Source organism: Lynx rufus, unplaced genomic scaffold, assembly GCF_022079265.1.
Source record: "Lynx rufus isolate CCGP_SWC_20201006 ecotype Redwood Valley unplaced genomic scaffold, mLynRuf1.p SCAF_19, whole genome shotgun sequence".
Classification (NCBI taxonomy): domain Eukaryota; kingdom Metazoa; phylum Chordata; class Mammalia; order Carnivora; family Felidae; genus Lynx; species Lynx rufus.
In genome coordinates this window covers 24290379-24434557 of record NW_025814833.1, presented here as the reverse complement: position 1 = coordinate 24434557, position 144179 = coordinate 24290379, and the positions used below count along the sequence as shown (strand labels likewise).

Below are 144179 nucleotides of genomic sequence, written 5' to 3'. Positions count from 1 at the left end.
ATAGGTATGTATAGGAAAAGATATAGTATATATGGGGTTCAGTACCATCCACTGATGGTTTCAGGCATCCACTGTGGGTCTTGGAACATACCTCTCAAGGATAAGGGGGGAATGCTATCTGTAAATTGCTGAGAGGACTTTGGAATATATTCGGGCATTATCTCCTAAAGCTGAACATTCATATACCCTATGACCCCAAAATTCTACTCTAGATAAATATTAAGAGAAAACCTCTTATTCATATATAACAGGAGACATGTACAAGTATGTTTATAACAGCATAGCTCATAATACAAAAACCTAAAACGACCTAAATTCCATCAACACAAATAATGGATTAATAAAGTATGCTGTATTCATGCAGTGGGAAATTATACAGCACTCAGAACAAATGAACTATAGCCCCACATAAAAATATGAATTAATCTTAGCAGTATAATATTAGATGAAATAGTCCTAAAATATTACATGGGGATTGTTATATTTTGATAAAATTAAAAATAAAATAAAAATATATCATTTTTATATTACATATATGTGTGATAAACCTAATTTTTAAAAAACAAAGGTGTAATAAACACAGGACTCAGGAGGATGGCTGAATGAGACTGTCTTTGGCTGGGAGGTGGGGGGCATATAGGATGGGGGTGAAGGAATCTTTATAGTTAGATGTAGATTATTGTCAAGGTCTTAGTTTTAATTTTTGGGCTGTGAGTTTGCAGGAGCTTATTACATTATAAAAAGTAACTAGCTAAATAAATAGGGGACCAGTGCTAGGACTATGTCAGGAATGAAATGTTCTGATTAATCCAATTGTATGTACCTGAAAGCCTAAAATAAATACATGAATAATAAAGTACTTAACCCAGTGCTTTTGATATAAAATAAAGCTGGGTATATAGCTGTTGTCATTGCTGGCATTTCTTCTTCCTCCTACTCCTCCTCATTTTGCCTCCTGTCAAGCAATCATTCTTTTCCTGTTGTGCCTGAGAATTAACAATTAGAAATATCAATTTGCATGAGGTTACCCCAAATGACTGAGAGAACTATGTTCAAAATATAACAGTTCCTGAGTTTTTAACCTTTTATAAATGCATGAGACCTATTTCACTGAATTGTGCTTTAAAAAAAAAAAGTAAAGTACTCTGTACCTGCACTTTTAGGATGTTACCAACACCAAAAATCTTTAACCTCTGCATATTATGACTTTTGTACTCAAAATCATAATAGTAATCTAACTAATACTGGCAGATGGTACTGAATTAGGGCACTCTGCTAGAAGATTATAGTGTGTGATGAATGGGTAGTTAGAGGAAAAAAAATTGCAGTCCTAGCCTGGATCTGTAAGTCTGTTAGGTATGATTATTTATTTATTAGACCTTACATAGTAACTTCTCCTCATTCCCTGCCACAAATATTCCACTATTCCCACCATCAAAAGAGCTGAACTATAACTTTTTAGCAGAACAAGTTTTCTTTTGTTTTACCATTTTATTTTATTTAAAATTATTAAAAATTTGAGAAAAGTTAACTATGGAAAGCAATATGGAAGTTCCTAAAAAAATTACAAAGAGAAATACCATATGATCTAACAATGCCACTACTGGGTATTCACCCAAAGGAAAAGAAAACTCTAATTTGAAAACATATAAAGATATATACACCCCTATATTTACTGCAGCATTATTCACAATAGCCAAGATATGGAAGTAACCTAAGTGTTTATCAGTACACAACTGGATAAGGAAGATGTGGTATGTACACACACACACACACACACACACACACACACAGGAATATTATGTAGCCATAAAAAGGATGAGATGTGGCCATTTGTGACATTATGGACACACCTAGAGGGTATTATGCTAAGTAAAACTGGTCAAATAAAGAAAGACAAATACTATATGATTTCACTCATATGTGGAATCTAAGAAACTAAACAAATGAATAGGAGAACAAATTTTTAGTGTCATAGTGGGGAAAAAATGACTTGGAGGTGGTTGTCTGATTTCAGTATCATTTTGTGTTAGGGAATTCAGTGCATAACTGAAAAAAGAAAAACCGAAGTACCAGGAGGAGTTGAGATTATATGAAAGAAAACATGGTAATGGCATGAAAGATGGGGTATAACAGGGGGGAAAGTATAGGAATGGGAAACCAGAAGACCTGGAGTTTAGTTTAAGCTCTGCCTTCATATCATGGTTTGACCTTATCTTAGATAAAATAAGTAACTTATCTTTTCTAAGTCTCTATTTTCTGGGATAAAATGAAGAGATTAGACTATTTATCTGCCATTAAGCATGCCCATCTTAAAATATAAGATAAATAGGGAGACTTCTACTTCCAAAAAGATGGAGTAGACCTACCTTTTCCTATTCTTCCCACTAAGTACAACTAAAAACTCTGCATATTATATATTTTAAAAGTCATAAAAAGCCTGAAAGATACAGAGGAGAACACAAACTATCTAGGGAATTTGGAACCTGAGCAATGACATGGTGATGAATTCCCTGGGTTTTTCTTTTTGCTTCATATGCCTCATACTTGGGGCTAAAGAAATTGGCAACCCAGAAACCACCAGTGGGTGCAGACAAAAGATAAATAAACAAAGGCCCAATAAACGTTTGTTCTCTGTAGCCAAAGTATCCTCAAAGAGAAGCCTAATAAGATGGAAAACTTGTTTAGACAATAGCTAAGTGCTCTACTCTAGCCAAACAGGACAGAAAAACTGGCCCCATTCCCACCTATTCTCAGCCAAGAGAGAAACCTAGATTTTCATCTTCATAAGGCTCTAATAAGGCACTCCAACACCCCTATCAGGGACCCCTACCAGGGTAGTGTCAGAGAAGACAAGGAATTTTCATCCCCACTGGCCAGCAATGAACCACAACCCTGCCTCCACTCTCCCACTGTATCAGGGGAGATCATCAGGGATGCTTGGATTTGTATTCCTCTCTAAGAGTTGACAGTTGTAAGGCTGTCTCTCCCCATTGTTGTGGTGTCGGATGAACTATTAGAGATTCATAACTGTCATTATCACCCAGCAGTAACAAAGCCACCCCACACCAGGTGTCAGTGGAGACTATGTGGGTGGCTAGAACTCATACACCTGCCCATTAGTAATGAGGAGACCGCCCCCTTCAGATATCAATGAAGGCTGTGGAGAACTTGGACTTATACCTCCACCCGGCAGTAATGAGGCAGCATTTCCTTCCCCCTGCTAGAATAATGTTAAATAATTCCAATTAAACAGAAGGTTTAAATAAGATCTAGAATAATATCCAAAATATACAGACTCTTCAACTGAAAATTACTCATCATACTATGAACCAGGATGATTTCAAACCAAGTATCAATAGATGCAAACACTAAGATGGCAGAGAAATTAGAATTGTCTGATGAAGATTTCAAAGCAGCCATGATAAAAATAATTCAATTAGCAATTATGAATGCGCTTGAAACAAGTGAAAAAATAAAAAGCATCAGCAAAAAAAGTCTCAGCAAAAATATAGAAGTTATAAAGAAGAACCAAATGGAAATTTTTAACTGAAAGATACAGAAATGTCCAAAATAAAAATCTCCACAGATTAGATTAACAACAGACTGGGAAGAACAGTAGAAAAAATTAGTGAACTGGAAGATAAAACAATAGTAATTACCCAATCTGAATAATAGAGAAGTAAGTGACAAAAAAAAATGAACAGAGATTCAAGGACCTGTGGCACTGTAATAAAAGATGTAACAGTCATTTCATCAGAGTTCAAGAAGGAAAGAAGAAAGAGGGTGGGGCTGAAAAAGTACCTGGAGAAATAATGTCTAAAAACTTACCAAATTTGGCAAGAGATAGAAACTTATAAATTGAAGAAGCTGAGAAAACCCAAAGAAATCCACACCAAAACACATTAAAATTAAATTTATGAAAATGAAATAAAAAGAATCTTGAGAGAAGTCAGAAAAACAATACCTTATCCACCGGAGAAAAAGAATGAAAATGACAATATATTTAACATCGCAAACCATGGAGGCCAGAAGGAAGTAGCACAGTATTTTTTAGGTGCCAAAAGAAAAAAAGTATCAATGAAGAATGCTATACCCAGTGAAAATATTCTTCAGGAATGAAGGGGAAATCAAGACTTTCTCAGTTGAAGGTAAACTAGGAGAATTTGTGATTACTGCTGTAAAAGAGTAGCTAAAGGAAGTTTCCTAAGCAGAAAAGAAATGATAAAAGAAGTAACCTTGGAATATCAGAAGGAAAGAAAACACAGTAAGCAATAGTATGGACAACCATTAATCATAGGAAATCAAAGAGTGGTTATATTAATAAAAGATAAGGTGGACTTCAGAGAGAAGAAAATTTCTAGGGATAAATAGGGAGACGAGTGTGCCTGGGTGGCTCAGTCAGTTAAACGTCTGACTCTTGATTTTGGCTCAGGTCATGCTCTCACAGTTCGTGAGTTTGAGCCCACATCAAGCTCTGCACTGACAGAGAGAAGCCTGATTGGGATTCTCTCTCCCCCCTCTCTGCCTCTCCCCTGATCATGTGTGCGCTTACTCTCTCTCTCTCTCTCTCTCTCTCTCTCAAAATAAACAAATAAACTTAAAAAAAGAGGGAGACTATATAATGATAAAAGTGTCAATTTACCAAGAAGTTACAGTAATCTTAAATGCATATGCACCAAACAAAAGTGCTGCAAAACATGTGCAACAAAAACTAATAGAACTGATAATAGAAAGAGACAAATCCAGGGGCGCCTGGGTGGCGCAGTCGGTTAAGCGTCCGACTTCAGCCAGGTCACGATCTCGCGGTCCGTGAGTTCGAGCCCCGCGTCGGGCTCTGGGCTGATGGCTCGGAGCCTGGAGCCTGTTTCCGATTCTGTGTCTCCCTCTCTCTGCCCCTCCCCCGTTCATGCTCTGTCTCTCTCTGTCCCAAAAATAAATAAACGTTGAAAAAAAAATTAAAAAAAAAAAAAGAAAGAGACAAATCCATAATTACAGTTAAGTAGCTCAACACCCTTCTCTCAAGAGTTGATAGAACAACTAGACAAAAAATACATGTGGATATAGAATAATTCAGCAGTACTGTCAAACAATAGGACCTGACATTGATAGTACACTCCACCCAACAACAGCAAAATACATGTTCTTTTCAAGTGCTTACAGAACATACGCCAGGATAGACTATTTCCTGGGTCATAAAACAAATTAAAAAGAGTTGCAGTGTATGTTCTACAACCACAGTGGAATCAAACTAGAATTCAGTAACAGAAAGGTAACAGAAAAATCTTAAAACACTTGGAAATTAAACATCACACTGCTAAATAACCCATGGGTCAAAGTAGAAATCCCAAGTAAAAATTTTGTGATTTTATTTATTTTTGAGAGAGAGAGAGTGCATGGGAGGGGGAGGGACAGAGAGAGAGGGAAGGAAAGGATCCCAAACAGACTCTGTGCTGTCAACACAGAGCCGAATGCGGGGCTGAAACTCAGAAACTGAGATCCTGACCTGAGACAAAATCAAGAGCTGGCCAGTCAACCAACTAAGCCACCCAGGCGCCCGCCAAGTAAAATTTTTTAAAAAACACATTGAACTGAAGGAAATGAAAATACAACTTATCAATATGTGTGGAAAGCAACTAAAGCAGTGCTGAACAGGAAATTTATATCCCCAAATACATACATTAGAAAAGAAAATAAATATCAACTCAATAATCTAAGATCCCACCTTGAGAATGTAGAAAAATAAGAGTAAATAAACACAAATCAAGAGGAGGAAATAATAAAGAACAGAAATCAATGAAATTGAAAACAGAAAGACAATAGAAAAAATCATTGAAACAAATAACTGAATCTTTGAAAAAAGAACAACAAAATTGACAACACTTTAGCAGCACAAAGGGAAAAAAGAGAAAAGAGGAAAAAAAACGAAAAAAGAGAGAAGATGCAAATTACTTATATGAAGAGTGAAACAGGGACTACCACTATAAACTGCAGATATCAAAAGGTTAATAAGGTAATAATACTTTGAACAATTTTACAGACCATGTAAATTTTTTCCAGCTTTATTGAGGTATAATTGACATATTAACATTGTGTAAATCTAAAGTGCAAAATGTGATGATTTGATACACACATGTGTTGTGAAATGTACACCACAGTAAGATTAGTTAAAACTTCACACACTTACCATTTTGTTGTTGTTGCTGTTATGGGGAGAATGTGAAAGCTCTACTCAGCAACTTTCAATTATATAATACAGTACTGATAACTATAGTCACTATGCTGTATTAGATTCCTACAACTTATTCATCTTATAACTGAAAGAATTTACCCCCTGACAAATATCTCCCTATTTCCTCCACACTTCAGCCTCTGACAACCAACATTCTACTATTTCAATAGTTTAGCTTTTATACATTCCACATGTAAGTGAAATAAGTGAGATCATACAGTATTTGTCTTTCTTTGTCTGACTTACTTCACTTAGCATAATACCCTCAAGGTCCATCCACGTTGCCTTAAATGCTAGGATTTCCTTCTTTTTTTGTAGAAGAATAATATTTCAGTGTGTGTGTGTGTGTGTGTGTGTGTGTGTGTGTGTGTGTACTACCAAAAGTGCACCAGACTTCCCTTGTCTACACATCCTTACCACCATTTATTATCTCTTCTCTTTTTGATTATAGCCATTCTGATAGGTATGAGGTGATATCTCATGTGGGTTTGATTTCATTTCCTTGATGATTAGTGAAGTTGAGAAATGTTTTGTATACTTGTTGATCGTCTGCATGTCTTCTTTGGGGAAATGTCTATTTGAGTCCCCTCTGCATTTTTAATTGAATTCTTTGGATTCTTTTGCTATTAAATTATGGGTTCCTGGGGCACCTGGGTGGCTGTCAGTTAAGCATTCAATTCTTAGTATCAGTTCAGGTCATTATCTCATGGTTTGTGAGATTGAGTCCCATGTTGGGCTCCATACTACAGCAAGGAGCCTTCTTGGGATTCTCTCTCTCCCTCTCTTTGCCCTTTCCCCACTTGTGTACATGTGTGCACTTGCCCTCTCTCTCTCCCTTCCCCCTCCCAAAATAAAAAAAAAACATTATTTTTTGATGTTTGTTTTTGAGAGAGAGAGACAGAGAGAGCATGGGAGGGGCAATGAGAGGAGGTAACAGAGAATCCGAAGCAGGCTTAGAGGTGTCAGCACAGACCCTGATACAGGGCTCAAAGTCACGAACTGTTGAGATCATGACCTGAACCAAAGTTGGATGCTTAACTGACTGAGCCACCCAGGCACCCCTTAACTTTAAAAAAAAACGTTATGAGTTCCTTATATGTTTTGGATATTAATCCCTTATCATATAGATGGCTTATAAATATTTTCTCCTGTTCCATAGGTTACCTTTTCATTTTGCTGATTGTTTCTTTTGCTGTGCAGAAGTGTTCTGGTTTGATGTAGTCTCGTTTATTTTTGCTTTTGTTGCTTATGCTTTTGGAGTCATATTCAAAAAATTGATGCCAAGACCAATGTGAAGGAGCTCTGTCCCTATGTTTGCATCTAGTAGTTTCACAGTTTAAGGTCATACATTTAAATCTTTAGTCCATTTGAGTTAATTTAATGAGTGGTGTAAAATAGGGATCCAATTGAATTCTTCTGTGTGTGGATATTCAGTTCTCTCAACACATTTATTGAAGAGACTGTCCTTTCCCCATTTTGTATCATTGCCTCCCTTGTCAAACATTAGTTAACTATATATGTGTGGGTTTATTCCTGGACTCTTGATTCCATTCCATTGGTTGCTGTGTCTCTTTGTGCCAGCACCATGCCACTTTTGTTACTATTGCTTTGTAATGTAGTTTGGAGTCGGGATATATGGTACCTCCAGCTTTGATCTTTATCAAGATTGCTTTGGCTATTTGGGTTCTTTTCAGGTTCCATATGAATTTTAAGGTTGTTTATTTCTGTGAAAAATACCATTGGAATTTCAATAGGAATTGCATTGAATCCATGGATGACTTTAGGTAGTATGGCCATTTAAAAAATATTAACTCTTCTGATCCATGATCATGAAGTATCTTTCCTTTGGTTTGTGTTTTCTTCAATTTCTTACATCAATGTCTATGATTTTTGGTGTATTGAATTTTCATTTCTTTGGTTCAGTTTATTCCTCAGTATTTTATTAATTTCAGTGCTATTATAAATTGGATTGTTTTCTTCATTTATTTTTCAGATAGTTTATTGTTAATGTATAGAAATACAATTAATTTTTATATGTTAATGTTGTATCCTGCAATTTTACTAAATTTGTTTCTTACTTTTAACAGTGTTTTAGTGGAGTCTTTTAGGATATATATGTCATGTCATCAGCAAATGAAGACAGTTTTATTTCTTCCTTTCTGATTTAGATGCCTTTTATGCCTTTCCTTGCCTAATTGCCCTGGCTAGGACTTCCAGTACAATGTTGAATAGGAGTGGCAAGAGTGGCACCCTTGTTTTGCTTCTAATCTTAGAGGGAAAGAGTTCAATCTTTCACTGTTGAGTATGATGTTAGCTGTGGCCTTCTCATATGTAATCTTTATTGTGTTGAGGTATGTTCCTTCTATACCCAATTGTTATTAATTTTTATAATAAAAGGATATTGGATTTTGTCAAATCTATTTTTTTATCTACTGAGATGATTATATGATTTTTGTCTTTCATTCTCTTAATGTGGTGTATCACATTTATTAATTAGCATATATTGAACTATCCTTGCACCCCATGGTGTATGATTCCTTAAATGTGCTGTTGAATTCAATTTGCTAGTATTTTGTTGAGAATTTTTACATCTGTATTCACTGGGGATATTGGCCATATTGGCCTGTAGTTTTCTTTTTTTGTAGTAACCTTACCTGACTTTGCTATCAGGATAATGCTGGTCTTGTACAATTAGTTTGGGAGTATTCCTTCCTTTCTATTTCCTGGAAGAATTTGAGAATAATTAACATTAATTCTTATTTAAATGTTTGGTAGAATACACCCATGAACCGATTTCGTCTTAAGCTTTTCTTTGTTGAGAGCTTTTTGTTACTGATTCAATTGACTTTTTATTGGTCTGCTCTGTTTTTTTATTTCTTCATGATTCAGTCTTAGTAGATTCTATGTTTCTAGCAATTCATCTGTTTCTTCTATGTTGTACAATTTATTGGCATATGATTGTTCACAATAGTCTCATGATCCTTTTTATTTCTGTGGTATCAGTTGTAATGTCTCCTGTTTCATATCTAATTTTATTTGAGCCCTCTCTTCTTTTTTCTTAGTCTACTTAAAGGTTTGCCAATTTGGTTTATCTTTTTAAAAAGTTAATTCAGTTTTATTGATCATCTCTATTGTTTTTATATTGTGTATTTCATTTACTTAAGCTCTGATCTTGTTATAACCTTCCTTATGCTAACATTAGACTGCATTTATTCTTATTTTTCTAGTTCTATGAAGTATAAAATTAGGGTTTTTATTTTAACTCTGTTTTTTAAATTTTTTAATGTTTACTTATTTTTGAGAGAGACATAGTGTGAGCAAGGGTAGGGCAGAGAGAAAGGGAGACACAAAATCCAAAGCAGGCTCCAGGCTCTGAGATGCCAGCACAGAGCCAAATACGGGGCTCAAACTCACAAGCTGTGAGATCATGACCTGAGCCAAAGTCAGACACTTAACTGACTGAGCCACCCAGGTGCCCCTATTTTAGCTCTTTTTTCTTAATGTAAATGTTTATCACTGTAAACTTCCCTCTTAGAACTGCTTTTGCTGTATCCCATAACTTTCGATATGTTATGTTTCCATTTTTGTTAGTTTCAAGATATTTTTTTTACTTCCCTTTTGACTTTATCTTTGACCCACTGGTTATTTAAGAGTGTGTTGTTTAGTTTTCATGTATTTGTGAATTTTCTAGTTTTCCTCCTGTCATTAATTTTTATTTTCATGGAATTTTTGTGGGTTTAGAGGATACTTGATATGATTTCAGTCTTTTTAAATGTACTGAGACTTGTTTTATGACATAACATATGTTCTTTCCTGGAGAATGCTCCATGTGTGCTTTAAAAGGTTGTATATTCGGGTGCCATTTAATGAAATGTTCTGTATATGTCTTTTAGGTCCATTTGCTGTAAAGCATAGCTCAGTTCATTATTTCCTTGTTAATTTTCTGTCTAGACGATCTATCAGAACTTACGAATGTGGTATGGAAGGCCCCTGCTATTATTGTATTGTTGTCTATTACTCTATTCAAATGTTAGTATTTGCTTAATGTACTTAGGTGCTGCAATGTTGAGAGCCTATATATATTTATCATTGTTATATCCTCTTGATGAATTAACCTCTTTATCATTATGTAATGACCTTCTTCATCTCTTCTTACAGTTTCTGACTTAAAGTCTCTTTTATCTGATATACTATTCCTGTTCTCTTTTGGATTCCATTTATGTGGAATATCTTTTTCCATTCCCTTGCTTTAAGCTTACACAATCCTTTGAAGCTCAAGTTAGTTTCTTATAGGCAGCATATAGCTGGGTCTTATTTTTTAACCCATTTAGCCACTATATATCTTTTGATTGGAGAATTTAGTCCATTTACATTTAAAGTAATTATTGGTAGGTAGGGACTTACTCTTGCCATTTTGTTCATTGTTTCCTGATTCTTTTATAGTTTCTTTGCTCCTTTCTTTCTCTCTTGCTATCTTCCTTTGTGAAGATGACTTTCTATGATGGTATATTTGAGTCCCTTCTCTTTATCTTGTTTGTATCTATTACAGGATTTTGTTCTGTGGTTACTCTGAGGCTTACTTCAAACATCATATAGATGTAACAGTCTGTTTTAAGCTGATAACAACTTTTATCTCATACAAAAACCCTCTCCTTTTACTTATGTTCTTGACATAAAACTTTACGTGTTTTCATATTGTGTATCCATTAACAAATTATTGTAGTTTTATTTTAACTCTAAGTATTTATAGCTATTTTAACTAGTTTTTTTTTAATTTTTATTTATTTTTGAGACAGAGAGAAAACATGAATGGGGGGAGGGTCAGAGAGAGGGGGAGACACAGAATCAGAAGCAGGCTTCAGGTTCTGAGCTGTCAGCACAGAGCCCGATGCGGGGCTTGAACTCACGGACCGCGAGATCACGACCTGAGCCGAAGTCAGACGCTTAACCGACTGAGCCACCCAGGCGCCCCTATTTTAACTAGTTTAACTATCATTATTTTAACTATAACTATTATTAATACTTTTGTCCTTTAATCTTTATACTAGAGCTAAGTGATTAACACAACACCATATCACAATATTAGATTATTCTGAATCTGACTACATACTTACTTTTGCCAGTGTGTGGTACATTTTCATATATGTTTTCATGTTACTAGTTTGTGTACTTTTATTTTATCTTGAAGAACTCTTTTCATCCTTTCTTGTAAAGCAGATCTAGTGGTGACAAACTTCCTCAGGTTTTTTTCATTTGGTAAAGTCTTTATCTCTCCTTCATTTCTGAAGGACAGTTTTGCTCAGTATTCTTTGTTCAAAGGGTTTTTTTCCCCAGTACTTTGAATATATAATCACATTCTTTCCTGGCCTGCAAAGTTTCTGCTAAGAAATCTGCTTATAGCCTTTCTCTTGTATGAGAGATTTTTTTTTCTTGTTGCTTTTAAAATTCTCCCTGTCTTCATTTTAGATAGTTTTTTAATAATGTGTTTTAGAGAAGATCATTTTGGATGGAAATTTGGGGATGACTTATTAACTTCATGAAATTGGATATCCAAAATTTCCCACTGGTTTGAGAAGCTCTCAGTCATTACTTTAAGTAATCTTTGTACCCCTTTCTTCCTCTCTTCTTCTGGGACTCCAATTATGTGTAAAATTATTTCTTTCAATGGTGTTCCAAATGTTCGATAGATCTTCTTTATTCTTTTTCATTGTTTCTTTCTGTTTGCTTTTCTTACTGCATAATTTCAAATAACCTGTCTTAAATCTCACTGCTTCTTTCTTCTGCTTGTTCCAGTCTACTGTTGAAACTCTTGATGAAATTCTTTAGTTCAGTCATTGTATTCTTCAGGTCCAAAATTTCTCTGGTTCTTTTTTTTTTTCAACGTTTATTTATTTTTGGGACAGAGAGAGACAGAGCATGAACGGGGGAGGGGCAGAGAGAGAGGGAGACACAGAATCAGAAACAGGCTCCAGGCTCTGAGCCATCAGCCCAGAGCCCGACGCGGGGCTCGAACTCACGGACCGTGAGATCGTGACCTGGCTGAAGTCGGACGCTTAACCGACTGCGCCACCCAGGCGCCCCACTCTCTGGTTCTTTTTTATTGACCTCTCATTCTGTTCTTATATTGTTTTCCTGATTTAATTGAATCATTTATTTGTTTGTAGCTTTCTGAGAATCTTTAGAACAATTATTTTAAATTCTTTTTCAGGCAATTTATGTAACTCCATTTCTTTAGAGTCAGTTATTTGAAGGTTACTGTGCCCGTTTGGTGATGTTTCCCTGATTTTTTGATATCCCAGTGTCCTTGCATAGATGTCTGTGCATTTGAATATGAGTAAAAAATGGGGGCAAGCTGGACTGTGACCCTAAGTCTAGTGGTGCAGGGAACCATGTGTGGGGGCCTGTGGTGGTTCAGGGTCCAAGGGGCATAGTGACTTATCAACTCAGTTCACTAAGGTCACAGCATTGACAATTTTGTGTTCCTTGACAAGTGCTGTAGAAGTCTGCAGAGGGTGAAAGGGCTGTCAGGGTCCTCAGTGGCTTCTGTAGGTCCAGCATCTAGGGATCATGGGAGGATGCAGTGGTGGCCAGAGCCAGAAGTATACACACACTTGGCTGCAGAGGCCAGCTACAGGTGCCTATATCATGGTAGGAACCAGATGCAAACACAAATATTGTGATGAGGGGGCCAGGGAAAGGAGCAACAGCTGGGGCCAACTGTATGCATACTGGCCCCTGGCTGTCAGCATGTACGACTGTGGCTTCTGAGTCTCCCCACAGGTACACATTAGTAGAGGCTGGTGTCAGGTGTTAGGTTGGAGGTATGAGGTTCACAGCTAGAGGGGCTAGCCCTGCATGCACATATGGCAGTGGGGGGTCAGCCATGGGGATTTAAGCTGCCATCTTTCTTTCCTGTGGCAGAAGTCTAGGCTGGTGATTGGTGCACGTTTCAGCCTCCAGCAGGGGAGGGAGGGAACAGGGAGAAACTCAGGCAGCTGGCATAATCAAACAAAATTAAACTAATGAAATCTACAGGAGATTCACCTCAACTGTGCTGGCCATTCGTTTCTTCAGTGGCAAAAGCTGTTTGAGTTGTCTGTAGAGCAGGTCACTGGGAACAACAGCCATTCCTGTTTTGTGGCTGGTGTTGGTAGCCCCTGCTTTTTTCCCCTTGTTCCTAGCTATCTCTGTACATCTCTGCTTTGCCAGTCTCTGGATGGAGTGAAACCAAAGAGGGTCCTTCATGTGGTGCCTTGAAAGGCCAGGATAGCTGGTTGCTCATCCCCACTATTTCTTTCCCAGCAAGGGGAGCTCTTTCTAGCTGGGGTGTGCCCTCTTGGCACTAAGCAATGCTGGCTTGGGGAATGGAATGATGCAGGCAAAATTAAACTTTTCTACATTCCCTTGTTGCATGGTTATTCTCAGGGTTTTGTTGTTGTTATTGTTGTTGTTGTTCCACTGTGTTGCTGAAGTTTCTTAAATGGAGTCCAGAGTTCTCCCAGAGCTGTTTTTGATTGTGAATAGCTATATAACTTTTGATCCTTTTGGAAGGGTTGAGGCTGGGGTCTCCTACACCAACATTTTGGTATACCCACCTAAATTTGACAATTGACCACTTCCTTGAAAAACACAAACAAAGAGGTTAGAGTGGAAGAGAGCCAAAGCATAAGAGACTCTTAAAAACTGAGAACAAACTGAGGGTTGATGGGGGGTGGGAGGGAGGGGAGGTGGGTGATGGGTATTGAGGAGGGCACCTGTGGGGATGAGCACCGGGTGTTGTATGGAAACCAATTTGACAATAAGCTTCATATATTGAAAAAAAAAAGAAAAACAAAAACAAAAGTCAACATTAAACAAGTAATTTGACTAGGCATATAACTCTTAAGGAGAGTTATATGAAATGAGTTATATATGAGTTATATATAAAAATGATTTTTTATGAAACTCATATAAAATATGAGTTAAACTCATAATTTAAAATCTCTCAAAATCAGATCTCTGTGGCCAAGTGGTTTTCCCAGAAAATTCTCTCAAACTTCTGAAGAAGAATTATCACTAATTCTACACAGTCTCTTCCAGGAAATAAAAGAAGAGAGAACAATTTCCAGTCGATTTTATGAAGCTAATATTATCCTGCTACCAGTGTGAGACAAAGACCGTACAAAACAGAAAAGTGTAGACCAATATCCTCACTAATATAGAAGTAAAGTCCTTAACAAAATATTTGCAAACCAAATTTATCAATATATAAAAATAATTATGCACCATAATCACATGAAGTTTATTTTAGGGCTTCAAGTGTGGTTCAATATTTGAAAATCAAGCAATGTGATCCACCATACTAACAAGCTAAAGATGAAAATTTTAAAAATCATATCAATCAATTCAGAAAAATAATTTTAAAAATTAAACACCATTAATGATAAAAATTCTTTGAAAAAATAGGAATAGAGGGCAATTTCTTCACTTGATAAAGAGCATCTACTAAAGAACCTGCAGCTAACATCATACTTTCTGATGAAAGACTGAATTGCTTTCCTTTAAGACTAGGAAAAGGACAAGGATGCCCATTCTCACCACTCTTATTCAACAAAATGTTAGTATTTTTATCCAGGGAAATAAGGCAGGAAAAGGACATAAAAAGCATACATATCAGGATGATAAAACTGTCCTTATTAGGACATGTTCATCAACATAGAAAATTGCAAAGAATCTACAAAGAAAAAGTATCTCCTAGAATTAATACATGAGTCCAGGAAGGTTGTAAGATACAAGATAAGCATATAAAAATAAACTTTATTTTTATTGAATCAGTATATTGTACACCTGAAATTAATACAACTCTGTATTAACAATACTGGAATTAAAATTAAAAACTAAATAAAAAATAAAATAAATGAACTATTCTTTTAAATTTATTTATTTATTTTGAGAAAGATAGAAAGCACGAGTTGGGAGGGTCAGAGAGAGAGGAGAGAGCAAGAATCCCAAGCTGGCTCCACACCACCCACATGAAGCCCAACATGGAACTTGAGCCCATGAACCATGAGATCATAACCTGAGCTGAAGAGCCATCCAGGCACCCCAATAGACTATATTTTCATATATTATCAATGAGCACATGGACACTGAAATTAAAAATACAACCGTATTTAAAATAATCCAAATAGGGGTGCCTGGGTGGCTCAGTCGGTTGAGCATCCGACTTCGGCTCAGGTCATGATCTCGTGTTCCAGCCCCACATCGGGCTCTGTGCTGATGGCTCAGAGCCTGGAGCCTGCTTCGGATTCTGTGTCTCCCTCTCTCTCTGACCCTCCCCTGCTCATGCTCTGTCTCTCTCTCTCTGTCAAAAATAAATAAAACATTAAAAAAATTAAAAAAAATAATCCAAATAAAATTAAATACTTAAGTATAAATTAACCTAAATATGTACAGAATCTATATGCTGAAAATTATAAAACACTTATGGAAGAAATCAAATAAGACCTAAATAAATGAAGAAACACACTATGTTTACTTATCAGAAGGCATGACATAGTAAAGATGTTGATAATCTCCAAATTGATCTTTAGGTTCATGTCAATTCCTATCATAATTCCAGCAAGGTATTCTTGGAGGCATAGACAAGCTTATCCAAACATTTATATGGAAATGTATAGGCCCTAGAAGAGCTAAGTCAATCTTGGGAAAAAAGAATATATTTGGAGGAAAAAATCTACGCAATATTGTCTTGCTGTACAGCTACAATAATCGAGACTATGTGGTATTGGTAGAGCAATAGTTACATAGATTAATAAAACAGAATAGAAAACAGAGAAATAGACCCGCATAAATGCATTCTACTGGTTTTTCAAAGGTGTAAAATTAACTCAGGGGAAGGAAGATAATCTTTTCAACCAATGGTGCTGGAGCAATTAGGCATCCATAGGCAAAAATAAAATAAAATAAATAAAAATAACCTAGATCTAAACCTCATTTCTTATACAAAAATTAATTCAAAATGGATGACAGACTTAATTTTAAAATGTAATATTATAAAACTTCTGGGGAAAAATAGAAAAACTTCAGGACCTAGGGCTAAGCAAAAAGCTTACTTAGAGAATACAGAGACAATCAACAAACAGATACACTGACAAATTAGATTTCATCAAAACTACACTTTTATTTTGTGAAACCCTTTATTGATAGGATGAAAAGAAGCTATAGACTAAGAAAACTTTTGCAAGCTACATATCCAACAAAGGATAAATATGTAAGATATATAAAGAACTCTCAAAGCTAACTATAAAAAGAGAAATAATCCAGTGGGAAAATGGGCAAAAGACATGAACAGATATTTCATCAAAGAATATATACAGATATAAAATAAATACTTGAAAAGGTGCTCAATATCAGCCATTAAGGAAATGCAAATTAAAATTATGAGATATCACTTACCACAATGGCTAAAATTAAACATGACAATACCAAATTCTGTCCAGGATGAATCACTAATAACATTGCTGAAGGGAATGTAAAATGGTACAACCCCTGTGGAAAATTTTGGTTCTTTCTTAAAAAAAACTAAACATGCCAGGCGCCTGGGTGGCTCAGTCGGCTAAGCGTCTGACTTTGGCTCAGGTCATGATCTTGCAGTCTGTGGGTTCAAGCCCCCCGTGGGGCTCTGTGCTGACAGCTCAGAGCCTGGAGCCTGCTTTGTTCAGATTCTGTATCTCCCCCACTCTCTGCCCCTCCCCTACTCATGCTCTGTTTCTCAATAATAAATAAACATTAAAAATTAAAAAAAAACTAAACATGCAACTACTATACAATACAGCAGTTGCACTCTTGATCATTGACCCCAGAGATATGAAGATTTATGTTCACATAAAAGCCTGTACATGAATGTTTATAGAAGCTTTATTCATAATAGCCCCAAACTACAAACAACCTAAGTGTCCTGCAGTGGGTAAATTGTTAAGCTAAGTTTGGTATATCTGTACCATGGAATACTAATCAGCAACAAAGAAAATCAAAGTATTGATACACGCAACAACATAGATGAATCTTTAGAGAATTATGCGGAGTGGTGGAAAAAGCGCCAATCCTAAAAGGAATATATACTTACTATACATACAAACTATATGATTCCATTTATATAACATTCTTGAAACTACAATATTATAGAGATAGAGAACAAATTGGTGGTTGCCAGGAGTTAAGAAGGAAGTAGGTGCGAGATGGAAATGGGTATGTTTATTAAAGGACAACATGAGGGGGGCGCCTGGGTGGCTCAGTCAGTTAAGCATCTGACTTCAGCTCAATTCATGATCTTAGGGTTTGTGAGTTTGAGCCCTGCATTGGGCTCTGCGCTGACAGCTCAGTGCCTGGAGCCTGCTTTGGATTCTGTGTCTCCCTTTCTTTCTCTGCCTCTCCCCAGCTTGTGCTCTCACTCTCTCTCAATAATAAATAAATAAACTTAAAAATTGTTAAAAAGGGGAGCAACATGAGGGATTCTTATGATGGAAATGTTCTGTATCTTGACCACATCAGTGTCAGTATCCTGGTTGTTATATATTGTCCTATAGTTTTGCAAGATGCTACCATTGTGGGGAAATGGGTAAAAGATATACAGTATCTCTCTGTATTATTTTTTTAAAAAAAAATTTTTTTTAATGATTATTTATTTTTGGGAGAGAGAGACAGAGAGCAAGTGGGGGAGGAACAGAGAGAGAGGGAGACACGGAATCCGAAGCAGGCTTCAGGCTCTGAGCTGTCAGCACAGAGCCCAATGCGGGACTTGAACCCATGAACCACGAGATCATGACCTGAGCCGAAGTTGGATGCTCAAACGACTGAACCACCCAAGGCGCCCCATCTGTATTATTTCTTATACTTTCAGGCAAATCTACAATTATTTCTAATTAAAAGTTTAATTAAAAAGAAAAAGTTAAGACAAATGAATGACCACTCAAGTGTCAAGACATTTAAGTGCAACTGAATCCTCATTCTGAAAAGCAGTGGTAGCAAAATTGAAATAACAGAAATTGGTTAGAACTGTTTTCAAATTAGTGACCAATCCACCCTTTCCTCTCTGGCCATCTTAAGGCATGGACGAAAAAATTCAGCCATGGCAGGGTTTTTTGTTTGGTTTGGTTTTGGTTTTGGTTTTGGTTTTGGTTTTGGTTTTTTGTTGCTGCATGTTTAGCCTGATTGCAGAGAATGTGAAGGTATAGGAATTTAGCTGGATCTTTTCTGGAGATATGTTGTGTAAATTATACAGATCCACCCCCTAAGTCCAGTAATCCTTTGTACATGACTTTGTTCTTTCACCTGTATAGCTTGAACAAAATGCATTGTGCATGGCTGCAGGGGTGAAGGGCATGAATTTGTAAAGAAGCAAGCATGTGTATGAATGAGCACAGGTGTGCTAATACTGGCAAGATTATGGGAGCAGAGATAAGACAGACATTAAGGATAGATGAATGTTGCCATATACCCAGAATTTGACCTCCTCATTCCAAGGAAAATATTAAAGATGAAGAAAATAGAAGAGTGGGTAATTAAAGAATTGAAAATTGTTGTAGAATGTATGGAAATTTTATGCTTTAGTCATAGGAAATATTCTGAAAAAATTATGTAGCATTATGCCTCCAAAGGTGAAAATTCATTTACCACAGTGCAGGGTACATTATGCCAAGACATTTGGAAATAACGGCTTTTGCCTGAATAAATGCTTTGTGCTGCCGCAGTTTTTATCTTTTTTCAGAAGCAACCGTTGCCAATTGTTTACCCTAGTTAATAAGTTAGAATTTTTATGCCATGGGCTGTTGTCTCAGGCCCAAGGTCAATGTACTGATTGATATTCTTCCTTTTTCCCACTAGATCCCCCCTCCCAGCTTATCCATCCAGAAAATGGGAATAGTATGCCAAGAGATTATATTTATTGAACACAATTTTAAGCATGAGATCCATTCAATCTGGAGAATGTACTAATAAGCTTGCCAGTAGTCAAGTTACAAACCCAAAATACCAGAAATGTAAAATACAGATATATACTAACACATTTCTTCAGAAGCTACACAGGAGAAGCGGCTTCAAAAAACAAATCACTGTTGAACAGTGTTCAAGAGTCCCTAACTTGGAAGATGATTTAACCACAAATTCCATTCAAAGTAAAGCACACTATTCACATACAGTATTCCAAAACAAAGGGCAACGTCAATGGACAGCACTCCTAGGGAGGGTAGAACATTCATAGGCAGCATCCTAAGAAAGATACAGCATCCATGAATACCATTTCCAGGAAAAGTACATCCAAATATAGCAATTTGAAGCCAAGTACAATATCCCTCCCTATCAAAAAGTATGACAGTCTAGCTAATAAGTGATCTAAGTTCTTGTCTCATTGTGGAAATATCCACTACCCCAGCTATCTGATATGGGCAACACTGGAGAAAGAATTAGAATTAAAATTGTTCTAGAATTTATGTTTTTTCTTGTGATCCTGTGAGAAGTAAATAAGTCAATGAGAAAGCAAAGGTTTGAAGATGTCAGGTTGGCTTTAGAAATGTTTGAAAATCAAAAGTTTATCCTTATGGCTTTTTTCTTTCTTTTGTAACTGACAGATGTGACAAAACTTAGATGTGAAAAACAATTGTATCTTGGAGCCTGATCTAAGATATGACCCCATGTATTTAGTTCTCAGAGACATATTGAATTCTAGAGCCATAGAACCATAAATGATCTTAGAGGTACATCTTCATTTTTTAGATAAGGAAAAAATGCCCAGAGAGCAGACTTGTATTTAGATAATGTAGATATGTATATAATAATAACAATGACAACATTTATTATAATAACAACAATAGAAGTAATAATAACTAATATTTTTGGAGCTCTTACTATGCCAGGCTCTGTTGTAAGAGCTTTACATGGATTATTTCATTTATTCTTCATAACAACTCTCTGAGGTCATTTGTGATCATAAGCCCTATTTTATAGACAAAGACTCTGAGATGAAAAGAGATTTAATGACATTATTCCATAATGACTCTAAATATTTCCTTATTTTTTTAAAATAATTTTTGAATGTGGGGCACCTGGGTGGCTCAGTGGGTTAAGCATCCAACTCTCAATCTTGGCTCAGGTCATGATCTCACTGTTCATGACTTCAAGCCCCATATCAGGCTCTGTGCTGATAGCCGCCTCCCCCCCCCCCACCTCCCCGGGTAGTGCATGTGCACATGCTCGTGTGCTCTCTTTCAAAACAATTTTTTTTAAGTTTATTTATTTTAAGAGAGAGAGAGAGAGAGAGAGAGAGAGCATTGCAAGCAGGAGAGGGGCAGATGGAGAAGAAGGGAGAGAGTCTTAAGCAGGCTCCACACTCAGCATGGAGACAACACGGTGCTTGATCTCACAACTGTGAGATCATGACCTGAGCCAAAATCAAGAGTCAGATGTGTAACCCACTGAGCCACCCAGGTGCCCCTAAATATTTCCCTATGATTAGGGATTGGATCCTAAGATTACCAATCTAGACTGTCAGGCAAAAATCGATTGTTCTTATATATTACAGTCTGCAGAATTCTGGGTTTCTCTATATTTCAGTGAAGATGTAATTTTCAAGGACAGTCTATTCAGGGTCTATATTTTATGTGATCAGTTCCATACCCCCTGTTCTCATTAGAGTTTCTCAATGTTCTTGACTTCTGGAAACTTACTTAAGATATAAAATCAGTGAGGGGCGCCTGGGTGGCTAGGTTAAGCATCCGACTTCAGGTCAGGTCACAATCTCATGGTTCGTGGGTTCAAGCCCATGTCAATCTCTGTGCTGACAGCTCAGAGCCTGGAGCCTGCTTCAGATTCTGTGTCTCCCTCTGTCTCTGCTCCTACCCCATTCATGCTCTGTCTCTTTCAAAAATAAATAAACATTTTAAAAAAGATATAAACTCAGTGAAAGATTTATAAGACATGCTTTAAGGTGCATAGATTTTGTTATATTTTTAAATAATGGACACATAAGTAACAGTGCTTGAAAGATAGCACAAGTTAGTCTATACCTGTGTTTTAAAAGTACCAAACTGACATGTTGGACTTATATTTCTGAAAATCAGTATAATCTGTGCATTTTGGGCAAGTGAGGGGCTGTAAGTCCTTTCTCTGAGATATATGTGTTCAACTGGCAGAGGTTGGAAAGATTTACAGGTTAGCTTTTATAAAAGTCTAGTGCCATTAATATCAATCTCCATAGCACCTTCAAAGGAAAAAGAGAGATGGACCAATGGCCAGAGAGAGAGAGATAGTCATAGGAATAGGAATGGGCAGTGTTAGACAGAGGCAAGAATAGGCATACAGGGAAGGAAGACCAAGAAAAAGAGATAGAAACAGACAGTTGGGGGAAAAGAAAAGGCAGAGGGAAACACAGGTAGTTATAGAGATCAACAGACAAATTAGAAGGAAGCATATCAAGAGAGATGAACAGGCAGAGGCAGAGAGAGAGATAAACCATAAGACAGGGGGATAGAAAAAGAAGGGAGAAAAGGAAAGAGGAACGGAGACATCAGGGAGCAGCAGGAAGAGAAGTGGAGACAGAAACATGGAAAACATAGAATGAGGGAGAGTTTCAAAGAGAGAAAGGGGTATAAAGGGAGAGAGAGAGAGACCCTACGCAGGAAATTAAAGAGATAGAGAGAAACAGATGGAAAGACAGAACTGAGGGAGGGAGAGTGTCAAGAAAAGACAGAATGAACCTGACAGAAATAAGAAGAGAGTCACATTTATAGAGAAAGACAGCCCGAGAGACAGAAAAGTGTGGAGGAAGAGTATCAGAGAGAAAAGGAAATACGTGGAGACAGGAAGACAGAGAGAGACGCAGAGAGAGAATATATGGACTAAGTGAGAGATAAGAACAAGGGACAGAGAGAGAAGGGGGTAGTGTACACAAAGCCAGAGCCAGACCAACATAGAAAGAGACACCACAGGAGACAGAAAAACAAACAAAATTCAGACAGATAGGGAGTGAGAGGGAAACAAATAGCCAGTGAAACAGACAGAGATAGTCGGCCAGAGATATACTGGAGAAGCAGGGGAGAGAGATGATGAGACAGACTGAGAGATGAAGAGGCTGATGAGAGAGAAATAGAAAGAGAAATAGGCAAGGAGAGAAACAAGAAGAGAAAAAAGACACTGTTACACTGCAAAGAGACAGATCCAGAAAGAGAAAAACAGAAGAGTAGGAAAGAACACAACAGAGGGAGACTGAGAGGCACACTGAGACAGACACTTAGGGAGACAGAGACAGAAACAAAGGCAAACACAGACACAGATTCAGATGGAGAGAGACAGGGAGAGAGAGTGACCAATCAACCAACACAGAGATAAAGCAACACAGAGAGATCTGAAAGACACAGAACAAGACAAAAAGTGGATGGAAAGCTATAAAGAGAGCCAACTAAATGAACAGAGAGACAGATGAGCTAGGAGTGGGGGGAGAGAAAAATAGTGAGAAAAAGGGAGTCACTGACAGACATGGAGAGTGACAGGAAGACAGAGAAACTGACAAAGAGAAGGCGAGAGGAAACAGTGAAGAAGGGGAAGGAGAGGGAGAAGAACAGAGACATGATAGAGACAGATTGATGCAAAATGAGACAGAGTAGTAGAAACAATCAGACAGAAAGACTCAATCTGTCAGAAAGAGAGAAATAAAGAGACAGAAAAATAGATGGATGTTAACTACACTTATTGCAGTGATCATTTCACAATGTATACAAATATCAAATCATTATATTATACACCTGAAACTAATTTAATGTTATATGTCAGTTATATATCTCAATTTTTTAAAAGCTCTTTTTTTTTAAAGTTTATTTTGAGAGAGAAGGGAAGAGAGAGAATCCCAAGAAGGCTCTGCACTGCCAGCATGGAGTCCGATGTGGGGCTCAAACCCACGAACCATGAGATCATGACCTGAGCCAAAACCAAGAGTTGGTCTCTTAACCAACTGAGCCACCCAGACGCCCCTATATATCTCATTTTTTTAAGCATGAAATGCAAAGGTGGGGGGTAACAGACTGGGAAGAAATATTTGCAAACCATATATCTGGTAAGGATCTAGCATAAAGAAAATATAAAGAACTTTTACAACTCAACAACAAAAAGACTCAATCAAAAAATGGGTTAAGGATCTGAAGAGACAATTCTCCAAAGAAGATAAACAAAGGGCTGCTAAGCACATGAAAAGATACTCAACATCATTAGTCATTAGGAAAACACAAATCAAAAACATAAGATACCACCATTAGGTGGTATCCATTAGGGTGGCTAGAATCTAAAAAATGGAAAGTATCAACCAGCTTTGATGATGTGGGAAATGGGGACACTCCTAAATTTCTAGGGAGGTAATAAAACAGTTCAGCTGCTATGGAAAAGTTTGGTGGTTCCTCAAAAGGTTAAACATAGAATTGCCATATGACCTAGCAATTTCACTTCTAGATATATACCCAAGAGAATTGAAAAGTTACTCAAATAAATAACATGTACACACATGTCCATAACAGTAATATAAACAATAACTAGTAGGCAGAAACATCCCAAATGTCTGTCAATGGATAAATGGGTAAACAAATCGTGTTATATCTCTACAATAGTCTATTATTCAGCCATAAGAAGAAAGGAAATAGGACTGCCAGTGTCCAATTCTGCATGTGAAGAGCTTGTAAATCACCACTCCATCCTAACAAGTCAGATGTTTATAACAGTTTTATCTATATTTGTCAAAACTTTGAAGCAGCAACAATGTTCTCCAGTAGGTGAATGTTAAATAAACTGTGGTACATTCCGACAACGGAATATTACTCAACACTAAAAAGAAATGAGTTATCAAGTCGTGAAAAGACAGGAAGGAAATTTAAATGCGTGCTGCTAAGTGGAACAACCCAATTTGACAATATGATAATGATAGATGCATGTCATTATGCATTTTGTACAAATGCTATAGAATGTACAACACCAAGAGTGAACCTTAATGAAAACTATGGTCTTTGGGTGATTATGATATGTCAATATAGGTGCATCAGTTATAACAAATTATACCACTCTAGTCATGCAACTCAGGTGGGGGATGTTGATAATGCAGGAATCTATGCCTGTGTGGGGATAGGGAGTCTTTGGGAAATCTCTGTATCTTCCTGGCAGTTTTGCTTTGAACCTAAACTTTTTCTAAGAAAAATAGTCTGCATAAAAGAAGGGGAAAAAAGAAATGAAATACTGATATGTGTTACAACATGGATGAACCTGGAAAACATTCTGCTAAATGGAAGTAACCAGATTCACAGTTTCACAGGTTACATGATTCCCTTGATATGTCATATCCCAGAATAGGCAAACCTACACAGACAGAAATCAGATTGGTGGTTGACGGGCTAGGGAGGAGGGAATGGGGAGCAACTGCTTAAGACTAGCTTTCCTTTTAGGGTGATGAAAATACGTTGGAACTAAATAGAAGTGGTGGTGGTACAACATTCTGAAGGTATTAAATGCTACTAAATTGTTCACTTTAAAATGGTTAATTTTGGGGCACCTGGGTGGCTCAGTCAGTTAAGTGTCTGACTCCTGTCTCCTGATTTCAGCTCAGGTCATGATCTCACGGTTCTGGAGATGGAGCCCCGCATCAGGCTCTGCACTGACAGCTCTCTCTCCCTGTCTCTGCCCCTCCCCGGCATGTTCTATCTCAAACTAAATAAATAAACTTTTAAAAAATGGTTAATTTTATGTTACATGAATCTCATGTGAATAAAAAGAAAAAGAGACAGAGATAGAGAAGAAAAAGTAAGACCAAAAGAGTGAGTCAGAGAGGAAGACACAGAGAAAGAAAAACATACAAAGACAATGATAGAAAAAGTGAAAGAAAGACAGGAAGACAGTCTGAGACACAGACAGCCAGGCAGACAGACAGACTTAAAGGAAAAGGTAAACATAAACAGACAGATACATAGGCAGGCAGGCAGAGTCAGGGAGACACACAGATGGAGTGAGATATTGACAAAAACTGAGAAGGACAAAGAGGCAAAAGACAGGGAGATAGAGTCAGAACATGTAGACGCAGGGAGAGAAGAATGCAGAGAGAAGGGCTGGTGTGGTGAGATACACAGAGTATGACCAACACGGGCAGAGAGAAACAGACAGATACAGAGAAGGAGAGAGAGAAAAGAAAAGCAACAGAGACAGACTGAGAGAAAAAAGTAAAGAAACCAAGAGACAGACCACGAAACAGAGAGACAAATGACTATTAGGAAGGCGAGAGGGAGAGCAGCAGATAGAGACAGAGGGAGACTGACAGAGACAGAGGGAAGAAGAGAGAGAAAAAAATATACGAAGATAATCAGTTACACAAAGATACAGAAGTTCAGACTCCTATAAATATATGCAGACAATCAAAGAAACAAGCAGACACAGACAGGGTGATAGACAGATGGACAGATTGGACAGATAGCCAGAGCACAGACAAACAGGCCTGTAGAAAGAAACTGACAAAGAAGGAAACAAAAAGAGACATACACAGAAATAGAATAACAGAAACAGTTGACAGAGAAACAAAGAAGCAAATGAACACAAAGAAAAAGTCACAGAGTAGCAGAGAGACTGACAAAGAAACAGGAAGGCAGACATGCACCCAGATAGACCAAAAGACGGACAGACAGAGACAGATATGGGCAGTTGAACACAGACAGATATTCAGAGAGAGAGTACGAAATAGAAAGAGATGGTCAGAGGTTATTGGTCAGAGACAGACACAGAGAGACCAGAAGGCAGGCAGACAAAGCCAGAAACACAGACAGATAGAGTAAGATGAACAGACAGAGAAAGGGAGGGATGGGGGGAGGGAGAAGAGAGATTGAGAGAGAAAGAATGCACAATGGAGACCGAGAAAGCAACAGGAGGACAAAGACAGATTAACAGAGAGACAGACAGAACCCGAGACAGACATACAGAGACAGGAAGCAAGCAGGTACGCAGATAGTGTTCAAGACAGAGAAGGACAGACAGGACAAAAGAAAGAAAGGTGTGGACAAACTGAGACACTAATGGAGAAACAATCAGGGAAATAGAACAACAAAACAGAAACAGACATGCTGACATAGACACAGATGGAAAAAATGCAGGCAGAGCAACAAATTGCAAAATAAACAGAGAGGTGCCCTCTCATGCCTCACCCCAACTCTCCTTACTACCATCACCACCACAGATGCCCCCCTTGTTTAGCGTTAGATTGGGGACAACAGGAAGGAATTTTAGCATGGTGCCTGGAACATGGTAGAGATTTGGAGAAAGGCAGTGTCTGACAAAGATTGTTCAAATCATGCCAGGAAGAGGTTGGAGTCAGGACTATTTTGCCTTTTGGAAATATCCCAGGGCCCGTGTACTATTAGGTAGGAAAGCCCTTGTCCCATCTCAATACCGTGAACATTTGTCCCTTGTCAATACCATAGAGTTTGGGTTGTTGTTATTTTTGTTTTTAAGAAAACACATGAAATTCCTCAGAAGTCCATTGTTTACAGATTTCCCATCATGCTTCCTTCCTCCCTGGAGGAAAATGCTTTGTTTCTTTGATAAAGCAAACTTATCACTTTTCTCTTTTACAGTTTTCTATTGAGTGTGTTGTTTTCATGGTTTAGAATTTATATAGCTCTCAGGCAAGTTTCTCTAAGATGTTTCTATTTAATATTCAGCTGCAGCTCCAAGGAGTTTAACATTATTTTAAAATAAAATTTTCATTTTTTAAAATGAAAAATCTAGGGAAACTTCTCTTCTTCCTGCAGGCATTTCACCTTAAAAGTCTTCAAGGAACTTCTGGCTTTTTCTTAATTATGACTGGCATCTGATATTTGCTGCCCCCAGCTATATAAATAATGTGCAAATAAATAAGATAGGCTTTATGGGTCACCTTTTTGTTGCTCCAGACTCTCAACTGATCTTAATCGGCCCAGCCCCTGCCCGGAAAGAGAAAGTTATGGAAAAGTGAGCTAGATGCTGAGGACCAGCTCAGCCTCCTACCTAGAACCACTGGGCATTTGTCATTTGGCCTGAGGGTACTAGAGAGAGAGAGAGAGACAGACAGACAGACTGTATACTTTATGCTTTCTTTGCTAAGGTGGGGTGCACAGATTAGAGATGGCCAGGTCTCCTGTAAAGTTTCCCAGTCTGCTATGTGGAGGCCACTCACCCTATAGAGAGATGAATGGGAAAGTCAGTCCTCCAGGGTATCACCTGATGTTCACAGGAGTAAAAGTCACACAGCATACAATTTCAGATCCAAGTTGGAATTCTGTCTACTGGAACTGTATCCACACTTACCTGGAAGAAGTATAGCTTTTTTCTCTTACTCTCCATGCAACTACTGCATTTTTAGAACTAGAAGCGTTCTAATACCATCTAGTCCATAAGTCCCACTTATAAGTGACAAAGCGAAGGAAAAGTGGCAATATGGTAAACAGTCAGTGTAGCATAGTAAGTAGGAGTATTACTCCTACTTGGTATTACACACTTAGTATGGAAGACAGGCAGTGATACAAAGAGGTTAGGCGTCAGACGAACCTGGGCTCTGTATAACCTGTGTTATGTTCGGCAAATATTTGACTTCTCTATGCTTCCTGTAAAATGAGGACATAATGGGACGCATGGGGTGTTTGTGAGGAAATAAATGAGATAATGTAATCAAGGAGTAATGTTTCCCATAGTTTCTGGCACAAAATAGGTGATTGATATGTTAGCTTTTATTAGCTCAAAAAGAAACGATTCAGTAGAATTAAGGCTTCTTGGTCCCTGGTCCAGTCCTCTTGGAAAACTGGGATGTGAGTAGTACCAGTGAATATGTAGCAGTGCACTCTACCTGTGCAGCACCAACCTTCAACCAACCCTTCGTTGTTGTGATTCTGAATTTTCACAACTTTGGGGCAAACAAGAACCTTTAATAAGCACTTTCCTGTAGCTACATCACTGCACGTTTACTTCTAATCTCTAGTTATTGTCTGCGGGCCTTCTTAAATGTGGCTACAGGCTGAGCTAGAATCTGAATTGTCCACGGGCCTCAACTTGTTGAATAAATACATCTGTCCAAAGACACTGAAGACTTCAAACCCAATCAGAGCCACTTCCCCAAATTGGGGACTTGGTAGATCTGAGTAATACTCCAAGTCTGGTACACATTGCTGCAAATCTCTATTACTGGAAGACACCTCAGATGGCAGAATAGTTTGTCTGCTGGCTGAGCCTAATTGTACTATGCAAAGAGCTTGCTCAGCAGAGAAGCTCTTTGAAAAGCACTGCTTCAGGGGCACTAGGCTCACAGCTCAGAGCTGCTTTGTGTCTTAAAACAGGTCATGTGTACACAGTATCAGGAGTCACCTGAGGGGTATAACTCCAAAGTAAATTCAGGAGGATAGTGATCGATATTCTGCTGAAACCAGGAGGCAGTTGGGCTCCTTTTATCTGCATGGACTATTACAAAGTTGAACAGAGGAATTAAATTCTGAAAATAAGCTGAAACTCTTGGTATTAACAGGGTCTTAAGCTAGGGATTGATTCCAATTTCTTTTACAGTTCAGCCTTTTTGATTCGAAAGGCCATTGCCCACATAAATAGGTTTAAGGAAATTCAAACTTTCTGCTAAGTGCTAATTGCTGTCTTAAATATGTTGGGGAAAAAAAAGAAACTCGGTAGACTTGTCTCCTGTCTGCTAGGAGAGTACGATCTAAGACTACATGGTATTTATAAGGGTTTCCTTAAGGTACTGGTGGTGTAAGTTGTGATTTCCAAAGTTTTCATAACTTGACTTCCCTGTCTCCCTGGCCAAGGAAAATGCCTCACATCACCCTTCTACTCAAACTTAAAAGCTTGGATTTGCTGGTGCTAGTTGCCACCATCAGACAACTTTAACTCCATTGGCACCCGTCTCCTTCTTCATCATAAAGTTAATATTTAAGAGTGGGAGGTAAGCATAGATAGCATTCCTTTTATAGTTTCACTGCCACTAGCCTACGCTGTACTCTAAGAGCCTCTCAACTGGCCTCCTGGCCTTCAGATATTTACTCATACCTAACTTGCACACAGCTGTCCTATTGTGATAGAGAGAGAAGGCCTTCACTGGAACCCTGGTTCTGTCTGGGCCAGTGCCCACCCTGCATGGACACAACCACTCAGCTTGGTTTGGAGCAAATTACAAATGTAATCGTCTTCCCTTGAATAGACCCAAGTCTTGCTTTCACGTTCCTCATCAGCTAGTTGGAAATGGGATTGCTTCGTGCTTAGGGACTACCTTAATTGTTCTTTCCCTTGTGGTAGTCGGTTTTGGCAATAGAAAATCCTTGTTGGAAATGGGAATCCCAGGCCCATATCAAGTTGGAGATAATGGCAGGGATATTTAAAAGCAGTGCTAATTAAGGCAAGAAGAAATCTGGCCTCTAGAAGACACAAAGTAGTAGTTTGCAGCTGTTATATTACTATCCTCAGTACCTAAAACAAGGAGGGTATCTTAACTAAAACATAAGAGAAAAGAAAAAGAAAGGTCCCAAGATAAATAAAGATGAGGCTATGAGTTTATGAGGGCTTTTGTGTTGGCAGTGAAGCAGTTACACGTTACTCCACTAGGGCAATGAAGCTATGTCGGGCTATGGATGTGGCTCAAGTTCGTGATTCTGTAATTGTTCCTGGACTGTCCCATCTGGATGGGAAAACATGGTGAGTACAGTGTCTGCTGGCAAGCCTATTGACTCTCATTAACGGGAAGCTTAAGAGGCATGTGTGAGCTGGGAAATGCACTGGACTTTCACCAATTGCTTCAATTGTCACAGTAGCAATTTCTCTTCACACCACTGATGCCTTCTCGGAAGTGGGAACTTGAGGTCTGTTTGATTCAGGGGTTATAATTCATCATAGGCTGTGGATAACAAATGACAGGTTCTGAAAAAGGGCTTAAGGTTGGAGCTGGTCGACCAGATCTTTCCGGGCAGTCTTTAGTACTTCATTTTCATCTTTTGTCTCTAGTTTTTAAATCTTTACTTAAGAACAAGTTGAGCTCCAGACGTTCTCATATTAAACCTTATTCATTTATGCTAGTGGGAGAGGGACAGTGAGCATGAAGCTCCATCCAAAGGATGACTGCCTTTGTAGCAATAGAACTTAGACTTATCAGGAAATTTACAGCATTGTTTTAGAACTTTCATGAATGGCATCCTTCAACTAGGAGCGCCCCCATGGAAGGAACTGAGTCCTTCTTTTTCCTCTGGATCTTCATACGGTAGACATTGCAGAGCCCTGCACGTAGTGAACAAGCAAGTGATATGTGGACTAGTTGGTTTCCCATCTTTCTTATCTCTCAGTAATTTAGAATCTACATTGAAGGAATTATTGGAGCACCTTCCCACTGGGCCTTCCTCCAATAATTCTTCAAGCACATTCTTTTTGTCTTAAAATCAAGCCATAGAACAGGCCAGGAATCTCCAATTTTTTGCCCATCTGTGCTAAAAAGACCAAGCTTTATGTTAAAATGTCAAGTTTTTTCAAGACAGAGATCATGTGAATCTGGATGTTGGATGTTATAGTTGTTTAGCAATGATAGGCATTACCATTTGTGCTATACTTTGCATTTTCAAAGTACTTTAATAGAAAGAGAAGAGAATAATGGTACTTATTTAGCATAGTATACAGTATGAAATAAAAAATACCTGTGTTCAGGGGAACCTGGATGGCTCAGTCAGTTTAAGTGTCCAAATTTTAATTTTTTTTTCAACGTTTATTTATTTTTGGGACAGAGAGAGACAGAGCATGAACGGGGGAGGGGCAGAGAGAGAGGGAGACACAGAATCGGAAACAGGCTCCAGGCTCTGAGCCATCAGCCCAGAGCCCGACGCGGGGCTCGAACTCACGACCGCGAGATCGTGACCTGGCTGAAGTCGGACACGTAACCAACTGCGCCACCCAGGCGCCCCTAAGTGTCCAAATTTTAAGTGCTGACAGTGTGGAACCTACTTAGGATTCTCTGTCTCCCTCTTTCTCTGCCCTTCTCTCTCTCTCTCTCTCTCTCTCTCTCTCAAAAATAAATAAATAAACATAAAAAAATAGGGAACACGTGTGTTTAAATCCTGGCACTGCTATGTCCTGTGTGATTCTGGATTTGTTGCTTCTTTCTGAGACTCTTTTCTCAACTTTAAAATAGAAATAATGTCAGGAGCGCCTGGGTGGCTCAGTCAGTTGAGCATCCAACTTCTGATTTCAGCTCAGGCCATGATCCCAGGGTCATGGAACTGAGCCCCACGTGAGGCTCTGCACTGAGCATAGAGCCTGCTTAAGATTTTCTCTCCATTTCTCTCCCTCTGCCCCTCTCCCCCATTCTTGGGCTATATAAATAAATATAGAAACAATGTCTTCATACCAACCTTCATACCTTGTTGCAAGAATTAAATAAAGTAATACAATTAAATCCTCTAGTACAGTGATGGACACAAAGCCCAAGTTATGCGTCTGGTAAATTATTATGTTTATGTTCCACAGAGACAGAACAGGAGAATCATCCTGTGATTCAGCCATTGAGATGAAATCATTTTTAAATTTATATTTTCTACATTTTTGTCATTGTCTGCTTTTGAAAACATGATGTATATTTCAACATCTGCCCATGATAAAGCATATGCTCTTTTCTCACTTTATTTTATTGGCTTAATTAATAGATTGAATGTTGTAGGATTCTAAATTATTTGAAGCTTACATGTATTCAGATAGTATCCCTATCTTTCTCCTTAGACCCTGGTGTGTGTATGATTTAAAAAATAAATGTATATGTATGTATATGTGTGTCTGTGTACATGCACATATAGACACTTACCAATCTTATGAAGAGTTCAAAATGCTATATTTGGGCTGTCAGATTACAGTGTTTAATGTTATAAATTTGAAAACAGATAAAGTAGATTTACTAAGTCTTATATTAAACAAGGCTTCACATGGTCATGTAATTCAATTCCCACCCCCCACGCACCACCTCAATACAAAATTAAATATGATACATGCCTGCCAGGCATTCATCTAACTTGTGACAAATACTCTAAGTGACATTAAGATGACTGCTTTACAATGTAACCACTCCCTTCTCCATGGACTGTATGGATTCTTGTGGGGATCCCATGAGATATGTCAACAGTAGACCATAGTGCTGGGTACCTAAATGTTACCTATTATTTTTATCACTCCATGGTTGGACCACTCTAATTATTAGGAAATTCTTTCTTATACTGAACAATAAGCTGCCTCCTGGGTCCTAGGTTTGTATTATAAAACATATCAAACCAGGACTCCTGGGGTGGCTCAGTTGGTTAAGCATCGACTCTTGGTTTTAGGTCAGGTCATGATCTCACGGTTAATGAGTTCAAGCCCTACATCGGGCTCCACACTGGCAGTGCAGAGCCTCCTTGGGATTCTCTCTCTCTCTCTCTCTCTCTCTCTTTCTCTCTTCCCTTGCCTCTCTCTCTGTTCCTTCCTCCCCTTCATGCTCTCTCTCTCAAAATAAATAATTTTTTAAAAAAACATAAAAAACACAAGTATACTCTTTTTTCCACATGATGGTTCTTCAACTATTTGAATATAGCTTCCATGCTCCCAAGTTTTCTCCTCACTAAGCTAAATATTCTGATTACCACAAAATGTCCCTCATAGGAGATGGTTTCCATACACTCACCCCAGTGAGTCACTTTCCTCTGGTGATGTTCAATATTACTGTTATTACCTTCCTATCATAAGAGAACACAGTGGCCAGGACAAACGATAGTGTGCCTATTATTCCTTAGGCTCCAGAGTCCACTTATTTCTTCCATGAATACAGCCTGAGTTATATCTGCTTTTCTAGAAGCTATTTCATATTGTTATCTCATGTTGAAGTTGCAAACTAACCCCCCTAAGTCTTTGTAATATGATATACATAGAGGTCATGTTTCCTCCATTCTGTTCTTCTATGGCTTTTTTTTCTACATTATATTCCATTTTCATAGTTTTGGGCTTGTCATTCCAGCCACTTTTCCTTGTACAAATAAAGATAGATATAATAACAAAGCCAGGAAATAGTGGCATTCACTATCTTCTAACTCAGAATATTCTCAGCAGATTATTAGTCTAAGTGCTGGTTTTCACCATCGCTCTGACCCTTCATGAAAGCTATGGTGAATCTGTGTGGTCTGATTCTTTCTTGTTTCCCAGAGCTTCCAGCCTCTGCTCAATTCTGTCCTATATTCAAGAGAAATCATATTCTAGTCTAGTTTGTCAAGGCAATGTAGAGTAGTGGCTGGCAGTCTACTATAGAAGAAAGAACATGAGCTTTAATAGCAGACAGTTTTGGGTTTAAATCCTGGCAGTGTCACTTACTAGCTGTGTAGCCTTGGACACACTACTTAAAACCTCTCTGAGACTTAGTTTTCTGTGGTTTTAAAATATCAATGAGATAGCTTATGTATAGTAGTGTCTACAAGATAATAAATGGTGGCGACAATTATTTTTGAAACTCAGTTCCATCATCAAGTAAGTTTAAGTATACTCTCCAGCTTTGTCTTATCTACAGCCTTTTATACTTTCATCCAAAAATCATAGATTAAAATATTGAACAGGACTGGGAAAGTAGAGAGCCCTATTACCCTCCAAATTGTTGTCAATTCATTCATCACCACTCTTTGAGCACAGTCCTTCAAGCAACTAGGAATACAGCCAACTAAGCTGTCATCTGATCCATATTTCTCCATCTTTTTTATAAGGCAATTGTGAAAGATTTTCTGTGAAGCTGTCATTCTAGTATCCTTTTCAAAGAAAAAAGGTAAACAAAATTATCTTTACTTAACCAGACGTGTTCTTACACTGGCTTCTCTGGTCACCACTTACTTTCCTAAGTGCTTGTACATCATCTATTTAGTAAGCCATTCTTTAACACTGACAGCCAATAAACTCATTCATGTTTAGAATGTATGTTTCCCCTCCCTTTGAAAAAGAAAGGGGAGAAAAACATAAGAAAGATGGTACGTGTGGTCAGAGGGTGGCTTCCCAAGATTTCTTTACTTCAAAAACCATATTGCAGTTCACCCTGGACCAAAGAAAATTATATATAAAGACTATTTGAAAACATTTGACTATTTAAAAATACATTATTTGGCATAGGTTTCTAAGGCGTGGGTAGAACTACCTGGAGTTAACAAGGTAATTTTCTTTTTCAGAAACAGAGCTAGTTTGACTCTCTTGAGTTCCTCACATTTAAATATTACATTGTTCTCTGTCTCTCCCTCTCTGTCCCCCTTTAATTAGTGTATCCATCTGTTTTCCTGGTACTAAGGGGAGGCTTATTGGTTCGTAATTACAGCATTGTCCCTAGGCTCCTATTTTGAAAATGTGTTCCACATTCATGACCTTCCAGGCTCAGGTAACAGTTGCTCTTTCCTGGGATTCTGTTGCTTATTGTTGTTGGTACCTGTTATTTCTTCCTGTTTCACTCAAGCCGGGAATTTACTTCCCTAGAGCTTCTCAGACTATTCCTCTGTAAATCTGACCCTTTGGTTACATGACCCCAACGTCTTACTAGAAGGTGATTATACTCAGGTCTCCAGGACAAAATGCTGATCCAAACTTCCCATCCATCAGAAAGTATATGTATGAGGGAAGGCAAATGTGCACAGCATACCATAGCTGTAAGAAATGCTCCTTAGAGAGAAAGTGAGAGGAACACAGAGTGTCAAACAGATGAGTGGATGCAGGTAAGGATGAGCAGTTTGCAAGCTTGGGACACTTTTGCCAGCAGTTGGCTAAGTGCCCTTGAGCTGATTCCTCTGGCTCCTTGTCCTTAGTCAGAAGGCATATGTATTCCCCACAGGGCAATCTCCTCAAACCAACCATGAAGGTCCTGCAAGATCTGATCTTAACTTTTCTATTCAACACTATCGCCCACTCAGTTCTCACTAGTATGGCTATCATGTTTTTGAATCAAACTTTGAGTAAAAAATTAAAACAAGTGATTGGACCAAAAGCACTTTTTCCTTTTTAATTTATTTATATGAAAACCTTAATAAAGGTATAGAAATAAATTCTCATTCAATGGTTCACCTATATCATATGTTTACCATGTGCCAGGACTTTGCTAGGTACTTGATGAGCATTATGTCATAGGCTCTGCATTTACAGAGGAAGAAACTAGACTCCAAGAGGTTAATTAATTAACCCAAGGTCATACAGCAAGTAAGTGTTAATCCTGGGACTCAAACCTGGGTCTATCTGACTCCAGAACCAATCTTTTAAAAATCATTATGTCTACCTTCCGTGTCATTTTATTCGAGTGAATAGAATGCAACAAAAAGCAGACAACCCTGTGCCTGAACACTTAGGATGAACTGTGGCTTTAGCAGACTCTCCTCCACTGCTCTCCACTAGGATCAGTATCCTCACAGATATCCAGTCTCATGTATGCCTGCCCCTTTTGGCTTAGCTCATGTAATTCCCTTCCCACACCCTTCATTCACCCTTCAACGCAGAATTTTCTTCCTCCTCTCTGCCGGTGAAATTCTACCTATCGATACTATAACTGTTTAATTCAATTCCATTTCTTCCATGAACATTTCCCTTGCTGACCTCCCCCGTGCTCCTACAGCACTTATTGTGGCAACTACAATATTTAGCACTTTATTATATACTACTTAATCTCTTTGAAGTCGGGAATCGTGTTTTGTATTTCTGTTTATCTCCATATCATCTTGTGCAGGGTCAGTTGTACAGGTGTTCAATAAATATTTGCTTTGACTCTAGTAGATATGTAATGATCAACTGAATTCATTGCGTCATATGTACTTTTTCATAGTCCTCCCTAGCCACTGATCCCATTATGAGAAATTAAACCTATGTCTGAAATCTTCAGATGAGTGTAAAATTACTTTGCAATATCTAGACACAGTACTAAAATCTTTGCTCTTTAACCTGCACTCCTGATAACACCTCACAATTCATATAACAAGACAGCTAAAAAGGTGTATTGGTGAATTAGCTGAACCAGCCAAGATGTGGATTCTACTTTCAGCTCTGCCACTTATTATGAGACCCAGGATAAGTCCTTAATTTCTCTGAGCCTTGATTTCCTTATCTCGTAAACGGGGGATAATAATTATTTTCCTCACTTCAGTGGGTCGTTAAGAAAATGTAAATGGGGGCACCTGGGTGCCTCAGTTGGTCGAGCGTCCCACTCGAGTTGATTTTGGCTCAGGCCAGGATCTCAAGGTTTCATGAGTTTGAGCCGCCCCCCTCCACATGTTGGGACTCTGCATAGACAGCAGGGAACCTACTTGGGATTCCCCTCTCTCCCTCTCTCCCTTTCTCTCTGCCCCTCCCCCACTCATGGTCTCTCTCTCTCTCTCTCTCTCTCTCTCTCTCCAAATAAATAAACTTAAAAAAAGAAAATGTAAATGAAAAATACACTTATTGACATGTGTTGTAAAATGTAAAGCACAATGCAAGAATAGGCTATTATTATTTACTATTCTATTTCCCATGCATTTTTAATTATCTAAGAAAGAGAGCCACAGTTATCAATTATTTAGAAGTAATTCCATTACTTCCTGTGGAAAGGACTCCAGCTTAGTCCTCAAAACAAGTGTTAGACTTGGCACAGGGTATCTATCAGTTGGCCAGTGTTCCTTCAGTGATAGAATCATATGTTCCTGATCTAAAAATTGACCCATGTGGGTGCAAAGAAGAAACCACTCTGTTTTTACTGGGTAATAGGGAAGCTCTCTCTAGCTACACAGTTGCGGTCTTTTATAATAGTACTTGCCTACTGTGCTACCCATGGGGTGAGTTAATGAACCACTAGAGAGCTGCTCTGAATTAAAAAGGTCATACCTGACATGAGCCATTTCAGCACAAACATCCTGTTCTTTTCCCCTTCACAAGGGGGAGATTTTATTTAAGACCGTCCACGATTTACTGAAAACTTAAATTGAGTGGATGATAGAATGGCCCTTGCAAATAAATGTCAGGAGAAAAAAAAAAACCCACCAAGAATTACAGAATCATAAAAGGTGAGAGGTGAAAGATCTTTTAGAGATGATGGAGTCCAACCTCATCATCTCACAGTGAGAAAACTAACATTCAGAGAGAGAAAGTCACTTAGTGAAGATCACGTAGTAAACTTAGTGACAGAGCTGACACTAGAAGCCAAGTTTCCCTAAGTGCCCATACTTCCTGTCCACTGTACTGTTCTCTACATGAGTTCATTTAAGTTAAACGTTTGAAAATTTTTAAGTAATGATAGCAATTTTAGTGTCACTCTCTGAATTGGAACACTGCTTCTAAATCTACTATCTGGGAACAACTGGAACGTCCCATCCCCATTTATTCCGAATCAGGCACTTACACGTTTTAAAACAGTTTGCACACCTTAAAAATTTCTGCCGTTTCCATAGATGATTCAAGCAACTGTTTTACACCTACATACTACTAGGTATTTTTCTAAGTTTTTTTTTAAATCTTCAGGAAAATGAACAGGCACCAACTTCATGAGCAGCTGGGTAACATGGTGGGATATAATGTAACCGTAGAAACTGGAAAGAGTGAATTTACATTTCAAGGCAACTGACGGGGTACCTTGAACGAATCACTCAACCTGCCTCTGTCAAATGGCAGCTATGATACTAGCAGGATGTCTGTTTCCCTCTCTTCTCCCTTTTGCCCTTTGATCACACTTACCTCAAGCAGCATCTTGGCTCCACCCCCTACTCTCTTTTGAATTTTCTGAACACTTGAATTTTCTTGGTACTCTTGGAGACCTTTTCCTGCTTCCCATTCCTTTTTCCCACCTGAGCCAACTCCTCACTCTTCTGAAAAGCCTGTTGTGGTAGGCCGGTCCACAAGTGCCCTGAAAGTCCTGAGATTCCATTAGTAAATTTGTCAGATTTTTCCAGGTTAGGAATTCAGGGCATCTAGGTTTGCTGTAACCCAGAATCCTGATTATGGGTCTCTGGTTCCCTGGATCCTGTATGTAACACATTGAATTCTTAGGTGACTTCCTTTGAGTGGCTAGACTATTAAATATGAGTGAATAATACTTTAGATAGTAGGAATGGGATGATCTGGAAGCTATGTTTTTGGAAGCATTTCAGGGGTGGTGTGTGTGTGTGTGTGTGTGTTGTGTGTGTTGTGTGTTGTGTGTGTGTGTGTGTGTGTGTGTGTGTAAGCAATAATTTAATCTTTCCTACTTTGAAGAGAAAAGAAGAGGTAGGAAATACTCTTTACAGATTGGGTATGTCAAGTAAATTGCTTTAATAATTGCAACACTGATTGGGACTGAAGGCAAAGGCATGAACTAAATCCTTCTTGCACTGCCCTTCTGGGAATCAGGGGTACTGTCTGTGACTAAAAGTCCCGGCCATCTTCAGCTAAAACTTCCCTTTTTTCCCCATGTGCATTGTGCCTCAGCTATGTAAGTCTTTTAAACTCCTAAATTAGGCTGTTGAACATTTTAAGATTCCTCAAAAGTTTTCCTGTGGACAGATATAATTATCCATCTCAGAACACTGGTTTATAAAGTATGTCAATACTTCTGGCCTATAGGAAACACTGAATCTTTTGGGCTTTCTGGGTTTAGCTAAAGTTACTCAGTTAGTGATTGTAAGTTCTTCAACCTTTTTGAGTTCCTTAGGGGGCTTCTGTAACCATGGCTGTATCTATGGCAGATCTAGGGTTCACTTTGGTGGGCAGAGAAGCCTAGATAAAGCATGGCCCAAGTGTGGAATAGGAAAATTCTCAAACCAAGAAGCAAAAAATAAGAAGGTCCTCTGATGTCTCCAAGCCATTTTGGCCTCAACTTTGGAGAGCATCAACCTCTCCTTTGCATTGACCCAAGAGAACAGAGGAAACCAGATTAATTCTTGAGGCACATGGAATTTCAGCCTCCTCTATTTAGAACTATGGAGCCGGGTTTGGTAAACTACAGCCTGTGGTTGAAATCCAGACCACTGCCTCTTTCTATAAATAAAGTTTTATTGGAACATAACCATGCCAGTTGTTTACATACTGTCTCTGGCTGCTTTAGCACTATATGAGCAGAGTGGAGTAGTTATGACACAGGCAATATGGTACACAAAGCCTAAAATATTTATAATCTGGTCCTGTATAGAAGAGTTTGCCAGCCTCTGGTCTAGATTAACATTGAGGGCTTGAATGGAAATATGAAGGTCACTTGGATTGAAATTTCAAGTAAAAGTAATTTATAAGTTACATAGCTACAATCCCATAGTATGAAATTTTTAGACAGTAAACAAAGATATAAAGAACAATGTGAAAATCATTTGCAAACACAACACCCAAATAAAACGTTTTGGTATATACCTTTTCTGGATTTTTTTGGCAGGTATATCTATTTTTTTTTTAATAAAAACAATTTAATCATATTGTACATACTGTTTTTTTAGCCTGACTTTTTTCACTTATTAATGTATCTTGGCATCTTCCCATGTCCATAAACATAGATCTACATCATCATTCCTACTGGCTCCAAAGTATTCCATTATATAAATAGATATAATTTCATTTATTTAACCAGTCCTCTATTATTGGATAGTTGGGTTATTTCTAATTTATTTTCTTATTATAGCAATGTCATAAGAGACATTCATCATATGTACATCTTTTCACACTTGTATTTTTTTATGTTCTTTTACAATTTTTTAGAAATCACCAGTTAATTTTATGATGTCAGAAAAAAATCCTACAGCCCTCTGTTCTGGGGTGAATGGATGCTTTCATAAATAGAGGAGGTTTCAGTTATATTAATGTAGACACAGAGTCAGAGGGACTAGGAGGTCACCTTTCCTCACGGGTAGGTTGAATTAGTGTATCCACCCGAGATCATTAAATAACAGCTTTGCCACTTAAAACATGTGCATCTCACTAGGTTTTTGTGAAAGCTTCTAGTCACATTAAATATTAATGACTGACGGCAAAGCATTGCTTCAGGAGAACATAATGGCCCAAAGGAAACTGGAAGGCTCTATTAAAAAAAAAAAATAGACACACACACACACAAAAAAAACTCCACAGCACTTCTAGCAGGATCAAATTTCTGATGGAGATAATAGAACTGGCAGCCAGAAGAGAAGGTAGGAAAGACAGGAAGGTACTATGCCCTATGGAAATGGGCTGAACACAAAATGCACTGGGAAGCCCAAGAAGCTCCTGTCTGCCCCTGAAGCATTAGGGAAGATGGGAAATGGGCACAGAGGTGAAGCTATCCCTGCACTGTTCCCATGGGACAGCCACATCCCTATTGCTACAGCAGGCATGTACATGAATGGGGTTCTTGGTTCACCTTAGAATGCCTTAATTCAGACACATTTAACTTTCACCTGACCCGTGGAATTCTGCTGATTGTAGGTAGACCCCCTGGGCTAGGCATCTTTCAGTGGATTTAATAAACAGAGCCAGTGTATGGGGAGGCCTAAAAGTCAGTGTTAATCAAAGCAGATTGTTAAATGTCATTACAGAAAAGAAGAGCAAGAAAGTCTATTGTGTTTGTTTGAAAATACTCAGCCAGTGGTATAAATGCATTCTCCCTGTAGTGATCCATCGTTCAGAGGGAAAAGCAAACTGCTCTTTAATATTTTGTGCAACCACTCACCTGTGAACCATTAGCCTTTAGAAATGAGATGTCAACACTCAATTGGTCTTTACTCAGTGCTTTCCTTCCAAGTTGCCTGAAGTACTGCATGGCATCCATGAGAGGTAAAGAGATGCCCAATTACCCAGACACATGGAGGCAGAGAAATTTCTGCTGTCTTCCTTGTCAAGCCTATAATCCTCTGTCTTTCCTCCTGGACCACTCTAAGCTTTCTCTTTCCTTCTCTATGCTGCCTTCAAGGGGAGAACTGTCCCGTGGCTTCTCTCTGTTGTCTCTTTTCTTCAGGAGCAAAGCAGAAAAATACTATTTGCTCAAATATCCCCTTTGCTTAAACAATCTCAGAGGAGGCTTTGGTACCAGCAACAGAGCTGCTTGCATGACTTTAAGGAACTTTACTAGTTCTGACTCTAACCCAAAGCTTCTTAACCTTCATTAATTGTATCATATACCCCCCAGTTTCCAAATGTGTAAGAGCAATAACTAATAACTGACATCCCAGTGAGAGGAGCAGGCACTATATCTGCAGGAAAAATCTGCCTTGCTTTCTTTCCTACACTGGGGGGGGGGGGAGAGGGGGATGTCTGCACTTCATTGGATTAGCCTGCCAAGCTGGAAACCCTGCTATAATCTGGGACACAGATCTGAACTCGATCGGAAACAGGAGAGTCTGTCTCTACTCTGCTTCTTCTGTTTTTACATACCCTTCCCCCCTTCCTTTTTTGAAAAGTTAAACCTTTTTTGAAATAATCAGAGAGATCCCATATACTTTTTACCCAGTAACATCCTGCAGAACTATAGTACAGTAGCACAACCAAGATACTGTCATTGGTGTAGTCAGGATGCAGAATGGTTCAGTCACCACAAAGATCCCTCCTGTTGCCCCCCTCCCTACTGCCTTATGTCAGCCACTAATATATTCTCCATTTCTGTAACTTTGGCATTTATATAAATAAAATCTTGCAGTATTTAACCTTTCTAGATTGTCTATGTTACTCAGCATAACTCCCTCAAGATTTATTCAGATAATTGTGTGTATCAATAGTCAATTGTGTAGTATTCCATTGTATGGATGTGCTATAGTTTAATATTCACCTGTTGAGAACATCTTGGTTTTTTCCAGGTTTTTACTATTATGAATAAAGCTACTATTTACATTCATGTACATGTTTTTATGTGAATGTACATCTTCATTTCTCTGGGATAAATGCACAGAGTGCAATGTCTGGGTCATTTGGTAGTTGCATGTTTAATTTTTAAAAGAAACAACCAAACTTTTCCAAAGTGATTGTACCATTTCACATTTCCACATTCATAGTGTATAAATGGTCCAGATCTTTACATCTTTGCCAGTATTTGGTGTAGTCATTTTTTCCCCAGCTTTACTGAGGTAAAGTTGACAAATAAAATTGCAAGATATTTAAAGTGTACATGATGATTTGATATACACTATGGAAGGATTCACCCCATCAAGTTAACACATCCCTTACCTCATATATTTGTGTGTGTGTGTGTGTGTGTGTGTGTGTATGACATTTAAGTCCTACTCTCTTAGCAAATTTCAATTATACAGTAGTGTTATCAACTATAGTTGCTATGTTATTCATTAGGTCCTCAGATCTTATTCATTTTATAACTGAACGTTTGTGCCCTTTTACCAACCTTTCCCCATTTCTCCTATCCTGTAGCCCCTGGCATCCACTTTTCTGCTCTACTTCTATGAGTTTGAATTTATTTTAGACTCCACCTATAAGTGATACCAGGTGGTATTTGTCTTTCTTTGTCTGGCTACTTTCACTTAGCATAGTATCTTCCATGTTCATCCATGTTGTTGCAAATGACAAGATTTCCTTCTTTTTAAAGATTGTATAATATTCCTTTATGTATACCACATTTTCTTTATCCATTCATCTGTCAACAGACACAGGTTGTTTCCATACTTGGCTATTGTGAATAACGCTGCTGTCAATGTAAGAATACAGATATCTCTTCAAGATAATGATTTTATTTACTTTAGATATATACCCAGGGGTGGGATTGCTGAATCATATGGCAGTTCTATTGTTAATTTCTTGAAGACTTCCATACTGTTTCCCATAGTGTCTGTACCAGTTTACATTGCCACAAACGGTGTACAAGAGTCCCTTTTCTCCACACCCTTGCCAACAGTTATTACCTCATCATTTTTGTTATTATTATTATAGACATCCTAACAGGTGTAAACTGATATCTCATTGTGGCCTTGATTTGCATTTCCCTAATGATTACTGATATTGAGCACCTTTTCAATGTACCATTTGTTTGTACAAACACCATTTGTTTGCATTCCTTGGAAAAATGTCTATTTAGGCCTTTTTCCCATTTTTAATTGGGCTATTTGTTTTTTACTATTGAGTTGTATGAGTTCCTTGTATATTTAGATATTAACTTACCCTTATTGGATATGTGGTTTACAAATATATAATTTTTTAAAATTTTAGCCATTCTGACAGGTGTGTAATGATCTCTTATTGTGGATTTAATTTGCATTTCCCCAATAGCTAATGATGTTAAACATCTCTTCATATGCAAATTTGCCACTTATATATCCTCTTTGGTTAAATGTCTCTCCATGTCTTTTGCCCAATTTCTAATTGAATCATTTGTCTTTTTTTCTATTGACTTTTGAGAGTTCTTTATATATTCTAGATACTAGTCCTTTGTCAAATATGTGGCTTGAAAATATTTTCCCCCACTTTGTAGTCTGTCTTTTCATCTTCTTAATAAGGTCTTTCACAGATGAATAGTTTTTAATTTTGATGAGATCTCATTTATCAATTTTTCCTTTTATGGGTCATGCTTATGGTGTCAAGCCTAAGAACTCTTTTTAGCATTAGATCCCAAAGATTTTTTCCCTGATTTTTCCTCTAAGGTTTTACATTTAACATTTAAGTCCATGTTTCATTTTGAGTTAATTTTTGTATAAGGTATCTATGACTTAGGTCAAGTTTCTTTTTCTTTTTTTTTTTCCCTACAGATGTCCAGCATTTGCTGAAAATCATTGAATTTGTTTTGTGCCTTTATCAAAAGCCAATTTTGAATATTTGTGGGGGTCACATCTTTATGTCCCCAGCACCACCACTTTCATTCACACCTCCAAAACTGGCAAAAGAGAGCAAAGAAACTGAGGATGTTATGACAGTGTGATTTTTAGTAAATAATACTACAGAAATAATAGTAGCTAACATATATGGAATTTTTACTCTTTGCTGGAAACCTTATTCATTCCTCATAACATTCTATAATGCACATACTATTATTTCCATTTTGTAAATGAGAAAACTGACTCAGAGGGGTTAAGTACCTTGTTTATGGTTAGTGGTAAATCTGGGAGTCAAATTCAGGTCTTGATCGTAGGACCCATCTTAAGCATTAGGCCACCCCTCCTCTCAATACCACTTCTTCATGTGTCAGATCATCCAACCACCCTGGCTAAAAACCAGTTCTCTAATCTATAATCATAATAATGACAGCAACAGAGGACTAATTCCTGTTTTGAGTGTGAAGGCAAGTCTTTACTGGTTTATAGCAACTCTCGGTTTATTACCATTGGTCTTCTGACTCTTCAGGAGGAAGTTCTAACTGGAGCAACAAACCCCTCATATCACCTATTCTACCTGTCCCCATCAGCTGCTACAGTATAAACCACCAAACTGCTGTGAGGCAGTGCTCCATTTCTCATTCCATTCTTAGCAATGTGATCCTTTTATGTGTATATGTGTGCATATATGTGGAGGATAGAGGGAAAGAGGGAAGGCTAGTAAAGGTTTAGGGGGACTTTGGCCTCCAAGTGTATGCTGGAAACTTCCCAGTGATTGAGCAGGCTGACTGATTAACCATGATGCTTTTAGTGTCTCTGAATTTGGTCTGGTCGGTGCTTCCTAAATTCTCCAAAGATGATCTTGTATCATGTACAGGGAGCATTTTAGTTGATTGTCAGACCTTGAGATTTACATTTCCTTATTCTCGCCTATTTAACTGCTTGCCTTCCATTTTGCATTCATTGAGTTTTGGGGAGGCAGTATTGCAGTTTTAGGTGGTGGGAGGGGCAGGGAAGCATAAAGGCATAAAGAGAACAAAATTAGAAAGGTAGTGGTTAATTACCAACACGTGTCTGGGAAAATGCTTTATTGAAATTCAGAAAGAACTCAGCTGCACAAATCCATGAGTAATACAAAAATTATGATGATGTTCTGTCACTGATAAAAACCATTTATCCTTGTGGCACTTGAAAAACATCCTGACATAACAACTCCAAACACCTAACTTCTATCCTGAGGTTTCAGAAGTTTTTTCCAGAATTCAGAACATTGCAAGCTGTCTGGAAATTTCTATAAATGCATTCATAGGAAAGCCAAGTCAAAAACAGAAAATATTTTATCTCTGGCCATGGAGGAAACAACCCTGAACTTTGAGAAGGATTCTGTAGGCAATCATAGAGATTTTGAGTTCAATATTCATCATTTTTTAAAGAGGGTGGTCATTTTGAGCCTGTCTTCACAGATACGCACTTCTCCTTTGGAACACCTGAACTATGGAATTTCAAGTACAGTTTGAATTCGGAATGATCATAAAGCCTTTAAGTCTCATGACCCAAACACTCTTCAGGCTCCACTTGCCTTTCCTATCTAGCAGGTTCTTTCCTCCTCATTAAAATAATTCCAACAGCTAAGAGGTCATGGTGTCCTAATTCATTTTCTTTCATGGAAAGCAGGAAAGAGAAGACATCAACTGCCTCCTGAAAAATTAAGATGCTCTTTTCCCTTTAGACCTTGTTTCTGGGACAAGGCCATCCTTCTTACCTTCAGTCCCTTCCTTTGCTCTGGGAATCATCTTACTTTGAGATCTAGGAAGAAGAAGCTACCTGTATTGGTCTGGGGGAAATCAGGAAAGAGAAAACAACACAGTAATCTGAACAGAGAAAGTTTAATATAAGTATTAACTATAACAGGAGATGGCTAGTAAGAAGTAAAAAGAACTGTAAAAATCTAGGAATAGTAGAGATAAGGAGCAGCCACTATATGCACTGCTGAGTTAGAACAACCAAGGTGCAACGCCTTCCCCAGGGATGAGATCCAGATCTTGTAGTAAAGGATACAGTTGTGGCTCACTGGATTTAGCAGAGAAATTGTTGTGGTGCTGTGCCAACATAACTCGCTGGAATTCTGCCTCCTGGAACTTTATAGAAATATGCCCTATGGAACTTCTGGGAAATCTATTCTCTACAGTGCCAAGGAAAGCTGCTCACTCGGAGGGATCTTAGCATAGGCACTTCACTATAAAACCACCCGAGCAAGGGGTACTGGGAGATGCTGCTTGATGCTGCTGATTACCATGTACTACAGGAACTTCATGCTGGGAAAGCTGCAGGCACTGCAGAAACCTGGGGCTGGGGAAGCTGTGTGTGCTGCTAGAGTGAGGCACTGGGAAGGTGGGTGTTTACACTGCAGGAGCCTGCAAGGCAAGCACACCAGCACACTGGTACCAGGAAGAAAAACCCCTTCCTTCTGAAATGTTTCTGTTGTACCCCCTACCGACAAAGCTTAACACTGTATCAACTGACAAATGCAAAATATTTAAAGGGCCCAGAACCCTTTTCAGAGAGCAAGTAACAAGGGTGAATTTGGAGTAAGAGGCAATATGTTGATAACTTGCACATCGACCCAGCTCAGATAATAGTAAGTCTCTAATAGCTCCTAGATCCAGCTCATGTTCTGAGTGGTCTCTCATCCTCTTATACTTAGGGAATAGAGGGATAGAAATCAGTTACCCTCTGTCTCCCTATGTCTTTAATCACCCTTCCCCACATCCTGTGTAAAACCAGCCCCCAGAGAACATGGTAGCTCTAGCTCTAGCTCTACTATTAAACCTCTCCTGCTCTACTAAATTCAAGTTACCCTCAACACTTTGTTCTCCACCTACCTTCAGTGTACCAGTTGGAATGGGGACAAACATTTACCAAATGTCTGACATAGGTCACATGGCAGTAGAGGTGGTAGAGTTCAGTGGTTAAGAGCCTGGGCTTTGGAATCAGGCTTTGATTAGAATCTTCTGCCACTTACTGTCTCTGTGATCTTGGGCAAGGTCTTTAACTTCTGTGAACCAAATGTGAATAAAGATAGTCATACCTGCAACTCAAGAAGGTTGTGAGGACTAAGCATAAACAATGTACCAAATATAATGCCCAACACTTGGGGTCAAAAGAGAGAAACGTGTGTTCAAATCTTGGCCCATCTTTTACGTTGTGAAGTCTTTAAGCAAGTTACTTAAACTTTCCAGACTCACTTTGCTCCTCCATAAAATGAGAATCAAAATACTTGCTTCATAAGGTTGTTATGAGGATGAAATGCATATAAACTGCCTAGTGCAGTAATATGCAGAGAGAAGGTGCTCAATAAGTGGTAGTTATAAATAGAGGTGTGTCCCCATTGGGCATTGTGCTATATACATCTGTTAATTTGTTTACTGCCTATTTCCTTTGTGTTCCCTACACTCACCCTAGCCTCTCGAATCCAGTGCTTCTGCCTGCAGAAGGAGCATGAACAATATTCTTGACCAGATGACTGCCTACTGCAGGGACCCGACAGACATTCCTCTTAGCCCAGAGGCCCTTCTGAGATGGAGATGGAAGGGCTTAGTTATTTATTCTGGCTTATGACAAAAGATCTTCATCTCTTGGCAAAGAACTAATTTCCTTAGTAGTTACACAATTGCTTCTTTGAAGTTGGTCACACACTAGGGGAAGAAAGAGCCAACTCCCAGGCCTCTAAATCATCCTAAAATCGAAGTCTCATTCTGCTTCCAGTCATTAGAGAGAAAGTAGGAAGAAAAGGGAAATGAGACTAAATCTTTTTGAAAAGAGCACGTTTTTCTAATGTCAGTGCAATATGCCCCTGACACAGTACAGACCAAATGCCACATACAGACTCCTCCTTTACTGAAAAAAAACTTTAGGTGCTTCACAAGCAGCCATTTATCCTCATGTATAAATATTTGGTTGATCTACTGCATAAGTGAAATCCCTGGGTAAGACATCTTAACCGTTGTGTTTGAAACTCACACAACTTAGTAGGAAGCAGGGGTAGGCATGAAAATTGGAGGAGTCTGACTGTCCAATCAGTCTCTCCCACTGGGCATGCTTGTCAGAGCTCTTCTATGCTATGGGCCCCCAGCCATTATTTGCAGTGTATATTCCACAGGCATTAATCATACCCAAGGAACCTCTGCTTCACAAGGAAATCTTATACACAAGGAATAAAGCTTTGCTTTACTGGAGATCTCTTTATATTGCAGTCGATGAGGACTAAAGGCACTGTTTAGGGGATATTTCCTTGGAACTCACAAATAAAGACTTGTAGCAAGTCCTTTGCCTCTGAGCTAGTATGCGACATGCCATTTGAAACTGTTTAGTAAGTAGTATATGCCCCAAGTTTTCTTGTCTGTCCAGCTTGCAGTCTGAGGGGTGTCCCAAAAAGTAAGGCATACATGATGCTCCTGTGGTTTTTTTAAACATAAATTTGTGAGAATTCTTACTTTCTCATTTGATGCTGTTACTAAGCAAAACTCTCATGCTTGACTCTCTAGCACCAGAGTGTGCCGAACACCTCATGCCCAATATGATTGCTTAGATATTCCCTCCAGGCAGAAATTGTGATTCTGACTCACCCTTTTACCCAGCCTGTACCTAAGTATCTTGTAGCTGGCATTTGCTCTCAAAAGATAGTATAGCTGCAGGCCATCACCTCTAGAGAAACAGGAATTGCTCACCTTGCCAATTTCCCACATGTCCTATCTAACTGTCTGAGCAATTTCACTAGCGTTCCTACAAAGGAAACTTCACACTAACTGGCAAAGACAAGCCTACCCAAACGGAGACCTTGGAACACAGCTGCTCTTCTGGCAGAGAGGCAATTGCTGCTCATGGTGACACAGCTCTGCTGAGTAGGCACACACAGGTGAGAATGGGTGACACAAGGTACCCCAGCAGCTACTGGGTGTTGAGGGGGAGTATATCTACCACCCAGAGACCTGGATATGGGATTAGGATAAAAATGATTTTATAACTTTTTTTTTTAATTTTTTTAACGTTTATTTATTTTTGAGACAGAGAGACAGAGCATGAACGGGGGAGGGTCAGAGAGAGAGGGAGACACAGAATCTGAAACAGGCTCCAGGCTCCGAGCTGTCAGCACAGAGCTTGACGCGGGGCTCGAACTCACGGACCGCGAGATCATGACCTGAGCCGAAGTCGGCCGCTTAACCGACTGAGCCACCCAGGCGCCCCTATAACTTTTTTTTTATTTGAGAGAGAGACAGAGAGAGAAAGAGAGTGAGTGGAGGAGAGGGGCAAAGAGAGAAAGAGAATCTTGAGCAGGCTCCATGCAGAGCCCAACATGGGGCTTGATCCCATGACCCTGGGATCATGACTTAAGCTGACATCAAGAGTCCAACATTCAACCAATGAGCCACTCAGGCACCCCTAGGATAAAAATGATTTTAAAAGAGCACAAAAACATGACACATTTGTTTACATTGATTCTAATGGTTTTTTGTTAAATTTTTTTTTTCAACGTTTATTTATTTTTGGACAGAGAGAGACAGAGCATGAACGGGCGAGGGGCAGAGAGAGAGGGAGACACAGAATCGGAAACAGGCTCCAGGCTCCGAGCCATCAGCCCAGAGCCTGACGCGGGGCTCGAACTCACGGACCGCGAGATCGTGACCTGGCTGAAGTCGGACGCTTAACCGACTGCGCCACCCAGGCGCCCCGATTCTAATGGTTTGAAGGGAGAGTTCTTTATTTTTCAGCCTCTGCCATTGTTTTAATTTTTTTTTTTTTTTTTTTTTTTTTTTTTTTTTTTTGCTTTCTCCACTCAAGCAGAAGACAGCAAGGACAGCTCCTCAGTGTCCCACCATATGTCTCTGCTTCTTGGCTATCCCTACCTGACTCACCTTCTATAGCAGGGGGTGGAAGAGCTATAGATGTTAGGATTTGGTTTTCTTTTTAGGCTCAAAAAATTTTTAAAGGGAAAAAGTATGTTTAACAGATAAAAAGTGACTAGCAGTTCATACCCTGGGAAGACAGAATAAGAGAAGATAGACTAATATTTCTGTAGGAAAGGTTTTTTCATGTGGGCTTAATATAAGGAATAACTTTGATCATAAAGATTTCCATGAGGATTAAGACAATACTTAAGGAGATTGCAGCTGTGGGTTAGGAGTATCTGCTTCTTTATGCTGCGTGTTTGGGTAAAAATAGGTCCTCTACCTCCAGGCTGATATTCAGACAGTGTATGCTGAATGGCTATATCAGTTTAATAATAGTGAATAAAACTCCGGTACCAGTTGGTAAATAGTTACTGCCAAGAACCCCATAAGTCATCACTGGGTACCCTGGCCAATAAATAATCACTGCCCAGATCCCCCTAAATGACCACCTGTCACACAGGCCACCCTGATCCTCCTGGTATTCCCCCAGGCTTCCCCATTGTCTAGCAATAATGGATTGACCTCTGGCACAGCCAAGGGGCCTCCTGGACCCTGCTCAACTGCTAAGGTTCAGTGTCCAGTTCTGTTTGCTCATGCCTTGCTGCTGTTTGAATATTTTGAATATACTGTCTGGTTCCCCAATTTTATCCCCATGACTTGAGATCATTTTGGAAGACAGAGCTAACCAGCTTACCAGGGGTATCCCTAGTAGAGGTTATTGCTCTTAGGTAGGCTAAGCTTAGTTAGTGAAAGAAAAAAATTAATATGGAGAATATTAACAAGATTAATTTGGGGAGCATTTTTAGAAAAGTTACGGAAAGCATTTCTGTTTAAAAACATAACCAACAAGTCCTGTGAGCCACCATTATTGTCAGGCAATCCAATGCTCTCAGCAGATTAAAGTAGGTAAAAACTGATATAGCACTATACTGGCTATTTCTTCATTCACTATGCCATATCCTGGGGGTAAGTTAACAGTATATGAGGTGCCATTCCTGCCCCAAAAGTTCTTAAATCCTGCAGCGGAAATATTTCAGGCACCCAGTTAACTATTCATACAAGGTAAAATGCTAACAGGCATTTAGAGAATCACATGAGTGCTAAGTGTCTCTTAGGTACAGAGTCAGCATACTTTCTGTGGAACCCCCAGACTATAAAATGTTCAGTTCCTGTGAAACAAAATAAGGGGGTTCACTTAGACAAAATCAGATTATCTCTGTAATATTATATTAGTACTGACTCTGTGATGATGAGTAATATCTATTAAAAACTTATTGAAATCAGTAGAATGATGCAAAACAGAGCATTGAAGGATTCCTTCTGTTCCCATGATGGAAACATATTGGATAATTTTGATTCACTTATCATCTTCTATGAAATTATATTTGCTAATAGAATGCAAACATCATTGGCAAAGAAAGAAGAGCAGAGATGAATCATTATAATGAATGTTCAAATAAAGAGCATCAGATTCAGGAAGTTACATTATTATATTGCCTAAATAAAACCAACCACAATTTCCCACTGCAAACAATCTTAGGCCTTTATATATAACACACTTGTTAAAGTGCAGCAACTGGAACACTGATTCCTCCTGGGTAATGCTGGGGTTGGTACTACTGTTGCAGTGGCCCTCTGGAAACCTCACATTGTTTTCCTGTTTGAGGTTCTCTTAGCCCTCTTGGGTAAGATGCATTCTTTGTAATTTGTTGGTATCTATTTGGCTTTCTCCATTTCTTTTTTTTTTATTTTTATTTTTTATTTTTGAGAGACAGAGAGTACAAGTAGGGGAGGGGCAGAAAGAGAGGGAAACACAGAATCCAAAGCAGACCCCAGGCTCTGAGCTGCCAGCATAGAGCGTGATGTGGGGCTCAAACTCACGGACCAGAAGATCATGACCTGAGCTGAAGTCAGATGCTTAACCAACTGAGCCACCCAGGAGCCCCTGGCTTTCTCCATTTCTGATTAGCAATCTCCTGCCCCAAACTTTCTACCATGAGCTGGAATGGGAAGGGGAATGTGGAAAGATGGCATGTCTTGTACCATCTGCAAACCCACTCACCTTCCAGCCTTACCCTGGGATCTCTGGCACTTGCCAAATGGTTTCCCTGTATGATAAACTCGAAAGGATTGAAGTTGCATCTGTGTGTGGTAGGGAATGGGCTCTCTTCAGAGAGAGCCTCATGTCAGACATGAGGTTTGTCTTACTCTTTTGCCTCATTCACGGAATCAGTCCTCACTGAGTGCCTACTGTGCACCAAGTGTAGCCTCTTTCACTTTATTCCTAGAAGTCAATCTGCCTTTCTTTTCCCACATGGTTTGGCCCATTCGTTGGTGTCCTGAAATGTATCAACCTCAGTTCTCCCCTCTGATGAACTTAAGTGGAATTTAATAATCCCTGCTAAATTGTCTTGTGACTCTGTCACATGAATAAAGTCTATGGACTCTAGGTCAGAGTGTAAGCATCAGATTAATTTTACTACAAAGGTCACGCAGCTATCCTGGCATTCTCTTTTGCTTGAAGGTTAGTCACTGAATGCTTGACCCAAACCTTCCTGTCTGAGCTGTATTCAAAACAGATTTCAAGATATAGCCAGATTGAAAAACAGACACTTGGAGTAAAAGACTGTGTACTCTGACCCCACTGGAAATAGCAAGCAGCTGTAGTGATTTTATGTGTATATACCATACATCATCATCTCTAGGAGGTGATGGGCACTAACCTCAGCACCTCTTGCTCCCAAAGCAAATGTCTGCTCATCTTTTCCACCTAGCTGCTCATGTCAGAGGAAAGAAATATTTCTTCCTAGATGACTTCTAAGCTTGCTTGCCCAGGAAGTGTTGCCCCTGGGGAAGCAGGACCTATCAGAGGAGTTTGGCTCAAAAAAGACATAATTGTATTCAGATAATGGCAGACACCTCCATCCTGGTTCCCTTTAGCCTTCATCTGTCTTCCTAATTTACCATGGGCTCTCTCTTTCCAGCTCACCTCCTTTGGCCAGCCCTGTTGTGAGTTCATGCACTCCTGATGTATGTGTCTAATATACTTGTCATTTTGAGTTCTACAAGTAACATTCATGTAATAACTTGCCATTTATATTCCTGGAAAAATACAAAGATTGGCTCTGAGGCTATAAAGTTGCATCCAGTCTATTGTCAGAACTACAGTACCTTGAAGCTATAGGGGCTGGAGTCACAAACTTCTTATAGCATGATACTTCCCTTGGGCATAATTGTGGTCTACTTCAAATTTCCTACAAAGAGATAGTAGTGGTAGAGGATAGGTCCTATAGAGGGAGATATAGTCTGGTTGCAATTCTGAATTTAATTCTCCTCAATGAGAAATTCACAAGTAGATGTAGAGAAGCTCTTTAACCTGTTGCTTCTTACGATGTTCAGCTTTCACATGTGACAGTCACACTGCTGACCACTGTGTACAGCATAATGTGCGTATTCAGCGGTTGAGTTTTCTAGAACAATCTGCAGCTTCTGCCCAAGTCTCCTACAGCCGGTTGTATTTGTAAGACAAGGCAAGGTGAGGTATGTAGGCTGAGACTGTGGAGCACAGGAAAATGCAAAGTGAAGTGGCTCAGAAAGGCATCATTTTGAATGCTGTTGAATACCAGCTAAGTCACTAAAACAGATCCAAAATGCTTTTTGTCAGGAAAATTCAATCTCTATTTGCAGAAACCCTATGAGTGGGCTAACGCTTTACCTGCACAAGCACACAAGTCAGACACCTTCATTTCTAAAATACTTTTCTAATACATTTCTAAAAACTTGGCCACTTCATATGCCTAACAGCTAAAATAAGAAGAGTGGCCCACAACACAGACTGTCTGCCTTCCATGTGCTCACCAGAATACTCCATCTCAAATTATCTGCCCTCTAGCTCTTAGCTGTACATACAGACAATGCCAACCAGATGTACTTGCCTGAGTAGCACTGTCCCCAAGGAAGTAAGCCCTATCAGTGGAGTTTGGTTCAAAATTGACATGATCAGGGTGCCTGGGTGGCTCAGTCGGTTAAGCATCCAACTTTGGCTCAGGTCATGATCTCACTGTTCATGGGATCGAGCCCTACATTGGGCTCTCTGCTGTCAGCTCGGAGCCGGCTTTGGATCCTCTGTCCCCCTCTCTCCACCCCTCCACCGCTTGCCCTCTCTCTCTCAAAAATAAACATTTTTTTCAAAATGACATGATCATATTCAAATAACGGCAGACACCTCCATCCTGGTTCCCTTGAACCTCATCTAATTTACCTCATGCTCTCTCCTGTTCATCTCCTTTGGCCACCCCTCTTGTGAGTACATTCACTGTCGATAGAAGTGTCTAATGCACTTGTCAGCTTAAGTTCTTCTAGTAACATTCATGTAGGAATGTACCAACATCCTACCTTTCAGGTTTTCTCATTCTTTTCCTCTAATGAGTAGGACAAGCAGGATTGTCACTTTATACTTAGGCTTTTTATGAGTTTTGCTTGGTCTTCATATTGTGTGTGAATCTGCTCACCTCCACCCTCAAGTAGATCATACACTCTCTGAGAGAGTAACAGTCTTTTACTTCTCTTGTATGTTTTTCAGCCACTAACAAAAACCATAAGAGGGGCTCAAGAAGTACCTTCGTTCATTCATTCGTACAACTAAGAAATACCATCCAAATGGATAATACTAGTTTCTGAATTCAAGTATACTCTTTTTTTACTCTGAGGTTGTATTGTAATCTACTAAAGTTAAAAAAGGTTTTCTGTGGTTCTGTGCTCTGTACTACAACCAGATATTCTAACTGTAGTGGCTTAAGGATTCTATGCTTTTCACTGCAGCTGAGAAAGTGACTACAAACTGATCCACTGCATTCAGTAGGTGCTGTTGTCATCAAAAAAGCAGCCCAAAGCCCTTTGCTTGTATACCTTGGCTGCCCAACTTCTGTTATGGAATGGTGGTACTACCTCTGTTAATTTTCACTTAACCTCTCCATGCCTCCCTGTTTTCTGCAAAAAAAGCCCATCAATATCCACCTGCCTTCCAGGGATGTTTTGAGGACACAATGCTGATAAGAAAACGTTCTCTATGAGAGAATATTGATGACAGTTGTTGTGTAGCCACAAAAGGAGAGGGCACTCAGCAGTAATTGGGGGCCATGTTTAGCCACCCAACCACCCATTATTGTTAGTACTCAGATTGATTCTAATGCATCATAATAATGCAACTTGTAATCCACATGTAGGGAGGGTAATTTATTGTCAGGTGGTGATTGTTAGTAATAACAAGCTGTTTGAACATATTCAGAACATAGTTGTACACATCTCTTGTTTTTCTTCCTTCCTTTGTTTGCAAGTCTAATTTTATACCCTTTTGCCTCTCTGATTTTCTCCTTTTACACTGTATATTGTATTATTTTTATTCTTTAAATAAGCTTAGTATCTCAATGAACAGCTGGAACACAGGAGACTGATTTGGAAAAGCAGTTTAAGAAACAAAGTCCAATTTAAGGATGGTGGTGGATTTTATCACTCAGCTTTATTAATGGACCTCATTCCCACTGTATCTTCTTTCCCTAATGCATTTGTATAAAAGCTCTTGCCTCTCTCACTAACCCTTTGGCTGGTGTTAACTCATTCCTGGGCATTTGTTGCCATAGCTGCAGCCGTCCCTCAGCTGGATCCCTCCTGTTAGTCCCTGCAAGGGCCATGAGGGGCTGGCCTGCTTGTTCCAGGCGTCAGCTGTTAGGCGGAGGGCAAGAGCCTTGCAACCTCAGAGGTCAAACTGTCTGTCCCATGTACTTAAGCTCCGTCTATAGTTTTTTTTCTTAGCAGCAGATGGGCATGTGGCTGTCCAGCCTCAAGGCTGGGAAACGTGTGGGAACATTACCAACACCCTTCTTCCCTCACCCCCTCCTGGGCACCCAAGCAGATAGCCTAGCTCCATATTCAAAAAGATAATCGATATTCCCCCTGTGTTGCTTGAACGTCTTCCTTCAACACCTGCGGCAGCTGTGGGGAATCATGCGAAACTTTCGTCTGTTCGCTGAAATAATTGCCAGCAGTTTTATGGAACGTCTCTTGTGTGTATTTTTGCCCATTTACAGATTTGATTATATCGTTTGCAGAACCGAAACGTGGCTTTTCACTGCTTACTCTCATTCTCACAGATCTTCAAGGAGAAACCCTTTTAAAAACAAAATGGAAATGACATGCAAATAGTTATGTTAATATCAAACAGGCAAAAGTCAGGACCTTCAGAAGGTTCCTTAGGCACAAGCTGATCACGTGATGAGCACATCTTGCATACATTTCTGTTTGAGTTACCAGCCAGAACCGTCCTATGAGAAATGACTAAGAAGAGAAAATGTTAGATGCCTGTAATGTGTGACTACTTTCTGCCCTAGGCTCCAACACTGACGTAAGCCAGAGCAAACACCACTCCCACACACGCAGATTGGGCAGGTACAGTGGGATTTGAGGAAGATGTTTGAAGGTGGAAAGTTTCCATGTAGACCGGTAATAGAGAGTTAGAAAAGAAAATTTAATTTTGTTTTCACTGTGCCAAGCTTTGCCAGACAGCTGGCAAGGGTATATCTGTGGATTAGCTCCAGATTTAGAAAATTCATATCCAGTCCTTTACCTTGACTTTGACAGAATTTATATTATGGCATCAACAACAGCAGCAGAATAGCTGCATCATTAACAACTAACATTTGCAGTATATTACAGCTTGAAAAACACTTTTAGAATTAATATCTCTTGTCTAACCATCTCACCAATTCTGTAAGATCAATTTTATATAGTTGTCTGCATTTTTGTGAAGAGGGAATCAAAGCTCAGAGTAAGTAACTTGCGTGAGGTCACACAGCCAGTAAATAGCATAGTCTTCTGACTCCAGAACCCTGAAATACCCATGCTAGGCAATACATACACTCCTGTCACCCTGCTCTTTAGCCCACTGCCACCTCCGTGTCCCCAAACCTCCGGGTAAACAAACAAGGTCCATGCAGTGATCTGCTTGAAAAACAAAAGGATGGGGCACCTGGGTGGCTTAGTCACTTAAGTGTCTGACTTCAGCTCAGGTCATGATCTCGTGGTTCGTGAGTTCAAGCCCCACATCGGGCTGTGTGCTGACAGCTCAGAGCCTGGAACCTGTTTCAGATTCTGTGTCTCCCTGCCCCCACCCCTCGCACTCTATCTCTCTCTTAAAAATAAAAAATAAACATTAACAATTTTTTAAAAAATTTAAAAAAAAGAAAAAAGGAAAGTAGCCATATTGCAAAAGAATTACTCTGTTTCCATATGGGTTCACAATTAAATGATATCTTTAACACTCTTGTTTGTTGAGAGATCACAGACTACTAGACAAGCTGCACCGGGCGGGCAGAGAAACAAAGGAAAAGGGAGAAATGTGAAAGAGAACAGCACAAATTAAAGCTCCCAGCAACTGGAGAATCCTTTAGAAATTCAGATAAAAGAAGAGGTAGCATCATCATACTTGTGTATACTTCAGAATAGTGCTTGCCTCTGAGGGGAGATGGAAAGAATTGGGAGGGGCACATGAGGTCTTTAAAAGTTATATTGTTTTTCTTAAACCACATGTTGGGTACACAGTTTTCATTGCACCATTTTTTTAGACTCTACATTTGTCTCTTATATATTCCCCTTTGTACCTACCTAATCAATATTCAATTTAAAAAATTAGAAAAAGATAGTGTGAGTCAGTGGACAAATGGGATTTGATATACAGAAATTAGCTTCATTTTTTTTTTAAATTTTTTTTCAACGTTTATTTATTTTTGGGACAGAGAGAGACAGAGCATGAACGGGGGAGGGGCAGAGAGAGAGGGAGACACAGAATCAGAAACAGGCTCCAGGCTCTGAGCCATCATCAGCCCAGAGCCCGACGTGGGGCTCGAACTCCCGGACCGAGAGATCGTGACCTGGCTGAAGTCAGATGCTTAACCGACTGCGCCACCCAGGCGCCCCAATTAGCTTCATTTTTAAGGAAGGTAGCCACTCTTGAAAGCTAGTTGCACTTTAATTTAAAAAAAAAGTAACCATTTTTCTCTGACAGTGTCTCCCAGTGACATACCAGTTAGTTTTTCAAGAAGTATTATGTGTGGGGAGGGCATGCTTTCCCACAATTTTCCCAGGGTCTTTGGGCATTTCGGCTGCCTTGCCCCTCCTCTCTCCTTTCTGACAGTGAATTTCCAGCTTCTGGGAGGAGAAAGAACAGTGGCACGGATATTTGGAAATTTGAAGTTAAGTGCTTGAACCGTAGCCACAGATTTATGGATTGTTACCCAAAGACTTCTTATCTTTTGGCTTTCCTTGGTGTTGGACCTGACAGAAAATGCAGTGAACAGGTGAGCTTGTATATTTTTGTCACGGGTTGGTTTCTCTCTGACCAATCTAGGCATGCTGTAAGCACAGGCTGACAGGAATTACGGCTTTTCTTCCATGTGGAAATAAGTGGATAAGCAAATACTCCCAGCCTGATTTTCTTTCCAATTCATTATTTACAGGGAATTCACCCTCTGTAATCATTTTCAAATCAAATTTGCTCTACCAATCCCTGTAAGATTTGCTCTGGAGATCATCACCAACCTATGTATCTTTTATTTTTTAGCAGCTTATGCCCCCTCCCTGTTAATGCCAATTAAAAAAAAAAACACAAATGGATTAAAGGTGATGTCACTAGTTGCCTAGAGATTCACTCAGGAAGAAAATTTAAGTTACAGCAGAAATGGATAAAAGGAAGGAAAGCCAATAACTCATGCATGTTTGCTATCTGGACTACTATTGGTGTATTAAAATAGTCAGGAGAACTATTGAATTAAATGAGGAAAAATATATCATATGTAAGATAGATTCCAGGAAAGGCACTATTATTAATATTGTCCCAGAATCACAAACTGACGACCAACGCACTTACATATGGATTGTCCCTGGAGCAGGCTGATACAGTGGGTGCCCTCTGCCCAGCTGTCAGAGATCACAGCTTATGGCCATAAATAACTCCCTTTGTCTTATTGGAAGGATGGCCATGAAAAGCAAGCTCTCCTGCCTACCCCATTGCCTCCCATCCTCATGATGGAAATGAAAAAGTGATACTAAGTAATGCTGGCCCTCTTCCACCACAGATGGGGTGACCACAAGTGAGAGCATGGATGTAAATGCCATCCATGGTTTTGGGGAAAAAAGCAAATGGGTTTTGGAAGCAGGTCTGATGAGTTTGGGGTATATACAGTGGAGGAGGAGGGTAACTTTGGAAAATATTTTGAGGATTTTATTAACGGTACCACTTTTCAAAAATGTAGCAGATGAGAAGCATATAGATTAGTCCTACTGTTCTTTCTGGCAGTGCTCTTGGTAAAGAACTGGTTAGAAAGAAGCCATATTGTTCTTTTCTGTGTAAATACATACCCAGAAGTGGCTAATTCCTGTACTGGTATTTTCCTGTCCTTTTCACAACTGAAGGGATTATAATACTCCCCCTTTTTTTCCAACCACAAATGGCCCCTGTTGTCTATAAGATATCAGAGGTAATGCCCACTATTGTTACTATATTCACAATAATTACTAGTATTTCACTACCACTTACTGAGATAGCCACTGTAATGGACTTCTTTTCATATATTTTCTCCTTTAACCCTTACCACAGCCCTATGAGATAGGTACTATTACTGTCCTCATGTTTCAGATGTGGAAAATGAAAACCAGAGATATTAAGTCATCTTCCTAGCATCACAGAGCTAGTAAGTAGAAGGCCAGGATGAGATCCAGTCCAAAACCATGATCTTAATGGTTCTAACCCTATTTTTCCTTTATTCAGGGTCACACAGCCTTAAGGGTTAAGAGTTTACCATGCTTGGTCTGGCCAAAGGCCTGATGGGGGTTGGTGAAAGTGTGTTGCAATTTTGAAAAAAAATCAATTACTTTGAAACATGAAGTGTGGGGTGGGGGCAGTGTGAAGTTCTGTATGGTACAAGCTATTGTTTTCTGATTATTTGTTAAATTGAGGTAGAGTTTAAAAGCTTGAGTTAGGCTGCTTGTTGAGGTAAAGAAGCTAGAAAGGGGCCAGGGCTGCTGGCATAAGGCAGAGCCATTAGTCAATGCCTCCTGTGGCTGTATGTGTATATATAGCATTGGCCTTAATATTTGAAGATGACTCTGCTGAGGCAGCCAATTCTCAAACCAAAGTTCCCATTATCAGGAGGATTTAACATTTGACTTGTTTATAGGGGTCATGGCCAGTGTCCCACCCCTCTGACTTAGACCATGGCCTTGTAGTTAGTGACTTACAAAGCAAGTCAAAAATATAGTCTAATACTCATCCTCTCAGAGTCCAACCAACTGGAGAATACAAAATGACTCCAGTTTTTTAATATTGCACTTTTAGGAGAGAGGAATAAGTAAACTGATATGGAAAATATTCTCCACCCATGCCCACCCCCCCCCAACAAGGACAATTTCTGTTCTAGGTTTTAGACTTAGCACAAATACAGCCTTATCTCCTACACCTTTTAAGATAGTAGAGGTAGAGAACCAAAGCATAAGAGACTCTTAAAAACTGAGAACAAACTGAGGGTTGATGGGGGGTGGGAGGGAGGGGAGGGTGGGTGATGGGTATTGAGGAACGCACCTGTTGGGATGAGCACTGGGTGTTGTATGGAAACCAATTTGACAATAAATTTCATATTAAAAAAAGATATCCACAGTATCATCATAATTGGTTTATCCTTCAAAAGCGACTTCAAAGTCACTTCTCCAGCTTAACATCACTTCCTCTATGCTTCTGCTCCCTCTCTACCACCACCTCTCCTTCTAGTAGAGTAACTGCCTCCCCTTCATATCTCTGTTTAACCAGTATCAAACTATGCAATAGTTTGTCTGTCTCTCCCACTAGTCTGTGAGCCCTTCAAAGGGCAGGGAAACATGGATTTTTCACCCCTGGTACCACCAAATAGTGCGTGGATTTAACATGTTCTTGAATTAATATTCAGAATGGATCCTGAAGCCCTGCCATAATCTCACTTAAAGATTCAGGTACAGCTAGCACTTACTGACCACCTGGGTTTTCACCACAACCTGGTGAAAGGGGTGGTATCACTCTTATTTATACATGTGGAGACTGAAGCTCTGTGTTTCTCCAATTTGTAGTGGGCGTAAGAGATATCTAGGGTGCTTGTTCAACAGGCAGATTCCCCAGCACCACCCAGATGGAAGCCTCAGCTGTGGACCCTGGAACTTGGCTAGTTAGCAAGCATTCCAGGTGATTGTGATGCACATGATTGGACCACACTTTGACAAATACAGGTGTGAGTGATTGCAATACAGCAAGAAAATAGTGGAGCCAGAGTTGAAACTCAGCCCTCCTAATCTGTGTTGTACTTTCTATCCTATGGCAAGGAAGTATACTGAAACACGTTGAAAAGATTTTCAGCAACAAGGGCTAAAGTAAAATGGCTTGTGGATTAACCCCAGGACCATTTTTTTTTCCTCCAAGAGACCTTGTCAGACTTCTAACAGCAGAGCAGAGGGCTGCCAAATCATCTCTTACACAACTTACCTCAGGAAAGCACAGACCACAGAACTTTGGGAACTTATAGAATTTATGCTTCTCTTTGTTTTTTCTTTCTCTGTTTCCCCTCCACCACCAGCCACACCATTAACTTAAAGAGCATACTTAGCACCTGAACTGCAATTAGTTTATTGGTTAAATATTAAGATTTCTAATTGAAAAGCCGTAGCTACAACATTTGGGATCCTGACAGTAATATTAAAGTGTTTGTTTCAAAACTAGGAAAAGAAATGTGTGTTTTAATAGGCAATTAGCACAGATGTTCGAAGAGCTGGGATAAGGTAGCTTTTTCTGAGGCCCAATTATGCTTTCAGTGTTTTTTGTCTAAATATTAGGTAAGAAATGTGGAATGAATGCAATGATGCAATCTAAAAACCAGACGGCCATAGTCAACCATTCAACCAAGACCAGGGTAACATGAGTGCACTGGTATCTCAGAAGCCCAGAAGTCAGGAATGGAAAGGATGGACCATAGTCCAGAAAAGCCCAACAGAGCCTTTGTAGTGCAGCTAGCCCCTGCTTTCACTGACTGAGGAAGCCTCCAAGGTTCTAATGGTGGAGCCTGTTGGACTTCCAGGACCCCTGCATCCAACCTCAACCTATTCTCTTGGCTCACATTCAGCTCATAACCTGGAAGTGACAAGGACTATTCCTGAGATTCTTCAGTCTGTGCCAGCCCACCTTAAAATAACAAAGGAGGCCCTTGGTTCCAGCTCAGAGAAGTGGGAGAAGAGACCCCCACAGGGCAACCAAATGGTTTCTTTCTTAATGGGAAAAAAAAAAACAAGGAAAAGATAAAGGAAGTGGGGTTAAGATCACGAATGAATATTTGCTCAGCATTTTTTATAGTATAGTGAGAGTATTATAGCTCAGTGGTTAAAAGTTTAGGCTCTGAAGCTATACTGCCTGAATTTGAATTTCAACTCCAGCATTAACTTCATCTGTGACCTTGAGCAACTTTCTAACTTCTTTGTCTTTCATTTTACTCATCTGTAAAATGGGTATGAAAATATTACCAATCTTATAGGGTTGTTGTGAGGATTATATTATATAATACATATACAGATTTAAAACAGTGTTTGGCACATAACAAACATTTAATCAATACTAGGAATCAACATTGTTATCATTAGGTAAATAATACAGGTTAATAAACAGGCTAAAAGGTGTGTTGAACTTGCCTAAAGTCATACAGCTAGTAAATGATAGAGCCAAGATTTTATTTTAGATCTATCTGGCTCCAGGTCTGTATTTCTTCCACTGTACCTTGTTGCCTTTATAAATACAGGATATATGCTGTGAGTTCCTTGGAGAAGTGCATGCCAAGAACTGTGTCTTTCTTCTTCCTTGCTACACCCTACCCCCACTGCAACTGCCATCTGGAGGGCTGGCTTAGCACTCTAGCTTCTTATAGATCTATTTAAAAACCTTTAATATCCTTGTAACTGCCCCAATATGGAGGTAGCTGTCTCCAGGACCCTCCAGATTATAGACTAAAACAATGAATCATCCAGGATAAGGGTTAGTTTCTGAAAGCACTCTCTACCCCAAGGTTCTCATCTGCATACCTTGAGGATCAAGCTATTGTCTCCTACCCTGCCCATGTGATTACTTACAATATAGACTAGCATAAAACCTTTCCCTTTTGTCTCTCCCCCACCTCCTCTCCTCTTCCCCAAGGAAGAATATGTTGTGACATCCTGATCCCCTTGAGTGGCTTTTTGATCCATTCTTGGTAACACTCATAAGGAAATAAAGCCCTTGCTTGTCTAATAGCATCATCTCTCTCAAGCTGCGTGGGAGCCTTCTCTTACAAAGGCTGCTGTCAGCTCCCTCACCCCACATAATCATGATGCAGACTGTGGCGTCACTGCTGGTGACGTCTGTGATCGGAGAGAGTGGGATGTGCCCCGAGCTTCAGCACCTTGTTCACAAACAATGATGGATTTTTAATTTTCAAAGAAAATGAAGAGGGATTCAAAATAACACCGGCAACGCACAATATATTGCTTCATGAGCAATAAATAACAAACAGAAGATAAAACCTTGAGCCCTAGGCTTAATGCAGAACCGAAACATGATTTATCTTGCTGTTTCCTTTCCCTTAGCCAGAGAACAGGAAGCACAATGTTATTCTGTTCTAGGATACCCAACCGTGCCCTTGTGCCATAATCTTTTACAACACATACTTCTTCAGTGCCTACTGTATGTAAGGTCCTATATGATACGCTAGAAATGGTGTTTTCTTCTGTGTTCCATGCAAGCATTTTCTAAACTTCCTCTCTTTTGCCATGGTATTCCTAGCATTATTTACAGGACTTCCATGGCACTTGGACTCCCCACCATGAGAATCATTGCTTTGATGTGAAACATAAAAGTAACCATGCTAAAAATGTTAATAGATTCTTGGTGGGGAAGGTGGTCTGATTTTTTTTAGTACGGTGGAATAAGCGAGTAGTACATCAACTAAAGAAGTTGGGATTGGCTGCACATGTGGTAGATGGGAAGGGACTGTGAAGAATCTAGGGGTATAAGGCACTCTCCAGTAAGAACACATGAACATAGGGGCACATGGATGGCTCAGTTGGTTAAGCATCTGACTCTTGATTTCGGCTCAGGTCATGATCTCATGGTTTGTGAGCCCCACATCAGGCTCTGTACTGATGGTGCAGAGCCTGCTTGGGATTCTCTCTCACCCTCTCTCCCTGCCCTTTCCCTGCTCTCTCTCTCAAAATAAATAAATAAAAACTTAAAAAAAAAGAACACATGAACATTGCTGCAGTAGAACAAGGTTTCTCAGCCTTCTCACTGTTGATATTTTGGGTCGGATAATTGTCTGCTGTAGGGGGCTGTCCTGTACATTGTAGGGTGTTTGGCAGTATCCCTGGCCTCTATCCACTAGATTCCAGAAGCACCCCCTACCTCTAGTTGTGACAACCAAAGATGTCTCCACATATTACCAAATGTTCCCGGTGGGGGGGGCAAATTAGCCCCACTTAAGGATCCCTGCAATAGAGGACCTGGGGAATACCCATCTATGTAACGATGAGATCAGTAGCCTTCCCAGCTCAAATATTATATAACTTTATGATTTACCTAGTTTAAGATAGCATAGTGGTTAAGAGCATGAATTGTGGACCCAGACTTCCTGGGTTTAAATCAGGCCTCACTGCAAGCTGATTTTATGACCATTGACAGGTTACTTAACCTCTCTGCTCCTGTTACCTCATCAGTAAAATAGGGGTAATGAGAGGTCCTACTTCATAGGGTTGTTGTGAGTTATAGATTAATGTACGTAAAGTGCCTAGAACAGTGCCTGGCACATAATAAGTATTAAGTAAGTGTTAACTATATTTAGTCTTGTTATAATTACTATCATTAACACTATTATTCACCATTTATCTAAGTCCTGGAATGTTGCAGAGGTCTGATGTTTCACCCATCTTTGGACCACTATCTTGCTTCTGCAGAAATGACTAGAGAGCTAAGTCCACAGTGCATTGCTACACAATGCAAAGAGATTTTATTTGGCTATAGGTCTATTAAATAGGCATTGCAGGTAAGCCCCACTTTGTACAATTGTTGAGTTCTTCCAGAGTTCACTTATTTAAAAGCACACTAATTGGCACCTACTTCTAGCTAATCACTGTAGAATATACAAAAGTAAATGAGATTTATATCCCCTGCCTTCAAGGAGCTAACAAAGATGGGTGCTACATGCACATTTATTTTAGTAAATATAATTACCCTTAAATTTTCAAAGAAATTCTTGTCATTTCCTTTTTACCCATGAAGAATTTCTATGTGATGAAAATTATCTTCCTATCTCCAGATTTATCTTTCTTAAAGTTTGTATTTCTATAAGTATTGTGTAATTAAGTATGGTGATATTCTTATACTACCAGCATGTTAGGATTATAATACCTCAGATTATCACCATTTATCTTCCCCTTACTCTCTGTTTAAAATGTTGAATATTTAGTACTCAGAAGAGACCGACTAAAAGAGATTTTATCTTAATACAACAACAGAGAGATAGTCCATTCTGAATAGCTTGTCACACGCTATACACCTACTTTCTTCTGGGAAGAAGAATGTCTATACAGGACTCTCTTACATATATTCATATATTTCCTCATTCATTTATTTTAAATACTTTATTGAACATCTACTTTGTGTCAGACACAGTGTCTAGGCATGAGGAATAACAGGAGGAATAAGGGAATCCAGAGTCTAGGAGGAGAGACAGATAGAGAAAGATTATAAAAATATAATGCAATAAGGGCTATTATAGTAATGTGTTCAATGAACTAGGGGAACACAAAAAATAAAGGGCTCTTTGGGAAGGAGTTTAGTGTGATGGATAAGACTGTGGACATTGGTACCAGAGTTGCCTGGGTTCATATTCCTATTCTACCACTTATTAGCTATGTGATATTGAGCTGATTACTTAAACTCTCTGTGCCTCTGTTTCATTATCCGTATATTATTATAATTCCTATATATGCTGTATCTCTCAGTAGACTTTGAACCCTTCAAGGGCTAGGACTACTTCATTATCATCACCTTAACTATTGCCATGTTATTGTTACCACTTACCTAGTACTCATTCTGAGCCAGAAGCCATGCTAAATTCTTTACCCATATTATCTAATTTAATCTTCAACAAACCTATAAGGCAAATACTATCACTTTCCTAAATTCGTAGCTTGCCATTTTTCTCATCAAATCCAGTTATTTATTCATAGAACTTATCACAATGTATAATTATTTTATGTTTATCTGTATTTTAATATCTCCCTTCTGCACTAGAGAGCTTCATAAGATCAAGGATCGGCATGAGGCCTGTTTGACTCACCATAATGTCTTCAATGTCTGTAATGGTGCCTGGCACACAGAAAATGTACAATGAATGTACAATAAATATAAAAGGAAGGCTGGAAGGTAGACCAGCAAGAAGAGAAGTAAAGAGAAACAGAATGAGCATATACTGTAGTCCAGAACCATCTGACTCCCAAACCCATGCTCTTGATCACTAGGCAGTGTTGCTTCCTACTCTTAACAGACTTTCAATAGATGTTTGTTGACAAAATCCTCTCTTCAACTTTGCACAATACTGTGTAACAAAATTATAGTAAGCATAAAAACCAATGGATATAAACCTGGACATAAGAAAGAGAATTATGGGAGAGTGAATTGTCAGAGAAGGACATCTTTTGTCTAAATACAAGAGTATAGATGATGAGATGACACTAACATACTGAACTTGTTTCAATGGAAATAAAGGAAACAAATGAAATAATTCTACTACAGGTGTGTGTGTGTGTGTGTGTGTGTGTGTGTGTGTGTTGTCTTCAAGATCAAATAACTGACAATAATTGACTAGTTAATCAAGTGAAGTATAATATAAAAATAAACAGATGGCAATGATTTGATAGTTATGGAGCAATACCAAGTTAAAATGGACAATTACTTCCAAGTCTTTTACTCTTTTGGCACTAATGAACTCTTGTTCCAAAGTACCATAAGTTCAATCAACTTACAGAGAAAGGATTCATTCACAACTACTCTACAGCCCTTGACCTCATGAGGAGTTCCCACACAAGGCAGAACAAAAAATGAGCATTGCAGGACACGTTCTTCAGACTTGGGTGAGGTATTTTGACAGCACTCGTACTTGACTTCTGAATATTCTTGGCCACTGCCAGTAAATGTAGGACTTATGGGCAAATTAGCAATCTCTTCCTTTAGTGACATGGGACCACTTTTATAAAATACTTAAAGAAATTGCTAGATGTCCATTTTTAGTCTAGAAAGTGAATCGGGCCCATTTTTAGTCTAGAAAGTGAATCAGGCCTGGACTTAATTTTTCCACTATTAAGTGATGATTCCAAACAGATGTTCTTTTTTTTTTTTTTATATGAAGTTTATTGACAAATTCGTTTCCATACAACACCCAGTGCTCATCCCAAAAGGTGCCCTCCTCAATACCCATCACCCACCCGCCCCTCCCTCCCACCCCCCATCAACCCTCAGTTTGTTCTCAGTTTTTAACAGTCTCTTATGCTTTGGCTCCATTTGGTTGTTTCTTAATGGTTTCATTGGAGATAGTAAAACATTGTGACTAAAAGTATATATCCTGCATGACCTTAGACAATATATGTGACCTTTAAAAGCCTTTCATCTATTAAATGGAAATATAAATAGTCCCTTTCACAAGGTTATTTTGAAAGTTAAATGAAAATAATGTGTGCCAAGTGCTTTACCTAGCATGTGGTAAGTGTTCAATAATTAGTGGTAGTAATGGATGGAGGTGGTGAGAGTAGCGATAATAGTAATAATCATTGCCACCATCATTGGTCTCTTCAATTATATTGTATAACCTTTGAAGGCAAGGACTACATATCCTATCTGATTATTCTCTCGTGTCCCCCTAATTTCCAAAATACTCAATTGGCTAATTTGATATTTGCTGATTGTATGTCCATCTCTATTCAATGTTAACTGAAATGAAATGTTAAAGAAATGAAATTACATCAAAAATAGAATTTTTCATTTTTTTTGCACCATGGAAGCTGTTGGATGGTTTTTCTTAGTTTGCATGCATGAGTAGTTTGGATGGAAGCTGACGAAGTAATCATATGCAACTAGACTATGAGAAGAATAGGAAACCTCTTAGTCATCCCAAGCTCCTGTGGTATATGTGCTTGAAAAAAAAACCCAGAAAACTATAAAACCCTGACGAATGAAATAAAAGAAGAATTAAATAAATGAAGAGACATTTCATGTCCATGGATAGGAAGACTCAATATTTTCAAGATGTCAGTTCTTCCTAACTTGACTTAATGCAATCCCAATCAAAGTCCAAGCAAGTTATTTTGTGGTTATCAACAAACAGATTCTAAAGTTTATATGGAGAGGCAAAAGGCTCAGAATATCCAAAATATGTTGAACAAGAACAGAGTTGGAAGCCTGATGCTACCCAACTTCAAGATTTACTATAAAGCTACAGCAATCAAGCCAGTGTGATATTGGGGAAATAATAGACAAATAGATCAGTGGAGTAGAATAGAGAACCCAGAAATAGACCCCACAAATAGAGTTAACTGATCTTTGACAAAGGAGTAAATGCAATACAATTGAGGAAAGACAGTCTCTTCAACAAATGTGCTAGAACAGCTGGAAATCCTCATGCAAAAAAAATCTAAACACAGATCTTATACCCATCACAAAAATTAACTCAAAATGGATCATAGACCTAAATGTGAAATGCAAAACTATAAAACTGCTAGAAAATAACATGAGAGAAAACCTAAAGGACCTTGGATATGGTGATGACTTTTTTTTTAATGTTTATTTCTTTTTGAGAGAGAGCGAGAGAGAGAGAGAGAGCACACACACAGGAGGGACAGAGAAAGCGCATGTGTGTGCGTGCGCACATGAGAGACAGGCAGGAGGGATCCAAAGTGGGCACTGCACTGACAGCAGAAAGCCAAATGTGGGGCTTGAACCCACAAACTGTGAGATCTTGACCTGAGCCAAAGTCAGACGCTTAACCAGCTGAGCCACCTAGGCACCCCAGTGATGACTTTTTAGTACACCAAAGGCATGATCCATGAAAGAAATTATTGATAAGCTGGACTTAACTAAAATTAAGATCTTATGTTCTGCAAAAGACAATGTAAAGATAATGAGAATATAAGCCACAAACTGGGAGAAAATATTTGCAATATACACATCTGGTAAAGGACTATTATCTAAAATATACAAAGAACACTTAAAACACAACAAGAAAACAAACAGCCCAATTTAAAATCAGGTCAAAAACTTTAATAGACAACTCACTAAAGAACATATACAGATGGCAAATAAATATATGAAAAGATGTTCCGTATTATGTAACAGGAAAATGCAAATTAAAACAGCAAAGAAATACCACCATACACCTATTAGAATGGCCAGAATCCAGAACACTGACATCACTAAATACTAGTGATGATATAGAGCAACAGAACTCTCATTCACTGCCAGTGGGGAATGCAAAATGGTTTGGCTACTTTAGAAGATAGGTTGACAGTTTCTTACAAAAGTAAATATGCTCTTACTATACAATTCAGTGATTGTGCTGCTTGGCATTTCCCCAAAGGAGTTGAAAACTTATGTTCACACAAAAATGTGCACATGAATGTTTATAGCAGTTTTATTCATAATTGTCAAAACTTGGAAACAACTACAATGTTCTTCAGTAGGTGAATGGATAAACTGTGGTACATCCCTATGATGGAATATTATGCAGCATTCTATTATGATAGAAATGAACTATCAGGCCATGAAAAGACATGGAGGAAACTTAAATGCATACTACTGAGAAAAGCCAGTCTGAAAAGGCTGCATGTTGTATGATTCCAACTATGTGACATTATAGAAAAGGCAAAACTATGGAGATGGAATAAGATCAGTAATTGCCAGGGGTTGGGGTGTAGGGAGGGATGATATAAGCAGAGCACAGAGAATTTTCAGGGCAGTGAAAATATTCTGTGTGATACCACAAGGATGTATACATGTTATTATACATTTTTCCAAACCCATAGAATGTACAACACCAAGAGTGAACCCTAATTTAAACTATGACTTTTAGGTGATTATGATGCATCATTGTAACAAATGTACCACTCCGGTGGGGGATGTTGATAATGCGGGAGGCTATGCATGTGTGTGGGTAGAGGGTATAAATGAAATCTCTGTACCTTCTCTGTAATTTTGCTGTGAACATAAAACTGCTCTAAAAAATAAAGGCTTCATAAAAAAAAAGAGAAAAGGAAGGAACAGAGGGAGTAGAAAGAGAAAGAAAGAAACACACTAAAATACCATCTGGTAAACTTCTTTCAAATTCTATGACTTCCTTTCAGTTCACGCTGTATTGTTTTAACCCTTGTAAAGAGCTGGAATTAAGGCTCTATCTACTACTTGTCCATCAGTCTGTTTCTGTAAAGTGTTTGCCAGTTTATGTTAAGCAAACTACATACTGAAACCTTAATACAACAAAGTATTTTGCTTGTCATTTTTTTTTAGCTGATAGTAGTAGAACTCTGAATGTGGATTCCACTGCAATGACGCTACCTATGTCTGATCCAACTGCATGGGCCACAGCAATGAATAATCTTGGAATGGCACCACTGGGAATCGCTGGACAACCAATTTTGCCTGGTATGCTATTTTTAATCACGTCACAAGTGTTTCTTTTTATTGACCATGTGGTAATAAATATAACAGTATGACACAACTTATTTTGAAGTTGACATTTACCAGATTCTGCCTAGAGTGTGCATTTTTGTAATATGAGCTTTATAAGCAGGGTGGCCAGTAGTTACTAGTATACTCCTTATTGCACTATGGACTAGGGATATAGCTGATACAGGATATGGGCATTAATATTTAAATAGGTTGTCGAAATAAAAGGCAACAGAATATGGCAAGGAATTATAAAGTTTATCTAATTTTATAGATTTAGAGGAGACAAATAAACATGGAGTGGAAATGAGAATTGACTTAGACACTTCAAAAATCTTAGATTCCTAAAGTGGGGAAGAAGAGATGGTAGGGAACATTCCAAAGTGGTTCACATTGAATAACTGTTCATATTTTTTTAAACAAAGTAACCAGTAAGAGAATGGGCATGTTGTACTTACTCCATCTCCACTAAAGATAAAATCAGAAGAAAAATGCCACAGCCTCTGAAGGGTTTCGTTTAAACACAAAAAAGCTTCTATACTGTCAGAACTATTAACCGTTAAAATGGATTTGTGAAGACATTAGGGAATTGCCATCTATGGAAGCCTGGAGTGCTTTTAAAATAGCCTAAATATTAATCTTCCCAGGTTCATCTAATTGTGATCCTACTTTTAAAAGAATGGCAGGACCAGGCCCATCGAGTACCTTGCTACTCAAAGTATAATCTGCATAACCTGGGAGCTATTAAGAATTGCCAAATCTTAGGCACTAGCCCAGAGCTACTGAATCAGAAGCTGCATTTTAACATGATCCCCAGGTTATTCACAAACACAGTAGAGAAACGGATCTAGAGTAATGCCACTTTGTCATGCCATTTGTCTGTATAGTTAGTGACCTCCACCCCTCCCCCCAAAATAATTTCACAATTCCAATTCAGATTTTGAATCCTTATAAGGTATAATGGGGGCATGCAAGTATAGGCAACAATACTTTATAATCTTAATAATTAAGAAATGTGATTACATAGAAAACTAGGAAACAAGCTTAAAAGCAGCCAAATATAAAGGAAAAATATGTAAATGAGAAATGGGTGGAGAATGAAGGCACTTGAATTATGTATGTGGCAGAGGCAATGAACTGTCCCACCAAACTATAATTCATGCCTTGGACTGTAGTTGACTAGATTGCATCCTACTCCATTAGACCAACCATGTTTGAAATGAGCAACCAGGGATCCTTTTAGGGTGAATGATTGGACCATAGATCTCCTTGGGTTTTGAATGACTAGTGGGGCCAATCTGGAATCAGCAGGTGTTATGACAGGAGCCACTATTGCATCATGGTTAAACATTCAGACTCTGGAGTCAATCTGCCTGACTTCCAAACCTGTTTCTTTCACTACTTTATTTTGAGTAGTTAAATATCTTCTATGAAACTCTGTTTCCTCATTCATAAAATCAGGCTAATAATACTTAACCCCTTAGGATTTTTGTGACAATTAAATTGTCCTTAGCACAATGCCTGGCACATAGTGCTCAAACGTGTTAGCTATTAAAATATTTTTAAAATCATTATTAATATACTTTTTATACATATTTCTAAAGGATGTAATGGGTCTTTTAAATTTAGTTCTTCCTCATTATTTCATTGTAATAGCATTTAAACTAAAATATTATGTATTATTTTATAGCTCCATTTGGAGTGGTCCTGAGTCATAATCTCTTAGAGTCTAGAGAAGCTAAACAATCTGATTTGCCTTAAACATTACCAGTTCATGGAAATCTGATCTGTATGGGTATATGTCTCAGGGAAAAATCTTGAGGCCAGATCTGCACTGATGCAAAGGGGACTATATGTTAGTTATATTGGATTATTTGTAAATTACAATGTCTAAACATAAATCTATGTTCACATGGTAATCTTCAGCATTTAGTCACCCATCTGCAATGTGGAGCAAGAAAGGCTTAGCACTGAGAGTAAAAAAATCATCCAAGGCATCACTATAGGCCCAAAGCTTATTGCTGGGGTCAATAACAGGCCTAAAAATCTGGGTAGGTTTTCTTCACAGGAGCTCAAAGGGCTATTTCTGGAGAGAGTATCTTGTTTACTATGTAACAACATAGGCCTCAAAGACAGACTGTTTGGGTTTGGATCATTGTTCTGCTACTTGCTAGCTATGTGACTTCACACAAGTTACTTGACCTATCTGTACCTCAGTTCCCTCATCTGTAAAATAAGGATAAGTCAGTATCTACCTCATAGGATTGCTGTGAAGATTAAATAATATGCTTAGCCCAATGTTTGGCATGTAATAAGCACTCAGTAAAAGTTAACTGCCATCATTATTAATACTATTAGTAGTGCTATATGCTCTTTAAGATAAAGGAAATACTAACATCTTTCCTTCAAATGACTGCTGAGCTACCACTTAAATTGAAAGTATTTGAGTTCAATGCCACCACCATCAGCTCTAATGAGTGTTACTCATATCCACCTCCAGCCAGACATTTGAAACCTTACGAGTGATTTTCATTTCTACTTCTAGCCCTCTTTGCCTGCATCTTATTTTCTTAAGCACTATGAAGAAATAGATTCTCAGGGTCCCCTTCAACTTCGTGTTTCAGTAATTTTTTAGCTATGCTTTAGGGAAAGTTACTTGACTTTGGAAACCAGATCTTAGAAATACTGATATTTAGTTTAGTAGTGCTCTTTTTGTCTTAAAAGTACCTTGAGCAATAGTATTGGGCTGAGATATACGAAGCTATCTGTAAACTTACTTGAGTTTCGTGTCAACTAGTTTTTCCCCTCTGTGTATTATTTTAGGAAAGCAGTTTAACCATTGAGATTAGAACACAGGTTCAGGATCCCGACTGCCTAGGTTCAAATAAATCCCTGCTCTACCATTAAGTAGCTATGTAAACATTGGCAAGTTACTTAACCTCTCTAGGCCTCAGTTTCTTCATCTGTAAAACACAGATAATAATAGCATCTATGACATGGGGTTGTTGTGAAGATTAATGAGTTAATACATTAAAGTCTTAGAATGATTCCTGCTTCACAGTTGTCTCTCAATGAACTTAACTCTTATTACTGTTCCGAGTTCACATCTGACATATGCTCACAAAAAGTTGAATTATGGCTCATTTGTATTCTTAGCAACAGTGAAGGGTAATGAATGCAGAAGCAAAATTTTCCCTGGGAGAAGTGCTGGACAATAGAAGGTGAAGGGAACAGTACCTGCTAGTGCTGATGACTGCTTCTTGTAAATCTCATGGTGTATCCACAGAAATGGAAGGTTGACACCACAATCCAATGCTGCCTACCTTTCTTCTTGCCTAGATTTTGGGAACAGAATGCCTGTTATTTTTATTATGTAACATTTTAACTGAATGGGCTAAAACATCCCCCAATCCTGTATCCTCCCTGCCTCAAGATTCCTTGAAATGTAAATGGCAGCCAATGAGCCACATGGAACTGTTCCCTGAGATCACTCACTGATGGCTCAGTAATTCAGCTACTTTTCTGCCCCTTATGAGGTTTCCTACTGAGCCAGCAAACTTTTTTTTTGTCCAGTCTCATCTGGTCTGTGACAATAGAAAAGGCTTTTGGCATTGATGAAAAACAAATGATACATAAGCTGCCTTGATTTCCCCTAGAGAACTCAAATCCATACTGTCATGGAAGCTGAGTCTCTTGACACATACTTGTCATCAGGGTAGTGTCATTATATTCATTGAGTGGGGAGCAGAGAGGCCATCTCTGGGGTTTGGTTTGGAGCTCCCTTTCATCTAACATGGTGTTTTGTACAGCTGCTATTCAATAAAGTTAATCCACAATGATGGCAAATTAGGAGGTCTCCTCTGTCTGGCATCTGTCTTTCCTGCTAGAGTATTTGCTTTTCCAAGCTGGTCAAATACGACTAATGTTAGTTTTCAAAGAGAGGGACTAAGAAGGGTCAGACCTTCTGTTTAAGGAGCATTGTTCTGCCCATGATACCGGATGAATCCAAAGATGGATCAATTAAGGAGTACTCATTGAATAGCTCCTTTATTTTACTTTATTTTCCCCTCAATTAAAATATTCTTAGCATCCAAATATAGACCCTGTGAAGTCCCAAAGGAGAAGAGTCTCATTATGGTGTCTCCACTTTATTGACTATACTACCTCCATAATAGGAGATGTTGGAAAATAGGGACTTTATTTTGTCATTTTTAAGAAGGCAGTTCTCACTGGACCCAGGGGGCCAATTCTGATGGGAGCAGAAAGAATGAGGATGTGTGACACATGATAGGCCACTGCTCTACAAGCTCCTCAAGGAGAGACAGACTTGTTTCTATTATTTTTAATATCTCCCACAAATAGAATATGGCTTCAGTGGCAGATAAGGTTGAAATCCTGGGAAAAGAGACCACTGTTCATCAGCATGGTGGACACTTTACTGAAAACCAATGATGTGTAAAACGCGATACCAAATAGAATTAATGCCTCCATAAAAGAAGCTTGAAGCCTACCCAGTGATGGTACTCTCAAAACTCCCCATGGAAACTATTACAAAGAGTGGCCAAATGAGATCATTTGTTCATTCATTCATACAAGAAACATTTACTGAGGCCTGCTGTACACAGAGAACTGTGAGAAACCCTGGGGATAAAGCAATGAACAAAAAAGACAAGATTCTTGCCCTCTTACTGGCTTCAGTACTTTGAGAACCTCCATAATTTCTCCCTAATACATCTCACATATGAGATGCCTCTTGAATGATAACATATCAGAGGCTTCCTATCCATTTTGTTCATTTGTGCTTTTATTCATCCATCCATTCATTAAAAACATATTGAGCTAGGGTTAGGGTCACGGGGTATCCAAAATGGGTATGGTTCAATCCTTGCTTTCAAGCTCAGAGTCCACTAGCAGAGGCAAAGTCAATATCACTACACTACAATGTACCAAATGTCTCAGTAGAAACATATAGAAAAGTACTATTTTAGCTAGGGTGGGATGAGAGGGAGTGCTAGGTAGATGGTGGTGGTCTGGGAAGGTTCACAGAAGTGGTAATATTTGAGCTCAGTATGCAGAGATATATGAGAATGTATCAGGTGAAAAAAAGGGCTAAAAATGATCCAGGAAGAGGAAATGATGCATCAATTACTGGAATGTATACTAGAGTATACGGCATGGGGACAATGGTTAAATATTGAGTAGAATTACATCATCCCATTCCACAAAGTTTGAGGCAGCATATGAGAAAGGTTATAATAAAAGAGAAAAATTACAAGCAAAATAAACCAGCTTCTAGGAAAATATAAATGAAGGTCAAAGGTGAAGACCAGGGGGCACCTGGGTGGTTCAGTCAGTTAAGCCTCTGACTCTTGACCTCAACTCAGGTCATGATCTCTAGTTGGGCTCTGTGCTGTCAGCACAGAGCCTACGTAGGATTCTCTCTCTCCTCTCTCTCTGCCCCTCTTCCACTCCCTCTCTCTCTCTCCCTCTCTCCCTCTCTCCCTGTTTCTCAAAATAAATATACATTTTTAAGTGAAGATCAGGTAGGGAGGTTAATTAGAATTCAGATGTGTAGGTCATAGGATCCTACCCAATTTCTAAAGTTGAGCTGTACCCGTGACCAGATAGCCAAAACAAAAAGGGAAACATGATCAGTTATGTAATTTGCATTTTCCATGAAGAAAAAATATACCAAACCTCAGAGAAGTCAAACTTTTCATGCCCCTTCACAATTTTGTGTGTGTATTTGACATTTTAGCTCTGAAAGAATTTTTTCATAGGGAGCTTCTTATAGGGATGTACACTAAGTGAGGTAGTTGAGTAATTTCTGAAGCCCAAGCACAGTTGTGTAGCCCAGGACTAGTCAATATTATTTTCCCTAATTTGCTGCAAAATATAAAAACTAAAAATATAGTGATTTTTATATAAAACTAAATTTGCTTAGTTGAAATGACTGTTCTTTATTCTGAGATTATAGACTTTCTACATTGTTTGGTTTAAAATATTCTGTCTTTTATGAACTGTGTGCATGGTATATTGGCTAGTTTCTGTTATTTTTTCCCATGTCTTGTTTTGGCAAATTAAGAGGAAGATAATATACGTACATATGTAATTATTTTTATTCCTCTCTAAACTCTAGAAATCTTGGAACCACAGATGTAGAGTGAAATGTCCTCAGTAATGCCCCTCCAAAGGTGTTCACAGCCTCCCATGATGACAGTCAAGGTCATGATCCTTAATCTGTCAAATGTTCTAACAAAGGAAGAACACAGTATAAATAAATAGGAAGGAATAGGGGGAAGGTGGGCTAGAAAGGTAGATATCTGCAAAAATTTATACTAAAGAAATAAAGCTTCATTTGTATAAATTTGAAATCAAAGTTGAGATTTACTGGGGAGAGTCTTTGTGAACTCTAATTATGCCATATAATCCACCCAAGCTTAGTTTTCTACCTTATTTGCCATTGTACACAAACCAAGCCCTGCCTCAACTTTCCAGCTGGCCTGAAGTAAGGGTTTAGATGATGTTTTGGAGAAGCAGGCAGATGTTAGTAGAATTTGAGAGTCATTATGCAAAAATTTGGAAACTAGTGCTCTATTTCCAAGAGGGCTACTGATAACTGCAGGATCATCTGTCAGTGTAGCCAGGCTATCCTTAGAAATATATGTTCTCTCTTAAGATTGACTGCTTGAAAAGTCTTTGTGAGGATTTGCATGGCGAAGAGGCAGTCAGAACTGTAGTGGGTTAAAATTTCATAATACCCAGGCAAAATTCTTATTTTCCAATGAATTTTATAGGAAGTCTAAACAAATAGCAATAATGTCCCAGAAATGTATACCTGAATTGGAATCAATTTTCTGTAAAATACCTTAATTATATTTAGATCTCATTTGGAACACTTATTTTAGACTAATCTATGGTTGCATTTCAGTGGTTTTATTGTGAGTGCCAACTACCTCCTGGTGCTCAAAGAGTCTCTGGAGCACCTAACAAAATGGAAATGCCTTTATGGGCCTGGAGGGGCTCTTGGATGGCAAGAAGTCACTAAGTGCAGGCAGAGCCTTTCTGACGATATGAAGGGTCTTCCAGCTAGCCAGAACCAGGTCCAGTGCTAAAAAGGCAAGACCAACAGTAAATGTGTCACCTCCTACCTTTGCCCACTTCCAGTTCATACACTGCCACAATTTTAACTTCATCTGTGACTCAAAGTTGAGACAATGTATTTTAAAGAGGCCTCTAAATTAACTATTAGTGTGGCAATATGTGTATCAAACACCTGAACAGGAAGTTCTAAGTGTAGAGATAAGCAACCAGATGGTAGCCTTTTGGAGAGAAACATTTGAAGGCCTGCTACAGGTTGAGTAGGTAGAGATAGAGCTTAATCTGACAGGGAGTATCTCTTTTTTCCAGTGGATCCATGGACTTTGTGGGAAGCAATATAGATGAATGATTGAGAATGTGGTTAGTAAAAGCCACCTACTGTATGGCCATACAGTGTTAATTCTGTGAGCTTCAATTTCCTCATCTGTAAAATAGGGAGTAGTATATTGTCCATTCCTTAGGATTGTGAAAATTAAATGAGATGATATGTATAAAACCTGAAAATCCATACACACTCAATTAATGGTTAATAGTATTATGGACACCATCCCTCTCCCCCGCTACAAAAGTGGAGTTTGCATTTTATCGGAAGAAAACCAGTGTGATCCATCCTGCCAGAAAATATCAAGAATTGAACCATAAAATTGGTGAGTGTGGCAACTTTGTCAGGCATCAAAAATGGGCAACCTCTAAGGTTTCTAGTGCTTTGTAGACATCTGTAGTCTTAGTCCATCTAGTAGAGTATCAGTCACCTGGCATTGTGTCAATGGGCCGTGCAGTGCAATGACCACAAGTGCTCAAGATGGTGGCTCTGGGACCTTGCAGGATCCCACAGCACCATTTCAATAATCGGAGAAAAAATCATGGTCAGTCTAGTTTGGGTACTTAGTGTACTTTCTAGTCCCATTCTTTGGAAATAGCCAACTCTATTAACTAACTAATCACACCCCAGTCCCTAGGCATGCTGCATATTCTGTCTATTGCTGTATGACAAACTACTTTATAACTTAGTAGCTTAAAAAGCAATCATTTTATTCTATTTTAAGATTTTCTGGGTGAAGAATTTGGGCAGGACTCTTATGAGCAATTCTTCTATGCCATATGGTATCAACTGGGATGCCTCAGCTGTGGTAGTCTAGTCTGGAGATTCCAAGACAACTTTATTCATATGCATGGCATTTTGGCAGGGACAGCTTAAAACACTGGGCTCAGCTGGATCTCTCTCCTTCCATTTACTCTAAGGTCCTCTCCACATGTCTCTCTACCACAGTAGTCCGACACGTTACATGGTGTCTTGAAGATCCCATAGCATGCAATCCCAGAAACAAGAAGTGGGAATGGTGTCTCTCTCAAGGCCTGAGCCTGAAAACAGGCACAACTTCTCTTATGTCAAAGCAGTGTGGAACCCATCCACATTCAAATGGGGGTGGGGGACATAGAGTTTACCTCTTGGTGAGAGGGGTGTCAAAGAATTTGTATCCCCCTTTAATCTGTCACACTGGGAAAAAATAACTGTATGGAAGTGCTTAGTTGTTCATTTGCCATGTTTTTCATCATACCAGTTTCACTTTATACCTATAATTAAGTTAATTCATGAAAACAATTGTCACACTGCATTGAGAGGTTAATGTCACACTGCATTGAGTGTAGTGGTTAAGAGTATTAATAGTTAGACCAACCTGGATTTGAATCCTAGTTCTGCTTCTTACTGGCTGTATAATCTTGGGCAAGTAACTCAACACTCTGAGGCCTAATTTCTTTATAAAATGAAGGATAATAACAGTAGCTAGGTCACAGTCTTCTTGGAATGTGATTATATAAAATGCTTAACACAGTGCCTAGCACACTGTAAGCATCCAGTAAACAATTTGGCTGTTTATAATAATTGGTGATACATAAGTGTAACTGCATGGATGTTTCCAAACTAGACTGTGAGGCTGAGGATTTTGTCTTACTCGTTCCTTAAATCCCAACTCCTGGCACAGGGCCTGGCATCAGACTAGTGAATGGATGGACATATGGATGACTGGATGGCAGCGCAGAAATGCTATGTGCCTGCAATGTAACCCCCTGGCTCAAATGTATAAAGAGAATGGAACATAATTGTACTGCCAGGTAACTACTCTAGGTAGAATGAGCACAAGTTGCTAGGGGGCAGGAAAGCTTAAGGCCACACTGAAATATTACTTGAAATCACATAGTAGAGTTGCAACTCAGAGGAGCAAGCTGGTCCAACTGACACACAGAACTTGTGGCATTTCCAGTTAAGCTGGGACTTTGGGAAGTTCATGAATCAGAAGACGAATGCAAACCAACATTTATGACACTTCCAGGCATGGCAATACCAAGTCAGAAAGGCTGCAGGGAAAAGGTACTGGAAGGAGAGATATAAAAGCAAAACAGAACAGGGCATTTATCATAGGAAGGACTTTGGAGGAATACGTTGGCCTTTTCCATAGCCCTTGTATAAAATGATTTCAGATCTCCTTCAGAAGTTTGAATTCCTAACATAAATATTAATACTATGTAATTATAGGTGTACTCCTCAAGCCAGGCTTGAAGCCTCAAAGAGGGAGATAATTTCTCTGGCGTCCTATTCCCAATGTGTTTTAAATTATTGGACTTCTTTGATATTTCAGGTTCTGCAATACTTGTATAAGTCCCATGACTTCAAATGGTTATTTTCTTGGTTGGCATCAGAAATTTACATCGACTTGGGTGCTTAATGGCTGAAGATAAACAAAAGAAATAATCAATGTGTTAGGAGCCTTTGAAATGTCATGTGCAACCTGCCCTCTAGCAAGCCCTGCTAGGCAGTGTAGCCTATGGAGCTCTTGTCATATTGAACGCAAGAAAGAAAGGGAGTTTATCTACTCTTTGCTTTAGCCATATGTCATGAATACATCTGCTTTTAAATGAATTTCATAAAATATTAATGTAATCATACCAAACAGAGTGGTGAGTACCTCAGTCAGGAGTTATATTTATCTTGTGTATTTGTTTTTTGTTTGTCTCCATTTGTTAGTAGACAGTACATGGAGACGGGCATTTCTTTCTCAGCCGAAGTGGCAGGACTTGCTTAATGAACTGATGTTTCTGTAATCTGTGGTAAGGCAGAGTTGTGAGTGACAGAGCTGTATGAATAACAATGAGGAGGCAGGCAGAACAATAAAAGGAAGACAAACATTTCAGTTGGAGAGGAAAAATAGATGGAATTGTTTAGTTGGCACACAATCTAATCTGATCTTTTCCTACGGAAAATTAACAGTTTGTAAATGGGTGAGATAATGTTAACAATTTTTCCAAAATAATAAACACAAGAAATCAAATTTTCCAAAGACGTAAATGGTATTTTTAACCACAGTGCTCCTATTCTTCAGTGTGGGAACATAGGGCATCAGGGGCCTAAGTCCTCCAAGATGGAAAGGAAGACCTGGACCCCCTGCCCCCACCTGATAGAGCCTGACATATAAAAACCTATCACGAATGCTTGTGGAATGTGGGAATGAATGCCCAAAACAGTGAATTTATTGTTGTGTGTATGCATGTTTTGAATGGAAGGAAGGAAACTTACCTATCAGGACTACCACTTATGCCATGGGTTTTCGTATCTGTTCTGTCCTTTCATCCTTTGAGCTAAATGTCATCATTTATCCCCACTTTTATCAAAAACAAAATGGTGGTACACAGATATTAAGAAACGTTCCACTACTATGTGGAGAAAAGTAGAGATATGAGGGCCACAAGGAGGAAGGCAGGGAGAGAGAGAGAAAGAGAGGGTGCATGAGAGAGAGTGCATGTGCTCACATGCATGTGTAAAAGTGCATGTTGGGTGAGATTGCACGTGAAGGCTAAAAGTAAATTTGTTTTCAGAAAAATAAATTTTCCTCTAATTTCTTGGAAATTTCTTGGAAGACATTTTTTTCTTCCCAAACATATCCGGGGTCTTGATATTTCAGCATGACAGGCGTGTGGGAAGATGGCGAATGCTCTAGCTCTTGTGGACTGGCTGTGCACATGCGCTACCACCTGCCTATCTGCCCAGTCACGAGACTCACCCCTACTGGACCTATTGTACCTGAAGTTCCACTTCTATAGGGACCACACATTCTTCCCACTGTTTAGATCCATCCCTTTCAACATCTTGGAGAACCACCCAGGGAATTCTGAGCTCCTTGAGGATGTGCTTATAAGGATTGCCCCCTCATGTTTTTGTGGTGAGCAGAGTGAAGTTTTGGGGGTTCAGGTACACTACTGCTACTGCAACTGCCCCTACATTATCACAACTCCTTATGCAATACTTTCTTTGCTTGCAGCCCACTGTGCATTCTGTAGCAGAGGACAGGGCTGAGAGGTAGAGAATAAGGAAGTATAATGGATTTCCTTCTCTCAGAGAACTTGCATTTTGTTATAGAGACAAAATTTAAACAAAATCAGTACCACCCATAGACCCAAGCAAGTGGGAACTTTGCCCTAAGCCTGCATCTCAGGGGACCTCCTGCTTTGAAATGCCTGCCTTGATGTTTTCTAAGGCCCCCCACCCAGTGCTAAGGTAGGTAGTATAATCAGGGTAGGTGCCCTGAGTCCATAACAGGTCGTATATAGGTTCTAATCTCAAGGAGCACCTTTATTGAAATTTTTAAAATTCCTCTTCATTGTCTGGGACTGACCAGTGCCTGCAGTGTTGTCTAAGCAAAGAGTCCCAATCTCAGCCTGAACCTGTGTGGACCCCAGTCATCATTTATCCTCTTTGGGGCATTCTCTAATCCTCTACTCTACATGTGGAGTCAACCATATTCTCCAAGAAGCTTCAGAACTCAGGCCTATGGAGTCCTCCCAGACTCTGTTCCAGGAAGGTAGCCTGGCAAGTAAATCAGTCCAGCTACCTGGTGTGGTATTTCTTTCATGGTATCACATGAGATTGTGCCAGCGAAATAGTGTTGATGTTGATTTGGGGTGAATTGAATTGTTTATATAGATGAGCCCCACAGAAAAGTATTTGTTTGGGGGCCCCTACACATCCTAGAAGCATCCCTGAATAAAACAAAAGATGATGCAAAATAAAATAAAATTCAGTAGAAACAAGTGTAGAACAATTTTTCAACACAGAGTTAAGAATGAACAGAATTATCTGGAAAAAGTTCTTCAGGGAGGGTGAGACTTAAGGCCAGCCTTAAGTATGGGGAGAATTGGGAGAGAGTCTAGTGATTCCAAAAAGGGAGAACAATATGAACAAAAGCAAGGAGAATAGTTATTCATTGAATATTTTTGTGCTATACATTATGCTAAGCACATTGCATTCATCATTTTGCTTATTCGTCACAATTCCCTATAAGGTAGGTGTTTGCAGATGATGAAATGGGGGTTCAAAAGATTCATCCTGCTAAGCAAACAATAGAAGTAGGTCCCAGGTCTTCCTGATCCCCAAAATTGTATGCTCTTAATACCATGCTATACTGCAAAAAGACAAGGGATAGTAGGGAGCCTTGTCTGTATGGAGCAGAGAATGTGTGTTGAGAACTAGTAAAGGCAAGATCAACAGACAAGGCACATAGTATGAAAGGCCTTGGATGTCAAAAATGATATATAGAGACAAATAGACTGGTCAAGCAAAAACAAAGATCCCTATCCCAAAAGGAAAATGCACAAGTAGAATATAATATTTAAGACCTAATGCTAATACCATGTTTTCTTAAATATTTTGCCTTCGTCTTAGAAAGTCCCTTGGCTTGAAATGTATAAGGTAACATTCTGCCTCCACTTGGCCTTGCCTGGTGTCACTTATTGTTCTCTCTTTCCTCTCCTTTTTTAGACTTTGATCCTGCTCTTGGAATGATGACTGGAATTCCACCAATCACTCCAATGATGCCTGGCTTGGGAATAGTACCTCCTCCAATTCCACCAGATATGCCAGTAGTAAAAGAGATCATACACTGTAAAAGCTGCACACTTTTCCCTCCAAATCCAAGTAATATTCTGCTTTTTCTCCACACAAGTCATAATGTTTTGGTGTCTAGGAACACTTTCTTCTTTTTCAAAAAAAAATACCCTAGGGCTTCATAGATGTATATACAGAAGCTTCACCTAGAAAACAGAAGACGGGAAAATTTTCTCTTATTAGGCAAGGTTGAATTTTATGCATAGAATAGTAGATTTCTGTGTGTTGGTTGCATTACAAATGATAAAACGTGTTTCTAATGCCATCTGGTAAGGAATTCAAGTGTGTTCGTACAGAGACACCTGACACAAATTGTTCAACACTGTCATTTGCAGACTCTCTTTTTCATAACTGGCCTACATGCTGATAATGGCAGTAATAGTGTGTGTCTGAGCCTGCCCGAGGCACATGAGAATACATATTTGGTGCTAAGAATCCTCCATTGCTACTAGCTATATTCACACATCACTCAAACTACTGCTATTCAACTGATGGGCTGCAATAGAAAGTGGGGTGAGGTTTAACTTGCTACGAGGGCAAAGAGGAATACTGAGACTGAGTCGAACCACTTGCATCCATCTAGTCAATGAAATTCATGTGGAAATGATCTATGGATCTATCTTTGCAGTAATGAATAGGTTTCTCCTTAGACTCTTAAAAATATCTGCAAACATATGTTGGCCATATTTCACTTAAAACATAGCAGCAATAATTGACTCAAACATTTTTCTAGGTCTATTTGTGGTTTTATTTACTTTAAGTGATCAGACGTTGTTTCTACACATGACCCAAGCCTCATTAGAGCTTTTTCCACAGTTCTAGTGGTGCTGGGTGACCTACTTAAGGGAGCTGCCACTACAGTGCTAAGATTAAAGCTGTTAAGGGACACATTCAAGGGTTCAGGCCATAGATCAAGTGAACTTGCCTTATCACAATAAACATGAACTTTTGACATGTGACTTCAGACAACTATTTCATCTCCTACCTTACACAGGAATTAGTTAATCATGGAATCAGGCCCTGGCAGGGACCCAAATTCTAGTATAGTCTATCCATAGCTAACAAGACTTTAGAATCAGTAAGGGTTCATTGACCAAATCATCTCATCTCTTTTTGCTAGTGAGAAATGTTCTCAGTGCCTTCTTCAGGTCTTTGAACTTGATTGTCAGCAGGGTACTTCCTTCTAGGCCAATAAGAAATCTAGGAGGCTGCATCTCAGAGGACTGAATTGGGAGAAGAGCTAGTATGTCACAAGAGAATTAGGGAATGCAGAATAAGATGGCCTTGTAGGCCTTATCTGCCAGCTCAAGTGGCCATTCCTGGATTTGTGTTTAGTGCCTAGGTGAATGAATGGCACTGTTGTACCCTGTCTCTTCCTCTTAGTGCCACTGTCCCTACAAATGGGCAATGGACTTTTTTCCCTTTCATCCAGTGTGTTGCTTTTGGATTAGGGAAAGCTATGCATCACTAATTCTACATTTTTTCACTTCAAAAGCCACGAATTTAGGCATTTCCAGTGTTAAAACCTCCTGTTTATGTAAAGGTACAATCCTGCTGGTTTAATCATTCATTTATCACATAATCAGCTTGCCCTAGGCTTTCATTGTCTCAATCAAGTCTAACGTAACAGGATGGCTCATACCTTGTAATGTCTAGGTTGGGTACAAGAGATGACTTTACAGGATATTCAGTCTCTGAATTGCCAAAGAATAACAGATACATTGTGTATAACACATAGACCACATTATTGAGTGGTCTTTAAAGGAATGTAGACATACACGGCTTAAAGAGGCTCTAACTTTTGATTGTCTCTAGGAAAAGAAACAGATAAACATCCCTCAAATACATTTATCTTTCCCACGTACAGTCATGCCTTCTTGAGTCTGAGCTGGAAGAGCCAGAGCGAGAGGGAAGCATTTTACCTTCATGGCTCAATACTTTTTTTCTTCATCTCTGTGTTAAGAATACTGACAGAGCAATTAGTACCAATAAAGTTGTGGCTTCAGGGAAGGAACCTGGCTTTGGAATTGAATTAAAAACTAACACTCCTGACACAGCTTAAAGTGAACTGGTGTTCTGTTTCCTGTTTAGAACTTGGATTTTGTCAAAAGGGGGCTCAGGTTAATTGTGTGGGGAAAACACAATGGCTAATGGAGAAGACTCCCTCTGTTCGGTGCTGAAAGCATGGCAAGTGCCGTTTTTGTTCACAGCCCCACACTGTGAAAGTGTGATGGGAAGAGCAGGGATTTGGTACGACTAAGTCACTTAACCTTCTCCAGAGCCTACCAACCTTGTCTGATAAGGCCTTGATTATAAACCCCGGTATTTATGCCTACCTCCGGTATATTCTGGTTCTGTCTCTGGTATATTCTCTTGCACTCAGTGGCCTCTCAACAGTAAGGTCCTGTGATCTAGGGACTCTCACAGTCTCTTTATGCACCCATCCAATCTGCTTCTGTCTTGTTGCTTCATTAGACAGTATCTTTACCATCAATTCCTTCCCCCCTCTCCCACCTGACACTTCATCCAGGTGCTTGTCACATATACAGAACCCAGAAGCCCCAAGGTTCCCATTGCCTACAAGTGCCAAGTCCAACTCCTGACTTCAAAATTCACTGGTATGCTTCATGTGACTCTCTTCAATCCATTGTTTCTACTTGCCACGTACCCATCCTTTTAGTCAAGTGCAGCTGCTTCCCAGTATCACACTCCTCTTCAGCCCAACTGCAAGCCTACCTTCTCCTGGAACATTTCCACGTGGAAGATATGGAAATTAAAACAACAGTTAATCATTCATTGCTCTAATGCATTTCCACGTAAATATTGGGTGGTAGGCCCAATGGGTAATTTTTAGCCCTTAAATTACTTTATGTCTCTACTATTCTTAGTACTAGTAATCCCTTCATCCTTCTTGAAACATTAGGTGATTTGAAGGTGTAAGAATGACTAAGACCACTAGAGAGGTTATATAGATCAAGAAAGGATGACAAACAAGCTAAGTGCCCTGAGGAATTACAACATTTGAAAATGTAAAAGAGAAAGAGGAGTTTGCATTTCTGTATACCCAGTAGCAGCAAAAGTCTTCTTTACTTGCTGTTTCCAGTTCTTTTCCAATTCTCTTTTAAATCTTCATTTATGCTCTTGCCCCACTCCTCTATCAAAACTTCCCTTGTTTAAGAACTCTAGTGACCAGGGGCACCTGGGTGGCTCAGTCAGTTAAGTGTCCGACTCTTAGTTTCGCCTCAGGTCATGATCTCACAGTTGGTGAAATCGAGCCTACGTCATGCTCTGCACTGACAGCGTAGAGCCTGCTTGGGATCCTCTCTCTGCCCCTCCCCCACTCACGCTATCTCTGTCTCTCTGAAAATAAATAAACTTTAAGAAAAAAGAATACTAGTGACCTAAATCTAGTAGTTAGTTCTCAGTTCTCTTCCTAATTGACCTAATAGCCATATGCAACACAGTTGATTACTCCTTAGTCATTGGTATACTTTCTTTACTTGGCTTTCAGGACACCACACTATTGGTTTTCCTCCCACTTCAGCTGATAGAGCTTCTACATGAAGAGGTTGCATTTGGAATCTACTGTCAAGTTAATAGTAAATGAGGAATAAATGGTGGAATATCATCTGCTATCTGTGTACAGGGACATGGGAAAGCACCCAGGAGCCAGAAAAAGAGTGATTTTTTCATTTTACTGTATCAGAACAGGCCAACCTCATTTTGTCTCCTAGGGCTGGGTTCTATAAAGAAAGTTAGAGAAAGTGGGTAAACTGAGAATTAATAAAAATTCACTAGTCTTCTGATTATTTCCAATCAGTTGGAATTACATTAAAATATATCTGACCCCTGCTGATTATCGAGGGGGCCTTCAGTCTTAGGCATCTAATAAAATCAACTCAAACACTTTGCAGTATGTAAATTCTGGCAAACCAGTTGAGTGATATGTGATGCTCCTTTGAAAAGCAAGATGCAAGTGGTTTATAGGTTCTCCATGCTGTCCCCTGCCTCATTTCTCAAAGATCAGCAGTGACTCTGATCTTAATGCTGATTGCCCCAACAGAGCTCCCCAGAGTAGGTGCTTAGTTGTAATTAGAATTGCTAGAAGTTCCTCCTTTTCCATTACCAGAGATTAAAGTTTTTTTTATACTCTCAGTTATCTTGAATCATTTTACATGAAGTTTTCTTCTTCTCTGTCCACAGTAGTGATTGGGTATTACAAAAGTTCAGCACATTACCTGATTAATAGGTGGACTTTGAATTTGCTCTCCTATGGAGTTATCATTGCTGTGCCCAGATCACTGTATTTCAGTGGGATTAGTAAATGAGGCCCAGACAATAAAGTGCTTTGAGCTGTTAATTAAAGAATAAGTACTGTCTACTAAGGAAGATAGTACAGCCCATTGCCTTGTTTGGTGGCATACACCTAAATCTCAGTGAATGCTATCAAAGAGACTTTCTACATTTACCCAAGGAAAACAAATAAATCCCCAGAATTCTGGACGCTACTTAGTGGCTTTTATGCTTTCTTACTTAGCAGTTACCACAGAATAATCACAGCATCTAAATAGAGTGATGATTTCATCACAGAATTTTTGAATCCTACAAATGTAGTGAGAAGAAAGAGACTTTGTATTTTCTGTGTTATATGTAACTGCATCAGTAACCAGATATTCCTTAGAGTCTCTCAGTGGACCAAAAGGTAGACCTAACTACGCAAACTTAAATAATATAAAAAGGTGAACATTTACTTCACAAAAAGATTCTTTACCATCAAATTCCTTAAATAGTAAACTTCAGAAGGATTCTGTAACAGGATTTTAGTCTAAAGCCCTTGATTTGAAAACATGGCTCTAACTGTAGGGGTGCTCTTGAAAATTTTTTACCTATATAGTCAGTGGCTAGATTGTGTTCCATGGTCAAAACCATATGTCTCTTCACAGCTATAGATTCCTCTATTGAGAAGAGTGATTCCTTCCCAAACCAAGCCTTATCTGAAGATTTGGCTAAAACAAGGAACTGGGAGTTTAGAAGTCCAGGTCTTAAGCTGCCATTCCACCCCAGTCTTGTAGTAGTGCTTTAGAAAGCCCCAGATTGGTAATCAGAAAATCTGGGTTCTATAACAGTATATAATAATAACACTACAATAATGACCAATTGGGAGCCTATCAAGTGCTAGGCATTGTAGCACTTGCAATATAGACAGTAGATTATCAACTATCCTACAAAAATCCTTGTAAGGTAGAGGACAATATCCCAATTTTAAAGATGAAAGAATGAGGTACCCAGAGGATATGTAATTTTCAAAAGGTCATACAGTTACTAAGTTAAGGTTTAAATCCAGGTTTACCTGCTCCAAGTTCATATTCCTTCTCTTTCTATCCAATTTGGCGACCTTGAATGAGTCACTCAACCTCACTCAGCTAAGGTTTTTCTTTGTAATATGAGAAGTCTAGACCAAGCCAGTGGTTTTCAATCCTAGCTACTATTAGAGTTGCCTGAGGAGCTTTAAAAAAAATAATGCACAGGCTATACCCCAGACTAATTAAATCATTCTTTGGAGTGAACCCAGGAATTTTTTGTTTGGTTGACTCCCAAGTTGATTCTAATGTGCTGTTGGAGTTGAGAATCACTGGAACTGTGATGTTAGAATCCTTTCATTTCTTAAGAACTCAGAAGCGGAAGTCTTAAGAGATTCTGGACCTCATTTCCCTTTTTTTTGGCTAAAAACCACATTATTCCAGTGCCCATGACTAAGACATTTCAGATTCCTGCTCACTAGGAATCTCTTCCTTTTCCCTTTAAATTTCTCCTATGGAACAAAAGACCAATACAGCGAGTTTTTGAAATTACAGAATTTTTTTTATTAACAGAAACTTTATAAGTTCCCTGAATGCCTTTATCCCTTTTATTGACTAAATAGAGGGGAAGAGAGCATCATGAGAACCTGATTATTCTGAGCCACACTGATAAGACAGACAGTGGTAGCAAAGTGAGAAAGCTAGAGATGCTTATACCCAAGGAAGCTCCCAAATCATCTGCTTGCCAACTTGGATAAGTGTCAGGTGAAGACCTTGGCCTAATCTACAAGTGAGACTCATTTATTTTTGCATGGGAGCAGTAATCACTAGTTGAGCTCTCCAAATCTTGAGCTGGGAGAATTGTTGTGAAGAGCTGAATGGAAAGAATGGATTACACAAAATAAATCCTTGCAGATAACAAAACCAACACTAAAGAAACCCTTGACCATCATGCTTTGTTTTGTTGGGCTATGAACTGTAGAATTTTGTTTGGAAAATGCTTGGATACATATAAATAGCAACAAGGATCTAGCAGATCCAACAGGCTTTATGTGTAAGATGAGTTAGTAGAAAGCATATTTTTTTTTAGCAGAGGGAGAATTATCTCATTACATAGGTTTTTAATGACTCTCTATAGCCAAATTGATCTCACTTTAGTTAATGATTTCCCAGATGAGCTTACTTTCTCTGCTGTCTTTCATACTTCCCTCTAAATGCTGCACAATTGACTCTGGACCTCACCCCTCCAGCAAGGAATTTGAGGAAAGACTTGCTGATATCAAAAGCAAAAAACCTAAAAAAGATGGTTTATAGTCTAGCTGACTTTGTCAGCCAAACCATTCTGACACTCATAAATATTTTTGTAAATGTTTACCCCATCATTGTCAAATTAATTCTGAAACAATTATTTCAGTAACCATGAACAGAGGGAATTTAGTAACTATCAACTGAATTAAACAACCTTTTTCTCAGGAACCTTGGTTCTGAGAATTCCTGAAAGTAAGAATTTAAAGTGAGTGGGATGTCCCCCCACTAACTGTCTTCTTAGCAAAAACAACTGAAAATTGGGCATAGCTGAGTTGTCACAACACAAGAACAGAATTAAAGAACTCTGGATGGGACAGGCAGATGGGTCTGAGTTTTTATCATTTGGATGTCATGGTCACCAAACCATTGAATAAAATTATTTTCGTGTGCTGTGGAGGAGAGATGAGTACCTTAGAGGCCACATGCTTCTGGCACTCTTAGGCAAAAGTCTGATGGGGACAGTAGGGCTATCTCTGGGATATGTTAGATTTCTAAAAAGGTCTGTCCCAAGCAAACATTTTAATTTCAAATGCTTTTGCAATTCTGCTTAGATCTTCCACCTCCTGCAACTCGAGAACGCCCACCAGGGTGCAAAACAGTATTTGTGGGTGGCCTGCCTGAAAATGGGACTGAGCAAATCATCGTGGAAGTGTTCGAACAGTGTGGAGAGATCATTGCTATTCGGAAGAGCAAAAAGAACTTTTGTCACATTCGCTTTGCTGAGGAGTACATGGTGGACAAAGCCCTCTATCTCTCTGGTAGGTGTTTAGTCATGAGCAGTGTGCCCACCGGGCACAACGCAGAGATTGGAGATCAGTGCATTTGTGGCAGATAACATTTGGGCTTAATGGTATCCCCTCTTGCCTTCAGAGATGGAAAATGAATGTTTTCACCCAACTTCTTCCTTTAAAGTTCTTTGATAGTTCTCAATTGTATCCGTTGTCCAAAACTCCTTACTTGTAACATCTGAAGGCCTTAATGATCTGTCTTACTTCTCAGTACCATCCATCTCCCAGTTCTTCCCTCACATACCATGTCCTAAGCACACTAAGCTAATTGTAGTTCTCACAATGTGCCATGGTGTCTTATGTCTTTTCCTCTGACTACAATTACCTTTTCCATCCCACCTCCCATGTATACATTCTCACACCCCAAAGTTCCAGCTCAAGCATAACCTCTTCTCGAAAGCTTTCTCTGACTTCTCTCCCCACCATGCCCCAGGCTGTTCTGGGCAGACCCTCCTCAGCACTTCCCTAGCACCCAGTGTTTCCTGCTAGCATGACTCCTATAACACCATGCTAGAACTGTCTCTTTCTGTATCTGTCTTCCTGACCAGAGTATGAACTCCTTAAGGGAAGGGACCATGTTTTATTTAACTTCAAATCCCCACTATCTAGCACATAATCTGGCACAAAAGCAAATGCTCAGAAATAGCTATGGAAGTCAGTTAGTTATCAAATATTTATTGACAGCTAGGCAGAATGCTAGGTTGCTAAGGATACAGCAAAGACCAAGATAGACAAACTTCCTGCCATCAGGGATATTACATTCTGGAGATGGTATAATATATACGTAAAAAATAATTAATATCATGTACCAATAACTGCTATGAGGAAGATTAAAATAGCTAATGTGCCTAGCATTGTTAGGAAAGCAAGTCTTCCCTGTCATTTGAATTGAGATCTGAACAATATGAAGGGGATTGCCATGTGAACATCTGGGAGCTGAGCATTCCAAAATAAGAAAGAGCAAGTTAAAGGCCCTGAGATGAAATGGACTTGGCATGTTTAAGTGAAAGAGACAAGGTTAACATGACTGGAACATTGTAAATGAGAGAGAGGCAGTGAAGGGAAATGAAGTCTGAGAGGTAAGAAATACCAAACCATGTAGACCCTTATGATGTATAGTAATTAGTTTATCATTCTGGATGCAATGGGAAGTCATTGGAGGATTTTAAGTAGTAGAGTGACATAATCTGATATACATTTTAGAAATATCCCTTCTGTGTAAAGGACAGACTGAGGGCATGGGCAAAGGTAGTTACTAGAAGATAAGTCAGCCAACTGTAGCATTAGTCTAACCTAGAAGTGACAGAGTACAGATAGTAAGAACTACTTTGCCAAAAGTCTCTTATTCATGGTAAAAGTTCAAATTTGGGGAGACTGAGGCAAGGCATTACAATTGGAATGATTTCTGTTAAATACTATAAAGTGAAGCCCTTTGCTTTTGGGGTGGTTTCAAGATAAAGTTTCATGGTTGATCCTTTGCTTATTTTGAATTGGTATTGTTCTCTATGAAGCAGTGGGCAAATAAGACTAAAGGCAGAAGACAGGGTAATCTGAAAGGGCATAGAACAATTAACAACTTCCTTGCCTAAGAGTAATTGTTTGGAGGAACTGGGTCCAAGTGCTAGACATTTTGGGGTGGCAGAATCTTCATTCATATAACAGGCGCTTGTTGGACATCTCCTTTGTGTAAGCTATTGTGCTGAATGTTGTGCAGAGAAGAAAATGAGTAAAACCTAGTTTTTTCCCTTAATGAAGTTAGGGTTAGTAGGCAGTCATACATTTATTTGTTAAAGAAACATTTGGGGGAGGGGAAGGAAAAAAAAAAAAAAGAAACATTCAGCACTAGGCATTTCTCAAGACACCAATAAAACATACTCAGTGCTAATAACAAGACTGAAAATAATGAGGGCTGAAGTATGGACAAAGTGTTTGGGAAGTTCAGAGGAGAGAAGGGGATGGGGACAGGGAGAGAAAATGTCTAACTCTTGACCATGGGAGTATTGAAAAAGGTACCATTTGAACCAAGTCTTTGACAAAGAGAAAGCATTTGCATATGGACAGTGGGGCAGAGATACAGCAAAAGCAAAGGTACAAAAGTGGTAAGTTTTAGTGAACATTCAAGGAAACAAAGAGTAGTAGTTTGTGTACTGACTAGGCATGAAAGGAGAAGAGAAAACATGAGCTGTTAGCACACTTTGAAAGGTTTAATAGTTGGGTCTTTACACCTCGGGTAATAGGGAAATGATGAAGGAAATTTTGAACAAGATAATTGTTTCTGAAGGATTAATCTGACATCTCTGTATAAAAATGGATTATAGGAAAACAGAAAAAAAGTTGAAGGGAGATCAGTTAGATGCCTGTTGCAACAGGCAGAGAAAAGGTAATGTGTGTTTGAAGAAGTAGCCTAGTAACATGGGAAAGGAGAGGAGCATGCAGATGTAAAATATTCTTTTTTATTAATTTTTAAAAATTTTAATTACAGTTAGTTAACATACAGTATTATATTAGTTTTCGATGTACAATATAATGATTCAACAATTCCATACATCACCCAGTTATCATCACAAGTGCCCTCCTTAATCCCCATCACCTATTTCACCCATCCCCCCACCCATCTCACCTCTGGTAAACATTAGTTTGTTCTCTATAGTAAAGAGTCTCTTTCTTGGTTTGTATCTCTTTTTTTCCCCTTTGCCCATTACTTTGTTTCTTAAATTCCACTTATGAGTGAAATTATATGGTATTTGTCTTTTTCTAATTGACTTATTTTGCTTAGCATAATACTCTCTAGCCCCATCCATGTCATTGCAAATGGCAGTATTTCATTCTTTTTTATGACTGAATAATACTCCATTGTGTATATATACTACCTCTCCTTTATCCATTCATCTATCAGTGGACACTTGGGCTGCTTCCATAATTTGGCTATTGAGATGTAGAATACTCTTGTTACATTTGCTAAGTGCTGTAAAATCTAAATGCTAAAGATTTGACAGCACTTAGGAATGATAATAGAGCATTCCACTATAGACTATTTTAATAAAAACTTAAAGGTCTTAAAAAAAACTCTGAACAGCTGTACATAAAAGATGGCATGCTGCTCAGGAGGTATCCATCTAAACATCATTGAAATCTCTCGGCAACAACCGCCTCCTGGAAGCATTCTCAAGGCTGCCAGAGGAAAGGGGATTGCAATCAATGATGTGAAAATAGCTAAATTTTGCCCTTTAAATTTTAACTTGCTCCCTGAAAGCTCATAAGTGCTAGAAATCTCCTGAATTGCTTGGCTGTTCTCCCACATTAGAAAAGGAAGAGGTTAAAACAAACAAAAATCCTTTAGAAAAGGGGCTACATTTCTACATTCTGTAGAAATAACCACTTTTTTTCTATTGGAGTTTGAGCATCTTTGGGAGCTGCCAGTGTGCACGGTGCACCAACCTCATAGCATCACGGTATATGTCATGTGTTCACACCAAGCTTTTGTATCATCCTCTCATTTGATCCTATCCATGATCCTGGAAAAATAGCCAAGGTAATCATTAATAACCAATTTTCTGATGGCTCAGATGATCAAATAAGATGACTGAGTGTGAAAGTGCATTGTCAGTTGTAAAGGGCCCTAGCAGAATGTGCTTATTTGGAATGCATTTATTCTTCTTTTGAAAAATAATGTGTAGCAGTTTGAATGTTAATGGGCATTATTCTTTATAACAGCTTTATTGAAGTATAATAATTGACATACAATGAATTTCACATATTTCAAAACTACAATTTGGTATTATTGACACAGACATACATCTGTGAAACCATCACAACAATCAAAATAACGGACATGTCCACTTCTCCCAAAAGCTTCCTTCATACCCCATTTGTGATCCCTTCCTCCTACCCCTCCCCTCTTCTCTCCCCAGGCAACTACCAGTCTATTGTCTGTCAGATTAGTGTGCATTTTCTAGAATTTCATATAAATGGAATCATATATTATGTATACTCTTCCTTGGTATAGATTCAAATTTCCATTTGGTATCATTTTCCTGTGCTTGAATTTTCTTTAACATTTGTTATGGTGCGAGTCTGCTCCTGATGTATGTATCAACAATAATTTATTCTACCTTTCTTTTTGAAAGATATGTTGTCTGGATGTAGAACTCTAGGTGGACAGTTTTTTTTTTCCTTATGTTACTTCATTTTTTTCTTGCTTGTATTGTTCTCAATAAGAAATATGATGTTATCTTTTTGTTTCTCTGCACATAATGTGTCATGTCTGTGGCAGCTTTTAAGATATTCTCTTTATTATTGATGTTGAGAAATTTGATTATTATGTGCCTGGTATAATATCCTTCATGTTTCTTGTGCATGAGTTTCATTGAAATTCTTAGACCTCTGAGTTTTCATTAAATTTGGAAAGTTTTCTACCCTTATTTCTTCAAATGTTTTTTTTCTATTCCCTCACCTCTCTCCAGTCAAGGTCCCAGTTGTGCTGTATTAGGCCCCTTGAAGTTGTTCCAAGCTTACTACTACTCTGTTCATTTTCTTACAGTCCTTTTTCTCTGTATTTCATGTCGAATAGCTTATATTGCTGTGTCTTCAAGTTCATTAATCTTTTCTTCTGCAGTGTCTAATTTGCCATTGCTTCTATTCAGTGAATTTTTTTCAACTCAGACACTGTACTTTAAATCTCTAGAAATTTGACTTTTTTGTCTTTTGTGTTTCTAATTAATATGGTTAAACTTTAACTTCTTCAGCATATGAAATCCAATTATAATAGTTATTTTTGTATCCTTGTATATTAATTATATTATGTGTATCACCTCTGGGTCTGTTTTGATTGGATGAGTTTTTAAATGTTTCTTATGATTTTCCTCATTTTTTGAATATTGGATAATTTTTTATTGGATACCAAACATTGTGAATTTTACCATACTGGGTGCCAGATATTTTTCATTCCTGTAAATATTCTTGAACTTTGTTCTGGGATGCAATTAAGTAACTTGGAAAATCTTTTATCCTTTTAGGTCTTGTTTTTTTAAGTTTTGTTCAGCAACACCAAAGCAGGATTTAGTCTAGGGCTCATTTTTCTCCACTAACTAAGACAAACCCCTTCTGACTACTCTACTCAATAATCTATGAATTATTCATTTTTTTCTGCTCTGGCTGGTGGAGAGAGGAACTTTTCCCAGCCCTGTGTAGGCTCCAGGGATTGTTACCTCTAATACATGGGTAGTTTACACACACACGCACACACACACACATGCACGTGCGCGCGCACACACACACACACACACACATATCAGTATGCAGCTAAAGAATAGTGGAGGACCCTCTGCAGATCTCTGAAGTTGTTTCTCTGTATAGCTTTCTTCTTTCTAGTACTCTGCCATATAAACTCTGTCTTCCGTAGTCTCCCTGGATTCCTAGTTCAATTTCCTCAACTCAAGGAGATCACCATACTTTGACCGAGTTCCCCTCCCTGTGCTGAGAATTCCAAGTAGGCCCCATGCTACAAACTCAGAGCCTGACGCAAGGCTCGAACCCATGAACCATGAGATCATGACCTGTAAGGCTCATTCATAATACCATTACCCATTGACCCTTCCTCTTACCTCTGAGGTAAGGTGGCAGATGGAGGAATAGAACTCCTGTGAGCAAGATTGACCCAACCCATAGAATAATAAACTGTTATCAGAAATGAAACTACAATCCAAGTCTTTTGATGGTTCACCTTGCTAGTTAGTAGTGGGAAGAGAATTATGTGGTCACTTTAAACTGCTGCATCTATATCTGAAACACTGAACTTGGAAAAGTACTTACCGTTGCTCACCCACTGAGCTGCTCTTGTACCCCTCTCCCTCCCTCTGTGCATTTAGGTTACCGCATTCGCCTGGGATCTAGCACTGACAAGAAGGACACGGGCCGGCTCCACGTTGATTTTGCACAGGCTCGAGATGACCTGTATGAGTGGGAATGCAAACAGCGCATGCTAGCAAGGGAGGAGCGCCACCGTAGAAGGATGGAAGAAGAAAGATTGCGCCCACCATCCCCACCCCCAGTGGTCCACTATTCAGATCACGAATGCAGCATTGTTGCTGAAAAACTAAAAGGTATAGAAAGCACTTGAGCTTTGTGATTAAAAGAACTCTTTCCTTTGGGGAAACTTAATAAATACATTTGTACCATTGGCAGTTATCCTTTGAATTTCCCGCTAACGGGTTCTAAGCATTTCTTATGTTGTAGTCTTCCAGATAGAGAGCTGTACCCAGTAACTGAAGAACTAGAAAATTTGTCCCTCACACCTGTGTCTCTGCTCCTCCACTGTCTCAAGGGATGGCGATTTTCTCTCCACACATAAAATGACTAGGATGAAACACGTTTTTCCTGCCTTTGTGCATCAGAGAATTTTAGCTGTGATTCATGACTTGGGACCTGTAAGCATCCCATTTCATTGTAGATAACAAGTTAGTTTTGAATTCTAAATCAGAACAATATAACTCGATGTAACCCTGGAAAACTCTGGTAAAATTCCCTTTTTACAGATGAGAAAATGGAGGCCCAGAGAGTGGTCACAGTGTACATTCTTAGATGACTCAAAGACTTAGCTACCACAACCAAAAGAGGACTTCTTTAATCACTTAAAATGGCCAACTTATTTCACATGGGGACCATGGAGACTTTGAGACATGCTAAATAGGACAATTCTCCCTTTAGTTTTTATTCCTGTTACCCTGCTTGACTCTCAGAGCCATTATTCTAATTTAACATTAATCATCCTGTCTGGTCTCCTGTGTTAGTAGTTCAAATCCAGTCTCCCTCATTCTCCAAGTTTGGCTGATTTTATTGGATGAATGCTGGTGTCCCATTGATCTTATTGATGATACCAACCCAGCTCTAATGGCATGAATTTTCCCTGCTTCTTGTGCTCTGGACTCAGCAAGATGTTGCTAATTCCACTTTCCAAATAGGTCTCACTCACCAAACTTGTTTGCAACATATAGCCTCAGGGATTCACACATTTATGAAATCCTTTGTTTGGATTGATTTTGTCTTCACATAAGAAAAAAGAAGATATATACAGCATACAGACACAGAAATAATGATACATTTTGAAAAGTTAGAAAGGCTGAAAGCATTTTTTTTAAAGTCATGTTTATATAAAACCAAACAAGTCAGTCTGAATTTGTTTTAAAGAATGAGTTTGCTGATTGTGTAGAGTTCATGCAGAAAATGAGCATCAAACATAAGACTGTATGCAAGTAATGAAATAAAAACCTGCTCTCAAGGGGAGGCTCACCTCTCATTATATGTCTGCACTGAAAAATGGCAAGAGGCAAGAAATTCAGATTGCAGTGAGAGCTATTTCCACTGGACATGAGGGTTCCTGGCCAGAGAGGCATGTGGAGCCCCAGAACAGGCCTTCAATGGGATGCTAATGGATTCTCTCTCTCAGGAGCCTTTAACAACAGAATATACTAAGTGTCTATCTCAGGAAGCTGGACCAGAAGCTTTGGATAAGCTGTACTATTATTTTAACATCAGAGAATAACTCCTGACTAGCTGCAGAAATCTACTTGGAGGGTTCCTCAGGCAAGAGAATCAGGATGTGGAGAAATGTAGAAATAGAATGAATTACGTCAAAATAGATTGGCTGGAACTGAGTGAAAAGCCTGGGGCTGTGGATTGAATGCAGGAGTGATGCTATAAAAGGTCAAAAATGTAAGTGTTTATACCTAAAGAACTACCCATTTAACTCTTTCTTAAAGCTCCTACCAACACTGTAATTTCATGGATCCAGGACAAAGTAACTATCAAATTCAAGTTAAACTCAAGACACAAGTTTACTTTTCTTTATTAAAAAAACAGGATTGTAGAATTCTGAAGTTCTCTCATTGCTAATTTGCATATTACACACAGGGAACACACATACAGAGAGGTTAAGAAATTTGCAACATGTGAAAACTATATCAGTAAAGAACACTTTAAAAAAGAAACAATTCTCTTTCTTAAAATTCTTCAGAAGCTACAACCAATCTGACCACTTTTTGAGTCTTTTGTTCTTTCGGTTGGCCTACCTGTCTGCTGCCCATGTGCACACATATGCATGCACAGCTCCTTATTCAGCAGTTCATTTAACAACCACTTCCAAAATGCCATGGTGGCCTCCTTGCCAGCATGTTGGGTAGATAGAGACGTAGTTACTTTTAATGATTTGAAAAATCTCTTTTTTTTTTCAGATGATTCCAAATTCTCAGAGGCTGTACAGACCTTGCTCACCTGGATTGAACGAGGAGAAGTGAACCGCCGCAGTGCCAACAACTTCTACTCTATGATCCAGTCAGCCAACAGCCATGTTCGCCGCCTAGTGAATGAGAAAGCTGCCCATGAGAAAGACATGGAAGAAGCGAAGGAGAAATTTAAGCAGGCCCTTTCTGGAATTCTCATTCAATGTGAGTGGAAGTCAGAGTTCTGTGGAAGGGTGAAAGGGCACTTCACTTAGGCACCATTTTCTCCACACGGAGCCAGGCCTACAATGCCATCCTGTGTCAAAGGACAAGGATCTCTTCTTCACTGCCTTGTGTTCTCCTTCTGTTGCCCAATGCCTGAGCTCCAGTTTAATGGGATTCATGTGGACACCTCCTATGTTCATTTTTTCTGGCGTATCTCCATCGGCTCCTTAGAAACACTGACAGCTAGGCCACAATCACATGCTTTTATTCTTGCTTGTTCTCAAAGTAAGTTATAAGCAGCTCCAGACCTCAGTGGAAAGTTGGGTATTTCATCGCTAAAGTTAGAATACAGCATCAGCATGTGTAAGCTTCTCTGCTTCAGATTCACATCATTATCATATGTTTTTCAGGTACTACATTTCAGTGAAAGTGTAATTATGTTTCCCAGGGTGATTGAATAAAAGTCAAATTTGCTACTTCTACTTGTTGTTGTTGTTGTTTCTTCTTCTTCTTGTTCTTCTTCTTGTTCTTCTTCTTTGTCGTCTTCTTCTCCTCCTTCTTCTCCTCCTTCTCCTTCTCCTTCTCCTCCTTCTTCTCCTCCTTCTCCTTCTTCTTCTTCTTCTTCTTCTTCTTCTTCTTCGTTGTCGTCTTCTTCTTCTTCGCTGGATGTTATTGACACTGGGTGGGATGGGAAGCCACCAAAATGGCCATTTTCAAAAAGAAGTACTACTCCAAACCTTTCTGTGGTCCATTAAATGAGACAGATCAGAAAAATTCCCAAGTAATATTTTTAGTTCAACATACTATAAAATTATGCACTCACATCTTTTGAGTGAGGAACTCTATTCACCTTAAGAATAAGGGTATAGGGGCGCCTGGGTGGCGCAGTCGGTTAAGCGTCCGACTTCAGCCAGGTCACGATCTCGCGGTCCGTGAGTTCGAGCCCCGCGTCAGGCTCTGGGCTGATGGCTCAGAGCCTGGAGCCCGTTTCCGATTCTGTGTCTCCCTCTCTCTCTGCCCCTCCCCCGTTCATGCTCTGTCTCTCTCTGTCCCAAAAATAAATAAACGTTGAAAAAAAAATTTAAAAAAAAAAAAAAAGAATAAGGGTATAGTTTTATGATTTGGCTTTTAATTTTTTTAATGTTTATTTATTTTTGAGAGAGAGACAGACAGAGTGTGAGTGGGGTGGGGTAGGGTAGAGAGAGAGGGAGACACAGAATCTGAAGCAGGCTCCAGGCTCTGAGCTGCCTGGCCAGAGCCTGACGCGGGGCTCAAACCCACAAACCGTGAGATCATGACCTGAGCTGTAGTCAGACACTTAACCAACTGAGCCACCCAGGCGTCCCATGATTTGGCTTTTAAACAATTAAGGCCCACTCTTTTCATATTTGATTTCCCATACTTGACTCATACATAATTAGGATTAAGGAAGAGTTCTTTCATTTTCCATTTTTGTTTTGAAAATATATATGGACATAGAATCTAGGCAGAGAAAGGCACATGTTTTTAGGATTTCAAAATAAATAGAAAAAAAGAGCAGCAAGCAATCATGGGATTATAAATCCTTAAATCATTAGTACACAGGGCGTAAACTGGGCTGTAAAGAAAAAAATAACACCTCTGGATTTTCTTACTGTGAATACCCACCCAGGAAGAGGCTCTTTTCCTTCTTTTCCTTTCCCCCCCCAAAAAAAAAGTCATATCTAAGGTTCCCTTCTGTTGAAATGGTTAGGAAAAAGCACCAGAATATTTGTATACATTTCTCTGTTTGACATTTTAAGAGCCTCTGAAAAATGCTCTTTAGGACTGCACTTACACAGTATTCTCCCATAAAACTTATATTTCTCCAGTCAACAAGCCTATCTAGGTAGACTTAAAATAGATTCCATTCATCTTAGGTTCTGATTTGATGCCTCTGGTTAAACATACCTCAGAATAATAAAAATATGGATTCTGCTGAAGTGAAGTATGCAGGCTCCTTTTGGGAGGCTAGTTTATGAAAGAAGCCAGTAGTCAAAAGGAGCTGTTACAGTTCTCCACTCTCTGCCATTCTGGGCTAGGCCATTAGTACTAAATCACATTCACTTCAACTCTTGCCTCTCCTGCCTGAATGAATACAGACTGCCTGTATTAAAACTTTAGTCACTGGAGTGCCTGGGTGGCTCAGTCAGTTAAGCGTCCTACTTCAGCTCAGGTCATGATCCCATGCTTCACGGGTTTGAGCCCCGCATTGAGCTCTGAGCTGACAGCTCAGAGCCTGGAGCCTGCTTCAGATTCTGTGACCCCCTCTCTCTCTTCCCCTCCCCTGCTTGCACTCTGTCTCTCTGTCTCCCAAAAATAAATAAACACTAAAAAAATTAAAAGAAAAACTTTAGTCACCATTTCACCCAAACCTTCTGGAGTTCCCTTTTTTCATTCTGTATACTGATATCTCTGCCTTTGAGTCTTCCTTAAGATCACGATACCCCAACACACGTAACGTTTTCTGAGCACAACCATAGCCTAGTGGTGTGATACAAGAAGATACAACAAAGCTGATGCTTCTCTTATTTCTTTTCTCCTCTCTTTTGCCATCCCTGAATGATACTCGGGCCTGATTCAACTGCTGATCTGACGCTACAGTTGAGCAGATAGTAGCTGTGTACCATTCTGCCTCCAAACAAAAGGCATGGGACCATTTCACAAAAGCCCAGCGTAAAAACATCAGCGTTTGGTGCAAACAAGCTGAGGTTGGTAACTTTTTACTCTGGTAGCCCCTCAGGGGGACAGTTTATTTCTTTAACAAGTTATTGATTTGGAGTTTAGTCAGAATTAAATAGTGCCAAGCTCCCATGGTCACAACAAGGCTCTAATGAAACGCTGAGATATGCTTTATAGCCTGTCACTGTGACCAGACCACATGCTGCCAAAAGGGTAATAAATGTGCACGTGTTGTCTTGAATGCATTCCGCTGGATAGAAACCTTAGTAGTGAAAATGTAGCAGTGATCATTGTAAGTTTATTTGTCTAAGCTAGCTAGTCTCCGGTACACCAATAATTACTGACCTGTGCGTCTAGTGTTAGTAACATTAGGGCTGTCTTATATTTATTAGAGCATCTTGACAGTTGAGGCTTGAAGCTGCCTAGTGTTACATTGGAACATTGAAATTTCTGACCTTCTTTTATCAAATCCACTCAGCCATCTTTATAGGTGGCAGCTTTAAAGGTAACAGAGGGCTCTGATTTCAGATTAAGGTTGACATGCAGCTATCCTCTTGTGCTCAAATGACTTTTCACATAGAATATGTCTGATGTGATTAGGTTGCTATTCTGAGTCCAAGATTAAAAACCAAGATGGGAGGTTTGTTTTCATGGATCTGCCTTTGGCATGGTGTTACCTATACTTCAAGTTCTTCTGTTCCTATGGGCAGCTTCCTTACCCAGCCCTGACACTTTTGATCTGTGTATGCAGCAACCTTTTCAACTTTGTTTCTGAGTCCTCTTTGCTAGTGTGGTACCAGTCCCATTATATCTATCAGTGCAGGTTCTCATATTCCTTAACGTTTATGTAGCATTTGTAAGGCATTTACATTTTATAAAGCGCTTTCACGACAGTTGCCTCACCTATGTGAGCCTCCCAGTAGATGTGGTGCAATGGAAAGTACACTGGACCTGATGTCAGAGAATCTGGGTCTTAGCTATGACACATTGCAGCTGTGTGACTTTGACCAGGTTAGTCAGCTTCTCAGTCTCTATTTCTTCACCTGTAAGTCAGAGATAATAAGGAAGCCAGTCTTGCAGGATTAAATGAGATAAAAGATGTGTAGAGTTTGAAAATGTAAATGCTATATAAATGGGAAATAGTATTTTTTCTGTTTATCATTAACAACTCTATAAGGGAGAATAAGTAGGTATGATTGCCATGTTTTACATGTGAGGAAACTGAGACACAGAAATGTTAAGTGATATACACAAAATTACACAGCTAGTATGTGATCAATTCAAGACTAGAAATTCTTCTTCTCACTTGGAACATTAGTATAAACTGCCTTGCACTCTTGAATGAGTCATTTCATCTTTGTGGACCTCAATTTCCTAACCTATAAAATGAAGATATAAATCTATTATTTCCATCTTTCATGAGAAAAATGACATAGTTTGTGTGGCAACAATTTGAAAACTGTGAAGAGCATTTAGAGGAAAATATGCCAAACCCTGTTCATAAACTGATAGTTTCTGAGCCATCAGTTCTGGCTCAGGAGAGGGATCTGGGAGTCACTGGGGAGAAACCCCTGAAGACATCAGGGCAGTGGATAAGTAGAGTCATACAAAGCTAGTAACACTTTAATTGTTTTTAAAAAGAGAATTAGGAACAAAAAAGGGATCTGTTGTCTTACAGTAGCACAAAATGATTTTAGAATCCTAGGGCTACTCAAAGTTGTCGAGCCTCAAACAAACAAAATTCAGCAGATGGTCTTTGCCCTCAGAGAGCTAGAAGGGTAACGAAAGTGTTCAAGGGGGAGGAGTGGAGTTTAGTACCCAAAATTTAAAATATCCAAATTCTTTAGTTTGAATAGTTCAGAAGAATAAAGGTTGAGGGAAAATGCTCAATATGTCTTATAATTATAGAAAAGCTGTATTAATAAAAAAAAGCTGTATTAAGTCTCTACCTTTTCTTCAATGTATATACACATGTATCTATTCTCAGGGTTGGAAGAAGCTGTCTGAACTGCCCCACCCGTTGCAGACAGCCCTGCCAATACAATATTATCTTTTCATAGGAGGAACGGAGTCTCTGATTTGAGCACTGATTTGTTCAGACCACAACCCTCCTGTAAATGGGTTTGCAATAAGATATTTCCATTAATATTATTCATCAAGGCTCTTTGTAGTTATATCAAGCCTACCTATCTGGTGGGTATATACTTGAGTTTAATTACCTTCTCAGTAAAGATAGCCAGTAAGCTGGAAAGTTCTCTGGGCCTGTAGAGAATGAGAGCTATACACCCTATCACCTAATATTGTAGCACAGCTTCCTTGGTAGACTGACAAGGATAAAGTACATAGCTAGTATGACTTGCCAAGAGCTACATGTTTTACGATGTATTTTATAGACTTGTGGAAACCCAGAAAAATGCTTCCTGCCTATTGGATTGGACTAAATTAAGGTCCACCTGGAATACCTCAATCTTGATAAGTGAAACTACTGAGAGTGGAACATAGCTTATGACCTTCCTCAGGCATTGCATTTCCTAAACCTGAAAAGACCTCTTCTACTTTACATTGGTACCTCTTTAAATCATGGCTTTTTTTAACTTCTGCATATTTTAACTTGATAATAGGAAACTGTGAGAACTGAAAAGAGGTGTCCTGTAGAAAGTGACAACCATCCTCTTAAATTTGAGCTCTCTCTTAGCACCCCACTGAGAATCAGAGCATCTCAGTGACTTAAATAAACTAGACTGGCTTTTTCTTGGCCTGTGGATCAAAGCTACAACTCCTAAGTCATAGGTTTCATCAAGGTGGAAGCTTCTGACATTGAGCCTTTTTTACCAGTTGCCTTTGGAAATGACCTAGCCGGTAACCTCCTCATGTCACAAAGTACCTGCTCCTGTCTTAATTGTCATCCTACCACCAGCCAACAATGTCTTACTAGAGAGAGGTTATGGAGTAAGAAGAAAAAGTCCACACCTTCAGGGAGCTTAGGCACTCACCTTAATAGCATATGCTGGGCATACTAGTTTGCTAATGAGTCTTTTTCATTGGTTTACTTTCCTGATTTGGATGTGTGTAAGGCTCCTGCAGATACAATTGGAAAGGGTAATAAGAGAAGGTTAAAGTCCCTTTCTTAACCAAAAGTTAGTGTCTGCAGTGACTTCACTGACAGTTCTGTGTATTGTAGGAACTCTTTTTCTACAGAGCCATTTAAAACCTGCATGTTTCTCTCACTAAGAAGATTGCCTAGATTAGAAGCTAAACCTTGGATGATATCTAGAAACTAGAGCCATAGCAGTAGGCACTAGAATATACTCCCTTACATCCTCCCCAATATGAGATTTTATACCATCAGGCCAGAGAAAAAGGGACTTGATGATTGCTAACATTCTTATAAAATGAAATACTGTGGTAAAATAATTTTCTCTGTAGATTTCCAAGCCTACCATTCCAACCTCTGAAGAACTGTTTGTAAACAGATGGTTAAGTCATCTGCATACCCTTGTTTTAGTACCCATGTGTACTAACACTAGCTATTAGCTTTCAGCCACAAGAACACCTACTAACACAATTTGAATCAACCTAATTTTTATTTCCATGTGTATCATACAATAGGCATTGATTAACAACCTGTGTTTGTGCTTTGCTTCATTGAATTGAATGATATCTCAGATTCAAATTTCTACATAAGTGTAGAGGCTATCTGTTCCTTTCCATTCCTTCACTTGACCCCTTCCTCACCAAGTATCCTGTTAATGTTGAAAGTCTGGGTAAGTACAATTTTGTTACACAATTAATAAGGAACTTGCTTTACTGAGAATCATGTTCTTATCATAAATCATAAGTAAGATGAATTTAAGTTCATATAACTTTTTGTGAAACTATATAGATACTTAATGTGCAATGACTGTGATTTGCTTACTTTATGATAAATTTAAAATGTCATCTGGTACAAAGGAGATTCTTTCCATGTATTTTCCTCTGTCTCTGGTTTCAGTTTGATTTTATGTAAAAGTGTCTTCTCCATTGTGGAGCAGCGTGTGACTTTCTAAGTTACTTTTAAAACAGACTCGAAGCCATTGTAATGCATTTTTAGAAACCATTAACAATTTGCTGTTTAAATGAAAAATATCACAGGTCGACTGTGGGCAGGAGAATGGTATATAGAAAGTTTATGAGTGCTGTCTTACCTTTTTTGATATAGTCTATCAGTGACATGGCCCAGTCAATTTCAGGTAGAGATTTACAAATGAAAACTTCTGGAAAATGTCTTTGCATGCCATTACCACTCTTTTGGTTTCAGCACTGGATTCAAATGTCAGGATGGGAAAGGGGGCAAATCTGGGAGGTATCTACTTCCCTTGCTGCCTCTACTTCAGTGGCTCAGAGCCCTCCTCCTACCTGCACCTATGAGCCAAGCTAGGTAGAGTGCCTTCCTTAGTCCTTCACTCCAAAGGCATTTGTTAGGGTTTGCTTCCCAAACTAGAGCTTTCTTGACCCAACAAGAAATAAAGAAAACAGGTATCTTTGATATCAAGTGCTGTAATGATAAGGCTTTCAAAGAATTGAAAACCTACTTGCTTTATTTAAGGGTACTGCCATTTACCAAATGCTCCCCAAAAGTTTACTTTACTATGGTATCCTATAACCTCTGATGTTCTCTTTGCCTTTATCTCATTCATGTGACTTTGTATTGGGATATTTACAGAAGAGTAATGATACAGGGCTTAGTTTCTTTGTAGTTAAGGGGGATTGCCTAGTGGTTAGAAGGCTCTAAGCTCTATCACTTTGCATGCCTTACTGAACAACTGAGAGCAAGCTTCCCCTTAGTTTTTCTTTCCCTCATTTCATTATCAGCTAAAGGAACTGGTAACTCTTGTTCCTGAAGTATTTTCAGGCATTGAGGTAAAAGTCACCCATAGGTCTTTTTATTTCTGGAGATTTGTTGAAGATGTGAAAGACCTCTAGATAAGCTGCATCACTTAGTTATTGAACTTTTTATACTTCTAAGAAAAGATTATGCTTTCTTGCCCAGCTGGAAGCAGAAAGATGTTTTGTGGGTGCTGAGCAGCTATTGGGCATGTCTTAGCTCTCAGTTAGATCTCCCTGCCCTGGGACATTTCCCTAGAAGGAACACAATTTACTCTTCTGAGAAACACAATAACTTTCCCAGAGTCAGATGACATGTTTGTGAATTGAGAGATGGTCTCTGCTTACACCCACTGACAGGCTACATTTTTGTTAGGCAATGAGGAGAACCACAACTTTTCCTGATGCAGCAAGTTGTACAATATTCGAATTTGCCAGTGTCAGACCTCATTATAATCACCTTTCCAGTAACAGTTCTTTGATGATAACTGAAACCCAGACTCCCAAGACAGAATGAATTCTTAGAAATGAACAATTCCTTTATTCTCTATGCAATGAGTTTGAATAAGATGTAGCAAATCTCTCTCTTGACACAGCCCTTTAAAGTTCATTTTTCTCGGGGCGCCTGGGTGGCGCAGTCGGTTAAGCGTCCGACTTCAGCCAGGTCACGATCTCGCGGTCCGTGAGTTCGAGCCCCGCGTCGGGCTCTGGGCTGATGGCTCAGAGCCTGGAGCCTGTTTCCGATTCTGTGTCTCCCTCTCTCTCTGCCCCTCCCCCGTTCATGCTCTGTCTCTCTCTGTCCCAAAAATAAATAAATGTTGAAAAAAAAAATAAATAAAGTTCATTTTTCTCAAGCAAGTCATTATTTTCTTCTATTTTAAGCAAGGCCCCTGTAGCACCTGAGAGATGCTATGTTGGTATTTCTATTTTCTATTACTTCTATTTTTCTACCAGTGATAATACTGAAGAGCTTACATTTTTAAAAGGTACTTTTATTTATCTTTGGTGAAAACCTATCTTGATATAGAAATTATTATTTTTCCTGGTACAAGAATAAAAAAGGAGGATATTAGTTGAGATAGTGATTAACAATAGCATTAATTATTAAGAAACCCATTTGAAATATTTATAATCCACTAAATGGAGGCAATTTTCACCAGACAGCTTTGGATATTTCCTGTATTATGGCCCAACTGGGGCTAAACTAGGTAAGGAATTTTCAGCACAATGCTGAGAAGCCTCTGACAGGCATTTAGTGGTCTCTAAATGATTTCAAGCTGTTTGAAAATGTACAGTTTTCATGCTTACTTTTTGTAAGTGACTTTTCCAATGTGATCTCCATCATTTCCAAAGTTCTTCATACCTTCCTGAAGATCTGTGTTTACATCTGGAAGCACTTCCCTTCAGCCTGAAGAACTTTCTTCTGCATTTCTTATAGTGCAAGTCTTTGGATGACAAATTCTTGGCATTTACATTTTTCTGAAAATAGATTTAATTCATCTCCATTCTTGAAAGAATTTTTCTCTGCATACAGAATTCTGAATAAACAGATATTTTTATTTCTTCATGCACTTTAAAGATCTTGTTCCCCTGATTTCTGGCCTATATTGTTTCTGAAAGAAAACAAAGTGTTCAAATTGTTTCCTTGTATATAATGTATTAGGTTTTTTTTTTCTGTCTACTTTTAAGTTTCTCTATTCTTCCACTTTTACTGAGAATATAATTGATATACAGTACTGTATAAGTTTAAGGTGCACAACATTATGATTTGACCTATATAGATTGCGAAATGATTATCACCATGAGTTTAGCTAACTAAATAGTTAAAAGAGTTTCTGTTTCTGTTTACTTTCCAGCAATTTGACTATGGTGTTCTTAGACAGATCTTTTTCACACATATCTGTCTTGGGGTTCATTGAGCTCTTTGAATATATAGATTAATGTCTTTCATCAAATTTGAGACATCTTCAAATATTTTTTTCTTCAAGTATTTTGAAACATTCAATCTCTTCTCTCTGTGATTCCAGTTAGTTTCTGTCTGTCCTTCAGATTGGATAAATTTGAATTGTTCTCTCTTTAAGTACTCTCTTTGTTTTGCCGTCTCTATTCTAGACTTAGGCTCATCCAGTTACTTTTATTTCGGATACTGTATTTTTCCGGTTTAGAATTTTAAAGTTTCTGTTTCTCTGCCAAGATTTCCTGTCTTTTCATTCATTATTATCATATTTCCTTTCCATCATTGAGATAGTTATAATAGCTGCTTTAACTCCTTATCTGCTAACTGCCCTATCTGGTTCAAGTTTGATCCCTGTTGATTGTCTTTTATCTTGAAAATGGGTCATCTCATCCCAGTTCTTTGTTTGTCAGGTAATCTGGGGCTTTGCCTGCATTTTGTGAATATTTTGTTTTTAAGGTTCTAGTTATGTTCTATTATGTTCATTCTGTTATGTTCTTCCGAAGGAGGTTGATTTGGGTTTCTTTTGTTTTAATGATCAATTTACTTAATTGAATTTAAGCTGGAAATTCTCTCTCTTATATGGCAGCTCAAATCTCAGGTCAGTTCTTTTAGACTTATCTGTGTTGTTTGGAATCTGCCCTGTGCTTCCATGGTTCAAGAGTCATGCAGAAATTTGAGCAGATATTATACACAGAATTTGGTTCTCCCTCTCTCTCTCTCTCTGGTTGTCTCCCTTCTGGGATCCCCTCCTCACTTTCCTATAGCTCTCTCCTTGTTTGCTTTAGGATATAAAGACCAGGTTTTCTATTTAAAATGTAGTCACCCTTTGAGGTGCTAACTATGGTCTGGTGTCAGACTAAATGGCCCTTAAAAAACTGAAGAGATGCACATCCTTCCAAGTGTCAGCAGCTGTTTAGGATATGCCTGCTTTTGTTTGCTCCAGTGCCATCAAGTACTTAGGGGTTTGGTTTGGTCTGATTTTGTGTTTTGTTCAGAGTACAGTTATTATCCATGGAAGGGTTGATCTGATAGAAGTTCACTCCTGACAGCTAATTTTTGCTGTAACTTCTAAACCTGAAAAAGTTATATTAAGAGTTACACTGAGTAAGTCTGTAAGTGGAAAGGGAAGAGGATGGAAAGGAGCAAAATCAAGGGATTTGACATGGGAAGGTGAAAATGGCAGAAACCTAAAAGGAAAGTTCAGAAATCCATGTAAGAGGTGAGAGGTCTTTTATTACCAACAGTACTTTCTAATATAGAATGGATATAAGAATCATCAATGGTCAGAGATCTGGATATAGTAAGAATGCCTTATGAAAGACAGAATGTACAGTCTGCTTTGTCTGTTGAGACAGTTTCAGCCCCAACATGCCCCTTTGCCTTTGCCTTAAGAGTACTCTGAAGTTTTGTCATATGTCAAAAAACCCAGCTTTATCTTTTCCTTAACTGTGTTCATTCCTTCAGCATTTTCAAAGCTTTCCTACCTAAAAGGCATAACTTTTAACCTTAGGAAATTCGCAACATACATAATGACGAGTTAATGGGAATCAGAAGAGAAGAAGAAATGGAGATGTCTGATGATGAAATAGAAGAAACAACAGAAACAAAAGAAACTGAGGAATCAGGTAAAAATAATTCTTCTTTCTTTCATTTAACTAACATCTACTTGCAGAGATATTTTAAAACTTTTAACACCCAGTAAGGTATGGGCACAAAACCATCAGTCTGGAGCCAGCAAGAAACAATTGGTAAAGCCATATAAGTACATAGTGCCTGAATATCAACCCTGTGGCTACAGGATCTTCTTATTTACTCCAATATTCCATCACAGTACCTAATTGAAAATGGACTTTTTTTTTTGCCTTGGGAGTGCTGACATTTCGGCAGCATTGTTCTATATTTGATTTGGATTTCTTAATAATATGTTCTACAGTAGGAATCATGAGAGCTTACATAAATATATAAGTAGCCATTTACAAAAGTAGTTAGATCCCTATGTCACTTATACCTTACACCAAAATTAGTAACAGATGAATTTAAGATTCAAAAGTAAAAAAAAAAAAAAAAAAAAAAAAAAACAGAAACAAAAAACTACAAAAGAAAGTCTGGAAAATGTAGGAGTTGGTTATATAATTGGGGATGAAGGTCTCCAAAGGTAGAAATCACAAAAGATACTTTTGATAAATTTATCTTCATATAAATTAAATATTTTTCATTAAGGAATCACAAAGTTAAAAGAGACTGTACCAAGTAACAGGAAATATCTATTTTATATGATAGTTTCTGCCTTTTATTGTAGTTACTGGTTACTGAGGGGTTTATTGGGAACCAAACAAGAGTATACAGACAGATGTCTTGGTAAAAGCTTTTGCTCTTACTTAGTATACTCAGGACCTCAGTGTGCAGCCATAGTGTGGGTCCCCAGTAGAACTCACAACACAAACCTACTGAACAATATGAGAATACACTACCCTTCAATTTCATAACAAACCTTATCAGGGGCGGGGGACGGGGATTACCAGATGTGAGATTAAAATCAAACCAGTGTTTTCAGGTAAGCCATTCCATACAATCTTAGGAGTCACTAAGGTACAGTGGACAAAGCATCAGACCTAAAGCTAGGGCAGCTGAGTTCTAGTCCAAACTGTTTTTCTTGACACAGGAAGGACTTCTGTCCCACTGAGCCTCAGGTTTTATAGTTGTAAGAAGTACATTATACAACCATCTAACAGGAATGTTGTGATGGCTAAATGAATTCATTCATTCACTTAATACCTTTTGCATGCCAAGAACTGTGCTAGAGACATTGGAGATATTGTAGTAAACTGTCCCTACTGTGTGTGTGAGAGAGACACACAGAAACAGAGAACCTATTGATTATAATGCAAATTAGAACTTCTTGGTTCCAGTACTTGCATATTGAAGTCAGCAGCTCTATAGCCACTTGAGTGGTCCTAGAATCTTCACTCCATCAAGAGAAACTCTTAAGGAAAGAAAACCACCAAGTCAGACTTTTAAAAAGGCATTTGTGGCTGTTACATCTGAATTTCCTCTACTTCTGCCACATGTTAGATCCCTAAACATATAACTCTGCATATAGAATAAATCCTTTGTAATCATTAGATAGCATTTTCAGAACAGTGACCTAATTACCATAAACACATACTATAAACTTATAGCTTAAAAAAACAAAAGAGTTTAATAATAATTGAGCTATTCAAATTATTTAAGTTCTTAGCCAAGATGTTTTATAGCTGACTAATCTTGGACTTATAGAATTGTTTCCATCTAAGTATCTGCAGTATTGTATAGTGTTAACCCAGTGTTACCCTGAAATGAATGTGATCATAAGTTTGAGTATTTACTTGATAAATTGCTGAGTTTGAGGAGTTATTGGGAGAGGGAGTGTCTATGGGTGATTCAGATTAAATGCACTTACTAGTGTTATATAATTGCATTTTGCTTCTGTATCTCTTTTGAGTTAAAAGCTGTATTGGCTACTGCACAGAATCTTATTCGTTTAGAGACTGAAAACTCCCTGACAGATCATCTTATAGCTATTTTCTTTCCTGTTCCACATGCCAGGATGCTGCTTTGTCAAATAAAGCTATCTACAATAGACTTAATGGAGCTTACCAAATAGCTTTTCTCCCAGAAGGTTTCAATTCATTTTAATTCAAGGACTTTTGTGCATTTTTCTTCCCCTCGATCGTATCTGATTTTGTTATCTTGCTTCTGTAGTAGTCAGCTGCAGAAATCCTGCTCAGTGTGAGCCAGTAAGTGGGTCCTCAGTTTTTATCTAAATCAGCTACATGTTTTAGTTATCACTTGGTTCCAATTAAAGGCTTAAGCGCCAGATCTCAGAGTTCCTCTTTCTCTCTCCATGCTACCAAACTTGAATTCCAGGAGCCTATAGCATATCTGGTTAAATTTTACTTCCCAAAGAAAGTAAGAGTCAAAGCTGGCCTAGCAGTCTCAGTTACCTTTCCTTGGAGTGCCACAAATTTCTATTCTTCAAGAGACTCTGTATTACCTAGCTCACATTTATGATGCAGTACTAGAAATATTCTTGCCATGGAAGAAAGGACTGCTGTTCTCAAAGCAATGTGTTGAAGAGAGGTTATCACATCAAAGCAAATCATGATAGTGAGAAACTAAACTATTTCATTCTATTGATGGCCATGATGGAAAGTACATGTGGCCAGTAAACCTAAGAACAGCTGTTCCTTTTCAACATATCTATTGTCTTCCTTCTCCACTTGGACTAGTGGTTCTCAGAGTTGGTATATATAAGAATCATTGGGTTACCTTTAAAAACTCTGATTTTTGCACTGCAGGGTTTGATTAACTAGGTCCATAATGGAGTTTAGGAATTTGCATTTTATCAGGCATCCTAAACAATTTAGATACTGGTGGTCCAGGGAGCACATTTGGAAAACATTGACTTAGATTCATTCTCTTGCATTGTTCTAGCTGAAGTTTTCACTATTCTGGGTATCCAATCTTCTTTCCCTCCCCCCACTTCTCATTATTCCCTCTTTAAGAGTTTGATCTATCAATTAATTAACAAGCGCTGCATCCTATAAGCTGATGGAAATAGAGGTACAATATATGTAAATTTACATAAAATATAAGAAATACCACTTGGTGCTAATCTGTAAGTACTGATTAGAATGCAACAAGGATAAGAGATACTAGTGTGGCCAGAGTAGTTGCAGTCAGTGAAAATTGATCAGGACCTTAAACGATGAACAGGTTTGGATGAGAGGAGGGAAAGTAAGAAAATATCTTGATGTGGAGGCAGGAGAGGATAAGGAACAGAACTCAAAGAGGGAAATAAGGATGATGGGTATAGGGGGATAAAATATTGAGTGGACAAGGTGGGTCCAGATTATGGGAACCATGAAGCCAAGGTTACATTTAGCATAACAGACAATATGGCACTATAAGCATATCTCAATCATGGTGCTAGTATGATAAAAGCAACATTATATATTTTATAATATAATATTTTATAATGATTATATATTTTAGGAAATAATTTTGGATAAAGAGAGATCTGTCAGAGAGTTTTATAGGAATTTAGATATGAAATAGTAAAACCCAGGACTAGAGTGAAGGTAACAAGAACTGAGATTAAATGGTAGAAGAAAAGGATATAACAGAAAGTATGAGATTAAAGATGCTAGGAGTCACTTCAGAAGAATAACTAAAGTCTTTGACACAAGATTTGATATAGATGAGGAAGAAAAAGCAAGAACCTGAGATGAGGTGAGGTTTTCTAGTCTGGGAGACAAGAGAGTCAGTGGTTGTATTAGTTTGCTAGGGCTACTGCAACAAAGTACCACACACTGGATTTTATTGCCTCACAGTTCTGGAGGCCAGAAGTCTGAGATTAAGGTGTCATCCGGGTGGGTTCCTCTTGAGGGCTGGAGGGAGAATCTGTACCATGTCTCTCCTAGCTTCTTTTTTAAAGATTTTTTTAATGTTTATTTATTTTTGAAGGAGAGAGAGAGAGACAGAGTGTGAGCAGGGGTGGGGCAAAGCGAGAGGGAGACACAGAATCCGAAGCAGGCTCCAGGCTCTGAGCTTTCAGCACAGAGCCCGATGCGGGGCTCGAACTCACAAGCTGTGAGATCATGACCTAAGCCGAAGTCGGACTCTCAACCAACTGAGCCACCCAGAAGCCCCAATGCCTCTCATAGCTTATGATGGTTTGTTGGCAATCTTTGATGTTCCTTGGCTTGTAGATGCATCACCACAATCTCTGCTTTCATGTTTACATGACATTCCCCCTCTTTACATGTCTCTGTGTCCAAATTTCTCCTTTCTATAAGTACACTGGTCATATAAGTCCATAAGCCCACCAGAAGGACCTCATTTTAACTTCATTACCTCTGCAAAGATCCTATTTCCAAATAAGGTCACATTCTGAGGGCTTCAACATAAAGTTATTTGTGGCTGGGGGTGGGGGAAGGTGTAAATTAAACCCATAATAGTAGCACTGACAGAAATGTACTAGTGCATGGGACTGATTTATAGAATATAAGATCAGTTTCAGATAGTAGGTAATTATGAAATAGATATGAGATTTATATTCAAATCAGGGTTGAAGAAAGTGGAAGGAATAGAAGATGGTAGTACAGAGGTGTTGGCTGAAGCCTGGAGAATAGTAAAAGGCTAAATACAGGACTTTGATGGCCACCCCACAGTAAGGGAGAAGGAAAGAAAGAGGAGACTGCAGAGGAGTTAGAAAAAGAGCAGTCTAAGAGGCTGGAAGAAAACTAGAAAAATATTGGATTATAGAGCCCACAAGAAGAATGTATAGAAGCAGAAATAATCAACATCATCAGATATTCTAAAGAAGGAAGGAATTGAGGACAGTGTTGAGCCAGAACTATTTTAGTAAAGTGATAGAAGTAGGGGCCAGAACATATGACACTGAGGAGAGAAAGTGGACAGAGTCCAAAGGTCAAATAGTTGGGTGCTGAGCAAAAGCAAATGCAGGTATTGTAAATGGTAACTGGAATTGGTAACAAAGTTAAAGTTAAATTGTTGTTTGTTGTTCAATAGAAGGGAAGGAGGCCATGGAGAGAGTGAGGTTGAAGATGCTTGAGAATGAAAGAGTACTTGTGGATAATTATGGAAGTGGAATCCTGGAGAAGAATGGGGAGTGATCCAAATTCAGGTGGAGTTTTCTTCAGAGAGGGAAGAATCGTCTTCCTCTGAGATAAGAGAGGTGAAGCTAAAAGTATATATGCATCCCATGCTTCTCCATATAGCAAGAGATTGATCAACTCTTGATTAGGGAAGTGATTTGGAAATGAGACCATGAAGAGGCAGGAGCAGACCTGGAATAAATGCCCCGGGCAGGATGAAAGGAAGGAATCAGTGAGAGGTAAGAGACCCAGCAGCAAGGACCAACATGAGTCTGTATTGACCAGGACTGCTCAGCTACACACCTTCCTATAAGAGTCCTCTGCAGCCCAGGGTAAGGTGCAGAGAAGGTTGAGTCAAGTGGCCATGAACTAGGAACTGGCATGGTAAGACTGGCCAAAGGTTTTCAGGAGGGTGAAGGAATACAGGGTACCGAGGAGTTTGCAGTAGAATCTGTTTAGCCAGAAAATAGTTAACGGACTGGGTGAAGTAGGCCACTTCAGGAGATTAAAGGTCCTAGCAAGGAACGAGAGCAGTCTGAGGGTGATGAGGGGCAGTGGGACAACTGACAGATGAAGATACTTGCTTTGAGAGGGGAATTTAGAGAGCTCAGAGGAGAAACAATGAAGTCCCTCGTGCATCCATACTGGCAGGAGCCTCATTGGAGTAATGACCTGCAGAGGTAAGGAAAGCAAACCTTTGGGAGGTCAGGAAACTCACTTCAAATTTTGCCTGAACTGGCCTGCAACTACTCATATGTCCCTCTCTTTCTTTCAAAATTTCCTTTTTGGCTTTTTTTCTTTGTGAATCACTCCAGCTCAAACTTTTTATATGAACCTTGAGAGGAATGTTGCACAGTTTACCTTCTATAATTTGGTAACATATGTTAAACATCTTCCTTCAATAATTTGGTAACATTTTGTAAGCATCTCTTGTAATGCTGCTTTGTGAGGGTGGCCAACCCCCTGAATTTACTTTCATTAAAATTGTTGTTTTCTTTGCACCACTGAAGAAACTTAGCCGTTAATTTTTTAATGGCACAAAATCCTTTCAGATCTTTTGTTATAGAAAAACATATCTGGGATTTTGCTCTCAGTGGTTCCTCTAAAAAGAGTTCACAGCTGCCTTCGTACTTTCATATTGCCATAATGAACTCACAGCCTTCAGGTCTGAGGAGCAATCCCCATAAAGAGAAATGGTTTTCCCATATAGAAAATAGTCAAAGGAACAGCTGAGAACTAATGATGGCAAGATATGAATAAATTCACTGTACTATGCTCTTTAGTATCAAGACTGATGGATTCACCTACTCAAACATATTATTAAAAGGTAATATTGAACTTTTCAATGCTCTGGCAATGTACAAAGAACTCCAACTTCAGAAATGTGCCCAATTAATATTAGGTCTGTGAAAGTAAAGACTTAGTGTCCTCATTAAAATGACAAAAACCCTCATTTCAGAGAGTGGGAAATACATTTCTTAAGTAAGGTGCCCTCGTGGCATTAAAGGAGATCACATTCTCTTTTGCTTAGTGACACATCCGATCTGAGGAGATGATTATCTGTTCCCACTTGGCTGCAGGTATCTATCTCTGCTTATCAGCATGCCCTTTCCCCAGGGAGAGAAGCAGTCTTTCCTCCTCATTTGCTCAGAGGGAAAAGTTTCACTTTTAAACTGGAGACTATGCCTCTAACCATGCTCCTGGATCGCTGCCCTTTTCTGTTCCATGTTTCTCCACATGACTTGTAAGACATAGCATAATCACTGGCCTGCAGTACAAGAAGAAACAAAAGGGGGAAGATGAAATATCACTAGTATCGAGCCGCATGGCTTGCCAGAGGACAAACATGCAAACCAAAGCAGAAATAAATGTCTATCTGTAGCAGTCACTTGATTTACAGAGTAACCTCTGTGTTTTTCAGCAGAACTCCAGCTCGAGATGCTATCCTTGGTACTGACCCAGCAAGCAAATCAAATATTTCTTGCCGTTTGGCACATAGCTAATGGCCCTTTTGCCATAGAGTTTCCTATATACAGTCATCTTCACTTTTAGCATCTTCTTTTGGTGTTGTGATTGTGAGGGGTGCTTCCTGCCCAATAACAAGTATCCCAGCTGCTGGAAGAGATGACAAGGATAGATAGTATTTAGAGTGCTGGGACTCCAACCCTCTGTGTAACAGCTTTCTCTTCAAAGACACAAAAGCTGTATGATTATGGTAAAAATTAAAATCAGTAATAAAACCAAATATACAACGAAGGTTTCATGCCACAAATTTTTGTAATTTCTTTTTAGAACTAAAATGCAAGGTTTAAAACTGCCATATCAGGATAATTACATGGCCATCCACAAAAAACAAATGTGGGCGCTGACATATAATAGGAAGTGTTGCCACTCTAATTTGGGCAGACAATCTGATCACATCAGCCTACATTGGAACCTGATTGTTTTAGGAAAACCCTAAGGTTGAAAGCATGGAATTAAACCCTGCAAACCGCCCCCCCCCAACCAAAAGCAGCCTCCTTTTAGGAATAGGGGGTGTTTTCACACTCAGAATGTGGGTTTCTTCTCTATATTTCATCTTTGTAAATCACAGCTTGTTTCCATTTATAATGTACAGCATGAATCTGGTCTTTGAAATCCCTTTAGAAAACTCTTCTTCCACCACTTATAGCTAATCTTGAAGATTTGATATCTATGACTTTCTTTTACTTTCTTCGACCCAAAATCCCTCCCCATAAGTAGCTGAAAAAAATCACACCTTTGACAAGTTGCCTTTTAACATTCTTACATATTTAATGTACAGGTTTCTAATTTGATCCATTTTGATGTCTCTTTTCTGGGGTTTATCCTGTGTTAGGAATCAAAACTGGAATAAACTACAAATATTTCTATTAATTTGGACTGTAAACCATAGAGATTAGTGGAATCTCATTTTTTACCATTATCATAACCTGATACAGAGAAGGTATTCAGTGTTGGCGAATGAATGAAAATCCTTTGATTAAATATCTTGAAATAGCTTTTGTGATTTTTGACCTTGAAAAATGTGCCATACTCATAAATAAAGCTAACCAAGGTTTCCTCATGTGTTTTAGGTTTTTTTAAATTAATACATTAATTTTTAATATTTAGAGCAGTCTTAGATTTACAACAATATTGAACAAGAAGTAAAGAGTTTCCAAACACCCTGTCTCCACCTCCACACACATACAGCTGCTCCCACTATTGACATCCCGCACCACAGGAGTACATTGGTTACAATCACTGAATACATGGTTATCATCCAAAGTTCACTCTTGGTGTTATACATTCTATGGTTTGGAAAATGTTTATAGTATCATAAAGAATAGTTTCACTGCTCTAAAAATCCTCTATTTTCAGCCTATTCATCTTTTCCTACCCCCTCAACCCCTGGCAACCAGGTTAGGGTTGGGTTTTTTTTTTAATCTTTTTACTGATTCCATCATTTTGCCTTTGCCAGAATGTCATAAGTTATATAGCCTTTTAAATAAGCTTCTTTCACTTAGTAATAAGCATTTACAGTTCCTCCAGGTCTTTTCATCGCTTGATCACTCATTTCTTTTTAGCACTAATATTCCATTTCTGGATGTACCACAGTTTGTTTATGCATTGATCTACTAAAGAACATTGCAGTTGTTTCCAAGTCTGGGCAATTAGAAAACTGCCAGAATAAATCTGCTATAAAATCCTTGTGCATATTTTTGGGAGGACATAGGTTTTTAGTTCACTTGAGTAAATACAAAGGACCACAGTTGCTAGATTGTATGCTAAGAATATGTTTAGTTTTATAAGAAATTGCCAAAGAATCTTCCAACGTGCCTGAATGAAACACCAGCAATGGAAGCAACCAGCAGTGAAAGAGAAGGGTTTTTTTTGTTTGTTTTATTTCTTTTTTTAGAATACATTATTTACTTAAATTCAAATTAGTTAACATACAGTGTAGTATTGGTTTCAGGAGTAGAACCCGATATTCATCACTTATATACAGCACCCAATGCTCGTTCCAACAAGTGACCTCCTTGAAAGAGAGTTTTTCTTTGCTCCACATCCTGGCCAGCACTTGGTGTTGTCATTGTTTTGGGTTTTCACAATTCTAATAGGTGTGTAGTGGTATCTCATTGTTATTTTAATTTGTAATTTCCTAATGACGTATGACATATGACATATGATGATGCTTACTTGCCACTAATATGTCTTTGGTGAGGTGTCTTTTCAGGTCTAATTTCTTGGCATTTACCCTGTATGATGTTCTCTGAACTTCCTGGTAATAATTTGAGGAATTTTTCAGCCATTAATGCTTCACATATTGCTCTATTCCTTTCTTTCCTTCATTTCTAATATTCTCATTATGTGTATCTTTTGTGATTGTCCCATAGTTCATGGGTTTTTTTTCCAGGATTTTTTCTCTTTGCTTCTAAGTTTGGGCAGTTTCTATTGTCATATCCTCAAGCTCAGAGATTCTTTGGCTAGGCATGTCCCGTCTTTTAATAATTAATATTACTTTTTTTTCATTTCCGTTACAGTATTTTTTTATCTCTAGCATTTCTATTTGATTCTTTCTTAGAATTTCCATCTCTCCATTGACATTATCCATCTGTTCTTGCATGTTATCTACTTTTCCCATTAAAGTCCTTAGCATACTAATCATAGTTGTTTTATATTCCTGATCTGATAATTCCAACATGCATGCTATATCTGACTCTTGTTCTGATCCATGTTCAGTCTCTTCAAAGTGTGTTTTTGTACCTTTTAATATGCCTTGTAATTTTTTGTTGAAATCTGACAGGATGTACTGGGTGAAAAAAAAAAAACTCTAGTAAATAGGACTTTAGCAGTGTGGCAGTAAGGTATGGGAAGCATTCTATAGTCCTGTGATTGGATCTCCGTCTTTTAGTGATCATATGCCTCTGGACTGTGAACTTCACAAGTGTTTATCAGTTCCCCCCTCACCAACCTTAGTTGTGGCAGGATGGCTGAAGGGGTGTATATTTGGGTATTTCCCTTCTCCAGGTCAATTAGGCTCTGGTAATAGCACATTAGGCTAGCAGGTTAGGCTATGGTAAAATAGTTTCTTCTGAAGGCAGGCCTTGTTAAGAAGAACAGAACGCTCTGGTATATTTCAAAATGGTTTCTCCTTCCCCACCCCCATTTGAAGCACAAGGGGATTTTTCTCCAATAGTCATTGCAAGAACTTGGTTGTGCTCCTAGAGGTAAAACTCACTAAAGTATAGAGACCTCACTATGACTAGGTGCCTCTGGACTTTTCAAATCACAGACTTGTCCACACTGAGCCTCCAGCAATTAGCCAATTACAGTTTATGTTTTCTTGCTTGCCCCTGGTTCCTGTGGAACTTTCTGCTCATAGGTTTTCAGCTTGGTAAGTTGTGATTCTTTGTATTCACCTGTCTGTCCAGTTGCAGCCCTGTGACTTCACTTCTCTGATGGATCTAAGGAGAGTTGTTGATCTTTCAGTTTATTCAGCTTTTACTTGTCATTAGGATGGAATGGTGACTTCTAAACTCCTTACACACCAGACCAGAGACCAGAAGTCTTGTGTCTTAATTTGTATATCTACCTTTCCTCGGGAGAACAGGCAAGGAAGGCTACATTTTTAAAAACAACTGCCACAAGAATTACTGTGTGGACAGACGTCAGTTCAAGACAATTAGTCCTATACTCTGTTATGACAGAGCTCTTATCATTTGCTGCCTCCCAAATAAAAGTAACCAGTGGTAGCTGGAAACATCATGATTGTATTTGGGGTGATGAGTAGGAAACATGACAATGACTTCAGTATGTTGGACTCCTGTGTTCATTTACAAAAATGGTGCTGTGGGCTTTTGTGTCCATCTCTTGCTGCCATGGGCAACTCAAATCTAAGTTGCTCAAGAGTCTTTTTATACACATCAACTAAAAAATACTAAGTTTTTATGGTACCGAGATGAACCCCAAAGGAATGTGGATATACGGATGTTCGACTTTATATTGATTGTTCAGCCTTAGTGTCACAGGCAGAAGCTCTGAAGGAAGAAAATGACAGCCTCCGTTGGCAGCTCGATGCCTATAGGAATGAAGTAGAACTGCTGAAGCAAGAGCAGGGCAAAGCCCACAGAGAAGACGACCCAAACAAGGAGCAGCAGCTGAAACTCCTGCAGCAAGCCCTGCAAGGAATGCAACAGGTAAAGGCCCTTGGTTTTCTGAGCTTTTCGGAAGGCCGGCGCCAGCTCCTCACCTGAATGAGGGTCCCTCACAAGCAAATAGGATAGCAAGTCTCTTCTTCTTCTTGACAGCCTGTTCTCTGCCATAGCTGAGGAAGGGATCATGGGTGGTGGTTAATGAAATATTCTGGCCAATACAGATGTAGCCGTGGGTCACCACTTTTCGAAGAATGAAGATTCAGTGAAAACACTTAACAATAAAACTACACTGAACATAATCTAATCTTTAAGCTTCAGAAGGTACTTGGGGATCTGGAAAGGGCCTCAGGGTCTTTATGAAGAACCTCACTTACTTAGATACGAAAAAGTGCTGGTGAATAAGTATTTACTTGATCCAGTGCTGGACAATACAGCCTTTTAGGAGAAATGGCAGGAATCCTACCCTTGCTTTGTCAGTATCAATGCTTTGGGCACATAACACCAATTTGCTTTTATTTTGTTTTGGTTTGTTTTCAGTCATTTATGTGAATGAGTTTACCTGCACATTATTACAAGTATAAAAAGTAAAGTAAATAGGTGCATCCAACTGTAATTGCATTCAAATACAACATTGTCTAATAGATCCTCAACATCTAGATGTTTTTATGTAGCCATCACTACAGTGAGCCTACAATTAAAAAGATATCAACATCTGTTCTCATCATAATAAAGGAGTAGTATTTCTGAGTAAAGGTACTATCTTCTTCCATCTTGCCAGACTACTGACCATTTTCCTTACAATTTAAATGGAGCAATAATTTTTTTAATTGTATGCCTTGGAATTATCTAGGGCAAAGCTTATTGCTGGTTGGAAATCACAAATTGTGAACAAGGAGTCTCTTCTGGCACTAAGAGTCCCATGTTCCTATTACTTCTGCTACAACTGTCTTCCTGAGTGACAAGCAATATCACATTAATATTTCACCTTTTCTATTAGCAAAATGTGTAAAGTAATGCTTACCTTCCTTTTATTGTCACTATGGAATTTAATTAGGACATGTAAAATATATCAGAGATCTTTCCACAAAAAAATGAATCTCCTCGGCTAAACTTCAAAAAATTTTGACAATGTACATTGTACTGTCTTTTAGTTCTTCCAGCAGTCTTTTGCAAGCCTCTGAAAAGTAAAACTTTGGAAACATTTTTGTTGTTGTTTTTCTCTCTTACCTTGATTTCGAAACCATTCCACATAAGGACAGTTCTGCTACTTAAATACAATTTAAAGATGGTGAACTCTTTTTTTTTTTTTTCATTTCATCACTTCAGAGGCCTCAGAGAAAATTAGGTCTCTACATCCTGACAAATTAATTTCACTCATTTTTATTACTTTTTATTGGAAAATGCCCTTGTAAACAAGATCAAAGTTCTCTCATCTTATCCCCAAAAGAAGTACAGTCTAACATAGTGGTTAAGATCATGGACTGTGAGGTGGTCCCAGCCTGGGTTTAAATCTTGACTCTGTCACTTACTATCTGAATGGCCTTAGGCAAAGCACTGAACTTCTGTAAATCTCAGGATTATATCATAGGGTTATTTGAGGTTCATATGAAGTCACACTTATGAAACCCTTTCCACAATGTGACATATTTTAGATGCTAAATAAATAGTATTTTTGTCATCATTAGCAATGATGAATCCAGTTCCTTGCCTACTGATATGGAAACAAACATTTGTGAAATGTGGGCTCTTTACTACTTTCCTCACAGAAATTGAACTAAGCTTGGAAAATGGCTATTTGAAAGGATGCTTTCCAACATTAAGTTCTATGCAGCAATCAAGAAACTGTCCACATGGGATTAACTACATCGTATCCTTAGCCCTGGCTGGAATAGGGAAGTTAAGTGATTAGATCAGTTTCTCAGACATTTTCTAAAATATGAACAAATCCAAAGGAAGGTCCCAAGAGCTAGATAAAATAACTTTAAGTAAAAAGTACCTTGATTTTCCCTTTGGTAGCTCTGCATGGAGAAATGATTGTGTGAGCTGGGAGGAAGTGAGGCAGGCCAGCCTACTATCTAACTTCACCCAGGATTTTTAAATGAAGTGTGGCTCCTGAAGACTTGATTATTTTTGGTTTTTCTTGTAGCATCTACTCAAAGTCCAAGAGGAATACAAAAGAAAAGAAGCTGAACTTGAAAAAGTCAAAGATGACAAGCTACAGGTGGAAAAAATGTTGGAAAACCTTAAAGAAAAGGTATATCACTTCTATGTGAACCTGTTCCCTTACCCTTTCCCCCCCTTTTCAGTGACAGTGAAAATGCCCTGGAAGTTACTGCAGTAGGAATCAATGTGGAATGCTTGGCTGAATGGGAATTAAAAGCCCCCTCTCTGGGGGTAATTCTTGAATGAAGGGCTCTGCCTTTAGATGTGAGTCCTTGGCATATATAAGGATTCTGGAGGATATACTCTTCAATTAATAAAAAATTAGTCCATCCCTACAGTTCTTCAGTCTTTCCATCTTGGAACAGACCAGAGCGTACACCTCATTCTGGCTTCATCTTACCACGCAAATAACAACATAGAAAACCCATGTGACACAGAATACCTTTAATGAAGCATTTCATTAAAGGAAGGAACACAAGTACAACTAGAACATTGGCATTTCTTTGCAGACACTCCATCTAGTGTAATAATGAGCAGCTGCAGATGAAATAACCAAAACCAAAAGGGGAGAAAATGTGTGGAAAGTAAACACAAAGAATATTCTAAAGCTAGATAATAGCAACATGGAAGGGTAAAATGGGACTTTGCAGCAATAAGAACTACTGATGAGGGCCTCTTAGGGAGTCTACTAACATCTGGATGAGTTAATGTGTCACAAGCATGAATCTGGTGCCCAGTCTATTTAAGGTATTAATGTCTACGGATGGTGTCTCCCAACCATACTTCTCTCTAATTGTATGCCTGAACATCCAACCAAAGCTAACCTCTGAAAAGGAAGGCCCATTGACCATAACTACCTGATTTTAACATCTCAGAAGGAAGAGATTAGGAGCTTAGACCAAGAACCAGAAATCAACAATGCTACTGTTCCATAAGAGCTCATGCTTTTTATCTCCTGTGCTCAGCTCAGGAAGATGCAGTGTGTGCAGGCCCTGGGTGTGTTTGCCCAGCATAGTGACTTCCCCCAGAGTGCCATTAAGAACTGGCAGCCTTGGTGTAGTTGAAACAAATGATTGAAAGTGTTTTCTTCTGGAGGCCATTTGCAATATGCTTTTAATTCTTCCACTTCATAAAACCAGCTCACTTTCCAGTTTTGTGGGTGCTATTAAAGAAACGAGCACAATCCCAGAGAAATTCATTTATCAAGCATTTAATTGAAAAGTGCCAACACTGCTCTGTGTAGCAGGAATTTCCTCATCCTTTTCGAGCTGCTAAAGTGTTTCGGAGCTGCTACATAGCTATTTTGCTTCTTGCATAAAATGGAGCGCGTAACCAGAAGACTATAGATAGGCATAAGGCTATGCCAATGATGTCATGCTTAGAATCATTCTTTAGGATTGACACGACATATTAAGGGCATTTCTAGTGTAAGGTCATTTTTAGTGCTTTAGTGTAAGCCACTTTCTGCTTTGTAAAGTATTTCATTTCAAGAAGCAAGAGATCAAATGACATAGAAGAAACTTAACATATTGTGCCTAAGTCTGTTTTCCATTCTGAACTTGAATATACCACAAAGTGGCAGCTAAAAAGGAGAAGAAAAGAGATCCAACTGATAATCAGGAAAATGTGACTCAGAATGTTTTTTTTTTCCTGTTACAGTAAACAAAGCTGCTTTCAGAGAAAGTCATGACAGTTCATTATAAACCGATCTTCTCTGGGAAGCTGATTTGTGACCAAATATTCCATCCTGACACAATTAGGTTAGGAAGCAAAGTACCATTACATCAGACTGCAAAAAATAATTTCATGTTGAAAGGAAGGCAATAAGTTCCGGTGAGGAGGGATCTCTTTGGGTTTTGTTTGGGTTTCTTGACAGCAAACCACAGTATGAGTTATTGTCAGTGGTTTGCGGTATAACAGCGTGACTTCTGTCTATCTTACTGCAGAAAGCTAGCTCTTTGAATCTGCCAGTAAAATTCAAGGTGATAAGCATCCTTCCAATATACCTTCTAATTTATTAAATGCAAGCTATAATAAAATTGAAGTCAGGTTTCAGTAAGGCTACATTTCTATTCAGGATGTGTAAAACTTCTCAGGATGCCTTTACATCTTAAATCAACCCCAATCTGTTAAACTCTCACACTTAAGAAATGGCTTACTGGATCATTTAATGTTTTAAGGGGGTTAGAACGAGATGTACAACCCATGGCTTAGAAGTGAGCCAGTATTTTAAATCAAACTTGGCATGATGGTTACTGCCTGGATTGGATTCTAAAGGCCAAAGATTGAGTAGGTCATCAAGAAAAGCTTCCCTTCTGACTACTGCCAGGAAGCCTGTAAATCCACTAAACAACATGTCTTGCAGCATAGACCATTCATTTCATTCAGGGGCAACATCCTAGAAGCTTTGAAGTCATCTTTAAAGAAAACAGAAGGAATCCTCTCCATGCTGAGGGTTTGTGGAAGGGACGAAGTGACAAAGCATTTGAGTCAGCCATGATCCACCCCACCCAGGAACATTTCCCCAGCATTTTCTTTTCTAAGAGAAGTAAGACCCAAAGCAGTGATTTTTTTATTCCTTCTTCCCAAGGCTCTTCCTTCACATTTATAATACAGAAAAGATGTTCTCAGTGCCCAAAGAGAGAAAGAAAGATCCAGGAAAGGTCTGGCAGTATTTTTCAGTTTAATGGTTGGTCATGAGTTTCACCTGAGTATCTCTTATGAAGCATACCTGCTATGCTCAGAAGGAGAAAACTTTCAACAACAAAGAAAGCCACTTGAGTAATATTTTGATCGTGGTCATTTCTTGATGTAAAGTCAGGAATATCCTAACTGATAATGTCCTTATCAGAGAGAAGACAGAGCTGATAATAAATAGAAGCTCTACTTTTTAGTTCAAAAGCCAACAGCTGATTATCTGAGAGTAGATTAACTATATTGTAGATTCTCCACTCAGATATGGGACTTACCTTTAGCAGAGTGTGGACCTAAAATTAAAAAGAACAGTCATTTTAACAGTGGATGGCCTGGCATGAAATCTAAGCTCTACCACTTCCTAGAAATGTGATCTTGGGCAACTTACCTAATTTACCTCAGCCTCACTTTTCTCATTTGTAGAATGGAGATAATACATATCTAACAGTGCTTGACATCTAGTAGACAGTAAATGTTTAGGTCTGGTTCTCCCAGGTTACCTGTTTAGAGTCAAGAATGTTGAAGGCAGAAAAAACAACCTGGTAAAGATGAATGACTAAATTTTTCTGTGTTTTGGAGCCATATTAAGAAGTTTTGGATAATCTTTGATGCTTTTGCATAAAAATGCTATTTTCTCTCCATTCAATAATCAAAATTGTACAGTATTGCTTTTGAGGTACTACATTAAGAAGCTCCCTGTTGCATAATTGAATCTAAGTCTATTACCCAGTAAGGTGAACTGACCCAGGAAGCATATTATTCCCGCAGGAAAGCTGTGCTTCTAGACTATGTGCATCAAGCCAAGATAGTGACTACCCTCTCGAGAAGACCCTGAACAGCAGTCCTATCAAATCTGAACGTGAAGCACTGCTAGTGGGTAAGGAAGCTAACACACACATCCCGTGTATTGGCTATGGTGGAGGGTGGAAGGGTTTTACCTAAGATGAATATACATGCTAAGCATTTAGGAAGCACAACAGTGCAGACAACAGGAGAAGAATAAGTATCGACTTTATAAAAATGGTAACGGCAGCTCCCAGTCCTTCTCAAGCTCCGGTGGTTGCTGGCACATCAAATGTGTGGGTGTAAGCACAAGAGGGGGTCTGCTGGAGAAACACATAGATTTTTTAAATCTCTATGCAAGGATAGCTGGGCCCCCTCATTCCACTCAGGGTTATGGTTCAGACTCTTCTTTGGCAGAGGTTTCCAGATGAGCCTCCATAGGCAGCGTGGGCCTCTCTGAAGTTTTTTTCCCCCAGGTTACAGGCAGATGACTCTGGAGGCTGTCTATGGAGTGCTGGACACTGATGGGCTCTGATGAGATAAATGCTAGAATTGCTCTCATTATATAAAAATTCATTCACAGAGGCAGGATAAAACAAACAGTCAAGGAATCACACAGACCTGATTTCCTGTTTGACCCTACCATTTCCTTCCTGAGCTTCAGTTCCTCCATCTGCAAAATGGGCATAATATTACCTATCTCAACAGGCAGCTGCAAGTATTAAATGCAATAATTCATCTGAATCACTCAGCACAGTGCACAGCCCATAGGAAGCCCTCAGTAAATGAGAACCACTTGGTACTTAGAGCACTCTGCACAAATGCTTGTTGACTTGGTATTCCATTTGGAGAACAGCAGCAGATTGAGGTCCTAAAATATTCAGTCATTCCCAAAGGACGGGTACTGGGTGTCAACAGATCATCCCAGCTGCCTTCTAGGAAGCTGAGCCCCACAGCGGCCCCACCCCAACCTCAGGAGTTCTCTCCACTGATTGGCTTCTGCATATCTTAAAGATTTATCTGCCTTCTTTGGTAATGGATATTGTAGACAGATTTAACACTTTGATATGTTAATAAAGACGTGCAGGGGTATCTGCCATTGAGTCCTCAAGAAAAGTGACAACTTATTTCCATTTTACAACTCAGAGTTCTTTAACAAATTGGCTAGGCAACAGGGAGACCTGTCAAAGAGCTGAGGGTAGAAGGAAGCCTCTGTGAATGGATAGTTCTAGAAACGAAGATTCTCAAGATAAGTGTTTCTTGTTTTATTTTTTAAAGAATGTAGTCTTGGGCTGACAGAAAGGAAAATCTATTTTTTAAATTGGTTTTTTCAGTGTGAACTCACAAAAACTGCTTAGTGTTTTGAAACCTATGGAGTTATTTCTCAGCATCTGACAGACAGCCTGTCTTGGCCGTAGCACCTAGAATTCCTTTGGACATGGCTGTCTTCTTTAGAATTCAAGTTTCTCAGTTTGAGTCACGGTATAGTAATTCAATTTACCTCATCATTTAAGAATAATGTAGTGTTATAAGTAATAGCATCCATTTCAAACAGATCCCCCAACCCACCTCCTTGCCCTCTAATATTTGGAGGATTTTCACAAAGAACTGATTTAAACTTCAAGCTACAACTCAAACTTGTGATATTCTTTATCAGTCACTCAAAGGCATAGACAAGTTATAGCCTATAAACCAAATCAAATTTAGCTCTTATTTCCTGGCAGTTCTCAGCAAACTCAATTCTGGGTCTATTTAGAGGAATTTAAAAAAATTAAAGAAAGAAATAGTAGGTCTTCGAACAATTTATATTCTACCTGTTGCCAGAGAAAGAAGTATTAGAACAATTAACGTGATGTCCAGAACAATCAACTCAGTATGGAGAGCTGCCAATCACCCCATAGTTATGCTGAGTAGAAACTGTGCAGATTCCCAGAAGCTGTAAACTTCTGTAAAAAGAACATGTGTTACTTTAAGAGATTTAGTGCCCTAAGCACAAACAAAATGCTAGTGACCATTTGAGTGAGTGAAGTGTTTGGCTTTTCTTTACAGAGCTACACACAGAATAAAACCAAATATAATCAGCAAATTCTCTTGTGAAAGGCATGAAGTGAATCAGCCAAAGTACCTGATTTGTACTTTGGCTACAACAGCAAGATATTATTAATGCATAAGAGGCTCAAGTCCAGTTTAAAGACTGTGCAGAAGAAGGGCAAAAACCCAGCACAATCTAAATTCATTATAAAATTCCAAAATCATTGTGATGTGTAGAACTCAAATGGTCTTTAGCCATCATGAATGATGGAAGTGACTTCTCACATGCCAGTTTTTCTACATGTGGTATTGTGTAGTGAGAGGCAGCATATGAAGTGTGTTGTTGTATAGATTAAATGAGTAATATATATATAATGTAGAATATTGCCCAGTCCATAGTACGTGGTATATGTGAGTTAGCTGTCATCTCAAAGAATATGATGCTCAAGTGTAACCTCCATGGTACTGTCGCTATAGGGATTATCTCCACATTTCTTCACGTCCACCCATTTGGAGCAAGCATTGAATACATCTGTTCCTACTTGCACCGTCTAGATAATAAGGTATGTGGGGTCCTGAAGTGGGCATTCAAGGGGATGTAGGGTATTTTCTTCATGCAGAAATTATTGCAGAAGTCATTAGTAATCGCTCTAAGGAAATTTTCCTCACCTATTCTCTCACTGAGATTCAGTGAGAATCACCCTCGTGCAAGTAGGGTGACTATCTGCTTCCATTTGTCTGAGACCGAGGGGTTTCCTAGGACTTGGGACTCCCAATGCCAGAAGCAGGAAGTACTGAGAAAACCTGAATGAACTGGCCACCCTACTTCCAAGATACATCTTAGAAGAATTTTCCTCTTCTCTTTAATTTACATATAAGCTGAAAATGAAGCAGTATCTCTCACCAGTCAGACTTTTACACTGGGCCATTAACCACTAGCTAATGTTAATGTTCAGAATCGAAAGTCTTTCTTTTAATGCTTATTTATTTTTGAGAGAGAGAAAGAGAATGAGGGAGGGGCAGAGAGAGAGGGAAAGACAGAGAATCCCAAGCAGGCTCTGAGCTATCAGCGCTGAGCCTGACACAGAGCTAGAACTCACGAACATGACCTGAGGATCATGACCTGAGCTGAAGTCAGGCACTTAACCGACTGAGCCACCCAAGTGCCCCCAGAACCGAAAGTCTTATTTAAGTCATCACCATCACCACTGCCATTATCTATGTTGAAACAATCAAGGCAGGGGCAAAAACAGAACAGATGGGACAGTAAGTCTTCAATGCAGACTCAAGTTCTGCTCATAGCTGATCTCATGGGCCACTTCCTTCCCTGGATGCCTATGGGGGACCTCACAAAGCATGGGGAGCGAGGGTGTTAGTTCCCTAGAAAGTCCAGAACACCTCACAGAAGCAGGAGGGGACGCTTGACCCCTCCGAATAAATAAACTATGATAATTTTTTTTCAGAAGTCGCATTCAGTTAATCCTGCTTATGGATTGTATTCACAATTTCACAGGATCTAGTGCTCTGGAGATGTGCCTTTGGAATGCAGATTCCTGATAGTTGCATGTCCAAAATACTAAGCCATTTAAGCATATGTCCCCTTAACAGAGGCACTTGCCCACTTGGGAATCCAGCTATGCTGATGCATCCTGTTCATGGCATTTGTTTTAGTTCTAGCTAGAGCTCCCCCTCATTTATATCTGGGAAGTGGTGCCATTCTGCAATTAAATAGCTCATTTGGCAGCAAAGGGAGGGATGGAATGTGAGTACCAAGACCCAGTGGTAGGTTGAAGTGGTATGAAATTGAACTATGTGTCAGTAAAAATGATCTGGTCCTTTTTTTAAAAAAAAATGTAAAAAAAGAATGCATGCACATTACATTAAAAATGTAAGCAACATAGAAATATAGTGAAGGGAAAGTGAAAGTTACCAACAGTCCCACCCCTCGAGGATGACCACTGTTAACAGTTTAGCATATCTTATCTCAGACCATTTTCTGTACATATGCTGCACCTATATTGTATGTATGTATCTATAAACATTATATATTTATGGGTTTGGAATGGAGAGTCAGCTCTGTATGACATACTCTGCAATGTGCTTCTTTCACTTAACTGGCTACAGTCTACTCCTAGCACTGGGAAGAAAGCATGACCTCACTCCTACTTTAGGCCCATTTTCTCCTGAGCAGCTTCCTACCAGAGTAGTGACAGCACCTCCCAAAGAGAGCCTGCAGTGATGCCAACAGAACTGGCAGCTCCCTTGCGCCAACTTCAGGAATATTCAGTGTGGCAGCAGCTCAGGGTTTCTCTCAGGATCCCCTAGTACCCTCCAACTGAGCCCTAGTGCCCAAGGTTCACAGTTAGGAAGGTTGCTACTAATGTCAAGATGACCACCTGAAACAAGTCCTAAAGGGGTCCATACATTTTTGTTTTTATATTGGGGTATGCATGTGAAGTGGGGAGAGGGAGACAATGCACAGAAGTAGGAATACAGAGAATTCCTTATTTCTGTCATTCTTCCTTTGTAAAGCAATGCATGTGTGAATTCTGCTGTGCCTCCCTCCCCTCCCAAAAGGCTTTGCAGCTTCAGTAGGCCTGCACATAGCATCACCAACACTGATCAGCTGGCTGTCATTCAGCTGGCTACAAACCCAAGCCTCCCTGCACAACTGACACCAGCTCTTTTCATTAGAAAGCTCAGTGGTGATAAGTCTCAAAAATATCATACTAACTGAAAGAAACTAGTCACAAAAGACTATATACATATTGTATGATTACAGATATATAAAATTTCCAAAAAATTCAAAACTGCAGTGAAAAAATCTGAGTCAGGGATGGGGAGTGATGATGGACTGCAAAGGGGCATGAAGGAAATTTCTATAGGCAATGGAATGTTTTACAATTGAATCGTGGTGATAGTTGCCCAATTATATAAATTTACTAAAATTCATTAAACTATACACATAAAATTGGTGAATCTGTCATATGTAAATTATTACCTAAATAAAGCAGTTATGATATGCATAAAACAAAACCTCAGTGGACTCTGTCTGGAAGGTGGAACTGCTTTTGAATGGAGATCTTCTTTCTGCCCCACAGATCTGCACCAGTGATGTGGAGTGTCTCATGAGCCGACTCCAGCACACCTTCAAGCAGGAAATGACTGGAGTTGGAGCCAGTCTGGAGAAGAGATGGAAATTCTGTGGCTTTGAGGGCTTGAAATTGACCTGAATCCCTTTGCCTAACAACCTGGGATCCTGCAAATACATGTGTGTTGGACAAGCTTAAAAAGTGATTTGTATTAGCAGTGGTTTTCAAGTGGAAGTTGCTTTCAGTTTGCCAGTTCATTCCTGGAATATCTTTTGAGTTAAAATAAGGATCCTAGAGCAGCACCTCAAGCTACAGGCCCTAAAAAGAAATGGACTCAAGCCTCAAGTGCTGTAACTTCCTCTCTTTCTGTCAATTGGTTGTCTTTTTTTATTAGTAGTATTGAAAAAGGCCTGTGGCTAAAGCGTATTTGGGGTGTTTTCAGTGTCTGTACTACTGCTGTAGAGTTTGGTATTTTTGTAAACACTGTTGACTGAAATGTTTTGATGATTTGTATGTGATTTGTGTTTCAAAACTCCTCCTCACATTATTGTTGCTACTGGTGAGGGGAATGAGAGGTACACTAGGCACGCCATGACTGACATTGCCTCTCTACTCCCCAGTAAGCCAGTAAATAACACAGCATCTTCTAGAAGGTACCTGACCAGGCTCACCTTTTAAAAGACAAAGCATGGTGTGTGGCTTTTTGCAAAATTACTGTGAACCAAAAGTTGACAAATGTTCCAAAGTTATTTTCTCCAATATATCAGATTAAAAAAAAAAAACTAGATGTATTCGTAGAAAGCAAGTGTCCAGTATGACTGGAATGTGTATGTGCTATTCAGAATCACCTTGTATATAGTCTGCTTTTAAAGGAGGGCATGTTTAGTTTTCTTTTTTTTTTTTTTTTTTTATGAAGTTTATTGACAAATTGGTTTCCATACAACACCCAGTGCTCATCCCAAAAGGTGCCCTCCTCAATACCCATCACCCACCCGCCCCTCCCTCCCACCCCCCATCAACCCTCAGTTTGTTCTCAGTTTTTAACAGTCTCTTATGCTTTGGCTCTCTCCCACTCTAACGTCTTTTTTTTTTTCTCCCTTCCCCTCCCCCATGGGTTCCTGTTGAGTTTCTCAGGATCCACATAAGAGTGAAACCATATGGTATCTGTCTTTCTCTGTATGGCTTATTTCACTTAGCATCACACTCTCCAGTTCCATCCACGTTGCTACAAAAGGCCATATTTCATTTTTTCTCATTGCCACGTAGTATTCCATTGTGTATATAAACCACAATTTCTTTATCCATTCATCAGTTGATGGACATTTAGGCTCTTTCCATAATTTGGCTATTGTTGAGAGTGCTGCTATGAACATTGGGGTACAAGTGCCCCTATGCATCAGTACTCCTGTATCCCTTGGGTAGATTCCTAGCAGTGCTATTGCTGGGTCATAGGGTAGGTCTATTTTTAATTTTCTGAGGAACCTCCACACTGTTTTCCAGAGCGGCTGCACCAATTTGCATTCCCACCAACAGTGCAAGAGGGTTCCCGTTTCTCCACATCCTCTCCAGCATCTATAGTCTCCTGATTTGTTCATTTTGGCCACTCTGACTGGCGTGAGGTGATACCTGAGTGTGGTTTTGATTTGTATTTCCCTGATAAGGAGCGACGCTGAACATCTTTTCATGTGCCTGTTGGCCATCTGGAGGTCTTCTTTAGAGAAGTGTCTATTCATGTTTTCTGCCCATTTCTTCACTGGGTTATTTGTTTTTCGGGTGTGGAGTTTGGTGAGCTCTTTATAGATTTTAGATACTAGCCCTTTGTCCGATATGTCATTTGCAAATATCTTTTCCCATTCCGTTGGTTGTCTTTTAGTTTTGTTGGTTGTTTCCTTTGCTGTGCAGAAGCTTTTTATCTTCATAAGGTCCCAGTAATTCACTTTTGCTTTTAATTCCCTTGCCTTTGGGGATGTGTCGAGTAAGAGATTGCTACGGCTGAGGTCAGAGAGGTCTTTTCCTGCTTTCTCCTCTAAGGTTCTGATGGTTTCCTGTCTCACATTTAGGTCCTTTATCCATTTTGAGTTTATTTTTGTAAATGGTGTGAGAAAGTGGTCTAGTTTCAACCTTCTGCATGTTGCTGTCCAGTTCTCCCAGCACCATTTGTTAAAGAGGCTGTCTTTTTTCCATTGGATGTTCTTTCCTGCTTTGTCAAAGATGAGTTGGCCATACGTTTGTGGGTCTAGTTCTGGGGTTTCTATTCTATTCCATTGGTCTGAGTGTCTGTTTTTGTGCCAATACCATGCTGTCTTGATGATGACAGCTTTGTAGTAGAGGCTGAAGTCTGGGATTGTGATGCCTCCTGCTTTGGTCTTCTTCTTCAAAATTCCTTTGGCTATTCGGGGCCTTTTGTGGTTCCATATGAATTTTAGGATTGCTTGTTCTAGTTTCGAGAAGAATGCTGGTGCAATTTTGATTGGGATTGCATTGAATGTGTAGATAGCTTTGGGTAGTATTGACATTTTGACAATATTTATTTTTCCAATCCATGAGCAGGGAATGTCTTTCCATTTCTTTAAATCTTCTTCAATTACCTTCATAAGCTTTCTATAGTTTTCAGCATACAGATCCTTTACATCTTTGGTTAGATTTATTCCTAGGTATTTTATGCTTTTTGGTGCAATTGTGAATGGGATCAGTTTCTTTATTTGTCTTTCTGTTGCTTCATTGTTAGTGTATAAGAATGCAACTGATTTCTGTACATTGATTTTGTATCCTGCAACTTTGCTGAATTCATGTATCAGTTCTAGCAGACTTTTGGTGGAGTCTATCGGATTTTCCATGTATAATATCATGTCATCTGCAAAAAGCGAAAGCTTGACTTCATCTTTGCCAATTTTGATGCCTTTGATTTCCTTTTGTTGTCTGATTGCTGATGCTAGAACTTCCAGCACTATGTTAAATAACAACGGTGAGAGTGGGCATCCCTGTCGTGTTCCTGATCTCAGGGAAAAAGCTCTCAGTTTTTCCCCGTTGAGGATGATGTTAGCTGTGGGCTTTTCATAAATGGCTTTTATGATCTTTAAGTATGTTCCTTCTATCCCGACTTTCTCAAGGGTTTTTATTAAGAAAGGGTGCTGGATTTTATCAAAGGCCTTTTCTGCATCGATTGACAGGATCATATGGTTCTTCTCTTTTTTTTGTTAATGTGATGTATCACGTTGATTGATTTGCGAATGTTGAACCAGCCCTGCATCCCAGGAATGAATCCCACTTGATCATGGTGAATCATTCTTTTTATATGCTGTTGAATTTGATTTGCTAGTATCTTATTGAGAATTTTGGCATCCATATTCATCAGGGATATTGGCCTGTAGTTCTCTTTTTTTTTTACTGGGTCTCTGTCTGGTTTAGGAATCAAAGTAATACTGGCTTCATAGAATGAGTCTGGAAGTTTTCCTTCCCTTTCTATTTCTTGGAATAGCTTGAGAAGGATAGGTATTATCTCTGCTTTAAACGTCTGGTAGAACTCCCCTGGGAAGCCATCTGGTCCTGGACTCTTATTTGTTGGGAGATTTTTGATAACCGATTCAATTTCTTCGCTGGTTATGGGTCTGTTCAAGCTTTCTATTTCCTCCTGATTGAGTTTTGGAAGAGTGTGGGTGTTCAGGAATTTGTCCATTTCTTCCAGGTTGTCCAATTTGTTGGCATATAATTTTTCATAGTATTCCCTGATAATTGTTTGTATCTCTGAGGGATTGGTTGTAATAATTCCATTTTCATTCATGATTTTATCTATTTGGGTCATCTCCCTTTTCTTTTTGAGAAGCCTGGCTAGAGGTTTGTCAATTTTGTTTATTTTTTCAAAAAACCAACTCTTGGTTTCGTTGATCTGCTCTACAGTTTTTTTAGATTCTATATTGTTTATTTCTGCTCTGATCTTTATTATTTCTCTTCTTCTGCTGGGTTTAGGCTGCCTTTGCTGTTCTGCTTCTATTTCCTTTAGGTGTGCTGTTAGATTTTGTATTTGGGATTTTTCTTGTTTCTTGAGATAGGCCTGGATTGCGATGTATTTTCCTCTCAGGACTGCCTTCGCTGCGTCCCAAAGCGTTTGGATTGTTGTCTTTTCATTTTCGTTTGTTTCCATATATTTTTTGATTTCTTCTCTAATTGCCTGGTTGACCCACTCATTCGTGAGTAGGGTGTTCTTTAACCTCCATGCTTTTGGAGGTTTTCCAGACTTTTTCCTGTGGTTGACTTCAAGCTTCATAGCATTGTGGTCTGAAAGTATGCATGGTATAATTTCAATTCCTGTAAACTTATGAAGGGCTGATTTGTGACCCAGTATATGATCTATCTTGGAGAATGTTCCATGTGCACTCGAGAAGAAAGTATATTCTGTTGCTTTGGGATGCAGAGTTCTAAATATATCTGTCAAGTCCATCTGATCCAGTGTCTCATTCAGGGCCCTTGTTTCTTTATTGACCGTGTGTCTAGATGATCTATCCATTTCTGTAAGTGGGGTGTTAAAGTCCCCAGCAATTACCACATTCTTATCAATAAGGTTGCTTATGTTTATGAGTAATTGTTTTATATATTTGGGGGCTCCGGTATTCGGCGCATAGACATTTATAATTGTTAGCTCTTCCTGATGGATAGACCCTGTAACTATTATATAATGTCCTTCTTCATCTCTTGTTACAGCCTTTAATTTAAAGTCTAGTTTGTCTGATATGCATGTTTAGTTTTCTATGAATTAAAACACACGCGTGCACATGTGTACGTGCACGTATACACACACACACACACACACACACTAGCAGAAGGGATTTATTTTAATATGCTTTTGCCTCTAGTCTTCTTACAAAGTCTGTTGGTCCCTTTTCTTCTGCTGTCAGCGTGTTGAATTGCAAACCATGTACTACTGTAAATATTATGTTTACTTCATGCTGAATGTTTGCAAAGAGTTGATATGGGTCTTAGTAGAAAACTCTTGGTAATGAATGAGCCCAGGTGTGTGATGCTTCTGGCAAATGGCTCAGCTCCATCCACCTGGAGTGCCAATTGCTGGGGACACCCCAGCTCTATGATGCCTACCAGCAGATTGCAATGGCAGAGCACACATGGACTGGTCAGGAAGTCCTGCTTGATGGAAACAAGAGGGAAAGGATGAGGATTTGGGGCTAGTATTTTGAGGCAGAGATGAACTTTTCTTGTGTGCTGTTGTTGGCGCTTATAATAACACAAGCATGCCCTCCCTTGTGTCTTGGTTCAAAGTAAAAGAATGTACTAAGCAAAGCCAATGAAGAGTACTTCTGGAAAATACTTTGTAAATGAGATGTCAGTAGTGTTCAAAGTTGTATTTTTAAAAGATAAATATTCCTTTTTATACATCAGTTTGGTGTTCTGTTTTGAATTACTTGCTCTCTAATCCTTTAGCAAATCATCTCGATTTCTTCTTAGGAGTACCAGTATGTTGAAAGAAGATGCTAAACTTTCTGCCTTGACAAGTAGAAATAGGGTCCCACAGCGGCTCATTCATGCTGAAAGCTGACTTCCCCCTGAGGCACCCAGCTGTGGCAGGAGCAGGAAGTTGGGGTTATTTTTATACTAGCTTCCTCTGCTGAATCATCTTTGTCACCAACGCTACAGAGGCTTTGATTTGTCAATCTCAGGGGTCCTGGAATGCCTTATTTTAATAATACCTATGAAATCAAGGGAAATTTGCCACGTATCAATTACTTCTTATTTAAATAAGTTAAATACACAGAAATTTTCAACAACTATCACACCGAGGCCCCTTGCTGTCCTGCACTTAGTCTACTTGTCCTACAAATGGTCTCTATTATCCCTGCCGGGGCACCTGGGTGGCTCAGTTGAGCATCTGACTTCGGCTCAGGTCACAATCTCACTGTCCATGGGTTCAAGCCCCACGTCTGGCTCTGTGCTGACAGCTGTGGGTCTGGAGCCTGCTTCAGATTCTGTGTCTCCCTCTCTCTCTGCCCCTCCCACACTCATGCTCTCTCTGTCAAAGATAAACATTTAAAAAAATTATTATTCCTGCCAATTTAGTACAGGTGTACTCCTCCCAGCTTGAATACACTAGTTGTGACAGTTAAGTTTGTCAAGTTGGCTAGGCTATAGTGTTCAGTTGCTTGGTCAAACACCAGGCTAGATATTGCTGTCAAGGTATGAGATATCATTAACATTTAATGAAGCAGATTGTACTCCAGAATGTGGCTGGACCTCATCTAATCCATTAAAGACCTTAAGAGGAAAAAAACCTGAAGTCTTCTTAGGAGAAAGGAATTGTGCCTCCAGGTCGCCTTTGGATTCACGACTGTAGCATTAACACCTGCCAGAATTTCCAGACTGCTGGCCAGCCCTAGAAATTTCAAATTTGCCAGCCCCCACAATCACATGAGCCAATTCCTTAAAATAAATCTCTCTCTCCCTCTCTCTCTCTGTATACACACACATACACACACACACACACACGCCTGTGTGTGTACATCCCACTGGTTCTGTTTCTTTGGAGAGCCCTGGCTACTCTGCTAGTCCAGAGTTGTTATAATATGTAAAAATAAACTATGTTTGCATTATATTAATCATATTGCAGCACATACCATCTCACGATTCTTTCCATTCATCATTGAACTCTATTAATGAGGCTATTTTGCCTTACAAATGCTCAGTACTATTTATTCTGTTATTCTGCCTGAATTTTGAAATATTACTGTTTTGCTATTTTCAGGAGATATGATCGATATTTCCAGATGGCAATGAACAGAAAAAAAATTTTATTTTACAAATCTCCTAGTCCTGTGACATCTCTAGTTCTGATTTTTTTTTAATATTACCAAGTTGCTCATTAAATGTCCTCAGTGAAAATGAAATCATTTTCAGAGCAAACTAAACACATATCTGTGTTCAAGTTATACAGAGTTGTGTTCTTAATTGGCCCAAAACTGTGTGTTTTTCATATAATGCAGAATAAACTATATTACTTGAAAAGACAGCATAGATGTACAGGACCTTTTGACTCACCTGGCAGAACTGGGTAAGCCCTTGGGATTCTTAGTTGTCTTGCACAGCCTCTCAAATAGGCCCAGATACACTTTTCACCACAATCACTATCATGTGCTGAGCACCTATTATGCTATCATGCTACCTAAAGTCACTTCCTGCCTATGTGTGTCAAGTTGCATGCACACAATGAGAGCTTCAAATTTGTTATAGGTAAAATTAAGGAGAAAGAGTGCCTGAGAGAGTGGTGGTAAAGAGTCAACACAATAGCATCTGCAAATTGCCTGGCCAGTGCCTGGCCCAAAGTGAGTTCACAATAGTTAACGATTAAGATTCAAAAGTAATTATAAGCTATGACCTTACCCTTACCTTAAGAAAAATGTTTTTATGTTCACATGTAAAATTGTGGACCAATGTCACGTTGCTGGACCTCAGGAAAGGAAACTCAGCTGTTCAAATGTATCCCATTTATTCAGGCCTAGGCTCTCTGCCAGCCACTGTGACAATACAAAAGTAGTATGCCTGGTGCTTGCCCTCAAGGAGCTAGAAGGGTAGGCTTTAACATTGAGTTTAAATCCTTCACCCTATAGCCAAGACCATAAAAGCTCAGCATGAAAATATTCAGTGTTGACCAACTATGAATGGTGTGAATATGATGGTAATGATGGCTTCCTCTTGAGACCTGAATTATTATTCTCTGTGCCCCATACATCTTCCCATCAAGCACCACCCCCCATCCAGCCCCTTACCAAAAGCCCCACATTTTTCATTCATGTGCTATTTAGAGCACCTGATATGTACAACTTCTGGTCTTAGAAAATCAAAGGGTTAGAAAACATGACCTCTTCCCTCATGAGATTACATTCTGGTGGGCGCTTGCTAAATGACACAGTCATGTATAAGGTGTTATAGGGGGATATTGTGCAATCTTTCACTAATGTTAAGAAGTTTGAAATATAGGGGCAACCTGTGTGGCTCAGTTGGTTAAGACTCTAAGGCTCAGGTCATGATCTCATGGCTCCTGGGTTTAAGCCCTGCATCAGGTTCTGTGCTGACAGCTCAGAGCCGGGAGCCTGCTTCAGAGTCTATGTCTCTGTCTCCCTCTCTCAAAAATAAACATTAAAATTTTTTTAAAGAATCTTGAAATATAGTAAGAAGAGAAAGGCTCATGTTAAATTACTTGCCCAAGGTACATAACTAGTATGGGATAAAGCCCAGGATTTGAACCCAAATCTGCCTGGCTTCAATTTATGCTTTTTCTATTATTCCATGGTGCCCAAGGTCATTTGCTAACAATGTCACTTAACCTCTCTGAGCCTTTGTTTTTCATCTATAAAGTGTAAATCTAAGTGTATTTCCCTGAAAGTGTCATTCATGAGGTTTTGCTCAATGTACAGAGGCCAGTGCTAATCCTGCCTGGCCATATAAGTGTTCCATAAATAAGTATAATTATTATTCAACTAATATTAACATTGACAATGCTTTGATGACACCAGAGCTATCCTTCTAGTATCAGAAATCCCATAGGGCCACAGAGTAACTTAAGAATGAGACCTGCTAGGGTACAAAACCAATGTGTAGAAATCTGTTGTATTTCTATACACTAATAATGAAGCAGCAAGAAGAGAAATTAAAGAAGCAATCCCAAGAACATCCAATGGAAAAAAGACAGTCTCTTTAACAAATGGTGCTGGGAGAACTGGACAGCAACATGCAGAAGGTTGAAACTAGACCACTTTCTCACACCATTTACAAAAATAAACTCAAAATGGATAAAGGACCTAAATGTGAGACAGGAAACCATCAAAACCTTAGAGGAGAAAGCAGGAAAAGACCTCTCTGACCTCAGCCGTAGCAATCTCTTACTCGACACATCCCCAAAGGCAAGGGAATTAAAAGCAAAAGTGAATTACTGGGACCTTATGAAGATAAAAAGCTTCTGCACAGCAAAGGAAACAACCAACAAAACTAAAAGGCAACCAACGGAATGGGAAAAGATATTTGCAAATGACCTATCGGACAAAGGGCTAGTATCTAAAATCTATAAAGAGCTCACCAAACTCCACACCCGAAAAACAAATAACCCAGTGAAGAAATGGGCAGAAAACATGAATAGACACTTCTCCAAAGAAGACATCCAGATGGCCAACAGGCACATGAAAAGATGTTCAGCGTCGCTCCTTATCAGGGAAATACAAATCAAAACCACACTCAGGTATCACCTCACGCCAGTCAGAGTGGCCAAAATGAACAAATCAGGAGACTATAGATGCTGGAGAGGATGTGGAGAAACGGGAACCCTCTTGCACTGTTGGTGGGAATGCAAATTGGTGCAGCCGCTCTGGAAAGCAGTGTGGAGGTTCCTCAGAAAATTAAAAATAGACCTACCCTATGACCCAGCAATAGCACTGCTAGGAATCTACCCAAGGGATACAGGAGTACTGATGCATAGGGGCACTTGTACCCCAATGTTCATAGCAGCACTCTCAACAATAGCCAAATTATGGAAAGAGCCTAAATGTCCATCAACTGATGAATGGATAAAGAAATTGTGGTTTATATACACAATGGAATACTACGTGGCAATGAGAAAAAATGAAATATGGCCTTTTGTAGCAACGTGGATGGAACTGGAGAGTGTGATGCTAAGTGAAATAAGCCATACAGAGAAAGACAGATACCATATGGTTTCACTCTTATGTGGATCCTGAGAAACTTAACAGGAACCCATGGGGGAGGGGAAGGAAAAAAAAAAAAAAAAAAGGACGTTAGAGTGGGAGAGAGCCAAAGCATAAGAGACTGTTAAAAACTGAGAACAAACTGAGGGTTGATGGGGGGTGGGAGGGAGGGGCGGGTGGGTGATGGGTATTGAGGAGGGCACCTTTTGGGATGAGCACTGGGTGTTGTACGGAAACCAATTTGTCAATAAATTTCATATATAAAAAAAATAAAAAAATAAAAAAAAAATAAAGAAGCAATCCCATTTATAATTGCAACAAAAATATTAAGATGCCTTAGAATAAACCTAACCAAAGAGGTGAAAGACCTCTGAAAACTATCAAACACTGATGAAAGAAATTGAAGGCAACACCAAGAAATGGAAAGACATTTCATGGTCATGGATTGGAAGAAAAAAATTTTGTTAAAATGTCCATACTACCTTAAAACAACCTACACATTTAATGCAATCCCTATCAAAATACCAGCAGCACTTTTCACAGAACTAGAACAAAAAATCCTAAAATTTAAATGGAATCACAAAAGGTCCCAAAATAGCCAAAACAATTTTGAAAAAGAAAAGCAAAGCTGGAGATATCACAACTCCAAACCCCAAGTCACATTACAAAGTTGTAGTAATCAAGACAGTATGATACTGGCACAAAAATAGACACATAGATCAATAGAACAGAATACAAAACCTGGAAATAAACCCACAGCTATATGATCAATTTATCTTTGACAAAGCTGGAAAAATATGCAATGGGAAAAAGTGTCTTCAACAAACAGTATTGGGAAAACTGGACAACAGGCAAAAGAATGAAACAGGACCACTTTCTTACACCATATACAAAAATAAACTCAAAATGGATTAAAGACCTAAATGTGAGACCTGAAACCACAAAAACTTAGAAGAAAGCCCAGGCAGTAAGTTCTCTGACATCAGCCACAACAATATCTTTCTAATTATGTGTCCTGAGGCAAGGGGAACAAAAGCAAAAATCAACTATTGGGATTACATCAAACTAAAAAGCTTCTGCACAGCTAAGAAAACAACAAAACTAAAGGGCAACCTACAGAATGGGAGAAGATATTTATAATGACATCAGATAAAGGGTTAGTATCCCAAATATATAAAGAACTTACAAAACTCAACACCCAAAAAATTAATCCAAATTAAAAATGGACATAAGAGGGGCACCTGGGTGGCTCAGTTGGTTAAGCCTCCGACTTCGGCTCAGGTCATGATGTTACAGTTTGTGGGTTCAAGCCCCACGTTGGGCTCCGTGCTGACAGCTTGAAGCCTGGAGCCTGCTTCGGATCCTGTGTCTCCATCTCTCTCTGCCTCTCCCCTGCTGACATTCTGTGTGTGTGTGTGTGTGTGTGTGTCTGTGTGTGTGTGTCTCAAAAATAAATAAACATTAAAAAACATTTAAAAATGGGCATAAGGCATGAGTTGACATTCTTCCAAAGAAGACATCCAGATGGTCAACAGATACATGAAAAGATGCTCACCATCACTCATCATCAGAGAAATGCAAATCCAGACTACAATGAGATATCACCTCACACCTGTCAGAATGGCTAAAATCAAAAACAGAAACAAGTGTTGGTGAGGAGGTGCAGAAAAAGGAACCCTCTTGCACTGTTGGTGGGAACGCAAACTGGTGCAGCCATTCTGGAAAACAGCATGGAAGTTCTTCAAAAAGTTAAAAATAGTGGCGTCTCGGTAGCTCCATTGGTTAACCA

The 144179-nt window shown here is 39.0% G+C and overlaps 1 protein-coding gene across 1 annotated transcript; it reads left to right on the top strand.

The window, feature by feature from the left end:
* The first annotated feature begins 70558 nt into the window (after positions 1-70558).
* Positions 70559-133642, top strand: ENOX2 (ecto-NOX disulfide-thiol exchanger 2). Its single transcript, XM_047082005.1, has 12 exons — positions 70559-70692; positions 83630-83785; positions 90915-91121; positions 97019-97252; positions 99380-99592; positions 102215-102321; positions 110623-110737; positions 121790-121971; positions 124076-124183; positions 127555-127663; positions 130078-130163; positions 132702-133642. Exons 1-12 carry the CDS (start codon positions 70596-70598, stop codon positions 132831-132833), a joined length of 1746 nt encoding a protein of 581 aa, XP_046937961.1. The 5' UTR covers positions 70559-70595; the 3' UTR covers positions 132834-133642.
* The last annotated feature ends 10537 nt before the right edge of the window (positions 133643-144179 follow it).

Excerpts from the sequence above, each read along its gene's own strand:
- ENOX2 (XM_047082005.1), top strand. The coding sequence starts at position 70,596 with ATGACGCTACCTATGTCTGATCCAACTGCATGGGCCACAGCAATGAAT. Across the intron at positions 91,122-97,018 it reads CAAAGCCCTCTATCTCTCTG|GTTACCGCATTCGCCTGGGA; the intron begins GTAGGTGTTTAG and ends CTGTGCATTTAG. Across the intron at positions 127,664-130,077 it reads ACGTGAAGCACTGCTAGTGG|GGATTATCTCCACATTTCTT; the intron begins GTAAGGAAGCTA and ends CTGTCGCTATAG.